This window comes from Henckelia pumila, chromosome 3 (assembly GCF_033568475.1).
Source record: "Henckelia pumila isolate YLH828 chromosome 3, ASM3356847v2, whole genome shotgun sequence".
NCBI lineage: Eukaryota > Viridiplantae > Streptophyta > Magnoliopsida > Lamiales > Gesneriaceae > Henckelia > Henckelia pumila.
The window spans coordinates 194,146,947-194,249,727 of NC_133122.1; the positions used below are offsets into that span (position 1 = coordinate 194,146,947).

Consider the following 102,781-nt stretch of genomic DNA (forward strand, 5'->3'; position numbering starts at 1 on the left):
TAATAGGGTACTGTTTTACTTCGCATTATAACCGAAGTCGTTGCCCTGAAATTACCGAAGTCTTTGGTCGGTTCATGGAGCCAAAACCGGTTCAAGATTGGGCCGGTGCTGAAATAAAAACATATATTTTACTTCGGCAATTTCATTAATTAATGAAGTAAAAAATAGTCTTTTACTTCGTTAATTTCATAAATTGCCGAAGTAAAAGAGATGATTGTACTTCGTCGATTAATGAAATTGCCGAAGTAAAAGAAATGCTTATTGTAACACCCGGTATTTTTAAATACGTAAATCCGCCTACATAATTAGGATATTTAATTATTTAAATTTATGATTTATGGGTTAAATAATTATGTGAATTATTTATGCATGATTTAAGTTATTTTTAAGCATTTAACCCATATTTAGTGATTTTTATGATTTTTAGTATTTTTATTATTTAATCGCGTAGACGGGACCGTGGACGGACGAGATGACAACTTTCTAGCCAAATTATTTTATGAGACTTTTGGAGCCTTAAAATATTATTTTGAGTTTTATTATCTCAAAATTTTAAGTATTTAATTTGATTTAATTTTAGGGGTCTTTTTTTTATCCAAAATTAGCCAAAATATTGACTTTTTAGTATTTTTAAAATTTCTCTAAATAATAATTTCGGGATTTTCACATGAGTTATCAGGTTTTTAAATATTGTTTAGGGTTTTAAATTTTATATATTGTGGGATTAAAACCCTTATTAATATTTTAATTAACCTAAAACTTTATTATTCCAAATTACCCTAATTCTACCCCCCAAACCCCACGCCTCCTAGCATTAGCCGCCACCCCCATCCCTTGTCTTCCTCTTCTTCATCAGATAGCCACTTCCAAGGAGAATCCATAGCCATTTTCGAAGGTTCCAAGCAAGCCATCGTCGTCCCGGCGTCCCGAAGTCCGTCCTACGCGTGTTAAATACATACCTCCGGTGTTAAGGCATGTTTTTCTCCACTTTTCAAACCTATATCAGTATATGTATGCATGTGGGTGTGTAACATCAGAATCGATATATTTGACAACAAGCTTTTCGATTTTTCCTCCTAAATTGCTCTTGGTTTGGACTTTGGTGTTTGCATGCTCACGTTTTCATGTCCATGGCTTGGTGGGCTGCTGGTCCACGGTTAGAGGGGTCCCTTGAGGTCCCTTGGGTCGAGTCAGGTCGGGGCTGGAGGCTAAGGAAGAAAGGAAACGAAGCCTTTCCTTTCTGAAGCTTCTGTCGAGCAGTTTAGGGTTCTGGGGAAGAAGGCTGAGATCTTTTTCCTCAGGCCACTATTTAGGGTAAGGTCGGTTGGGTTAGAACCCCATTTGAGTTTTCTAAGTTTTTGCAGAAGGTTGCATGGGCTTTCGTGGTCGGAGCTTCGAGGACGAAGGGTTTTCCCGCAGCTGCTCGGGTCTGCGCGACAGTGCAGAAGGGCCGGGTTGCAGGGCTTCGTTCTCACTCCATAGTCGACGGTTTGGGCTGATTCTTGGCTTGTTAGAAAGGTCTAGATGTGGGCTAGGTCCTAGGGGTGGTTCTCCGGCCGGTGGGTGGCCGGAGCATGGCGGCCGCCGGCGTTCTTTGCAACTGCTCGTGGCCGCAGCAGTGCAGGGAAGAGGGTGATCGAGTTGGGGCTTTGGGGGCTGATCCGGGTCGGGTCAAGGGCCTGGGTCGGGTCTAGGAAGTAGTGGGTCAAGTCGGGTGGGTTCGGGTCCGGGTTGGTGGGCCGGGCTCGAGTCTTTTTATTTTTAAAATATTTTATGAATTAATGGGCTTTTGAGGCAATTTAATTGAAATAAAATTATTTGGACTCCCAAATAATTTTATTGGGACTTTTAAAATTTTCATTAAGTTAGTCCATAAATTTTATGGGCTTTTGGGCCCATGAAAGTTATTGGGCCAGTCTTTGGGTTTTTGGGCCCAATGGGCCAGTTTAAGAGTTATTGGGCTTAGTGTAATTTTAATGGGTTTAATTAATTTAATTGGGCTTAGATTAATTAATTGGGCTTAAAGTTTAAGATATTGGGCTTAAGTATGTTAATGGGCCAGATTTAAGTTAATGGGCTTGAGTGTAGGATCAGCAGTCCAAAACCATCCATGAGAAAATTGCATGTGTCCTGATTATATATTTTATTATTTTTATGCATTTAAGTTATTTTAATATTTATATGTTAGTAAGAAAATTAAATTAAATATATATGAAGGACACACAATTTATTTAAGTACATGCATTCATGAAATCAATTTTTTATGCTATGATTTAATTTCTATGGTTGAGCAAAATAAAATATTTTAGGTGGAAATTGAAGTAGTGTGGCCATTTATGTATGGGCAGTTTTCTGCCATTTATGTATGGGTGGTTCGCCACCAGCCTCGTACGATGGTTTCTTAGACTGATCAGTCGCACTATGGGTCACACTTACGGATAGGACCATTCGATGTTAAGAAAATAAATGCTCAACAACTCAAGTATGTATGTTATGTATTATGTATTTATGTTTATTTAAGTAAGTTATGTTATGTAATTTTTAAGCATGCTCATTCATGTATATGTATGTATTAGTATTAAATTGTTTTAAATTATTTTGAAACCTTGTTAGTATGCATGTTGGGCCTCTAGGCTCACTACACTGATATGGTGCAGGTGAGTACGTAGAGGAGCAGGTTACTCCTACCGTTGGTGAGGACGTATGAGCAGCGCTGCAGTAGCCCCGTGACCGTGACAGCTTCTGAGTCACCGTGCATGATGTCATGTGAAACATTTTATTATATTTTTAGTGGTTGAGGTTTATGGGAATATTTTATTAAATCTTTTAGTGCATGCACATATTTTAATTATTTTATTTATGCAGTATATTTTTAATTCTAGGGTTGACTCAGATGTTTAATTATTTTAAAGAATGCATTTTTTTCTTAAGTATTTAATTGTTTATTTATTTAGCCATGTATTTATTTTAAATATTTTATCCTGTGCATATATGTATGGGCATATATGTACATATTTTATTTAGTAGTATAAAAAAAAAAAGAAAAAATTTTCCGCATATTTATTTATTATAGAGTTAGGGTCGTTTCACTTATACTTCGGCAATGTCACTAACTGACGAAGTAGAAAAAAGTCTTTTACTTCGGCAATTTCACTAATCGAAGAAGCAAAAAAAATGTCTTGTACTTCGGAAATTTCACTAATTGACGAAGTAAAAGACATTTGTTTGCTTCGTCAATTAGTGAAATTGCCGAAGTAATAGAAGATATATGACTACAACATTTACATGGACTGATGAAGTAAATGCTTCGAACGACTTCATAGCTACGGATTTATGGTGAAGTAAATTATTTATTTAACTTCACTATTTAATTTTAGTGATTAAAATTTAGATACAATAATGCCACAATATAAATATATTTTTGAAACTTAAAATAGACTAATAAGATTAATAAATTATCCATCTCAAAATGACAAACATCCATACATCAAAAAGTATATCGACCAAAATAACGAAAAAATATGCATGTATCCACAAGTATATCCCAACGTACATGACACGTTTAGGCACCTACATAGGGGTAGACGATTCACTCTATTCACTTCTAACTTCATCAAATTGATCTTGGTTGTAATGTTCTTGATGGATCCTGCAAATCGAAATGTAAAAAAAGATAGCTCAACGTCAATATGAATGTCATCATCTTCAGGAAACAATTAAACATATATTGTTTTCTTGGTGAAGTCACTTGAAAGTAAAAACATCTATGAGATTGCAAGCTTGATGCATAAGATGATACATGCTTATAGTGTGGGCTTGCACTATCGAGAATATATCCAACTATAGCCATTTATCAATAATTTTTCACAGCACAGGAAAACAAATTTCAATTTTGCTCTCCAAGCAAACACTGGAAGAGAAACAAGTGATAGATCCCCATAAAACAAATTTTAACTTATTCTTACTCAAAAAATAAGCTTACAAAATCATTTCTGTTGAAAATGGATAGAATCTCGATGTCTAACCCTCTTAATGTTGCCAACATTCCTCATAGATCCTTCGGCGCAATTTCAGCCATGAACACGAGTACCTGTGGACCAAAATTTTTGAAACAATTCAATTCAACAAAGAAAAATGTGTATGCAAAGTTCGTCAATCAAAATTACCAGTTAAGAGAAGACTCCTGTTCCATATCCAGTTGCTAATCTTCCAATATCCAGTAGAATAGCCTCCTGCACAACTTTGGTTTAAGGCTCACTAGTAGAAGATACAGTAAAAATAATAGTTAACTTAAGTGCTTCAAGCTTCTATCCAACGAAACCTCTAGAAATTGTATGTAAGCACTTAAAATACGCTCTTGCAAACACTACCTAAGCTGCTTGCCCTGAATCAACTCATGATGGTAAATTATAGTAAAATAATACCTGAGCAAAGTAAATGAAAAGCCACCCTGCTGTACAAAATCTGCTTGCTAATAACATTTTTGAGAAAATTTCATATGATGAGTTGGATCGTTATGAATCAACAGTGTGTCCTAAATAATAGTGTTGTTTTATCCATTTCACCAAAATTACCCGTATGCGACCTATATAATCTGCGATTTTACCGCTAGTGATTGCTCAAAAAATAAACTTCGTAAGCTCAAGTTCCAGAGTGAGAGTATCATAATTTCTTCAAGACAATGTCAACTTCTTCCCACCAAATTCTATCTTACCCAAGTTCTCACATGGATTATGTTTTTCGAGAGTTTAGCTATAAGAGAGAACCTACCAGCATAATATCAATAGCTTTTTCCAAACCTATAATCCTTGGGAGACGTTGTATACCTTATAAAATATCCATGACCAGCAAATATTCATTACCATTTGTAACAATATAGAATTTCCCACTCAAGCCTGATACAAAAAAAAAACTATTATCTAGCAGTCCTACCTCCAGATCCAGTGATGACTCCAAGGCTGAGTTCCGGCAGACCAAGTTGTGCTTTTGGTGTGGCTATGCGTGCATGGCAAACCTAAAACAATGTTTCAGATGTGAAAACAATGAGATTTTATTGTCTCCAAACATGATGCAGTGGGAGTGTCACCTGAATAAGCACATCTTCAACTTAGTTCCCAAGCATGTGTATTGAATCAATAAAATCAAAAAAATGAGAAAATCAGAGATATAGACACATGCATATCAGTTCTGCGCACTTTTTCAAAAACATTGCATGATCGTTTATTAATTTATGCATGTTATGTGTACCACTTTGTCCAATAATTGTTGCAGCAAAAGTTGACCATAAATCAAGGAAACCTCACAAAGTAAAAGTAAATAAACTTTTGGTCAAACTTCCTATTAAAATGTGTTTTAAAAAAACCTAATATATCTCTATAATATATATGTTAACTTACGTGTGCTATTATGTTAAAAATTTGTGATAATCCAGACATATGGAAAACCCAAAAAATGATATATCCATTAACCCCCTGTCACGCAATCTTGAACATCACCATCATAAATTTTTAGGCACGATTTCTAAAACAGGATTTTTTGTTTAGACTAAAAAAAAACATGTAGTTCGGAGTTTTACATAAAATAAAAAAATTTCAATAATTTCATATAATGTATTTTAATTTAGGTTTGATCATAAATACATAATTTTTCTTAAAATATATTAACTGTCAGTTTTCATTTCTTGCTATAAGCTTTGCGTTTTTTTAATTGATCCCTATTTATATATATATCTATAACATAACAGAATTAAGCCAAGATATTCAAAATTGAATGTTATCAAAGAAATAATTAGGAGTAACTATTTCATCAAGTTTACAAGATCACAAATTAATAGTTCTTTGTAAAGTGCAAAAATAGATATTGGATTATATATATGAAATAATTATTTCCAAAGCAAGACCCTCGATCTAAACCATGCATGTATGTTTTAATTTTTCTGAGTACGTATTGCATGCCGTTTTCAAAGCAAATACTCTCGATCTAGCACATTGTAAAACATCTGGAAACAAGTAAAGGACTGCTAGCTAAGGAAAATCTATTTCTACGAACCTATAATTACAAGTATTATTTGGAAATATATTCAGCATATCCATCGAGGCAAAGAATAACCAAACAAAGAGCTACAACAAAAGGGAAAGAACGAGAGAAAATCATTAAAATAAAAATATAACAAGTGACGTAGAAAACCTATATCGAGATCATTTGGAGAGTTTGAATGGTAGTGCCGTGCATTTGCTCTTCAACAGAGATCTTGCTACATGATTTGCCACATCTGCAATTATTGGCAGTGTTAATCAAATAAAAAATAAATTTAAATTCGACAGCAATGAAACGAATAATATTTAAAAATTAATTTGAATCAGAGAATAAGGGAAATACCATTCATTTGAGAACGGAGAGTCTTCATATAGTGAAATAACTCCTCCATTTTTCTTCCATAAACATACAAAAAATAAAATGACAATCCATTCATTCATTTGTCTTTAAAGGCAGTGATATATATAAAATCAAAATTGATACAATCAATTTGGACATATTTTAATTTTGAACCAATGTAATCGTCTCTAGAATCCATCTCCTAGTGGCAAAATGCAGTAAAAATCCTATTCTACCTTCAAGAGCAATCCTCTGTAGTTTTTTGCTTTAACGGAATTCCAAAGCCCAGTGAAAAATGCCTCTGATTCTAAACTTTTAAGTCATTTTTCTGTATCTCTTGTTTAAAGATATATTTTTTTCCAGGAAGATAAATGATGGCTGCAAATGTTACAGACAGAAGTGTCAGAAACAGAAAGAAGAATCAATCTTTGAGGAACGAAGCAAATTGTACAATTATATTTATTTTTATATAGAATATCATAGATTCATAGCCAAGAATATACAATTACAAGTTCTCTACGGAAAATGCAAGAAATAGTGAGAATTTGTGAAGTTAATAAAACAATATCTTAGGTATAAGAAAGGAAACTCAAATATACAGTTTCTCATTCATTAATTTCACAGGTTCTGTATACAGAAACATGATTTTCCATTAATACTCTAAACTATTTAAACATCTTCATTTATAGAAACCATTTCTCCTTGAAGCAACAGTCGAACAAACAAAAGAAAATATTGACTGAAAAGAAAATCAAAGCGTTGTGACTGAACAACTTACTTAATCGTTTGACTTTAAACTATTGGATTGTTGTGAAGTAAGCTAGAGCTTGAACCACTTTTGGTTTATGCATTTGACATTCATCTATGGAGGAAACAAACCGGTATCAGCCAAGCAAACATCAAAATCAGCAAATAAATATAGTATTGACAAGAATAGGAAATTTTCTAAGCAACACTAAAGAAGGCAGCATCCAAGCACATGATAAACACACATATGATCAAGAAAAAACCATTATTATTTTAAGGATAAAAAATCTGCTTACCACTTCATGATACACAATTCAGCAAGTATAACTACATAAATTAGCTATCAAGACATAAGCTCAATAAATTTACTAGATGGTGATATTCTGGCAGTATCGGACGTTTGTTCTGCTCCACTTCCAAATTTCTTAAGCGCTTAGATTTTAGCACAAGTAACTCCACTCCCTGCCATTCAATCCCACGGCAAGTTATATCAACAATATGCAAGTTCTTATAGCTCCTAACAATCTACATGATACGAGCATCAGAGTTAGCTCCTTATCAACCATCATCAGAGTGCTTACAACTCTTCACGTAGAATAGCGCAAGTAAGAAAATTAACTACAACGATACCCAAAGGATTGAACATGGCAGAAAACAGAGGACCTCTCCTTAAAATGCACCAGGCTTGACAATTTTGATTAACTCTATTTACTCACACCCAGAAAGTAGGAAAATAAGATTTAAATTACATTAAGTATGGAATATAAGTATAAAAAAATAACTTTTTTTTAATCATCGTAAAACTTGAATTGACTAGAGAAGAATGTTAAATCTCGTCTGAAATTCACTACTCCAAGTAGATATTAAACAACTTCCGTTACATACATGTGTGAAGTGCGTAGAATGAAATTCATATACAACCTGGACGTTTTTAGAAACCATAATTACCGATACATTGTTATATAAAATGATCCATTCATACAAGGAAACATGATCCGATGTTGACATAAACAAACAATAGTAAAATCTCAATTGAGTGAGATGGGTTCCACATAGATTTTAATTATATGATTATTAAACTATAAATAAAAAAAAATTGGAAAGACAAAAACAAAAGAAGAAATATAGGTGGGTGTCCAGAAGCACTCACGAAGCAGCTTCCAGGAAACTCATAATATATCCTTAGAAAAATTAAAGATCTAAAACCATAGAGAAAAATCATATTTTGGTCATGGAAAATACCCAAAGGATTGTAACATTCTCTTCTTGTTTCTGCCGGAGTTAGAGCAGCGGTCGTGGCGAGACTTGCCGGAATATTTCCAAACACGGTTGAAACGAGCTAAAAAGAATGGAATGTTTCAGAATGGTTTCCTAAACTTCGAATCCATGCTAAAACACTACTAATCGATCGAAAATAGCTAATAAACGAAAAAAGGGAAGTCACCTGGTGCAGATCCAGCCACGGACATTAGATCGAATCTACAGTTATAGGGCTTGAAGGAGGTCACAATTGAGTTGAAACCTTCCTGACCACAGTCACCTCTTCGAAGCTATGATAGATCGGAGGCATCTGCCCTCAAAGTGGAGATCGAGGATAGAGATCGAGAGAGGAAAACCTAAAGGAAGGGAAAGAGAGAATGGGTTTGTCGATGGAGCAAGAATAAAAAAATCGGTTCTAGATTTTACTTCATCAATTATGCATTATAAATTTAATTTTGTTATTTTTTACTTCATCAAATACATAATCCAAAGTTAAATACAACTTAAAATTTTAAATGAAGCCCGTGTTTTTTATTTGGCGAAGTATAAAATCTATATTACTTCATTAATTTTATTAACGAAGTAAATAAATGTATATTACTTCGGAAATATTGATAGACGAAGTAAAAGCTGACGAAGTATATTCTATATTTTCTACTAGTATCGAGGTAGTTATTTCAATAACTCATCTCAAAAGAACGTCACGAATCACCCACCAAAAAGGCAGCATGAAAATATGAGTGAAAATGAAAATCACTCAAAAAGATCTGAGAGTGTTTGTTATAGATGTGGCATTTCAGGACATTGGTCACATATTTGTCGAACTCCTGAGCACCTATGTAAGCTCTATAAAGAATCGACAAAGGGGAAAGGAAAAGAGATAAATTTTGTTGAAGATAGTGACCGTTTAATTGGTTCAACTAGTTTCAATGCTGCAGATTTTTTGAATGATTTCGAAGACATTGATTAAAATATTGGTGGGACTACATTGTAACAAATTTGTATTTTTCATGCATTTTTGTATTATAAAGCATGCTATATTTTGCATTTGTATTGTAATTAATTTTTCTTTATTGTATTTTTTGTGAAGTTTGATATGGAAAATGCTATGAGCAAACATGGAAATAATATCATGAAAATTTGCATACCAGATAGTGGTACAACACACACTATTCTGCGAGATGAAAGATATTTCTTGGAAATAAAACCAACAAAAATAATGGTGAATACCATATCAGGTCCTGTAGACTTGATTGAAGGTTGTGGAAAAGCACATTTTTTGTTACCTAATGATACAAAATTTCTGATAAATGATGCTTTATATTCACCACAATCGAAAAGAAATTTGTTGAGTTTTAATGACATATATTCTCATGGGTATGATACTGAGACGATAACTGATGGAAATCAGAAATATATGTGTCTTACCACATATAAATCAGGAAAGAAATATGTGGTTGAAAAATTATCAATGCTCCCTACTGGATTGCATTATACACATATAAGGCCAATCGAATCAAATATGGTGGTTAATAGTTCTTCAATATTAACAAATTGGCATGATCGATTGGGACATCCTAGTTCAATAATGATGCGAAGAATTATTGAAAATACGCATGGTCATCCATTGAAAAACCAGAAGATCTTTCAGAATAATAAGTTTTAATGTAAAGCATGTTCTCTTGGAAAACTTATTATAAGACCATCGCCAGCTAAAATCCAAACTGAATCACCCATATTTCTTGAACGTATTCAGGGTGATATTTGTGGGTCAATTCATCCACCATGTGGACCATTTCGATACTTTATGGTATTGATCGATGCCTCTAGCAGATGGTCACATGTATGCTTATTGTCAACTCGGAATGTGGCATTTGCAAGATAGATGGCTCAAATAATAAAATTGCGAAATCAATTTCCCGATTATACAATCAAGAAAATAAGACTTGATAATGCTGGAGAATTTACATCCCAGACTTTCAATGATTATTGTATGTCAATGGGAATCACTGTTGAACATCCTGTTGCTCATGTTCATACACAGAATGGATTAGCTGAATCATTGATTAAACGTCTACAACTGATTGCTAGACCAATGATTATGAGAACAAAACTCCCTATTTCTATATGGGGACATGCAATTTTACATGCTGCGGCATTAATTCGCATCAGACCAAGTGCATATCATAAATTCTCCCCATTGCAACTTGCATTTGGTAAAGAACCAAATATCTCTCATCTGAGAATTTTTGGATGTATGGTGTATGTGCCTATTGCACCACCTCAACGATAAAAAATGGGTCCACAAAGAAAAATCGGTATTTATATTGGTTATGATAGTCCATCAATCATTCGATATCTTGAGCCTCAGACATGCGATGTGTTTACAGCACGCTTTGCTGATTGTCATTTTAATAAAGAAATCTTCCCAGTGTTAGGGGGAGAAAAGAAACACATCAAAAAAGAAATCACATGGTATGTACCATCATTGTTACATTTGGATCCAATGACCAAACAATGTGAGAAAGATGTACAACAAATTGTGCACATGCAAAGAATTGCAAATCAAACGCCAGATGCATTTGCAGACACAAAAAGGGTAACAAAATCATATATACATGCTGTAAATGCCCCTGCTCGAATTGAAATTCCAAAGAAACAAATTGAAGACACTCATGATGTCATAAAACGCTTGAAGCGTGGAAGACCAGTCGATTCCAAGGATAAAAATCCTCGGAAAAGAAAAGGCATAGAGAAACACGACGATCATAAAATAGAAAATGGTGTTCCAGAAGAATCATCTGATGATGAAAATATTCTGTCAGAACCACAAACTGACGAGAATCGTGAAATCTCTATCAATTATATTAATACTGAAAAAATATGGAACCGAAAAGACATAGAAGATATTGATGAGATATTTTCTTATAATGTGGCTTGTGACATCGTAAATGAAAATGAGGATCATGAACCAAAATCTTTTGGTGAATGTAAAACTCGTCATGATTGGGTCAAATGGAAAGATGCCATTCAGGTTGAATTGGATTCCCTGAATAAACGCAATGTTTTTGGACCTATAGTCCTCACACCTGAAGGTGTAAAACCTGTTGGATACAAATGAGTTTTTATTCGAAAGCGAAATGAGAAAAATGAAATAGTCAGATATAAAGCTAGACTTGTTGCACAAGGTTTTTCTCAAAGGCCTGGAATTGATTATGAAGAAACGTATTCTCCTGTTATGGATGCAATTACGTTTCGATATTTGATTAGTTTGGCAGTGTCTGAAAATTTGGTAATGTGTCTTATGGATGTTGTTACAGCTTACTTATACGGATCACTTGATAGTGATATATACATGAAAATCCCTGAAGGATTTAAGATGCCTGAAGCACAAAGTTCAAAACCCAGAGAATTTTATTCTGTAAAATTGCAAAGATCATTATATGGGTTAAAGCAATCCGGCCGAATGTGGTATAATCGGCTAAGTGAGCACTTGATGAAAAAAGGATATGTAAATGATCCAATATGCCCTTGTGTTTTCATCAAGAAAACAACATCCGGATGTGTAATTATTGTTGTATATGTTGATGATTTAAACATCATTGGAACGAATAAAAAAATTCAAGAAGTTATGATGTACTTGAAGGAAGAATTCGAAATGAAGGATCTTGGAAAAACCAAGTATTGTCTGGATTTGCAAATCAAACAAAAAGAATGTGGAATTTTTGTTCACCAGGCAAATTATACAGAAAAGATCCTTAAACATTTTAATATGGATAAATCAAATCCATTAAGTACTCCAATGGTTGTAAGATCATTAAACATAGAAAAGGATCCATTCCGTCCATGTGGAGAAGATGAAGTTATTCTTGGTCCAGAAGTACCATATCTAAGTGCCATTGGTGCCCTTATGTATCTTGCAAATTGCACTAGACCTGATATATCTTTTGCTGTAAATTCATTGGCAAGATTCAGTTCATATCCAACAAAGAGGCACTGGAACGGAATTAAACATATATTTCGTTATCTACGAGGAACAACAGATTTGGGACTTTTGTACTCAAAAGACACCAATCAAAGTATCATTGGTTATGCTGATGCTGGATATTTATCTGATCCACATAAGGCACGTTCTCAAACTGGATATGTATTTACTCGTGGAGGCACCGCAATTTCTTGGCGTTCACAGAAACAAACACTCGTAACAATTTCATCAAATCACGCTGAGATTATTGCGCTACATGAAGCAAGCCGTGAATGTGTTTGGCTAAAATCAATGACACAACATATCTAAACTTCTTGTGGATTATCAGTAGACAAGAAGCCTGTGACGTTGTATGAAGACAATGCTGCATGTATTGCTCAAATGAAAGAAGGATACATCAAAAGTGACAGAACAAAACATATACCCCCAAAGTTCTTTGCCTACACTCAAGAGCTTGAGAAGAATAAAGATATTGATATCTGTTATACTCAATCAAGTGAGAACTCATCAGATCTCTTCACAAAGGCACTTCCCACGACGATATTCAGAAAGCATATATACAACATTGGGATGCGCAATCTGCGGAATATGTGAAGAATCACTCATGTTAACATGAGGGGGAGTTTACGTGACTGCACTCTTTTTTCCTTACTATGGTTTTTATCCCACTGGGTTTCTTCTAGTAAGTTTTTAACGAGGCAGTATAAAATACGTAATGAAGACAGTCATCATATCACGATCATCATCACAAGGGGGAGTGTTGAAAAATATTATTATTATTAATATTATGTTGAATATTGAATGTTGAATGTTGAATATTGAGTTGTAAAATGTGAAAAATTAGTGTATGATGATGTAGATGATGATATATTTATTTTTGGACTAATCTCAAATATGAATCTATAAATAAGTCTTTATTTATGATAAAAAATACAATTGAATTGAGAGAAAAATATATTTAAAATATAAAATTTAATATATTTTGAGTTTTAAAATTTTTACTTTTTCAACCACAGTTTCAAAATTGAGATTGCAGCGTCTCTTTTCCCTTTTACATAAGTGGTTTGGATTTCGCCCATATGACTTGACTCGAGTGTCAGAGATGGAGGCCGTGTGGTGTTCAGCGGCGGTCGCCGCCGCCTCATCGTTTCCGATACTCTCAGCCAAAGTCCCACACCCGAAATCTCTTGCCCTCAACTTCAAAGCAATTACGTCCCACTGTTCTCCCATTTCTCGTTTTTCTTCGTCGGTCTCTGAAGCTGCCACTTCTACTTCTACTTCTGCTTCTGCTTCTGCTTCTGCTTCTGCTTCTGCTTCTGCTTCTTCAACTAGTCATGGCAGGCGGCACTGGATGGTTCTCATGGAAGCCCCGCCATTGGGATTCACTGCTAGACCTCAAGCAATTGATTACTATGTCAATGTACTTGAAAGGGTTTTAGGCTCGTGAGTTTTTCTTCTTCATTTTTCATTTTTCCTCAAGTCGAGTATTATTTTTCTTGGACTCATTTATCTGCATTTGCTGTCTTTTTTTTGTTGGGGGAATTCATATTTGATTTCTGTTGTGATTCATTGTTTGTTCAGCAAGGAGGATGCTCAGAGTTGTATGTACGATGCTTCTTCTGATACTCATTTTGGTTTCTGCTGTGACATCGATGAGAAAACTGCTAATGAACTAGCTGGTACTGCTTAATTCATTGACACCATGTTTTCAGGATATTAATATCTGGTTTTGCTATTGAAGTTTTACAAGTTCGAAGTGTATTTGAATGGTTGAATGAATGATCTTGAGTTATCGATACTTGCTTTCGATTTTTATAGGCAGGCCTGAGGTGCTATTGATTAAGCCAGATCCCGACTTTGACTCCGTGCGAAAAGACTACAGCAGTTTGAACAACGGGCTTCAATCAACCTATTTTTATGGGAAAGCATTATTGTTTCCTGCTGGAACTACTAAACATTGGCTTGTTCGAATGGGTAGGCCAGCAGTTGGAGCCATTAGGAAGGCGAATGTGGTTGATTACTATACTCAAGTATTAATAAGAGTTTTGGGGAAGTGCGTACTAGTTTTTGTTTTGAATTTTTACTTATTTCTGCTGTTTCTTCCGTAAAGTTTTTTTTAGGTCACATAATGTATCCTTATTACAGTGAGAAAGATGCTCAGATGTGCATGTATCATGTTTCTTGGCAATCCAACTATGGCTTCTGTTGTGAACTAGACAATGAATGTGCTCAAGATTTAGCTGGTTGGTTTTATTTTTTTCTGCATCAATTGTTTAATATGAACAATTTGTGTCTGTATGTTGTTGATAAACATCTTTATTCGGTGCAGGAATTCCTGGTGTGTTGTCTGTCCAGTCAGATGAAAATTTTGGGTCAGATGATAAAGATTATAGTGGTTTGTCATTGTTACTACATTTTCTGCATGAACTATGTGTTCAAATGGTTATGAACGTATGATCACGGCCACACATGACTTTATTTTCCTCTTGAAAAGAAGCCGTAAATCATATATGTTGAAAGTAACAGGTGATTTTATTTTTGAGTCTAGTGCTGTTAATGTTTTAGAGTATAGTGCTGTTAACTGCTGCAGATATGAATATATAAAAGTTGGGGAGTACGGATGAGTTTGTTTTTATGAGCAGAACATAGCAGTCAATCCGAGGAACCATTACTAGCGCTTTGTAGAAATATGTATTTTCCCCCAATTTAGGAAATTCCCATGTATCATGGACTTAGTTCATGGACGAGGCTACATTTTGGGTTCTTTTATCTGCCACTACAATTTTTTTGAACCATCTACTATGACAATTTTGAACGCATACATGTGTTAATCTTGCAGGTGAATCCGGTGCCATGGAAGATTCTCCAGCCTCATTGCCAACTACCAATATTAAAACGAAAAAGCTATTTGTAACTGGTATATTTACACTCCAAATGAAAAAGTTATGTCATTCTGTTGGTTTTCACCATACTGTTTCTTACTGAAAATGACACGGTTGTATCCTTTGTGGACATCATGTTGATTCGTAATCTGGTTTTTATTATTTAACCCAAAGGGCCAGTGATAAGTCAATAACTGAGGTATCATAGTGTCTTCTGTAACTACTCAATAAAAATCAGTGTTGTAAATGGCGGGAGGCGGTGGCGGTGCGGTCCGTGACCGCCTACCGTCTCGGCCGCCTAGGCACCGCCTAGCGGTTGAATTTTTTTAAAGCATTTTTATGGGTGGCGGGCGGCGGCAGGCGGCTGAGGTGTGTGGTGGAGGGTGGGAGAGCAAAAATGAAAAAAAAAAGTGGCTAGTGTTTTTGAAATGAGTCAAGATCTAGGGTTTTAAAATAGATAAACTTTGACTAGGATTTTAAAATGTATTGATTTTTTACTAGAATTTAAAATTAGTTGACTATGGACCTTGACTCAATTTAAAAAGCCTTGGCCGCCTCAACCGCTTCAACCGCCCGAGCACCCGCCTCGCCCGCCTCGCCCGCCTGAAACGACCGCCTCATGCCGAGGCGTGGCGGTCGAGGGCCGCCATTTAGAACACTGATAAAAATCAACTGATTAATGAGATATAAACAAGTTAGGCATCTTGATTATTGGTCATATCTTCTAAATTAGTGCAAAAAAACTTTATACATCGAGAGTGGGAGTATGCATTCAGGAGAATACTCTGCAGTGTTTAGCTTGTAAAACCGTAGTTTACCCAGCAATATTGATATTGATTGATCAAAAGGAAGTCATGACACACAGCCTTTGAAATGAATGTCTGCCCTTTTGACTGCAGTCTCTCCATTTCTGCAGTGTTTCCTTTTTGCAATGTGACATGACATAAATCTCGAAACCATATCATCACACTGAATTGGATAAAAGATAACGTCTTGATCTATGACTTTTTCATCCTCGATCAATCTGCAATAGGGCTGCTGTTCCATATAAGCTACACAACACCCTTTTTTACTACTAAATCGAGTATTCTTGCTGTGTGGTTTATCTCTTCAGGTCTATCCTTCTACACATCTGAGAAAACGTTGGCCGAAGCTTTTGCAGGTTTTGGTGAACTAGTTGAAGGTAAAATGCCATGGGCAAAGGATTAGCGATTATTTACTTTAGAAGAACATCACATAAACATATTCTCCCATTTATCTGTATTCAAGTTTCCTTTCTTTGCAGTTAAAGTCATAATGGACAAAATCTCTAAGAGGTCAAAAGGCTACGCTTTTGTAGAGTACACGACCGAGGAGGCTGCAAGTACCGCTCTTCGTGAGATGAATGGCAAGGTGGCTGAACTTGGTTTACCTGTACACAGTTTTTTTTTTTTTAAAAAAATACACTGTACCGTTGTTGACAAGATATTCCAAGTTTCTTTTTTTTGGTTCTTCCAGATCATCAACGGCTGGATGATTACGGTCGATGTTGCCAAAACGAACCCACCAAAGTCTAGTCGGGGAAATCTGAGACCCCCATCGTGATCTTGAAGAAAGTGTGATTTTGACGTGCATTGACAACAAAGTGAACTACAGGACCGTGAGCTCTGAGTAGCTTCAATTTCATATTCTTTCAGAAAAGAGGGCAACTGATGAAACAGAGCCCCGTAACACGTCTTCTTTATGATTTGAGTACCTTTGATAAATCGTGGAGGCGAGGAAGTGATGTTGAGCATAAATCAAAAGGGAGCAACAACATGGATAAACGCAGTTGTATCTTGGTCAATTTTAATTATTTATATGCCATTTATTTGTTAAGGATAATAAAATACTAGCATATCTAGACACTCTATTGTCTATGCATGCATATATTAAAAAAAATTGTAAACAGTAAAAATTTATTTAAAAAAATATAGATTACTTTTATATGAATTTGGTTTTTATAGTAGTAATGTGATGTCGATTTACGGTGATATTTTCTTTTTCCTTAAATAGAAAATGCTAAATCAAATAAAATTAAACTTGGCATTGGATAAAAATACAGATTGTGACACCAAATTTTGTTAATATACAAATCTCGAAAGAGTTGGGAATATAGGGATATTAAAGAAAATGAATGGCTTAATTCATATGGCCAATGGAACTTTGAACACCATGAGAAGAAACCTTGGGAATATCTTTTAAAGACAAGAGCTTCCGGATGAGGTGCAACCTTGCATACTCATCGCATTCTTCTTTGCTCAGGCACCGAGGTGTGTATTCGTTTGCAGCCACCGGGGTTAATCCGGGAGGGATTCGATTGGCCAATAGATCAGCGTAAAAGATGAATTTCTTACCCTCTGTAGATTCTGAAAGAAACGAGGAAAGAACAAGTAATGTCATGATACACGCCATCGACGCCGCCTTCGCCATGCTTTTTTTCTTGATCGGATGGATCGATCAATGTTATATACACATCTTCAATAGTTAAGAATTAAGTCTATATATATGTGTGTGTGCATGGAGAAAAGAAAGTTAAATCATTAGATAAGGAGAACCATTCATTGGCCTTTTTGTGGGATAAACCACCACCTTTGTAAAAATTGAGGGGACGAAGCTATGGGATTCTAAGATTTTCCAAGGTTTTAGGAGTTCATAAATTCCATCCATTCCAAGGGTGGTATTGGTAGGAGAATGTTTTTAGATTGGAATAAACAAAAACAAATAAAAATTTGGATTTCTATCCGGAAATATTACAATTAAGAAAATTGCATTGATTTACTCTTCTGTATTACCAGAATTCAATCTTAATCTTTTTACTATCCGATTTTGAGCAATTTTAGTCATTTTTATCCATGGTGTTGTTGATATGACACTGTACATGTTAACGCCAAATCAAAGTCGCATTGATGTCATATCAACGTCACGTTGGGAAAAAAATTAATTTTTTTATAAACTAAAGATAAAGGACAAAAATGGAAACTTTAACAATAGAGATTGCCGGAATCAATTTTAGGGGGAAAAAAAACATATATTATCAAAATAGGCTTGGAGCCACTATACTACTATAGTCAACTGCCTGCTGGGCCAAGTAACCCAAAGGCCCATGAGAGCCCAATTCAAATAGCGTGCTTCCGGACAGGTCAACGGTAACTAGATAAGTTCACAAAAAGAATAAAATCTTCACCGTCCATACAATCATTAAAGATCAATCTCAGCCGTTGACAATGTAATGACCCGTTTCAATCCCACATGGCATTACACTGAATTATAATTTGAGCTTGAAGTCCGCTCACTGAAACAACAGTTGTGATCGCCACCCACCGAACTTCTGATGCTCCAGAAATGGTGAAAATCACTTCGCAAGAGGAGCTGCGTACCTTTGAATTTTAGCTTCGAAAACCTGCGTAAGTTCCTCTTTCTTGTCTTCGTTCGAACTCTTAAGTTCCAATTATGATCATGATCGTGGAATCCTACTACTTAAGGTGTTGTTCTTCTTTATTTGTTGGTGATTTGGACGTGCGAGTGCTGCTGAATTTTGTTTATTTTGCGATTTCCTATGCAATTTTAGAGTCTGATTGCTTTTTATGGGATTCGTTTTTCCTGGTTTGGCGAGCTAATGACTTCTGTGTGGACTCTGCGTGGGGTTTAATTTACTTTCCCCTGGCTGTCACGTTTAAGGAATTTGGAAAAGATGACATTTTTTAATTCTGTTTTAAGTTCCCTACTTCCCGCGTGACGCACTGCAATTTCTAGTTAAATTGATGCGCTGCTGTTCATAATTTCGTTGCAGTTTATTTCGGGTCAGCAGACTGAAGGAGTTGGTGAAGTGCTTGACTTTCAATTTTAGGGTGTTATGGGTGAGGAAAGTGTGTTGTCCGAGGAGTCGGAACCAGTGACAAATGGAAAGGCAGAGGGGAAGGCCGATGTGGCGGAAACGACCGAGGATATGGCAGAGAAAAGGGAAGAGCAAAGTGGTGGAGTAGAACAAATGGAAGAGGATAAAGGCGGTGATGGGAATGTTGAATCTCTGGAATTGCATGTGGATAAGGAAGAAGTCGATGAAAGCAAGGGGATTAAAGAGAACGAAGCCAAGGGAAGCAAACAAGAAGGAACAAAGGGAGCCGAAGGACAAGAAAATCAAGACACCGTCCCTGAGGAAGCTAAAGAGGATGACAAAAGCCAAAAGAAAGCAGGTGACACTGAGGACATTACCAAGAGGGAAAATGAGGATAAGGTTGACGAGGAGGATGATGGAATGAAAGGGGTGGAAGAAAAGCCAGAAGAACCTAAAGAAGAGAAGAGCTGGAAGAAGCGGCCAAGAAGTAAAAGCAGTGCTGGAAAACAAGATAAAAGCAAGAAAAAGAAATCCGAAGAGCATACAGAGAAAGAATCTAGAACCCCAACTGACAATAAGATAAAAGAGCCTAAAACCATGGTTGAGACAAAGGAGGAGATGAAAACACCTGCAACTCCCATGATTGAGCGTCCTGTGCGGGAACGAAAATCTGTGGAAAGGTTGGTTGCATCCATTGATAAGGACTCTGCCAAGGAGTTCCATGTTGAAAAGGTATCAAACTTTAAGCCTTAAATTCACTCTTTTCGATCTCTATGCCACTACAGCTACAGTTTCTGCAAGGTTGAAATTAAGTTGCTTGGAATAATGTAGATGAATTACCTTGTGGCATGTTTATTTTTGGTTTCAGGGTCGTGGAACTGCACTGAAAGACATTCCAAAGGGTATTCATTTTTCATTAATTTCGTCATTTCTGTACTATGCAAGCACGCACAGCAAATTATCTTTATCTCATGATGTCCGATTGGCTGCAATATTGTGATACTGCTTTGCTGCACTACAGCCATGTGTCATTGCATATAAAAAATTTACAAAACCTAGTCTAGTTACCCAACACAATTGTGAATTTTCTTATTAACTTATTTCTCATACGCAATTTTGGCTTTGAGAAAATAATATGGTAAGTCTATCTAATTGTGACATAGAATTTCAATTTATTGTTGAACAACTTTTTCAGTTGCATACAAGTTGTCCAGAAAGAAAAATGAAGATACATTCAAACTACTGCATACTATTCTTTTTGGAAGGAGAGGAAAGGTAAACCTTGAGTTCTTATTCTTAGGATTGGGGGTTAGTGACAATAATAATTTTTACTATATCTTGTAATCATGTTGCTGACCTGTACTCTTTCCCATGCATTGCATTACTAAACTGTTGTACCTCTTGCACTTTGATGCTAGAATGCAATATGATTCATCTAGAAGCTCTGGTTTGTTCTCTATTCCTTGGCAGCATATCTATCTGTTCAAATTGTTTCTATCAGCAGTTCCTTGAGGGCCCTATCTTTTACCAACTTATGCGATTTGTTCTAAATTAATTTGGTGAAAGCAATCTTAGGTGTACGACATGCGTTATCTTGTGCTTTAAAAATGTTGGCATGTTGTGTTGGCTGAACTATAGATTGCTTTTGTTGATAACATTAGATTTCTATTTAGTTTATACTCGTCTGACATCTTCAGACTGCTCAAGTCAAGAACAACATATCAAGATTCTCTGGATTTGTTTGGCGTGGTAATGAGGTAATGACAAAACTTGATATGATGTTGCCATTGAGTTCCTTAGACTGATAACTTCACCTGTCCAAATTGATCATTTTCTCAGGAAAAGCAACTGACAAAAGTAAGAGAAAAACTTGAAAAGTTTGTCAAAGAGAAGCTGGTGGAGTTATGTGATGTCCTAGATTTACCAAATTCGAATCCAAAAAAGGTTTGTTGATTTATCCCCCACAATCGTTATTTGGATTTATGGTTCATAATTAGCGTATGAAATGATATTATCCATGCCTTTTATTAAAAAAAATAATGCTGTTAACTTAGTCCACATTTTATTTATTGTTTTGTTTCTAATTGTAAACAAGCCTCGTGCTTTACATATGATCATGCTCACCTTGAAGTACGAGTATCAATTTGCTGTAGCATTGTTCCTTCTTTGCCTGCCCAAACATAAGCTCTCAGATTCTTTAATTTCAGGAGGATATAATTTCAAATCTAATCAAATTTTTGGAGGCTCCTTGTGCAACTTCTACCAGATTGCTTGCTGAAAAAGAGCAGGTTCTGTACTTAAGTTACTAGCTTCGAAAATCTTGCTGCAACATAAACCGTTGGTCGATTTGTTCTATCATATTTACATGAATATCCCTGTAATTAACCAGTCAAGTAAAGGAAAAAAGAGGAAAAGGACCAGCAAATCAGCCTCTGATAGTGATACACCAGCAAAAGGCTCAGTTAAGGTACCCATTCTGTTGTAATTGTGGTTATTGTGCAATGTTTTGTAACTTTTGTTTCTTAAATAGCCAGACCTTAGCAGGTTTTGATTCAAGTATGAATTTGGGGTTTTAGACACATGATGAGAGGGCAAAAGAATGTCTTGCATGACAGAAGTTGATGTGTGAAACATAGAAGTCCCACATTCAAAAGAAATTAAAGTAATGAGCATTGTAGAAGTTGATGTGCAAAACTTTAAACTTGAAATTCTCGGTAAATCTGTGCCTGATATTCTCAGAATCAAAAGAAAATTGAGGGGGCATCTAAAAAGAAAAGAGAGGCAAAAAGCTCCCAGCCTGGATCAGAAGAAGGGGAGGAAGCACATGAGGAGGAAGGTATCAATAGTGTTGCCGAAATATCAGATGTTAAGATGTCTGAACAAACTGAAACTGAGAAGAAAGAAAGTGACTTGGAAAAGGAATCTGATAAAGACAAGGGAAAGAAGAAGCCAGCTCGGGCTAAGTCATCTGTGCAAAAGAGATCTGCTGAAATTGCTAAAAAGGAAGTAACTATCTCTAAGAAGGCCAGCTCTCCATCTAGAAAAACACTGGCAAAATCGCCTCAAAGTCGCCCTAATACCTATAACCGCAAGAGTGCAAAGAAGTCTTCAGGGAAGAAGAAAGATGAATCAGACACGAAGTTATCAAGTCTAAAGAAATCTGCATTGCAGGAGAGCATCGGTGAGAATTGTATTTTTTTCGTCTTCAATCAATTGTCTACCAAAATTAAAAAAATCCAAAAATGACCATTTGGTTGCAATTGAACTGTTATGTAAGTGATTCACTTTCGACCTATATGTGACCCTTGAGAATCTTTGGGTATCAGTATTTTATTTCTGTACTCATGCAGGCAAGAAGGTTCTGAAGGTGAAAGTGGATAAGCCCGCTGAGGAGAAATCAAATATCGAGGATGACGATATCAGAAATGCGATTTGCGAGATCCTTACAGAGGTCGATTTCAATAAGGTTAGACAATGGAATACTCTTTGCTTAAGGTGTCATGGGTTTGAGGAGGAAGAGAGTTGAGGACGATTTACTTACTTGCATGTTGTTCATTTTTTCACTTGCATTTGAAACGAGGCATTGGCTTTCGGAACTTTATCATAGTTTGCTTCATGGTTTAAGGTCTCTCTAAACCTTTGGAATCGATAATTTTGTCATCATTGGCACATTTTGTTATTAGGTATCGCACCCCTATGCTATATGATATGATGATTGAGTATTCATAGGGAATTACTGAAACTCAATGTTTTGATATTTCATTGTCATCGAAATGAATGTCTAGTTATTCTTCATTCTTAGTTTGTAATTCTCTTGTTTCATAGATGACAAGTTACGTACTTATCACTGCAGGCTACCTTCAATGACATTCTGAAGACACTTGGTAAGCCCTCCTTGATTATTTTTCTTTTCATATGCACTTTACTTTTCTTATCACTACAAAAAAATGACAGCTATTAACTATGGCATCGGTAATGATGGCCTCTCCATCATTAATTAACAAATAAAATGACCAGCAATTAACTGTACACTCCATAGCACTCAATTTCATCGAGAAAGGTCTCCATTTTCTTATATAGCATACGTGATATGTGGATCAAAACTCATCGTTTATATTGTTTTCTTGATATGCCACGAAAAGTAATGTCGCTGGAAAAAGTTAAAATCCTATGAATAAGTAAATACAAATTCAATAATTAAATGGCAATTAACTAATTCGATCTAAATAGTTAAATTTGAAACAGAGAGAACAATTTCCATGACTTGAAGTGAAAACAAAGGTTAAATTAAACACCTGTATCATCACAATTTTTAAGATCTGGACTATAAATTCGCAGTCAATGCAATATAACATGAAAAATATTCATTAAAAATTTGATCCATAATCATCAAACAAACATTTGAATACTGCAAACCATATAAATCTTAATTATTTGAATCCGAACAACTATATAGGACTGTGCAGCATAAACTCTAAAAACCAAACAAATAAATGATATACATAGAATTTAAACTGACAAACACATTCAACAATTTAAGCTCTAGAATGGATATGACAAGGTTTAAGCTGTGAAACAATAAATATTAAATCCTAAAAAAAGAATATATATATATATATATATATATATATATATATAAAAGCTGAGAAGAGAGAGGGGGGTGGGGGGAGAGAGAGTAGGCATGAACTGTTGTCATAGAATACAGAAAATATGACAGATTTTAGATTCAACTTTAGTTTAATGACAGATCTTGCATTCCACCATTGCTCGACTTAGGGGGAAAAAACACAGAAAAACCATACTCCGTCACAATTTGCGATAAATATTGTTTGCAAACTCTAAATATAAGTGATAATAATTTTTTTTAACAAATTTGTGAAGAAAAAATCTATAAACAAACACTCCCTAAAACTGCCGGAAAATATTTCATTGATAATGAATGTTTGTAGTTATGTTAGTTTGTTAAAATCTCTACATCCAGCGCAATGATTCAATTCCATCTCATTTTACTTCACCATACGGACATTTCAGCGAAGCGATTCAATATGGACATGACATCAAGGAAATCATCAATAAAGACCATTCTTCAGGCTGAGCTCACAAAACTAATTGATGCTGGTGATGCAGAAGACAGACATGAAATTGATAACGATAAAAAAAAGCCTTCCAGCCAAGATGTCAAAGCCTAAATCTGTACTCTGAAGATGCAACTTAAAGACCGGTGTATGGCCCCTGTTCATTTTTCTTCCTTGTAACTTAATTTGTTGTTACCAATAGTGTAACTTAATCTGTTGCTACCAATAGTGTAATTTATCTTCATTTTCTGAAGTTAAGCCAGCTGTAGTTTATTGTAACTTATAAGTGACATCAACCTACTGGCTAACTTTTGATTGTTTCCAATAAATTCGTAGAATCAACAGTTCCGGCATGTTTACGAGTAAAATTAACTTGCAAGATCTTTCTTTTTCATCATTCGTTATATTCCAAGATTTGCTTTTCCATGAAGGCGCCACTCATGTCCCACCGAATTCTATGTGGTTGACAAAAACCAAGAACCTGTAGGGCTCATGTACTTTTGAGTTTGTCCTTACTTTTGAGAGAGGTGCATTGGTAGTGGTGTTTTTCTGTATGCTAGATTTGGCACACGCACGGCCCCCTTCACCTGATCCACGGGTTGCATGTATTTTGGCTCCCTTTGTCTCTTACATTATTGCCTGCCTGATTTGCCTGTCGACTGGATATTTTTGTGATATTTGTGTGTGTTTGTTAACTTTATTTAATATGCCGTAGATCCCATCCCTTGTGCTAACTTTGTATTTCCATTGGTTTTGGTAACCAGTGCCAGTGTGTGCTATGGTAAAGTGCTCACCTGACTTCAATTCGTGCTAGGTTTCTGAACAGACCAAATAACCTTCGTATGTACGTCATAACCCAAGTTCCAAACACGACCATAAGTTCTGGCGATTCGGACCAGTTCCGGTTGTAATGGGCATCAACCCAAAAGAGGGAAATTTCAAGCTACTTTTTTCCCTTGGGATAGTATCCTTAAAGGAGGGTCTAAGGTTAATGATTTTGTAATATTAATAAGGGTGTATAGAAGAAGACTTCAGACTTGATCTGTCGATCAACCTTGAAAATAACAAGACAGAAGTGCTAAAGTGGCTTCTTGTCACAAATCAAGGTTGAATTATTTGATATGGAATGGGCCCTCCATTAATAAATCGAAGATGACATTACATTTACACAACCAAGATTTTGATCACATAATGCAAGTCTCCATCATTTAAGTACCTATGGTTAGGAGTCATTTGAGCTGTGATAATTTGGGTTGTTTAGCCGAACACCTACCTAAAATTTACTACTTCGAACCAACTGGTGTATGTTCATGTTGTGTTTTTTCTAACGGTTGAGTTCGGGTTAAGAGATACTAGATAACATATGTTCTAATGATCCATGTTTTGTCATATGAACACTATACTCATGTATGTACCAGTTGACAAACGATTGAATATAAGAACTTGGATTCACTTCAAATTCAGAACGAATTAATTCTTCAATATAAAAAATTGAAACTTGAAGAACTGAGATATGACAACTCAATCAGGGGGAGGTGCCAAACGCGACATAATTAAATATCTGTGGGGTACTAACGGTCTGTGGGACAGTGCTGAACTAATTGTTTTTATAAATTAATGAGTCAGAGCGTACCACTTAACTAATAAATATCCAAAGTGCGTGCTGACATACGTGTGATTGATTTTATCCATTCAATTCAAGTTGATTAATCAATTAAAAAAGTGATACTTTATTTAATTTAATTTCAATACGATGCCAAATGACGTGTACTATAGGCTACACAAGTAGTCCTGATTCTAACGATATTATATTTATGATTATTACATTATAATGGATTATTCATATTTTATTCTGATTTCGAACTTATTAACTCTTGTCCACTATAATTAAAAAAAAGTTGGTGTCATATATTTATTAGTTTGGTATTAGTATATCTATCATATAGCTATCATTAAAGTTCAATCCGTTAAACCAAAAAAAGGGTCTCATGGTATGATGTTTTAACCTAATTACATCTTAATTATCATTTTTACATTTTATAATACAAGACACTGTTTGATTCGTTGACGTGACAGAGTAAAATATATAATATAAGAATTATATATCATTGTATTTAGATAAGATAACAAGAGTATAACACTAATTCGTTTTAAAATTTGAATCGAACATTAGATAAAATAAATTTCAGTCATCGATGAATCTTTTATCTTACACATCAAGTGTTGTCTAAATGTTTGCGCTATCTCGTTCAATCAAATTACAATATTTTATTATAAAAATCTAGGAATCTATAGTTATGTTTGAACAATATTTATAATCCAACAGATGGTCAAGTTCTCGAGAAAATACATACAAAGCAAGTTTGAATATCGTTCATAAAAATAAAAATTCAAAGTCTACAACATAATCAAAATCTCCCTATATTTCAACCCGAGCTTAACTAGTATCACAATTACAAACAAATAACCAAGATCAAGGTTTTTAAAAAAACCAATAATAATCACATATAGAAACAGCAAAAAAAAAAAAAGAAACCAAACTATAGTCATTTACCTTACAAAACCAAACACATATACATAAAATTTATTGCCTATGAAATATAGTCAAATATATATTAATTATTATTGTAATTATTATTATATATAGAGAGAAATTAATTACCCATGACCAGAATTATCACCACCAATCAAGGATTATAATAACTAATCACTCGAAGACCCGGGGCGACAGAATTCAAGCTACCTTGCCCGCCCGCCGGAGCCACCCGACCCGGGTCCGATATGATAGCCCGATCCGACCTTCCCGGATCCACCAGCCATCTGCCCGTACCCGTACACGGGTCCTCCTTGGTGGCCCATTATATTCATACCATACATTCCTTCATATCCACCGGTACTATTCCCTAGATTCACTGCGCCACCGTTTCCTCCGCCGCCGCCGGAGCTGACGCCGCCCTCCTTCTCTCCTCTTCCGGCCAAGGCGCTTTTCTCCCCTTCAGTATCCCTAAACCTCTGCAAGTAAATTTTGAGTGGCTCGACGTAATCCTCGAATCCTAGAGTGGTCATCGCCCACAGCAAATCGTCGCCGTTGATCGTCTTTCTCTTCTCTCGCTGACACTTGTCGGAAGCTTCGCCGGTGATGAAGCTGATGAATTCAGAGACGCATTCTTGCACCGTTTCTTTGGCGTCTTTGGATATTTTGGCATTCGCGGGCAGGGCCTTTTTCATGATTCTGCTCACGTTTGCGATCGGGAGGAACCTGTCTTGCTCTTTTTGGGAGATTTCGCAGTGATCTTTGTGCCCCCCCGATTCGTTATCCGAATCCGCCATTCTTTTCCAGTCGAAAAAATCCCAAGATTTACGATTATTCGAGTATTATCAGGGAGAGATAGTCACAGTTCTGAGAAGAGGGAAGTGGATATGCAAGTTTTCAGCGGAAATTCAAATTAAAAAATTGGACTAAGAAATTCGAGGGGAAAAAAAAACAAAGAAAAAATCGGATGAAAAACGTGAAGCTACTCTGGATTCACACTGAGCTGCAGCTCGGAAGCCCCCCAGCAGAAGATTGAAATTTCGGGGAAAAGAGAAGCGAAACTCAAATTATCGATAGCACGAAACTTCAAACCTCGCAACAAAATTCGAAAATCATCAGCAAAAATCAAGGTTCAAAATCAAAGATAGCAAAAAGTAATTCGAAAATCCAGAAAAAACTTTACAGACAAGAAAAACAGCAAAGTACTCGGCGGCGACCGTGTCTTCCGGCGGCGGAGATACGGTACAGCGATCGGAGAGAGGGAGGGGAGAGGAGAAGTGAGGAGAATGTGCGGTCCGTTGGATCATTCGGTATAATAACGCTATCGAATGGTACACGTGGACGATTCTGGACCGTTCCATGCTGATAGCTTAGCTTTGTCTGGAAAAGCTTATCAACCATACGATTGCTTCTCAGTGGAAGGATCCTACCCGTCGGTTTCCCATCTGGCACGTGGACCACCGTAAATGGTCCTCTACGAGTTACCTCTTTTCCAAACCCTATAATTTATTATATAAAAATTCGTAAAATTTTTATTTTTTTTCCATATCACAGGGTTATCCAATCTTTTCTTATTGTATATATCATAGAGTGAGATATTTTTATCAGTATCTATTGATTCATTTCAGAACCCAATAACTAGCTTAAGGAGAACTTTGAGTTGCAAACAAAAAAAACGTGACTTTGACATGAGTTTAATTTTTTCTTTTTCAAGGCAGGAATGAATTCGACATATATAAACACCGATTCAACATACGTGATACGTGTAATCCATGAAAAATAGAGAAGTAGATTTAAAAAATCTTACAATGAAAGTTATCGATTTTTCTAAATTGAAATATATAGTACAAAAGTAGAGCGGTCAAATCACAGATTTGCGGGTTAAACCGTCTCGACCTACCTCTATAACTAAAAAAATTGCTAGGCTCGTCATATAAGTAGGTTGGGTCGGAAAATTTCCAACCCACCTCCCCAAATGATGGGTTGCGGGTCGACCTGTTCGTTAGTTTTTTTGACTAATCTAGTAAAAAAAAAATGATGAAAAAGATGAATGAACATCTTCTTCAAACAATTGATCTGTATAGTCATTCAACCTGAAACCTCCCTTGTAAAATGGAGTATCAAAGATTAAAATAAAACCGTGAGCGACTAATCTCTGCTATACTTAAAGCACAAATATACAAACTTATGTGCATATGCATGTAACATAATTTGGTAATCAGAGATCAAATCTGATGTCTCATGTTTAATATAGAAACATTTAAGTATGTAGCACGCTATATCATTTTATTGCTACCACCGTTCATTGAAACATGAAATCTCCTAGGTAACTACACGCTATGACTTTCTGTACTTAGTCGTCAACGAAGAAAAAAGGCTAAACAGCACTATTCAACAAAGAGATGATCGTATGCTCAACATGATATGAAATGCAATACATACATACATATAAGAATGTACAATGTGATGGCCATCTGAGTCAATACATCGTATACATCCAAATTCCAAACCAGTCTGGAATAATATTACTAACTCAACATGCTTACATTTATTATATCATTTCCCCTAATTATTACTAAATATTTTAGATCATACACAATCAGAATAATGAGTGAGATTCATGTGATTTTTTTTTCAGGAGTTTTTTTCTGCATGTTTTAATTTTTATGTTGAACACTTTCTCCGAATTCTTAAACATTTTCTCCGAATTCTTAAATGACAATGCTAGATTTCAAAAAAAATTAAAAAAGTGAATATGTCCGGTTAGTTCAATTGTCCGATAACACTATCCCCGAGCTCCGGTAAAAAAATATTTATTTTATCAATACATTTAAATATATTTAACGATATATATGATTTATATTTACTAAAATATAATTTTAATATAATCATAATACTATAATATCGAAATAAAATAATATTATTTTATAATATATTTATAGATAGATATATATATATATATGTCTAAAATATATTATATTTAGGTACCGCTTGGTAAATATATGTGATAAATAATACATAGATAAGTAATATAATGTAATAAAATGATATATTTGATATTAGTTAGTGATGATACCATTTTAATATCAATAAAATGATTTTTATTTATAAATATAATTTATAAATATATATATTTTAAAAAATAATCAATAAAGTGATTCTTGAAAATAAAATATAAAATAAAATTGACTTCAATAATAATAATAATTGAAGTGAAGACAATCTAAGTTAAATATAAAAGTGAATTTTAGTTGTATCATGTACCTATTTGATAGTTTATGTATCAAATTTTTCTATTTATCAATAATTCGTATCGGTGTGCAATAATTGTTCTAGGTAAAAGCAACCTTAATATATCAATTGAATAAGATTAAATCATTAAAATTTTATAATACTTTGTGGTGTGCGAGAATTATCCCGACTAAAAAACTAATTGAACGTAACACTTGATTGTTATATGATTCAAAATATTAAATTTATACTTTGTTATCGACTGTAATTTTTAGTAAATCGGTAAACGTTAAATCCTACAATACTAACAATATTTTAAAAAACTTATATATCTAAAAAAAAGCTATAATTAATTCAACCAAACCACCATTGATGAGCAGTAGATTCTATCACAGACCTATGAAAGTACTTTGAATAAAAAAAAGTTTATGGAACCAAACTAATAGGATACACCTTTATAGATGTTTGATATTCCAAACAATAACCTTTTAAGTGAATGGCTTTAGTATTCTTACTCCATAAGCAACTAAAAAGCATATAAATAATGTGCCCTAATCAAACAAAAAACACTTTTTTTCTAAAAGGAAAGTTACTACTTGGTTGTTTCCTTTTCCATTATCATTATTTTTTCATGTGAAACTGAGTTTCAAAATCTTAGTCCATATCACACGTATTGCATGAACAATGAACTTATGTAAATATTGATATAGTACACACAATCACAAAGGCAAAGAACCACATTTTTTGTCTTATATATTTTTTCATCTAATTTATTCCTATGAAAATGACTGAGTCAAACAGGTATATTTTGTAACTCTAATCTAATGTTGTGTTCGAATCTAAGCATTTTGTTCGATGTATGAATTTTTTTTAAAATAATACTTGAAATAATGATTTAATTATCGAGGGTTTAAGGTTGCTTTTGGATCAATTTATTTCAAATATGCATTTTTGTTATTTAGATAAGTACGTACGATCATAAAGTTCAAATACATATTTTACATGTTTAAAAAGTATTTCATGTTAGTTATGATGTATTTAAACCCAATCCCGATGTTATTTGAAATTTATTATACTTTGTATTTCTAACGAGTAAATAAGTAAGGTATCAATTTAAGATTTAACATCTTAAGATATTTTATAAACGTTATTTTTTAAGCCCACTAAAAAAATTTATATACCATGGATTTCAAATTCTCCCCCTCAAATGCATCCTAAGATATTTCACGCACGGCATTTTTGAAATACAAATTATACTTCTTGTTCATTTCCTTACTTACATCGAGTACTATGCCAACCTCAAAGTCACATTTCCAAATTTCTTTCATGTCAATTTTTCAAGACACTAAACATTATTATTTGTTTCTAAAAAGATAATAATTATGAAGAAGTAGTAGATTCTCCACCCAAATCATGTCAAGTTTCGTATTCTCCCTAAAATATTCACACTCGAGTGCAACATTTTGCCCCCACAATGGTTGACCATTGCACTATCAAAGATGTTACTATTTCCAAGTCTTTCTATACAGTTCCTCCATTTACCGATCCTTTATTAAGATTCTCATAACCAAAGTCCAATTTGATCTAGAACTAACATTGTGGCAACTCAATTATGGCATGGTCGATATATGTCTATTTTCGAATTACAAAGAGATGTAATCGAACCGACTCAACTACTTATAAATTTACCGGATTTCGGTATTCGATGTATAACACGATCCAAAACCGGGTTGCAACCAACGAGTTGTTGACGGAATCTTAATAGATTTTGGACCTAGTTCAGATTAGATTGGAATCAACTTTAAAGTTTTCAAATATCAGTATGTGCCTAAATTTGTTATTTGTCAAGCATTGAATTATGAAAAAACAAATATATTATTTGTTAAGCACAAATGACAATTACCAAACTACAAACTACTTTTAAAGTTGCGTTTGGGTAGAATAATTTCAAATCTATAGAAACAAAAATCAAATTTTAAATTCATACACTATTTATTTACACATTAGTTATATAAAATAGAATTGATTTCAAATAACACTATTATTGGGTGGACTTGAAATCCACCTTAATTGTCGTGACATACTAATAAACATGAAAATAATATATTTGAATATATTTAAAATCTATTGATTTGAACTATTTTCATTCAAACACGATATTAAAGGAATTACATTATCATTGATAACTAGTCATCGGAGCATACGCGTTGCAAGTGTATAAAGTTTCTATTTTTTAGTTAAAAATGTATACTATTTTTTTTAAAAAAATTAAATGTTGAAAAATAAGTGAGTTTGTGGGTTTGTGACATTAAACGTGTGTTTGGATGTTAAGAAGTGGTCATGTTGGTTTTTAAGAACAATAAAATAAAATATTAATATTTAAATACTAAATAAGTTAGTTAATATCAAGGGTATTTATGTCTACACACATTTATGATCAAAAGTAGTTATTCTAAGTGGTTAAGCCATTATAAGATAGTAAGATAGTAAGATAACATAGACATGAATTGACATAGCAAGTCAATTGATTCTCGATCTAGTTTACGAAAGTGTCGATGCTACCACATTGGGGTAGTGCCCAATGGGATATCCACGATCCATATTTTATGCAAGTGAGATGTTCACATGAACATCTAACTTGCATAAAAAAACGAACCGTTAGATCTGACATGTGGGTAGTACTTCCCTAGTTTCCCATACATTTTGAGTGTTGCAATAAAGATTTTGCGGACATCTTGGTATTTCACAAATATTGGAGGTAATTAGTACGCTATTTATATTGTTCTTCCAAAATCTCGATATATACGTACCAATTTAGGGTTGAGTCGATGCTACCCGCAGGGTAGTGCCCTGCGGGTGACGTGGCGGCTCATGATTGGTCACTAATTTTGACCAATCATGAGATTACATGTCATCCGCAGGGTAGTGCCCTGCGGGCGGCATATACTAAACCCAATTTAGATACATATTTTTCTTAATACCGAAAATTTTACTTCAATGCCATTGAAAATTTCGATATATGGCCGAGCCCCATTGGATTGGATGATTCCATGGGCTCTAGGGCCCATAACATATTTTATTTCTGTAAATATAAAATTTCATAGCAATTAGGGCTTTTACGATTTATTATTATTACAAGAATTTAAAAAGAAAAATTGGGCTGCTGACATGCGAAGTAAGAAAAAAACAGCGGGCGAGCCTGAGGAAGATCCGATTGCTCATCCTCAGTCCCAGCTGTATGTGAATCGCCTTTACTCCTCTCGCCTGATTCTTGTTTGTGATTGTGTCATTGTATGTGAAATCTGATGGTTGCAAATGGGTGTTCATGCAGTTGCTTTGATGGAGAAAGTCTTGCCACTCTTCTCGAATCATTCCAGAGGTAGTGTTAATTTGTTCAATATGAGGGATGCAAATTTTGTGCGCATACCTGTTGATTTGGCTTTGGTGTTGCTTTTATTGGAATATGAGTTGAATGTTTTTGCTTTTGAATTGGGTTGGATTGAGGAAACTTTGATGGCTTTTTTGGGCAGGGGGATAGAATCGGCTAGAGCTCTGGATGCAACTTTACCTTATAAATTTTGGGTCAAGGTTCTAATTTTGTATTGATGATGTTCATTTTAGTTTCCCTTCTCTGCTGGCTCTGGTCGTGTTTCTCCATTTTCATTCTGTTTTTGTATCAACGAAAGAATTGATTTTTTGTGATTATCAGCAACAATTTTCAGTTGGGGTGAATGAAGTCACGCGTGTGCTTGAGCGGATGCCTCCGAGACTTCGCGTAGCGGGGTCTTCTGAGGAGTCTCCTTCGCCCAATCTTGATGATAGCAAAGCCCCGGGAATCTACCTTCAGGTCGATTTATGTGGTTATTCCCATTTCTTGGCGCTTTCATCTACTCGTGGTGGACTCATTTTGTGATTTGCTAACTCTAATTCTGTTTGGTTGTGCCGCGCATTGGTTTCCGGCTAGTGTTTGAACATTTCGATTCCAGTTTATACAGTGCTCTATGAAATGTTCTATTGTTGAAGTAATTCCACGGCTTTGATTTCATTACCCCTCTTACTTTTGGCCATTTGAAGTGATGATCATCTTCTCCGAATCAATGCCTGCTAGCCGCGCGATGCGCATTTTAACAAGAGATTAAATGTTGTGCATGTGTAGGCAATATTTCTAGCATCCGATTGCAATCCTCGGTGGCTTACGAAACATCTGCCTGCATTGGCATCTTCAAGAAACGTGCCTCTCATATTTGTGAAAGATAGCAAGAGAGGTTCTTTAAGACTAGGTGAGCTGATTAAGATAAAAACAGCAATAGCAATAGGCATCAAGGTGAGGAGCCCCCTTATTGCAACTTATTTTACATAGTTTCAGTTTTCTGTTTAGTTATTTGCATTTGATTTGTTTTGCAAATTACTCAGGGTAGAGGAAATTCTATCAACCAACTAATTGAGAAGATCCTTCTTGGTGGCAAGATTGATGATAACATTGAGAACCCAGAGCTTCTTCATTATTTCGACGAGTGACTAAAAGCTTAATCACGCCTGCTTCATGTGTATACACAAGATACTTATTTTTTGGCCAAGGAAGCACAGGAGAGCCATTTTCTTGTATTCCATCTAGATTATTGTATCGAGTAGATATATAGTTTTGGTCAGTATATCAGCTTTAATTAGCGAGAGTTAAAAAAAAAAAGTGCCCCAAGTGGATAAGTCGGTTATCATTATTATTTTTAGCTGGGGAAGCTTTAATTAGATATTTCGGCTCAAATTTTGAGACTTTGACGACAAATGAGTTATATGTCAATATGTCATTTCTAAGAAGAGTGTCTTTGTATATGTCGATATATCAGTTGTAACATTGTCACAAGACTCACAACTCAAGTGGGTATGAATTAGTTTGACCTCTCTTATTTTAGGGAAGGTGGTGCCATCAACTCAGTCTTTGATTTTGAAACACAAGCTTCGTATTTTAATGTCTACCCTTTAATTTTAAGTAAATATCGAGGAATATTTACTCAAAAATTAAAATTTGAGGTAAATTGACATATAGATAATAAAGAGCGTCTAAGATCTCTCTTCTTTTGTCTTTTTCATTTTTTTTAAAATTTTTTTCTTCTTCAGAGAGCGTTATAGTTTTTAGAAATTTTTTCTCAACTTTCTTTTAACAAAAATTTCCAAACACTACATTAATCTAAATTTAAGAGTTTGGAGCATCGCATTGTTAGTATCAACATACGATCTCTAATTTCCGAAAATTGTAATTTTATTCCTATAAATTGCCATTTTTATTTTTTTTATCATGTCATATTTTAGTTTTTTGTCTTTTAACTTGTCGAAATTAGATTTCATCCCATTTTTGGATTTTTTTTATTGAGATTTTTTTGTTCATTAGAAGTAACTAAATAATCGAATATTGTTTACTTGACACTGATTCTCTCCTACATAACTCATAAGCAAAAATAAAAGAGAAATTTAAAGCAAAATAACACCCAATTCTCAAAATGGGAGGAAACAAATTTGTTTGTTTGTTTTTTTTGCTTAGGTAAATTTTAATATATTTACTATGGATTTCATGAGTCATGTAGATATCGAATAAATAATATTCATTGTATTCAAAGAGTTGAGGCAAATCAAGATCAAACAAAAAAGTTATTGGATGAAAATTAAACTTCCACAATTTACATATAAAAATTTATCAAAAAAAACTCGAGATTACACGAGGTGGATCAATTGAAAATCGAAACCAACAATAAAATATTTTCGTGTTCCATTTATTTAGCCCAAGAAAAATTGGACCTTTACCTTTTTGGGTCTTGTAGGCCTTGGATAGGAATCATTTGGTAGCTGGAGCTTCTGAGAGATTGGGGCAAGCAAATCTCTACTACACACAATTCACCCACCCAATTTCAAGATTTCATCGGCCATTTTCAGTCTCCTTCAGCCATGGCTATGACCAATCTCTTCTCCACCCCTTCAGCTACATTTGTTAAGCAACCCCTTCACACATTATCTTCTTCAAATCCCAACCTCCGATTCTCGCCACTCAACTTCCGGGCTCCGCACTTGAGAAAACCAAGAACTACCAGAAAATTCACCGTCACATCCGAATCCAAGGATAGCAACTCAGCTGATGCGCCTGACCGTTTAATCTCAGCTATCACCTACTTCTACCCTTTCTTTGATGGGATTCAGTATGGGAAATATGTCATCACGCAGTTCTCTCCCTTTCAAACCGCCATCCAGCCCTTAGTTCCGGCTATCAAGATCTTCAAGAGCTTTCCTTTTAATGGGTTTCTGGTATTCTTGACCCTTTACTTTGTTGTTGTGAGGAATCCCAATTTCAGCAGGTACGTGAGATTCAATACTATGCAGGCTATAGTTCTTGATGTGCTCTTGATATTTCCTGACCTTTTGGAGAGAAGTTTCAGCCCTAGAGATGGTGTGGGATTGGATATAGTTATGAGTTTGGATAGTACTGTGTTCTTGTTTCTGTTTGTTTGTTTGATTTATGGATCTTCTTCCTGTTTGCTGGGCCAACTTCCAAGATTGCCTCTTGTTGCTGAGGCTGCTGATAGGCAAGTTATGTGAAACTTTGATATGGCAATCTTTAGCTATGTATCATGTGTTAAGTTAATAAATTTGAATTTAGTTGTTATTCCATTTAGTTTTGTTGTTTAAGTTTTCCTTGATAAGCTGTTGTAAGTGTAACTGGTCGAGGTATGAAATTTTTTGTGGAAATTATTGATTAATGAATGCCTACTTCAGTATCTCGGACAAGTCAGTAGCGATTTACCTGTTGTAAAAGGGATCGATTATTGATTTCTAACTTCAATATTAGGATGCTTTTGAGGTTGTTGAGGTGTTGCGAGTTTTTTCCCCCTTGTGTATGCTGGCTAACAAAAATGTTCTGCTTCATTTGGCTATATGATGCATCATGTGCTGAAATATTCGAAAAATAGATTATGGATAACTCTCAAAGTCTTGACATAAGCAGTCCCTCCTGTGGTTGTCTTTCAATTAGGAAGACTCCTTGTTAAACTGGTTGGTTTAATGTATTGTAGCAATCAAGCAATTTAGTCACTAGTGCAGTTTGGTTAGTAGAAAGTCCAGGAAGAAGTTGCTAATTTACTTTCAGCATTGAAAATTCGCTCAAATTCTCGACTGTTGGGTTCCAAGACGAGGGTCTGGGCAGAGATGGTATGTTCTTTACAAAACCCATTGCAGGATTACTCTCATGTTTTCCGTTTAAGCCCTATTACGGGTGAGAATATCATGAATTGGGAGAAATTATTACGCTGCATTGAGTAAAAATGATAAGAGTTTTTTTTATATACAAAGATGATAATCTCATATATTAACCAACCAACTTAAATAACTATTCATCTAACTAATTGATAATTAATCATAATACGCGCCCACAAGATGGACAATGAATATCTGTAATGGCCATCTTGGATGAGAAAGGGAACAAAGATTTATGTGGCAGCGCTTTGGTGAATATGTCTGCGAGCTGTGAGTTTGAGCGAACTGATAGCACTTTGATGAGGCCTTCATATATCTTATCTCGCATGAAGTGGCAATCGGTTTCTATGTGTTTTGTCATTCATGAAATGCAGGATTAGATGCACTGGAAATGGCGCTGTGTTGTCTCAAAAAATGAGTGCTGGAGCAGAGAATGGTAAAGATAGACCATGGAGTAGTTGCTGAATCCAAACAATTTCGCAGGCAGTGGAAGCAAGTGCCCTATAGTCAGCTTCGGCTGATGAATGAGAAACGATGGATTGTTTCTTGGCTTGCCACGAGATGTGGGAATCTCCCAAGAACACATAGAAACCAGTGATCGATCTGTGTGAGTCTGTGCATGTGCCCCAGTCAGCATCTGAGAAAGCTCTTGACTACAAAGATGAGGCGGCAGAAAAAGATGATAAACCTTGAAATTCAAATGACATGATTTTCTAGAGAGGCGATTAAAATGCAATCTGATAGTTTGGAGCCCGACTTGTTCCTTTTCATCTGGAATTCAGCAAAGACAGACCTTGTTTTTTTTTACAATCTGGTCATATAGTGATCCCTTCTGGACGCCTATGTATGCTCTGCTCCAAGTATGATGAACAAAGAACACACAAAGAACTGGTTTGCGAGCGCGAAATGACCTGGTTTTACTGAACAAGGATGGGGTTTCTTTGGAGAATATCCTAATGGATTGACACACTGTTTTCGATCATAAACTGACCTTTCTGTTGAAGCACGACGATATTTGGTAGCTCGGATCCTCTCCACATTACTTGAATGCATAGCAGGTAGGTTCTTGGATGTGGAAACAAAGTCCAAACAGCCTTTTGGCAGCTTAAACTAGCACAAAAACGGATCTCATTACCCAACAAGTTACAATAATGCTTATATGTTATAACTAGATCCTGCCAAAAAGTTAATTAATTTGGATATTCATCTAAAAGTATACTTTTGTGATGTTTCTACCAGCAAAAACCCTTCTCTTTCTCACTCTTATTAAAACAATTTGAATGAGTTATAAGATCCCAAATTCAGCTGCCAACTCAAATGGCACTTATTATAGCATGTGATTCAAACCAAATGTCACCACATGTGAGGAATTTATGTTGAATTAAAATAAAGTAAATAATATTAATCACATACACGATTCCATTGATTGATCGAGCATTGGAGTTATAATCTTTAAAAACAACACGGACTTATAATCTTCAAAGACAACATAAAATCGATCACTATATGAGAGCATGAGATAACTATACATTTTCTGTATAGCTCGTTGTGCTCCATTAAAGAAGACCTTTTTTTAAAAAAAAAAAAAAAACCATTAGAGAAGACTTAATTGGGCTAGGTTAGACGGAACCAATTTATTTTAGGGATAATTGCATATATTACCCCCGTGAAATCGGTTTAGTACATGCCGCCCGCAGGGCACTACTATGCGGGTGATGTGTAACCCCATGATTGGTCAAAATTAGTGGGTCTCACGTGAGGCCCACTGATTTTAACCAATCATGAGCCGCCATGTCACCCGCAGGGCACTACCCTGCGGGTAGCATCTACTCAACCCGTGAAATCATGATGTTGCTGAAAACCTCATGTTGCTATTAACCCCATGTGTTTTGAAATTTTGAGCACAAATACCCCTGAAAACATACGAACAAAAGGTTGTGTATTCAAAATTTGAAAATATGGGGAGATATGTGCTCAAGATTAAAAAACACGGGGAGTTAATAGATTATTCTTTTTTTACAGGGGGTTTTTAGCAATCTCGATATTTCACAGGGGTAGTGTATGCAATTATCCCCTTTATTTTAATATCTTGAAAACTCGTCATCAATCAAATCACTTGATTCAATTCTTTATTAGATAACGAGTACAATTAAGTAAATGTGAACACTTAAAATGTTTCCAACAATGTTGTCATGCCAACTGATCCATTTCGATTGAAATTTCACACATTTTTGCCGTTTAGCAGGAAACAAGGAAAGGTGAAAAAAACTATACAATTTTTGCAAGAAACAAGGAAAGGTAACCAACCGAACAAGATATTCCACTCTCAACTTTCCCTCTTTCGCATTTTATACATTGCAAAAGGGAAAAAAAAAATTCCTGAAAAAATATTATACATGTTTAAAATGTATTATCGGATTTTTGGGTTGAATACTTGAATTAATTATGAGTATGGTTGATTTGTCTCACGGATAAAATCCATGAGATCATCTCATCAAAAACCTACTTTTGAAGTATATTTTTCATCTATAGTAAATATTTATGTAACATAAATATTTTTTTAACAGTTATTTGATTTGGATTTCATTTGATCGCTAGTTTTTGCGTTTCTAAGTTTTTCATTAATTGTTATTGTGTTTTCCAACATTTATTTTTCCTTATTTCAGGGTAGGCATGAACTTTGGTAATTATAAAATAATAAAGTACTTGATAAATAGTTATGCATGAGATAGATACAATAGAGATATAATTTTTATAGTAAACTTAATAAAATAATAATAATTTTTTGAAAGCGAACATTTTTAAAAACAAGACATCCTTGTTTTATACTTCATTTATACCAAATTTAAATTCACATTTTCTTTTTTCATTCGTCTCAAGCATATCGTTCACTAAAATATTTAGTATAATTTTATTTATTTATTTATTTTTACCAATACGTTATTGTTCACTAAAAATATTAGATACTTTCAACAATTTTATATATCCTATTAAAACACACATTAAAATAGAAGGTAAAAAAGTTATTTAAAATATAAAGGTAAAACACAATTTCCTTTTTTGTGAAGTTTATTCTTTCCATATATTTTTTATCTATATATGAGGCAAAAATTGTAATAAATAAATAGATATTGTTGATATGTAACTGAAAAAAACCATCATAAATAAAAAAAAAAAATTAATATATTCATAATTCTTTAGAATATATTTATTGTGAAATAGTATCACAAATATTTTGTGCACGGAACGATCATCTCGATCCATAAATAATATTTTTAATATTAAAAATTATAAAATTTTCAATGATCAAACAAATATAAAATTTATTTTAACAAAATTAATTCGTAAAACGGTATCGCACCAAAAACGTGTATGTCCTTGTATTTATTTATTATAGTTGCTTTTGGCCGGGTTTTCCTTAAAACAACGAAGTACTTCTGTTTATATATAATTTAATAGTTTACCTGGTACCAAAGGAGTGCTGCCGGAAGCACACGGCCACAGCAATTGATCCCCGGTGGTCTCCCCACATTCTTGATCGGAATCAAGAAAAACGAAAACGAAAAGTGGAGGATTGGACAAGAAGCCATGTCTCTGGGCTATGCCGAGAAGCTTTCGTACATAGAAGATGTGGGCAACGTTGGAATGGACGAGTTCTTTGACCCGCCGCATGTCTTGCAAGAGAAAGTATGGGTTTTTTTATTTCCCCTTGTATCATTTTTGTTTTTAATTTTTCTTGACTAGAGTTGTCACTGTTGTTGGTTTTGTGGCTTTCACGATCCTTACTTTTTACCGTTGGCATTAGCATTGCTTTAATTAGTCGTCTAGATCTTCCTCCACTGTATGTGGGCTAACTTAATTCCGTCATATGCTTAATCTGATGCTCTGAAACTGTTGTGCGCTGTTCATTGGTGAGATCTGATTTCTGGGTGTTTGGTTTCATAGATAATACCCGTGCTAAAATTTCATATGTGAACCGATGGTGGGGCTAGAACTTCTGTTTTAAGAAATCTTATTTCTTTCTTGTATATTTGGGGAACTAAATATCAAATGCAGTTAGATGAACTGCATAGATGGTAAATTGGATAAAATGTTGTTTCAGAGAAGAAACAATATATATTTTTTAGAAAAAATAATTTGGTGTTTGATTTGGATTTTTTAATTTTAAACGAGCTAGTAGTACCCTAAGAAAACCTAAGCAAGAAGTGTTTTTCTGACAATTATACAGAAATATATAACTATTTTTAAGAATATATACACGTTCAAAAAGCTCTGCTCCATACTCTCCCGTGGTGAAAAAAAAAAAAAAAACCTTTGCTTTTATAAAGATGTTTTTAAAACTATTGCTCATGTATCCGAAATGTCTTTTTCTTTTTCTTTTTGGAAATACTCATATATCCAAACTTGATGAAAGAGCTTTACGTATAAGAAGCCTTGCATTTCTTGAATTACATTCTGATGATGTTTTGTTCCCTATTTTGAGTTCTTAAATGCTGAAGTTTATGTTCCCAATTGCAGATTGAAAGGCTTGCAGTGATGATACAAAAGGTTTGCCTTTACAGTTTTTGCTTCTTGTCCACTTTGCTTCTTGGGATTAAAATCTCAATCCTCCTATATTCATGCAGAGCAAGCACTTAGTGGTATTTACTGGAGCCGGGATATCTACTTCATGTGGTATACCTGACTTTCGTGGCCCCAAGGGCATATGGACTCTTCAGGTAATGATAGTAAATATGACAGCCTTTTGTCATGTTTAAAAATGGTTATGCCATGATTCAACGAGTACGGAGCCTTTTTACTAATCCTATTGTATATTTCTAAATCTGTTGGTTGACACTTCCAACACAAGGAAATAGTATCGAATGTTGCCAAATCCAAATTTAAGGGGTATTTCACGCTGAAAAATAATTATACAATTAATCCGATGATTCTATAAATCACTTGGTTCCAGTCTCCAGTTAGGTTCACCCTAGCTTCACCGATTCATGGATAGATCACGAATAAAAGCACTCTTTCACATGCCCGCTCTTCCCCTTGCTTGTGTAGGACGAGCATGAGTTTTCACAGGATGATTAGCTCAAATAATTTTTTTTCTGATCTTCTCTCTCTCATCTTTCCTCAACAGAGACTGTTAGTTAGCATCCAAAGCATCTCAATATCTCATATTTGTTTTTTTTTTTTTGCCTTTCATTGTTATGGAATAATGCATGATACAGGTTCAGGATCTTTACAGTTGGAAATGTAGATTTGCTATTAACATGAGTGTGAGAAAGGAAAATTTCCAGAAAGAATAAGCGACCACCTTACCTGGAAAATAAGAGTTACTTAAAAATATATTTTCGAATTCACTGCTTGTTAAAATTCTTCAGATGGTAAAGATGTAACAATCCATTGACCCTTTACTCAACCAGTTTAATATTGGATGATATTTGACAACCTCTCATAGGGGAACATATCCATACTCCGCACTTGAGTTTGTGGACAGCACCCTAGCTTATTTCTAGTTGCATTTTATCTGACATCTTATAAAATATACAAACATTAAAAATTTTATGTATCCTGTCTTTAAATTCAATTAAAACATGACTGCAGTTTTTTTTTCTGATTGCTTTCCACTGGTTCACAGCGCCAAGGCAAAGCCTTACCGGAAGCATCTCTACCTTTCCATCGTGCAACCCCAAGCATAACTCATATGGCATTGGTTGAACTAGAGAAGGCTGGTATTCTAAAGTTCCTTATCAGTCAGGTAGTGAATCCTTCTTCTGTCTTCAGACTCTTCACGAAAGTGCAATGCTGCATATCACATTATCAATATGCAGCCCACTTTCGGCGAATCTCGAAGAATTGCAGCTTAAATTCAATGGGCTCTGTTTCTGAAATTTTCTTCAATTCAATTTTTCTGCTGATTTTTTATAAACCAACGTGCCCATTTTATGCCTTGCTAGTTCCTACGCATCATTTTAACTCAGTCCTTGTTTGTTCACTTGTTTGAATATGCTAGAACGTTGATGGCCTTCATCTTCGCTCTGGAATATCACGGGGAAAGCTTGCCGAGTTGCATGGAAACTCATTCATGGAACTTTGCTCATCATGTGGAGCTGAGTAAGCCTTGCAATTAGTTTTCATTATATTTGACATTATGACACTATATAGGTACTGTACTTTTGGTATACTTAGAATGGTATCTCTGAAGTTTGGTCATTGCTTATTCTTAATAACTATTTCCTATGAAGATATTACAGGGACTTCGAAATTGAGACGATTGGATTGAAAGAAACTGGACGCCGTTGCTCCAAGGCAAGCTGTGGCTCAAAATTGAGGGACACTGTTCTTGATTGGGAGGTACTGCTTTTGGTTGGGAAAATTCTTCAATTCAAAGGTCTTCCTAAAGCCTAAACAGGCTATTTCTGATTATTTAAAAGATGTTCTGTTTCACTGAAGGCTCAGACGAGGCAATATCAGGAGTTTTGGTTTTGGCATAAAATTTAAATCATGGAAACACAAGTAAAAGAAAGAGCATAAGAAATGTTCAGAATTCTTCTTTAAAATTTGAAACTCTCAAGTTCAAGTAAAATATTTTAAATCAAGTCTCGGCTAATTTGGATGCTGGGACATTGTTTACAATTTGAGCTATTTTTGACACCCTATGGTGTAATGTAAAAATGTTCTAGTGGTTCACATGATGCACTAACTCATAGTTATTTTCATAGCAATAAGAATGCTTACACTCTTGATTGCTCGTTATGAATTTATTTATCACCCGTACATGGGTAGTTAATTAATAACAGTATCATGAAAAGGAGGCTTGTTGGCTCTTTTTAGGAGTGAAGAAGAATTTATCTGAGAAGAAGTTCTTAAATTATCATGGAAACGTCCTACAGATTCTTGGGAGTTTTAATATGTTCTTGAATCGTATGAGATGGTAGATATTGTTTGAATACTCTAATTTTATTTGGAAAAAGATGCGCTTTTAGAGCATAAAATTGGTTTTGGTCCATTAGTAAAGTTAACGGAGATTTAAAATTAGAGGGTGTTTGACTAATCTTATTAAAAAGAGCTTATAAGCTCCTAGTGCTTAAAAGCTGTTTTACGAGCTTATAAGCTGTTAGAACTTATTTTAAAAATAAGCTGTTAAACTGTTTGGGTAAACTTATTTTAAACAACTTAAAGATGTTGATATGTTTGGTATTATAAGATCTTTTTATTGTCAAAATTACCAAAAAGGGTATAATTCTATGAAAATAAAATTTTGAGTTATACACATACGAAAATAGTTTTAGAATAAACATATATTAAAAAATAAATTTTTTTTAATATTTTACTTTAGAAAAATTTATGTAATTTGTAATTTTTTTTAAAAATAATATTTAATATTTAATGGGTGGAGGATATGATGGAGATTTATGAAAATATTTAAGGATATTTTAGAGAGATAGAATATTAAAATAAGATCTTTTTTAAAAAAGTACCTCCCCTTTACTTTTTTAAAAACAGCTTATAAGCTATCAAACAGCTTATTTTGACAGCTTATAAGCTGTTTTTAAAAATTTTTGCCAAACAAAATTTGAGAGCTTAAAAGCTCTAAAACAGCTTATAAGCTGTTTGCAAGAGCTTTTAAGCTCTCCCAAACACCCTCTTAGTCAACTTAAAGGAGCTTGCTTGTAAAGGTTTTGTAGTGAACGCAAGAGTTTCCTTGCTTTTCTGAGAGAGGTTATGAGCTCTCAACATCTTATTTTTGGAGGTCCTGGCTATGTTAATTGAAATTATGCCCGCATCCATACACTATAATACATTTATTTAATTGTAAGGATTAAAGATCCAAAATTCTTTGTTTTAACATTGTGCTGAAATACTTTTTTGAGGCACACAATTGTGATGTGAACAACACAACCAATACAGTACCTAGGTTTAATAGTTAAAAAGGGAGCCCTAGCAACAGTTATGTGTTGGCATTAGCCGAAGACCGGTTATGGTCGTTATTAATTATTAATATTTTATATCCCAGGATGCCTTGCCACCAAAGGAGATGGATCCTGCAGAGAAGCACTGCAAAATGGCTGATGTCGTTTTATGTTTGGGAACGAGGTATATTTGCAGCCCGAGTGTTAATGTTTCTGTGTTTTCCTTCATTTCAGAACGCTGTTCTTTAACCTTTCCAAGTTCTTAAGAAATTTTCCTGACATCTCTTAAAGTAACTGTTGTGTTTTATTATATACGAAACATAATTTTTATTCTTCAATGGTTCAAATTCTCGATAATTTTTACCGATATTTGATTTTGGCTACTATATGATTGATAGTGTCTACATTCTGCCATTGAGTGATTTTCCTGTTTCTTTCTGTACAAAATGGTTTTCTGTTCATTACACAGAAGTTATATAGTCTGTATCCAATTCCATATTTTATGTGCTATGTTGTTCTGTACAGTTTGCAGATTACTCCGGCATGTAATCTGCCCTTAAAATGTCTCAAGGGCGGGGGAAAGATTGCAATCGTTAATCTTCAGGTAAACTGTTTTCTACAGCCATCTATGGCATAACTTGTTAATAAGATGAGATTCATTTCATCGTGGATGAAAGGTCTGTGCATTTTTTGAATTTACAGAAAACCCCGAAAGATAAGAATGCAAATTTGGTGATCCATGGACTTGTAGACAAGGTGAATTGCTGTCCTGCCAATTTTATTTTCTTGTTAGAGTTACTTCTTCACGAAAATGTTTTGTATATCTTTCAATGTAACTATAATTGTCATCAATAAAAGTGGTGTATATGGAGAATAAATGGATATGAAAGAGCTACAGCGCTTAGGTAACTCGATGGAAATTCTATGCGAGACTTTATGTTGAAAGTAATTATGTCGTGATACATTTCCGTTCCTTAAATTGTCTTGTAATTTCTCTCTTCATGCTAATCACATCACTTTTTTCATGTAAATATGTATCTACTTTTTTATGTCAATCGGTGGAACTGGTGGCTAAAATCTTCTTAAACAGGTGATTACAGGGGTTATGAGCATTCTCAATCTGCGTATCCCACCATTTGTTAGGATTGATTTTGTACAGATAATTTTGACTCAGGCCTTAAGTTTAGGTAATATTTCTTAAATTATGCTGATTCTCTTTCTCCTTATATGTATCTTCTGTAATTCGTTAAGAATGCATTCAAGTTTGTTTTGTATAGCTCTAACATGCCGATCCAATTGCTCCTGGTCCTGTTTACGTGGTATCCTAGTTTTCTTTAGTCAAAAAATGTCTCTACTTGAGATAACTGATGTGAAGAATAATGCACTTCCTAGTTTTCTTTAGTCAAAATGTTTTTCCTTGAGATAACGGATGTTAAGAATAATGCCTGTTTACATGGTATCCTAGTTTTCTTTAGTCAAAAAATGTCTCTACTTGAGATAACTGATGTGAAGAATAATGCACTTCCTAGTTTTCTTTAGTCAAAATGTTTTTCCTTGAGATAACGGATGTAAAGAATAATGCACTCTCATTTCGTGTGGTATCTGGAGTTTAAACTTTAAAGTAATCGAAAGTATGCATTTTCATATGCTTCTTATCTGTGGATAATACAGAACAAGTCGACCACTTTACCCCACCATCTACCGTAAGAGTCTGTGTTAAAGTGTCTTCATCCGATTCTTTATTCTCTATGATGCTTTTATTGGAAATTATTCATTTCAACTCCTAGCTGACCAACGGTTTGGCACATATTTTATTCTTGGTTATTTTTTTGATTGCACACCTTTTATTTCAGATAAAAAATACTGGAACTGGACCCTCAGAATAGCAAGTGTGCATGGGACACAAGCTCCATTACCTTTTGTCAAATCTGTTGAGGTGAGCGAGTTCCGTATTATGTTTCCCTGAATCCATAGATGTTTTGGACACCGTGAAATGCCTTGATTTGTGTCCTAATAAGAGAGAAATAATTCATGGCATATCATTGTTTTGCGTTTTAAAATGAGTAAAACGTTTTGCTGGTTCATTTCATGTTTAATGATTCCATTCATCCTTTAGAGTTTTTTTGTTGATGTTCTTCCTAAACCTAGTATTTTAGCCCCCTCTCTCATCGATTTTGGGTTCCAATGAATTTTATGTTCCTTTAATAGGATTTTTTTGTCAAGTATTTAATTGTTATTAGGTTTTGTAATTTTCTGGTTATCCTTAGGGCTGTGGTTAACCGCGGTGCCTGAATTGCAGGTCTCATTTTCGGAAAATTTAAATATGAAGGCATCAATTCTAAATGAGAAACCTCTTCAGCTTAAAAGGTACCTCCTTTGTTTTACGTGTGCTATGTTCTGTAATTAATGTGTTTTTAGATTGTATTGAACCAAATAATCTTGTGGTATCACAGTTTCTATGGGTTCTAGGAGGAGCCAGTTGACTTCTATGTTTTTTATGATAATAAATTCAGAATTCTTTATGTCCTACCGGATTTATCAGGAGAACTGTGAGGGCCACAAAACCTTTTGATATTATTTTGAACCTGAATTTAAGCTCTGGTTGCAAGTGTTCGTATGTGGAACTCAAGATCCCGGTTGACTTCGAGGTGAGAATGCCTTTTTCATTGAGCTAGTGATTATTTATTCTTTTCTTTTGATTATTACCTTTCTTCACTAACACGACGCCAGCCATGACTCGTGATTCATGAAGCTTTCGGCTGTGGTTTTCTTTTTTTGTTGCTTTTGTATTTTGAACCCTGGAACTCCTATGGTGGGACTCAATGGAAGCTGGTAGTTGGGGCGGAGAGAATTATTTTTAGAAAAAAATCATTTAAATTTTTCTGAAAAAAATCCAGGGATCATCCCAGTGTAATTAACATATTTTGCTGATATTGTAGCAAAACTTTGTGGTCATTTTATTACGTTCAATCTCGATATGCCTTGCTTGTTCTCATCAAATATTTTTTTCCAGATCTCAATAGAACGATTAAACGAAGACAAGGATTCCATCATTCATAACCTAAAACGCAAAGCCATTGAGGATCAATGTTGTGGACAGACAACAGTGGTCGAGAAACAAGTCGTTTTAGTCCCCAAAAGTAACATTATTGTTCATGCAATAGTCACAAACATAACTGAGTATGGAAGTCCTTCAGAGGCTACAGAAGCATCTTCTATGACAAACGGCTCGCTTAAAAGGAGAGATGGATTCAAATTTGACTGTGGGATATCATGGAAACGTACAAAGGCGCGAAGGCATCATCATAGGCATAGGTAGAAAGGTGAATTGAACAATGATTTTGGTCTGTATATATCTGCAGTATGGGTTGGTAGAATTGGGATATTTCTTTTATGTCTTTATCTTCTTTCTAGATTTTCTCTAGTTTTTCTACTAAGGATGAAGTTCAAGTAGTGGGGTCTGGGGGTATTTTTGGCAGATGGCACACTCAGTCCTGATAGGTTACTGGAAAATCAGCCTTCGTAAGTTTAAGACATTTGGAAATGCAAATGTCCAACGTTAAATTTGTATATATGCCTTCTTTTTAATGTAATTTCTATGACTGTAACCTTTAAAGCTTTATAATTTATAGATAAGTGGTATTTATTTCAAGTTGTAGCACAAGTTGGGGAACCTAGACAGGGGTGTTCAAAGTTTGGTTAAAAACCAAAAAAAAGTAAATCCAAACTAATGAAATCAGTCACCGAAAATCGAATTTTTTAATTTTTTGAATATAAATATTAAAACCAAATTTTATATAGTTCGTTTTGGTTTATATGTCAAAACTGAAAAAACGAAGTTTCATTAGATTAATCATTTTGTTTAGATTATATATATTGAATTAAAAAATTCAAATAATTTGGGGTTGATTGTTGTTTATTTAATTTATTTAATTTTGATTTTTAAAGGTCTAATACAATATTATCTAAAATATTATTAATTTAAATAATCGTCAAAATCGAATAAATCAAAACGAAACAATTGAATTGTTTTGGTAGAAAATCAAATCGAATAAAAAAAATCGGATATGAGATTATATATTTCTAAAACCAAAATAAATTTTGTAAAACTAAACCGAATCAATCATTATGTGTGTCTCTTAAACTTAGATTTTGTGTTAGTTTTATGGCTGGATAAAAATACCGAAATGCCGAAATACCGTCATACCGTACCGAAAAATTTATCGAATATACCGAAAATTTCGGTACGGTATACCGAATATTTTTCATATCGAAAATTCGGTATACCGATAATTCCGGTACGGTATCCGGTATAAGAATTTTTCATACCGAAAATTCGGTATATGATACCGGTATGGTACGGTACGGTATACGATATCGTAGTTTGGTATACCGTACCATATCCACCCCTAGTTAGTTTACTTAATTTAATTGAAATCCAAAAATCAATCCTATCATGATTCTGATTCTCAAAAAATGAATCGGATGAAAATTAAATAACTTAATTATCAAACACCGCATACTTCTATTTTCAGTTTTCCAATTTCGTTTTCAAACACTATTCATTTTTTATTTTTCTCCACTTCTTCGTGATCAATAGTTTTAATCGCTTGAGCTCGGGCAAGTGGCCCCAGTGGTTGAGCTCATCCCTATGTATCAATTGACCCTTGTTCGATGCGGCCCCCACCCCTTTAGACTAGGAATTTAAAAAAAAATAGTTTTAATCGCTTCAAAATTCGCATCCAAGTCAATAAAGAAATAACCAAAATTATCCGAAAAGATGCAGGGATTAAAAGGGTGAATTTGTAACCTCAAATTTTGAACGCATGTCTCAACTTAAGTCTCTACAACTTCCACAAAACAGAGTGTTGCAATGCATGTCTTATTTCTGTTATCTAATGATACCACATGGTCGAGTGATACAACTATCACCACTAACAAATGCATGAAATCTGCACCACCCACATTCTTCCACTCAACAAGTTCTTGGCCTACCAACATCTGAATTCTGAAGTGGTCGAAATCTGGATTTACTCACCAGGTACTGATGCAGATTCAATCCCTGTCTTCCATCATCTGTAGTTCAAAGTTCATATCGAGCAGCTCTTCTCATGATGCAAGCTCTTCCTCCAGGGGTACAGGATAAACGCCTTCCGCTCGTGTAATGCTTAAATACTTTTGGGTTCATTCCTTGTGAACTTCAGTAGGCATATACACAAGGGAACCTTGAGGCCTGAAGATTGTGTAATAACATCTTGGCCATCAAAGATTTTCAGAAAGTATAGCCAGGAGAAAATCCAGAAAATTGAGGTCGTGGGTAGGTCAATTTCATGTCTATAGGGGATGGAAGGTGGAAGTCTAGAAAAATTATACATAAATTTTCAAATTCTTTTCAAGGGTGATCTCCTTCACCTCCCTCTCTATCCTCCCCTTTGTCCACCATTTTTCCCATAATAGCTCAAACAATAATATGCTCTCACAAAAAAAGCATCACAAGCAAAAGTACAACCATTTGATCTTAGGATCCAAGGAACTCACATAATAAATTATAAATCCATGTAAAAGTATAACTCTACTGACCAAGAACTCATCCAGATCGCAGAAGGCGAGCTGCAAAGGCTCCATCAAGTGAGTGTTTGACAGGATTGGACCTATAGAATCCATCTTCTGTAACAAAACTTGAAGGTATATATTTGTGCACTTGATCTACATAGAACTCCTGTGAATGGACACATTAGTTTCTGTCACGGTGAAGAAAGGAGCGAAAAACATTAAAAAAATAATCTAAAAAGCTAAGGCAGATTATGATTGATGATAGCACCTGCAAATTATATCATGGATATCATATCACAGTATAGCGCTAATAACCAACATCTCTCAAAATTGTGAACGAAACTAAATTGTTAACTACATTATACATAAAGGGGAACAGTTACCGGATGTCTCAGAAGAAAAGCAGCCACTCTTTCTTCATTCTCCTCTTGATCAATTGAACAGGTGCTATACACCAGTACTCCAGCAGGCTTCACCAAGCTGCATGGTGCAGAAAAAATGAACACAGAAAATATAAGATGACAAAATTGCTTCGATAATACCATCTGCTCCAAGTTCCACCTCAAATCATTGACTTAAGTTATGCTATGATGTGAAGCAAATGCTACAGCGAATTCTTCTGTTGCAACACTTGCTACATTTCACGGTCATCATATAAAACAGAGTCGTGTAAATTCCTATTGTTTTGTATTCTTGCAGGTCTAATAGCAACAACTAGCAAGCTATATAAGCGAACAGAACTGTAGCATCTTACGTGGAGGCTGAATCAAGAAGCTCATCCTGCAAAGTTTTAAGTTGGTCCATGTCTTCTAATCTCCTGTTCCAACGCAAATCTGCTCTCTGTAAGAATCAAGAAATAAAATATTGAAGTTTCTCAATCATCACAACCATCATAAAAAATCCAGATAATGTACCAAATCAAAGTAAAAAATCTGAGGACTTGAGAGAAGTGGTACAGACAAAATATAAAATTTAAAGAAAGTAGTACCTTTGAGAGAACACCCAATCCAGAACATGGAGCATCCAGCAAAACTTTATCAAACTTCAAACTATTACTGTCCTGATTAAATTGAAACAAATGAAACTTAATCATTTCTCTTTGCTTCAAAATGATATTAATAGAAGTAGTAAGAGAAATCCTTACAGCAAATTCCCGCAGATCAGCATGAATAGTAGTGACAACATTAATAACTTCATGCAATTTGGCTGTCTCTTTGAGGATTCTCAATCTGCCTTTGTTTACGTCAATAGCACATATGCTACCTGACAAAAAAGTAAATCCTTTCGAATATTGTCATAGCTCCATTGCTAAAACAAACGCGTGGTATTTTTTCGTTTTCAAATTCCTGAAAGCACTTCATTTTCACATTACCAGAAATTTTACAAGTAAGGCAACTATAAGTTTTGAAAACGAAAAAAGTACAGCAGGAAAGTATCATTTACCATATGGTAAAGAGTAAAGTATCAAACTAAGAAGGCAAGGCTTCAGGATTTTCTCAAGGGATAAATAAATAAACACAAGACTTTCATTATTTTTATCAAGAATATGTTTCTTTTACCTACCAGAAACTTGACAAATCATGATCATTTTCTATCATTTAATTGACAAACTGTCACGTCGCATTCTGCAAGGATGATCTACCTTGTCCTTTCAGATGTGAAGCCATGAACAGTGTCTTTCCTCCAGGAGCAGCACAACAGTCAATAATATTCTCCCCAGGCTGTGGATCAACGACAGCAACCACTAAGCCTGCACCAAGAGTTCTCATTGGTGACAGAGGAATAATGGGATTTTCCAGGTTTAATGACAGAATTTACAAGAATTATATGGCATAGTGCCAACTACTAGAAAAACAAAGGATTGTATTGAGAACTCGTACAAAATAAAATCTTTCCCAGCAAAACAAAAAAGTGGAAGTAAAAACATATAGAATAACTCTTAACAGAAAGAGGCATTTACGTACAGTATTACTATTAGCTAAATCTAAAATTAAGTATGGAGATTACCTGCACTCTCATCTTGGACTGAACAGAAACCTTTGTTCAGCAATCCGGCTTGTAAGACAGCCTACAGGAAGTAAATGTGAAATAATCAGCTCTGGTTAGGGCAACACAATAGCAAGAAACTGGTCAAGAAAGTGATGAATAGAGCAGCATGCATCAATTTGTACACGTTTGTCCTAATGATACATCTATTGGTTTCTCTTTCTTTAGTAGTTGTCAATCTTCTAAAACAGAAAAATGATCAGTTGCGACCAAATTGGCAAAAAGAAAAAATCCAGAACCATTAGGGTGATAGACCATCTCACAGATAGTTTCTTAGGATATCAGAAGTATGGTATAAATTGTGAAAAAGATAGCCAGAATTGCATCATCAATACAAAAAATAAAAATAAAAAAAAATAAAAAGGAAAATTTCAGGCATCATGCAAGATCTCACCTGCAATCCAGCTCTTATTCGGACAAAATCATCCAAGTGATGAGAAATTTCATATGGAACCTAAAGTTCATCGAAAAAGTGGGGAGAAAAGGTATCAGTTGCTGTGCTAATGCATATTAACTTCTCTCCAATTACTTGCACCTCACGGAATTAAAAGGTGATAAGGGCAGCAACAATGAAAGAGGGGTTTGGTTAACATAAACCCCGAGTGCAAAGAATTCACATGGTAGTGTGTCTACCTTGTTTGCATTTTGGCATTTAAATGTTAACCATGGCTGACAATATTCAGTAAAAACTTTTCGACTAGTGGGTGAATGAGTGAATGAGTTAGAATCAGAAAACTCAACGTTGATTACAAGGTTGAGCAACAACCTTCAACTCTTCAAGTTTTGTTACTAGATCAGCCCTTGTGAATCCTTTGCCTGTGTTTGCTCTAAATATTTTATTACAAGGAGAGGGAGCAACTTTCAATCTCCTGCTTTTAAGAAAACACATAAGGTTTCGAATAGGTTAAAAAAAAAACCTGATGCTGAAACAAGGATCACAGTTATTCCAAATCATTAACTTTATAGCTTCTTCAAGCCCAAAATGATTCATCCATCGTCTCACCATCCACTGGAGAAGATGTCAATGAAAATTTGGCACAAGGCATGGGAGGATACTAAAAGCAAGGGTAACATCACAGAAAGCAAAATTTCTTTTGAGATCTACACTTCGAATGGAATAACAAAAGTTCAAATGTACATAGCCAGGTTGCAAGATTTGGAATGACATAATTTACAGCATAAACAAGACCAGAAAAAGTAAAACACCGGTTGAAAATAGATTTCTTCAGCAATGGCAGGGTAGAGATTCCAACAAATATTTATATTTATAAACAAAACCAGAAAAAGTAAAACACCGGTTAACAACAAAGATTGAAAGAACTGAAAACATCAATATACACAGAAAGTGAAATTCGTAGTCTTTAAACTCTGAGATGAGCACTATTAGACCAAAAAAATGGCATTAATATGTGAATCGCTCTGTCTAATCCACTACGAAATTAAAAGATGAAAATCGCAAACATACAACAGGATGAGAATGGATGGTGGCTAGAGCCCGTGCTTGCTGCCTGTCATCACCATCAACTCTTGGTAAAGGCAGCGAGTTACTTTCCTGCACACACCCAAAACAAGTCTATAAGCAGTGAATGGAACTAAATGTTGACCGGGAAATAGTAAATGGCCAACCTTGAGCAAAACCAGCTTCCTCAGGACCGCATTCACCATATTACCAGCACCAGGTCTAAGAGCAAATTTTGCAACCTTAACATTCTATCATATCAAAACAAATGATAACTATACAAGAAAAGAAAAAGAAAGGAGTTCAAAGGGAAAAAAAGGGCAATGTACGTATGCTACCAAAACCCATCCGCATGTGGAAAAAAGGGAAAACATACAATCACAAATTTTCTTCATTGAGATGAACAATAATCAGAGAAAGGGTAATGTAAGTCCGAAAGATATGGATATCTAAAAATAGCAACATTCGCAAAGATTACACTGATGGTAGCAGAATGACTGACCAAGTCAATGTGTCCCTCAAACTTATAAATGATTAAAATGGAAGAAATGAATATTTGAACCACCACTAACCTCATCCACGACAGCGTAATGAGGCATTTCAAGCTTCACAATCTCGTAAAATCCAATTCGAAGAATCTAAAAAAACAAAATACAGAAGTTTGAAACTCTCTAAAAAACAAACTAAATAATTTGAAAATAAGCCATCACATAATCCAAAACAACAGCAGCGCATACCTGCAATAGAAGAGGTTCCATGCTTCTGAAGGTGTTGTCGTCGTGACACATTGAAAGAATCAAATAGTCCAGATATCTTCTCCAACGAATGGTACCCCCAACAATTTCTGTTACCTGAAAGTGAACATCAGATAGAGACACAATGTGAAAACACTGAACCCATCCAACACGTGAAAAGCCAAGATTTAAATGGACAACCGTACCAAGTTGAACATGAACAATTAATGCAAAAGGTTAAGTACAAGTCAAACCAGTCGAAGATCTCTATCTTCCAAATCACGAGTACGAAAACCAAGAGTTCTTTCAACATATCCCATCTCATTGTCCCCTGAGCCCTTGCCTTTCTCGTTCAACAGGTCAGCAAATGCACCACCAAGCTCAATGCGCATCAACCTCACAGCAGACACTACAAAAGCAAGGAAACAAAGTAAACCATGAAATATTTTCAATTTTAATTTAAAAGGCATAATCTTAATTTTTACATCGAATTTCTATAACATCTGATATTTCAAAATATATTTATGATCTATCTCCAATTCTCCATCCATGATTGCAATTCTGTTTAGTCGTTAGCTGCGCTATTGCAATTTTGAACTCCTACATAAAAAATGCATTATAGCTCACCCCCCAACAATGTAATGGATCCCTCAAGCCTGGGCGCTCTATGTAATCACACACACACATGCGCAGGTCACAGTGTAACCAAAAAGTGATTCAGTTTTTTGAACAAAATACACTACTATTCCTACACATAAATGAGCAATGAAAACAAAGAATATGTAAAAAAAATTCCTACTCAGAAACGCAATGCATACACACCATAATAAACAATTTAAGAGTAGGTACGTCGTGAGACCGTCTCACAGTCGGGTCAACCCTGTTTACAATAATACTTTTTCATGAAGGACCCAGACAGGAGATGAGGAGATAGTCACACGAGAGCTTTCGTGAATAATTAAATACTAAATAGCATACCAGCTCTGTGAGGCGACACTTCCAAATTTAGCTTCTTCGCATTGGAGACAGGATTAGAAGGACCTACAGCATGGCGTGACATAAGTTATTAAGTTTAACCCCAGGGAAGAACAAAAAAATCTCCAATTTCCATAATCACAAAAGGAAACAAGAAGAAAACATAAATTCTATCCTAAGGAGGAAAAAAAAAGATTCTTGGCCTCAGTGGTGAAACAGAAACTCCATACCCGTCTTTCTTTTACTAGCAGAAGCTTCATCCGACTTGTCTCTTGAAATTCTTTCTTTGCTGCGCTTCACCACCGTGGCAGTAACAGTAGAAGGTCCGGCGAACACAGAGGCATTCAAGATTCGCACTGAAAGTGAGTAACGAATGGAAATTGAAACAGAGGAGTTGTGCGTAATGGGGATTGAGCAGCGGGGAAGAGGTGGCCACACTTCCATTTTTAATCAGCTGTCTCAGTAGAAACTGAAGAAGCTAGGCCAATATATCTTCTCCTTGCGGGGGTTATTTGATTGGTCAATGTACATGAAGAGAAATACACTTAATTTTTGTTCTAAGCAAGATGTTTACGCAAACATCTAGTGTTTTTTTGGTGTTATGTTCGCACAAACATCTGGAAAAAATATTAAAAGGGTTTTTTAGAGTTATGTTGCGCAAACATCTGAAAAAAACACTAAAGAAGTGTATCTCTCGGTATAGCATAGAATATCTCTTTGATTTTGTTCCATCTATTATCTATTTTTGTTACCACAAATTAGTATCTTACTCGAATCCTCGTCACATAATTTGAGTTTTGAGTCTTCGGTGACTGATGAATTACACGTCATCCACGTGGTACGAGCTATTGTTAATGCTATTAGCGAGGGAGTTAATGTAATTTTTTAATGGGGGAAGTATTGTGCACTCAATTGTTTGTATCCTCGTATGATATGATGCAACATTCATTAGATAAATAATGGATGTTTGTATCCTCGTATGATTTGATGTAAGAATGTGCGGAACTTCTGGCCTTGTCGATACATTGGAATGGTGTGCATTTAACTCTAGAATTAGGATACAACATGTCTTTTATTCGCGTACTAATTAGTTACATTGATAATGCAATGGCCAAAAACGTTTTCGTTGCATTGATAACGCAATGGCCAAAAAAAAAAAGAAAACTAAATATTATCAAGCTACGGCATGATCATCGATCGATCATCTTACTCGGAACATTCGGAAGGCCGATAATATTCCTGTGATGGCGGCAACGAAAGGATCCCGGGTGCTTCGTGGGCGAGCAAACGCAGAGCAGCAGCGGAGGTCGCGGCACTCTCGTCCCATCGGAGCCGCCTCGCTTCGGCGACGACTCGTTGCTATTGCTTACTTCGTCGCACATTTTGCTTGTTTCTTGAATGTGAAGACGACGTGCACCAAATAGTTTCACACCCTTGTTCTCCATTTCCTCCAACTTTGCTTCCGAATTATATAACGTTACCAAAGCCTTATTTATAGGCTAAGGCTGGTTTCAGATTGGCAATTGGCAATCATTTCGAATTATCAAAATCGAATAATATATAAGACATTATTAGACACATGCATCGATACATGGACTCAACTGAAATTCATTCTCAATTTTATAAAAATAAAAATAACAAAATCAAGATTCAAATTTTTTGTTTTGGATGAGTGGTGGGTTTATATTCAAAACTAGCGGCATGTATAAAATATTAAAAATTATTTGTTGTTTTAAATATAATTTTTTCTATGTTTCAATAATGGTTAAATATACTAAAAAAACTATTTGCTAAATCTTTAGAATCAGTCAAGAGAAATGTGGAGAAAGATTTGTGAGATGTGCTAAAAATACTAATAAGTATATAAAATAAAAATCTTTATTTGTATATAATTTTGGGAACAAAATTGGACATATTTCAAGGTTATATATGAAATTCGATATTAGCGTAACGGACCAAAACAGTTTCTATAAAGTGTTTAAACTTTCTAAGATAATAATATATTATAGCTTGAGTTAGACAACACTATCAAATTTGTTTATTTAAATGATTCAATGGTTTTGTGCCTAATTAAATAACCCATATTTTAAAAGAATCCATGAGTTTCTTGGCATCAATTAGGTTTGATAAAATAGAGATGATGAGTCATTAGCCATTGGATTATTCGCAAAATTTGGCCAATAATTGTGATTGATTCTGCTAATCCATGTGATTTGTACTAATTGGAGACCAAGTGACTCACTAACATGTGCCACTCATTGCTAACTAAAATCCCTTCAATTCGACCAAACTTGGCATGAGTTTCTTTTTCTTTCCTATCATTTTATTAGGAAGACTCGCCCACTGATTTAAATTTCCATTTGTGCCTAATTTGCTCTCATTCACCTAAAAGGAAAACAAGAAAAGTGAGAAGTTTAAATTAGGTACAAATGGCAAAAAAAACTATATAAAGAAAAGAAAACACGTATTTACGAAAAAATATATTTCTTTATTTGAATAATTGGGAAATAATTTGTGAAAACTTAAGCATGCTGAAGTTTATGTTGTGTTGGAAGGTTGCAAAGCCACTAAAAGAGATGCAACCAAAGCTTGGAAACCGATGTTCGTTTGGTCACTCGAGCTCTCACAAAACAAGTTGTTCAAGTACCCGAAGCTCCTCTAATTGAACAAATCAAAGCAGCGTGCAGATTATCACAGAGAATTGTTGTTCAAATACTGCCCATGATCCGCCAATGTAGCAGCTCATGTTCTACCTACCGCCTCAGGTAGGGGCCGGTTTTGGCTACACATGTTCTTGCTGCTAATTTTTACTGTTTTTTTTTTTGAAAAACTCTTGTTGTATCTAACTACACATGTACACAATGATTCCTAGTGAAAATGCATTCTAAGGTAGTGTTTGGTAGAGCTTTTAGGAAGCACTTCTCAGTTTTTTCTTAACAAATTTCAAAAAATTTCAAATTTTTGTTAAGAAAAATTTGAGAAGTGCTTCCTAGAAGCAAACACTACATAAATAAGACTACCTTATGCTTTACACTCATTTTCACTTTTGCCTCTTATAGATCTTCGCCAAGAATGATTTCAACACTGCCTGTACTTCCTTGCTATGATGCGCATCAATGGATTCGGTTATCTTTTTGTAACTCTTACTCTCGTAGTCAAGATACACATCCTACAAACACAAATCACAGATTGTGATAAAATATTAGAGAAGCTAGGACATATCCACTCTGTTGGTACCAGTGATATGTTTATTTAATGTTTAAACCACTGAGAAAAATCAATCATGGAGAAGCAAGGGGAAACCTTTAGGTTTAGAGTGTCATACAACTCCTTAACTTTCTCTACACATGTAGAATCTTCTTTTCCGTAATTTTCCTGAACAAAAAAAGCTTGTTTATCCGCAACAGTACCGACGCCAGCAAGATAAGATGGAAATAACGGGCTAGGGCAATTGGTTGAGAATTTTTAACATACACAGAGGGACTTCTTCTGTTCCTCATTACAGAGTTCGAGGGCCTTGACTACCAGCCACGAGCATTTAAAATCTTCAATGTCCGTTCCAATCTGATGAGCAGGAAAAAATGAAAGCTTCAATATTTGTTGTAACTAAGACTTCCCAATTATTCGACCCGAAATATGCTGTTGTATCCAAAATATATCCGAACTTTTTACCTTTCCAATCACCTCTGGATCGCCAAAGCAATCAAGATAGTCATCCTGTGAATATGGAAGGAAAGCTCAATTCCTTAATAGTTGAGGAAGTTGAAGGACTGGTGGTGACAAGTTTGAGATTTCAGAGTTGTCTGCAATAAATTCACTCACCTGAACTTGAAAATAAGTTCCCATTTCAATGAGTATGTCCTTTACATCGACATGATTGTCAAGATTCTCGCCAAACATAAGAAGTGCACAAGCGACCTGTGAAGGTTAATACAAGCATCAATTGACCGATAATTGAAACAAATAAAAAGTAACGGGAAGAATATTCAACATTATGTCGAAGTTCATTGTGCAAGTGAATTGAAGGAACAACAGAGAAATTTTTAGATATGAAGATAAAAAAAACTCATGTTCCCTCCCTATTGTGGATGAACTGTTTTTACTTCACAACTTGCCCACACGCATTGATGTGAATTTATCATTCTTTGATTGAAGGCACAAATTACTCCATTATTTTAAATAATTAAAAAAAAAGAAGAAGATATCTGGCCGTTATGAAAGAGAAATTGAAGGGGTCATAGTCTGTTGTCCTATCACGCCAACAAAAGGCATAACATAATGATGTAAGGAATACAATACAATTAAAGTGGTGTAAAAAATAGAACAAGCACAGGTTTGCCTCGATTATGAAAGAGCTCAATAATATATATTCTCAATGACATATATATTCTCAATGACGCAGGGTTTTACTCACAGGAAGATAAAATGAGTAATACGCAGTTTTGTATTGAACAATTCGGCGATGCCTGTGTGAAAAACAGAAAAAGAAAAAAAAACAGAGAGAAGAAGAATGTGTTAGGAAAATGATAAAGCTTGTATTTAAAACAAAAACAAAGATGGAGCTCGTAATCAAAGCACTAATGATGAACTTGGTAGATGGAATATGAAAATTTGGGAAAAGGCAACACAAGTTTAGTTCTTGTTTTTTATTTCCCAAAGCCTATGGCAATCTAGGAAGATGAAACTTGATCAGCAGGCACAGACAGCTTCAAATTAGCACTTACAGAGGCAATGAGTACTTTGATAAATCTTTCTCTCCAGCAAGAGTGGTGATTAAATCAATCATTTGCCCATGTGCTGTCTGGAATTCGACCTGCTTGTTATCATATAACGTTAGAAAAGAGAGAGGAATAATATTTGGGGAAAAGTAAACTACGTTTGTCCAGGTTTATAGAAAGAATTGTACTTCATTGAATAATTCTAACAGGTCCACGTAATAAGGCTTTCCTTTGAAATGTTTTTTGAGAATTCTTGGAATATGGTTGCGAAGTATTATCCCATCATTCGCAGCTATCATCCCAACCTATTATATAATTATAAACAGAATGGTCAATTACTATGACAAAATATTGCTTACAATCTCAAGCCAAGTAAAAGAAAACACCATGTTATATCCTTAGAGACTAACCTGCGGCAATCTGAACCAACAGGGTTGACCTCGACGTGTGTGAGCGTCATCCATTATATCATCGAGAACAAGAAAATAAGCTTGAAGCTGTATTGATACAGTTTTTCATAAGTTTTTAACATAACATGTAAATAAATATGCGCACGATACGTAGTCTGATAAATATTGGCAACAAACTGGGGCCATTCATTTTGTCATACCCACTCGATGCACCATCCAAGTGCGCATGCAAGAAACAATTCATCATCAGTTAACTCTTTTACTTGCTTCAACAACTTGTAGCTGTCAACCACGGAGAGACCTCGATTCAACTTGCCTGCAGAAGAACAGGTAGTAAAATATCTTGAAAGAATTACGAAAAGGACAAATGAAAAACCAAGTAGAAACTTAAATAAGCAGCAGGATTCTTAAGTTTAGTTCGCAACAACCATTTGAATCCCACCTCCAGGAACATTGTAATCCAACATCTGCAATAAACGCCCACATAGATATAATCAGAGGGTGTTTCATAAAGAAAAAACTTTTCAATTCAAGACAGAAATATGATAAAAGTATACAGCATAGCATTCGGAAAAAAATTGCATTATTCACAATATTAAATCATTTATCCACAAACAAAGGACAGTAAGAAACAGGCCGTCAATTGCATGATTTGCAAAACGAAAGATATATCCGTGTTATTGGATACTGATAGTGTTTGGCTCGCGAACAGGACGAAGAATGATTCATGGACATGATGCAAAGATGATAACTTTGATAAGACAATGGTACATGTCACTGATCTTTCGTAGAAATCGAACCAAATATGGGATAAAACAAGATGACTAATCAATCAATCGACACCAATTGATGCCCAGAAGAACTACTGGGCCAAAAAAAACGAAAGAAAAACACTAACCCGTTCAACCCATTGACGAGAATCATCGGAGAATTCGAAATCAGGGTCATTCAGTAGCTCCAATTTCAAGACAGAGTAAACTTGGAGGAATTTTGATTTGAGATCGGTCATTGCTGAGAGTGATTACGTATGGTTGGTCCGGAGTGCTTGATGGATCATTCGATTGATTGAGCGCTGAAAAAAAGTGGGCCAAATTCAGCAACCACCTCCCGTTTTGCTGGATTACTGAGTCTTTGATTACCATACAGCTCAAAGTGTTTTTCGTTCACAAAAATACAGGTAAATGGCCGTGGAATGGAAGAGAGAACAACGTTCGAAAGTGACGAGGAATGTGAAATTAGGCGTTAGCCCTTGGGACAAAACATCAGGACAGTGAAATAGATAGACGTTCGGATTTTAGTTTATTGAAGAAAATTTCAAAGATTTTATTTTCATTCTCAAAACAAGAATGGTTGGCCTAATTTAAAAGAGTACACGATATACGAGTCAACTAACTCGATTAATACAATAGACTAGAGTGAAAGAAAGTTAATATTTTTGACGCAAACAATAATATTTTTTTATTGATTGGATTAATCCGAGAAACTATCACACCCAAGTTTTTGTGAAGTTAAAAATAAGTAAAATTTAAAAAACTACTTATCAAGATATTATATCATTGCTTTACACTCACAATGGTATTGCATATTAAAATGCTGATTGGCTCATGGATGGTAATATTTTGTAAAACTCGAGTAAAAAATTAGACAAAATAAGGATGTCTAATCAATCGATGCTCGGTCATCCACACCATGCGAAGACTAAGAGGAGACAAACAGTGACATTAACAACTTTTCTGATGTTTCAATCTGTAATAAAACATTGGGATCAAACACCTCCCTTTTTACATCTTTTGATAAACAACATACATACACTTCTCTACAACAAATTTCCCCATCCTCAAACTCGACTAATGTGTACAAAAATACTACAAAAGGGACAACTCTGAATCAAAACAATGTTGTAAACAATCTGTGTTGGACTGTAATTTTATCCATCAAAATCGATTCCAGATCGAAATCTGTAACAAATGTTACTAAGAACATAACACCTACTCGCTTTTCTTCTTCGGCTGTTCTTCCAAAACGAACTCCACATATAAATTCTTCAGGGCTATCACTACAGTTGTTATCAAAGGCCCCATTATTGCTCCCTGCACAATCATGGCCATAAGTCTTGCAATGGAACATAAAACCAAAAAATTTTAGGACATTATCGTTCAAATGATTCAAAATAAACATGAATCCTCCATTTCAGGGCATGAACCACATTTCCCCAAAAATGAAAATAATAACAATGCCAATTAAGCTCAGCAGCATTTAAAAAAACGTCAACTTCTGCTGCCAAAGCCAATAATCGTTACATAAACAACAGATTTAGCAGAAGGTCAAGCAATGGTTTAAACTGGAAGTTACCTCTAATGCAGAGGAGAACAATGTCATCCCACCGATGATGCTGAGACCCGTAAGATAACCACTGTATCCAGGAACATCCTCTTGAATTTCAGAAATTCCATATTCCATAAGCAACATATGTATAACGAACAAACCGATTGCTAACACATATCTTCCTTCAAGTACAAGCTGCAATGCTGCTGGAATAGTCGAAATCCAAGCAGGGAATAACGGCAACAAGGAGCTAATAAATGCAAGTACAGTCGACATGTACAAGAAATGTATTGAGAATAATCTAAACAGAAGCCAGGTCATACATCCTTGAAACAAAGCAATCTCAACTGTTGCTAAAAGTACCCCAGAGATAGCTTTGTCAAGAACCTCCACACATCGAGTTCTTGCAGACTGTGAAATGGGAAGCATACACATAACCTGTTCTGTGACTCCACCGGACTCTGATGTGATTAGATAATATAAAACTGAAAAAAATACCATTGCGTGCGAAATGAAGTTTAGTAGCTCTGCTGCCCCGGAGACAATCGAGCTACCAACCAAGAACATGAGCTTTGCGCTACCACCAAGAATAGACGTACTGCTAACTACCACACTCTGCATCACGTTCATTCCTTGAATAGCAAACCCTTTTGCCTTCTCCATGAGATCTTCTCGGGTAATCACCAATTCCCGGAAGATAGCATCCACTTCTGTGTATATTTGCCCCCATTCTCGATCTCCAACTCTCCTTTTCAGGCTCAAAAATTTATCAGCATAAGGCGATGGACTTATCAGAGCTGTGGAAGGGGTTGAGGAATTTCCAGAGGGAGTAATCACAAAATGCTTGATCCCAGTTACGAGTTCGGTCATGTTATATTGCATTGCCAAACTATCAATCTGCTCAGAGACCGTCTCGTAAAACTTTGTAGAATACATATCCACCATTCCAGGCACATCATTTTCCTCCATCCATTTCTTAACCCCCATTTTCTCAGCATAATTGCTCTCTTCCACGTGTGATTTCAGGGCAAATACGGCGTCTTTTCCCTCGACACCGATTTTATAAGAGAAGAAAATCATGCCAGCCAATGAGCCAACACTCATTCCAACAATCAACGCAATTGCTACTACTATCTTCAGTCTTTTCAATAACCCCCTAGTGAAAAAAGCACTGACCGAAAGGCGCCGAAAGCTATGGCTTCTGAAAGTAGTGACTCTACTCATAGTTGTCTCGACAGTACTAGCAGTAAACATGAATCCCAATGCAAGAACTGACATAGACCCTATGGCACCAATTTGCTCATAAGCCATTACAAACAACCAAAAAGAAACAAGCCACTTCAACAACTTGTAAAATCCACTCTTCTTCCTCCTTAAAGATTCAACCTTTTTCTTCCTCAGGGCAACCCGCAAAATGCCTTCTTTAATCTCAACAAGAGTCCCAACAAAAACCCTGAATACCGCCACAGGGATGGCCAAGGTTGTCTCCGTGAGGCCTAATTTCAACGGCTCGGTCCAAAAACCGACAAGGGTTTGTTGAATGCTTCTCAAAGGGATTGAACACAGAACAGCCCACAAAATGGGCCTCAAGAAATCTTCGAGTAGTTTGCAAACCCCATAAAGAACAAAAATCGTGAACGCAAGCCCTGCGTGTGCCATGGTTATGTAGAGCGCGAGGCGTACCTGAGGATCACTGAAGAGGGGATTCTGATGATCCTCTGATACAGACGCTGCAGGCACTTGGGGCACCGGCTCCGGCTCCGGCTCCGGCGCCGGCGCTCGGTCTGTCTGAGGCTTCCTGATTGACGCAGATCGGAACATTTCTTGCCACGGCAGAGAATTACTACTGTTTGACCCTGATTTGGAGCCAGAATCGTATTGAACCAGCTCCATTATTCAACAATCTTTATCGATAAAGAAAACGAAAGCCAACAAATAATAATAAAGCTTGTAAAGTCTGTGTTTTGAATTGAACAAAGGAGTAAAGGTGATATTTGGAGAGCTGACACGGTTGGGCCCTGTGAATGGATATGGTAAAAAAAAATCACAGAATACAGAGGCTGCCTGCAGCATACACGGGCCACGGCGAATTCATACAAACCCACAATTATTATGGTGAAGAATATTTCCCAGATAAACAAACAGCTGGATTCAGAAAAAAATCTTTTATTAATTATAATATTAATAATTTCCGGTGCAGCACAATATCCAATGTTCCATGTATGTCAAAATTGACTGATTCAGTGCAAAAAAAGCTGATCACAAATGATAAGTCCAACGTGGGGGCCAATCAGGGGAAGGTGTCGGCAAAGAGCCGGAAAAAGACACATTTATTGTGGGCTGTATTGGGGCCATAGCTTACGTGGAGAGGTCAATTGCTGCCATCCTTGCAGTTTCCAGGAACATTTGGATTGTTTTCTTCTTCTTTTTTTAAAGAATAAATAAATAAAATTGAGAATTGGATTTTTTATCCAAATGTTATTCCTTTCCGTTCCGTCAGTCAAATTCTGTAAATTCAATAGGCCAAGATTCGTCATTGCAGCAGTTTATATTTATATCGAATAAAAATAACTGAAGATTCTAACATCATCGAAACAACAATAATAATAAATTAATACTAATAGTCTATCGGTTCATCTCTATAGAATTTAGATATTGCTCAGTTTCTACTTATATGGGTCTAAATTTTAGAATAATTAAATTATGATATATATATATATATATGTATTACTATTTCAGAATTTTGGTTTATTTAAAGAACTGATTTTTATGAGCTTTTTATCATATAACACAATGCATGCATACATTCATATGTTATGAAATACAAAAATGTAAGTTTTTATTAAAAAGAAATTGCAAGTTTTCAAAAATATGATATTTTTTCCATGCAACATAGTCATCCAAAGAATGAACACCACGGGTGTCTAGCTGTTACTGACCATTGTCCAAATGGAGCTAATTGGTTGCTCGGCATCTAAAGCTTTGTATAGTAGTTGTTCTTTTGTGTTCTGTGATTCTTGTCCATTATTTTTGGGCAGGCTTGTAATATGCGACTAAAATTTTTATATATATATGTTTTCGACTCAAAAAAAATGAGACCACGGTCCACGGGTGGGGTGACGCGTTTATTATCCGAGTTTTTTTTTTTTTTTTGGACATATCGACAAACTCTAATTTATTTATTATTATTAATATTATAAATAATAATATTATATGAAAACCGAATTAAGTAAAACTGAATTTTTTATTTAAAAAAAAATATTTTCACCGCCATTTCCACGGCCAAATAAAACTTTATTAAATTTGTTGATATTTCAGTTGTATGGCCCAACATATTGCAATTGTATGTCCTAATAAATTTTTATTTTAAAAAAGATTTCCTTCAGAAAATCGGTTTATTCAATTTTACAACCGAATAAATCGATTGAACTTGAACCATTTTCTTCGAAAAATTTAAAAATAAAAAATAAAAAAATAACCCTAGTAACCGAACCAAAATTTTGAGTTAAATCGATTCATTCGGTTGAGTCTATTCAAGTATATTTAGCCTAGCCTTTTCTCAGCCCCTAACCACGGGTGAAAATATAGATATCCCTTGTAAGAATCGGCTGAAATTTACCAATTTTCTTGGTGAAGCCTAAATGGTAAAAGTCAAGAAATTAAGGAGAAGTGGATGAGATCTCAAAAGATCCGTGATATCCGAATTTTCTAACAGTAGTTTTTGACACATTCTTGAAGAAAGCAAACTGTTTTTAACACTCGTTGTTTTCTCCTAGGATATGTCGAAAATTGGCAGGATATTTATAAAAAAGAACACAAGAAGATTTACTCTACGTTCTTCATCTCATGATCTAATATTAATCGGGTTTTTTCGGTTTCGTATATCATCAAGATTAATGGGTTTGGAGATCTGATAGTAGTTGATCTGCTATGGGCCTGTTTAACTCCGTGCTGGGACAACACTTCAGAAGATCGATCATCAAAAGAAAAGATAGTGATGCAGGGGAAGCAGGTTTGGTCCCTTCAGTAGTCTGTTGCTTATCATTAAAATTGTGATGTCTAGAGAACATTTGCATACCACAGGTCGTGCATTGGAAGAACTCAGAAGTTCGTTGTATAACGAGCTTCGGACTTCAGAAGGAGCCAAGCGCCAACAACAGCGGTTCTGTGGACCGGTTGTGGCAATGACGTTCAACTTCATGGTTGCTGTGGGTATAATTCTAGGAAACAAACTGGTCAGTCTTCCTATTCCTCGGTTTCTGGTGATTATTTCTCTGGCAGTAATGCTGTCACGATTGCGTTTTAATCGCACATACTTCGTCCACCATGTACAGGTAATGGGAAAAGTTGGATTCAGTTTTCCAATCTTTTTGACTCTGATTCACTACTCTGTTGCTTGGGTTTTGCTAGCCGTTTTCAAGTCACTCTCCATGCTTCCAGTCGCCCCTCCTTCCAAAACGACGCCTTTCTCCTCGTTGTTTTCTTTGGGTGCCGTCATGGCTTTTGCTTCCGGGCTTGCAAACACGAGCTTGAAGTATAACAGGTTCTAAAATCACTGTTAGGCTACTTTTCATAAACTTTAAGTTTAAGGTAAGTGATTCCTAACATGGTGTCAGAGCCAAAATTGTTGATCAGAGTCAGTATATTACAAGTTTGAAACTTTTGGTGACAAACACCTTTATGTTTCACCGGGTGCTTATTTATTGCAAACAAGCATGTGCATAACTTGAATATTTATTTTCGTGTATGTGCTCTCAGGTTTTCAGCTTATACGCTAAAGAGCGCGTCAAACTATTACATTATTGTCGAAAAGTTTCATTTTACATCGCAGTTTCTTGAAATAGTTTCCCATCTCCTCATCCAGTTTTCTGTGCAGTGTTGGGTTTTACCAGATGGCTAAAATTGCTGTCACTCCAAGCATCGTCACTGCAGAGTTTATTCTTTACAGAAAGAAGATTTCCTTTAGAAAGGTGATCTTCATTCATTCACTAGCTAATGTTTAAGTTGGATCCCAAAGATATTTATTACAGAAAAATCATGTGCAGGTAGTTGCTCTAATAGTTGTCTCAATCGGTGTGGCTGTCGCTACAGTTACAGACCTAGAATTCAATCTGTTTGGATCATGTGTTGCAGTTGCCTGGATAATTCCAAGTTCCATCAACAAAATACTATGGTCTAATCTGCAGCAGCAAGAAAACTGGACTGCACTTGCGTAAGTACTTCTGTAAATGTAATGACAGAGATGTTACTCAAGAACAATAAATAACTTGATGTAGGTTGATGTGGAAGACGACCCCAGTTACCGTCTTTTTCTTATTAGCTCTTATGCCATGCTTGGATCCTCCTGGGGTGTTATCTTTCAAATGGGATGTCCATAACATAACTGCAATTCTGATATCGGCTTTACTTGGATTTCTTCTGCAATGGTCTGGAGCTTTGGCACTCGGGTAAGTTCTATTTCTATAACCAACTCCAAAATCCATCTTTTCAATGAAACGTGGAGGCAAAATCAGGACAATACAGTACACATCTAGAGTTTGAACGGCTGAATTGTATTTGTGCAGAGCTACTTCTGCAACATCACATGTTGTTCTAGGGCAATTCAAGACTTGTGTCATTTTACTTGGAGGGTATCTGGTTTTTGGTTCTGATCCAGGATATGTGAGTGTTTTTGGGGCAGTTTCAGCTCTCTGTGGAATGTCAGTTTACACATCTCTAAGTATGAAGGAATCAAGTGGGAAAGTGAGCAATCTGCTTCCAAACCAAAACTCGAGTTCCTTAAAACCGAAGAGCGCTGAAGACAAAGAGGCGACACAGGGCAGTGATGATAGCTTGGCTGCGGTTTGAAGGTTTTAGGACTGTGAAATTATTTCATTCGTTTTGTGTAGAGGGAAAGGGAAATTAATCAAAAATCTCGGGAGACTCTACTTAGCTAGCTATATAAATTATAATTTTTGTACAGAAAAAGACCTCGGATATTTTTGGACAATGTCTGTTTGCCTACAATAAGATGAAGCACGAGTGCAACGAACTGGTCAAGCTGTAGTGCTATATTTATAATCAAGGTCAACTTGATCATAACAACTTGTGTGATTGAGCTCATTCCAGTAGCAACTGATGTTTAGATCAAGTCATTTGAGCTCGGAAAACTGAAACATATATGTGTGTGTATTTGAAAATAGCAGTGATACATGACCGAGTAGCCTGGCATGATCTCAAGCTTGAATTTAATGTACTTGAATCTAGCCTCAACCGAGTTGTTAATTACTTTCTATCTATTTCTCTACAGTTCTACTAGGACCATTATTCTATACATCTTTGAATATCAATTTTGATTCAGAGAAAGTAAACAGAAAGAAACAAGAATGAATTTCCATCGCGAAAAATATATAAACAAAATACGTCCATCAAAGATATTAGCTATAGCAGAGTCGAAGAATCAAAACTTCCAAAGACTCAAACCTAACCAAAGCTTAATTTCTTCGCAAGAATGTAGGATCAATGACTGACCTTTGAAGCCATGACACTGCTTTCAACATTGGAGCTGTCAAAAATACTTTTCCTTTTCTTGGTTTGATCTTCCTTTTCTTGACGCTCGAAATATTTTTGAGCATGACTCGCGACTTGGGTCGGATTCCTTGTAAGCACGACGTATCTTGATATGCTCTTCCAATCCCCCTTTCCATATTTCTCCAGTCCATGTAGAAATAGCCTGTTTTTATTTGAAGGAAAAAGATCGAATTGTCAATAAAACAAAAATATCATAAAAGACGGACTTATTTCGCATATATGTACTGGATTAAGGATTAGATATCCAACGAATATGGTTGCACTACATAGCAAAAGAATGTAAAATTCATGACACGATAAACTCCATGCTGCCCAACCTACTTTCCACCATAATTTTTGGCTCTCAAAGAATATGATACATGCATAGAAATTGATACAAGTTCGGGGGAAAAAGCGACTAAAAAGAATTTTAGCACAATAGAATTTATTTTTGTACCTATGTTCGTCTTCAGTCCATGGTCTTGCAGCTTTTCTCTGCACCCCGATTTGCCTCTTCTCCGGATTAGGGCATTTGGGCTGATCCTTATCTGCATATGCTGGCTCCTCGATCGAGCCAGCCTCGATCGCCGCCACATCATCCAACAACAAGACGTAATGACGTTCAACCTCCGCCGCCGATTTTGTCCCAACCTTTGCCGCGACTTTCTCCCATCGATTCGAGCAACCTTCCGGATAATCAACCAAACCCGTTTCAAATTTCTTGTCTTCTTCCCAAATCCACGACGAACCCTCCACATCAAAGCCGCACTCACTCGTATTAGCCATTCACCCGCCTCGAAAAATCACCAGTAGATTCTGAATTCCGAAATCAACCCCATGGTTTCGTACATAAATGCTGGAGATTACGGGGAAATCACTATTTTTCCATTTCGAGAGATCGAATCATAGCAGATTTTCTCTGTTGCAGGGCGAATTGCCTTTCAATTCATCCATATCGCGTGAACATCATCGGAATCGCAAACCATAATTAGTGCAAAATTGCAACAATAACGAACGGAAAGCGAAATTAAATGGGTTTGATTGCAGTTTTTTACGAAACTATGGCACTTTTATCGTGATATATCTGATCCCTCCGTTTGGCTGCTCCTTTGTAGTCTGTCTGTAGACAAGTAATGTAAAAGTTGCAGTTTACGATATAACGGATGCGACGGGTAAGAATGGAATCACGTACGCACATCCAATTTCAAAGTTTCATTTATAATACGTGGAAATCATGAGCATTTTATATCATAAAATATGTCCGATCAATTTCGTGTGACATTTCTCATATTTAACAGTACTTGTAAAAATATATTATTTTTATGTTAAAATATTACTTTTCAATTTTCATTGTGATAGATATGAACTATGGACTTGCTTGATCGTTTCGCATATATAGATGATATATTGGAAGTATAGAGATTTGAAGAGATGATTGGTTTTATGTGGACGCGGTTTTGGAAAGAAATGGCGGTTAGTTATTATATGAGATGTTTAACTTTAACAAATAATATAGATTTGGTTCATGTTCTAGAGACGATATCTCTTTCATGTGTACATCTTTTCTCAAAAATCTATAAATTTTGAATCTTTCATACTCACAACATAATATAATTGAAGCATGTAATCAGTCTATGTGGTTGTTGGCATTGTGAACTGAGCAAAGTGTTTGCCACCAGGAATGGAAATATGGATGGAAATCGTCTAAAATGTTATGGATTCCGTTCCAATTCAATGGAGTATACAAGTATCAACAGACGACAAATTCAAAATTCAAAGAAGTCTTTGTTAAGACTCATGCATGCACGTAAATTCCATCAGTATAACTGTAGTAACTCAGTTCCATTTCTACAATATTAATTTGACTAAACATGTTTAGAATAAATAAAACATGGTTAAGAGATTTTAAGTTGATCAATCGGACCAAGAAATCGGATTCAGAATGTCCAAAAGTGGTAAATAAGCTTATTTGGGCTCGGGGATTTCGGATGGTCCGAACTCAAGCCCTGTGTGGATCGGATGGTCCGAAGAGATCGAATGGAGCGAAGTAGTTCGGAAGCTACGGACGAGAACGGAACGTCCGAACTAGAGATCGGAGTGTCCGATCGTAGTTAGGTCATGCAATTGTCGATGTGTCAACACTGTTTGGACACACAGGAGTTTGGAACGTCCGAAGTTGGGATCGGAGCGTCCGAACTGAGCATTGCTGCAACGTGTCCAGCATGCGAGATCGGAACGTCCGAACTAGCGATCGAAGCGTTCGATATCCGCCTATAAATAGGGCATTCGGGAGCCATTTTTCCTTGCTCATTCACACTCTTTATCTCTCGGTTCTTGGTGGTTCTTAGGGGTTTTCTAGTCTTCCTTGGTGTGCGGCGGGGCCTTGGAGAGGCGCCCAAAAGTCTTAGCAGAGTTGTGCCCAAGTTTTGGGGCATTCGTCAACAACGGGCTAACGACGGACGAAGGTATAACCCTAGATCATATAAATAGTTTGGGAGTATCTATTAGCTTAGTTAAGACTTTTAGATATTGTTTAGTGATATAGAAATCTTGTGATTATAGGCTTGGACAGTAGAGCTTGTGTAACTTGCCTACTAATATTAAGGTACGAAAGTACTGTTCGAGATACCCTGACTGAGTATGCATGTATCATGTGTTGCATTATTTATATGGCATGATTCTATCTGCATATATTATGTCACGTTATTATGATGTATGCATGATCACCTTAAGGTTGTATCCTTGTAATATCCTATAGTAGGGTGTTCACCCTATCTTGTTAGTGGATGGTTGAACACACATATTCGTGATCATGTCACCTATATCCACTGTTGGGTATATGAGCCACCTCCTGGTGCGACGACGCATAGTGCTACATACCTAGGGCCCGAGTCTGTTTTGATCAGAGATTTTTGACCTCGAGTCTTGGTAACTCATACACTTGCATTCATGCATATATAATATTTGTATACTCATACTCTCGTGCTGAGTGTAGTTCACTCACGTCCTTTATTTATGTGATTATTGGACACCCAATTCGACTGGGTAGGCCTCAGGTTGGATAGCGCATGAGATTCTGGAAATCCTAGGTGCCGAGGTCGTTAGCGTGGAGAGTTTATCTTTGTAGGGTGCGTTTGATAGGTGTGATGAAATTATTAATGTATACGATAAAGTGAAGGATAAGTTTTAATGATGATAAATTTATTAGTTGTTTGGTAGTATTTTTGTTGAGGTGATAAAAGTGTGTGCCAAATTTTTTGGACAATTTTACCCTTCTCCACTTGTCAACGTCCATGCCCATGAATTAAAAAAAAAAAACCATTATCAAACATGACTTTCCGTCTTCTTGTGAAATAAAATTTTCAGAAGGTTTGCATATAAAGATACGGTAATCAGTATTCCAAATCAATCACAAAAAATCTCAGCCAAGATGTTTCATGCTTTTCAAACTCATCAAAAAATTTCTTAGAAAGAAATATAACAAATCGATAACCACAAACTGTTTTCGAAAATGGTGAAATGATTCCAAATTTGAAGTCGGGATGCAGATGCTTGCTTCACCTAACGCCGCCTGGAGAAGCTCGGGTCACTTGTTGACCACACAACAATATTATGTTGGGAAAGAGAAATGGGTTTGAAAATGAGGACAAGGGGCAAAATGATAATTACATGTGTTTTTCTCATGCACTGTAGCATACGGGTTTCTAATACCTTCTCCTACTTGGGTTAAATATTCCAGCCTTTTCCAATGCACTCAGAATTTAATAACAGGCCCAGTGTTATCATATTTAGCTCAAAAAACGAGACAAACGACAGATAATTTAATAATCCTTGCCTAATCCCGTGTACCAAACACATCCGTAGTGTTTGTTTATCGTTCCGAGGATGTTGGTACTGAGAATATTTTATTCGATTTGGTTGTATTAACCTAAGTTTGCAGATTTCTTTCCTTGGGTTGTATAACTTAATTTGGTTTCCACTTTTAATTTTTTGTTTATGATTTGATAAAGATTATTGCATGCTTAGTTCTGATTAAGTAGGTGATCACAGTGTTGGTCAATACAATAACTCCTTGCACAACACTACTATAGAGAAAAACATTAAGCTAACTTGGATCGACAATGTGCATAACAACGATAGATCAACAGCTACCGACGGATGTGCTCATCGAAGTGTTGATACTCCTTCCAGTGGAATCTATATTAAAAGGGCGTAAATACCCCCGACAACAATTTCTACTGTGTGGACTGACAAAAAAAAATCCTTTGAATTTACCTATATAAACTGCGGCTGATCTCAGTTTTTGTGAATGAAAAGTTAAGAAGTACTTCTTAGAAACTCTCTCAGACACTACCTATATCAGCTCAGAAGAGTATTCAAGAGAATGACTTGGGAGTTGGTAGCAAAGAGCCATCAGTATAGAAAAGATGAGAAATGACATGTCTATTTTTGATAATTTTTACAGGCTAAAAGGTTAAACAGGAGGATACAATATTTAAATTTGAGGACTTCACATGATAAGAACTCACACATGTCATGATCTAATCAACAAACGTAATGAAAATTACATTTTAAGCGTTGACAAATTTATGAAATGACCATTCGACTGCATCATATATCTTAATTCTTAATAATATCCAAAAATGTTTTTTGCCCACCCAAGAATAAAAAAACAAGCCTAACTTTATTTTATCACCACATATCACATTTTCATTAATATTGTTATTTTTTTACTTATTCACTAATCATTCAATAATGTCATTATTCAAATGTAGAAAACCATATATTTAGAGGTTTGATCTCAATGAAAACTATCATAGGAACCAGTTGATTTGCATTTTGTACATCTAATTGGTGAATGCAACATCAATTGGTGCTCACAAAAATGCCCATGATGGATTTTCAGGAGATCAAAACTCATTTCTCCAGGCTTGATCTTCTGGACAACCGTCATGTGCACCTACGTAAACACCAGCTGATATAGTATCTTGTACATCCAATAGATGAATGTCACATCAACCGATAATCACAGAGGTGTCCACGATGGATGCTCACATAGGTTTGATCTCCTAAACAATCATCGTGGGTACCTAAATGAGCACCAGCTGATATGACGTCTTGTATATCCAATAGATGAATGTCACATCAACCGGTGCTCATAGATGTGTTTACGGTAGATGTACAAAAGATCAAAACTCTATATTTTTATTGATTTATAATGTTTTTTTCCTTGAAATAGCCATTTTTTTAAAAAAATATTTCAATAATATCTTTATCTTTTTTTAAAAAAATTCAATCATAGTTTAGTTAATAATATCTCTCATAATTTAAAAATATATATTAATTTGAAAATAACAAAAAATCATATTCAGACCATTAGTTAAATTATATATGTACACAACGTGTACATAAAATCATTAGTTTCAAACTTCAATATGTAAAGGAAAACGAAAAAAAAAAATTGGATATATGGATCATAATTTCCTCTATTTTTCATTTGTGTTGGATTGAGTTCAACATGTTAAAGGTAAATTTATATTTTTGTCCCATAACTTTCATGTTTTTGTTTTGATTATTTTTTCCCCCATTTTTGGTCTTCTATTTTATCAGAGTCCACTAGAGCTATCAAAAATTGTTTATGTGACTGTCGTGAATGTTGTTAAATGTTTTTGGAAAAAAAAAAACTTGCATATGTATTATGAATTGTTAGATTTTTATGTGACTTTTGAGATTTTTTAAATTTTTTTAGCTTATTGTCTAGTTGGAAAATGGTCATTTGCGAATATTCCTTACAATTTATGTATTTAACATTCATTTTTCTTATCTAGCGTAAGAGTTATAGATGTAAAGAGATAAACGTTAGAAACAAAATGTATAAGAGAGATGAATGCAAATTATCCGATTAAAAATCAAGCATCATGATATAACATTTTGATTAAAAAAAAATTGAGTAAACATTAATTTGGTACACAAACTATTGTTTAAATGTCAAATTGATACACAAAATTTTGTTAATGACTTAATTGATACATGTCCGTCGGATTCCGATCAATTTCTGGTGACATTTATGTAAAATGTCCAATTTTCCTTTTTATTACAAAAAATACACATTTTATTTTTTTATTTTAATTAGATATATTTGTATATTATATTTTATACGTAAATTGATTTGATTAAAAATTTTATTTGTACATAATATTTATTATATTAGATGGATTAAATAGATTATATATTTTAATAAAAAAGATTAGATAAATTATATTAAAACATACAATATCTAAATAATTATAAATAAATAAATTGATACTATAAAAAATAAATAATTTTTTAAAGCTAAAATTCTGATTTTTATATACAAATTTTTTTCGATAATATTTTGAAAATAATATTAAATAAGTAGCGATTGTAATAAAATATTTTTAATATTTTAACTATCTAAAAATTTATTAAATATATTATTTTAATATAAATATTACGTAAGTTCTATTAAAAATTAATTTAAAATTTAAAATTACATTTATAAGAAAAACTCATCAAATAATCAATTATATTCCGTCATAACGTGTCACATGTTTTTTAATCAACAAATAAAAAATTGAAAGTTTATTTATACACAATAATTTTATAAGGAACATGACTAATAATAAATTGAAAGTCGCTTTCGGTTTTTTTGATGGACAAAATGATGAAATTGGTTTTGAAACAAAATGATATTAGTTTTTTAATTAATTTGTATTATCAAAATATTATTATACCTTTTTTTTCATGGGGCAATTTGTCCAAAAATCCCCAAATGCAAACATGTTTTGCTTTGGGCTCCTTAGTCATAAAATGTGGTACAATATCATACATCATGAGGTACAAAATCACGTAAGATGTGATACAAATTAACAAAAATTGTGGTACAAAAAAGTGGATAGAAAGTGCATAGCAAAATATGTTTGCATTGGGGATTTTTCGACAATTTACCAAATTAATTTTTATTCTAAAAAAATTCATGTTAATATCCACCGTCGCAATATAAGCTCTGGTTCACTCGAAAAAAGATAAAAAAAATAAAATAAAACAAAATATAAGTCAAGGATTTTTAGTGTTTGCCCATTGTAAACCCACCTCGCAATTTTTGTTAATTTGTATCACATCTTATACGGTTTTGTACCACATAATTTTGATCCCCTGCACCGAAAATTGTGTGCGATTACTAAAACTCGGTGGTGGGTTTTAATGGTGCAAAAAAAAAAAAAAAAACCACTAAAACCTACTACCGGGTTTTAATGGTCGCACTAAAATTTCCTGCTCTCTAGGGTGCAGGGGATCGGATCTGTTGTACCACATAATATATGATGTTGTACCACATTTTATGACTAAAAGGCCCAAAATAAAACATGTTTGCATTATGAATTTTTCGACAATTTACCAAATTAATTTTTATTCTAAAAAAATTCAAGTTAATATCCACCGTGGCAATATAAGCTCTGGTTCACTCGAAAAAAGATAAAAATAAAAATAAAACAAAATATAAGTCAAGGATTTTTAGTGTTTGCCCAATCGTAAACCCTCTTCGCTGCCCATCATCGCGACTGTCAGCTGCTTGATCCTCTTCGAACCAAACGCCGGCGCTGCTACGAATTCGATCGAGCTCCCCTTAATCCGGAAACTTCGAATCATGGGCGGCGAGTCACCGTACGAGATCCACCAGACCGCCTACATAAAGCTGGTCCTCCATGCCCTAAAACACCGTACCTCCGCAGTCAACGCCGTCCTCCTCGGGCGCTCCGCCGCCTTCGGGAATTCCGTCGAGATAATCGACTCAGTACCGCTTTTTCACTCGCAGATCGGCCTCCTCCCTCCTCTCGAAATCGCCCTTACCATGGTCAGTTGTCGAATTTAAAAGTGATTGCTGAAATTTAGTTTTAAGTAACGATATTTTGAATGTGAATTAGATAGATAGAGGAGTATTATGGAGAAAAAGGCTTGAGTGTCGTGGGATATTTTCATGCTAATGAGAGGTGCAATGATTTTGAGCTCGCTGGTGTGGCAAAGAATATTGGAGATCACATTACCAGATATTTTCCTCAGGCTGCTCTCCTTTTGGTGGGTTTTATACTGACACAAAAGTTGCTCGAAACTTTGTTTTTGTTTGTTGGTGAAGACTGATGCTGTAAACTCTGTGAATTTGCAGTTGGATAATAAAAAGCTCGAGGCTTTACCACAGGGAAAGGATCGTAGCCCCGTGATGCAGGTGGTTTTGTGTCAAATTTCTAAATGATTTGAGTCGGATACTTGTTTTATTCTGTTCGGGGGACTTTGTTTTGATTCAGGTTACCAAATTAGATAGAGTGGACTCTTTTATATTGTGATCATTTGCTAGTTAGAAATTGATACTGGCCATAAAGTAATGTCCGAACCATAAGTTACCATTATTTTAGTTGTAAGATAAATACTAGATAAACCTTTAACTACTTGTTGTGTTCATGCTGTCATTATTTGGAAGAAACAAAGCTTACTGGAGAAGATCTTTCAAAAAGTCATCTACCATTATAAAGAAAGAGGCCTCTACCTTGTTTTTCAGAGACCAAGTAACCTAAAATAGGTGGCGATTTCAGTATCTAATAATAATGATGATGATTTTGTTTGTTGTAGTGGCAACAAAATGACTCCATTAGTCTGCCATTCTGTTGGAAGATGCATTTATATTGTGATTTGGACAATCGAATTCCCTTTGTCTTTGCTTGGCAAATTTATAAGGAGTTACAAAAGTTAATAAATGAGTTGAATACCTTTATATAACATGTATGAACTTGCGACAACCGCACATCTAAGCATTTGCACACTCCTAGATACGGTGGAGTACATTGGCCTCGTCTTCAGAAACCCCATAAAGCTAAACAACAATTTCCTCTCATGTTTATGTTCAAATTTTATCTACCTTGGTTAGTCTGGTCTCACATGGCGCCAGTTTAGATATAGGAGCCGTATTTCAAAAAATATTTTATTAATCTCAAACGAATAATCGATATATATATTTTTTTTTGAAAGAAACTGTTCTAATGTTTGTATGCAGTATTCAGAAAGAGTTTTTCTCTTTATTTTTCAAAGAAATTGTAAGGGAAATCGCAGAAACTACAGTTTCTGACTTCTGAAAAATGCTTCAGAATCGGAGAGCTGTGTCCAAATATTAGTCTTTTGGAAGTGATATTTTTAAAAAAATGCTTTTATTGAAAGCCTTTGTCTCTCCAAACACATTCTCTAACTTATTATACGTTATCTATAGACTAGTTTGAGGTTTATTAAACAGGCTTGTTGATATATCAAGCGGCACCATATGATGCATCCCATCCAAGTTGGCATTTGATTTTAAGCTGATAAATCATCTCATGACTCCTAAGAAGCCCAAGCATGTTTGGGATTTAATTTTGGTTAATTTAGAGCTGGTTTGGCTATGCTCATCTTAGACATCGTATAAGTGGTCAAACAACTTAGAATATATTTGAATAGTAACTAAGCCAACCAGGTTCTTAGACGATGATATGTTCTTGATATGATTTTATTATGCTAAGATGCATTATATTAATTTTTTTATATTTTTCCTCCAAAACTAGTACAACTAATTAGCATAGCATGTTACTGCTTTAGTTTTGATATTTGAACAGGGTTGTATTATCGATACGCTGAAGAACAATTACAGTTCTGCTGGGACATATTACGTGATGTTTTTATTGAGTTTATTTTCATCTCAACTAACATTTCAAATGAACGATGTGCTTGTGTTGGAAAAAGTTTGAGAGTGGAGGGGAAAACTATTGTTTATCAACGACTTCCACTCTCTTGGCTTCATTATGGTTCACCCACCTAAACCTTTTGTGGTGATCTAGTTGAAGTATCTCGACAGTCAGACCTAAATTCCTAATGTTGTCATTGCTGATTTTTTACGTTCAGTGAAAAATTCACCATAAGCAAGGAAATTGGTGTTATCCTTTTGAATGTGGTGCTGATGATGTTATTTTGTTTTTCTTTGCCCTATGCATGAAGCTGAACTACTAATTTTCAAGTACTATATTACTCTTTTGTGGTGATATAGTTTACACTTTACAGTATGTCGACCTAATGGTGTCATTGATGATTCTACATGTTCAATGAAATATTCACCATGAACAAGGAAATTGCGTCATCCTTATGAATTTGTGTGTTGTCAATGTGTGTGTTTTTCTTTGCTCTTTGCTTGAAGCTGCTTCTTTTCCATACTGCAATCCACCCAAACATACTCCTTCAAGTTTGTTCAATTATTCTATCTTCGTTAGCTCTACTCGAAGGATGCATCTAAAAATTGGAAGCTAGCCGGACCAGATGGAAGCAATCACCTCACTCTCAAGGAACCATCAGCAAACATTGTCCTTTCGGATTACATCTCATCAGAGAAATGGAAGGACATTGTCGACTTTGACGACCACCTGGATGATATCAGCAAGTAAGAATCATTTTTCCACTCACTTCTGTTCTCCATCGATTTGAATGGCTGTTTTATGAAACATCATATAGGAACTTAACGCCTTTGGTTCTTCTACAGGGACTGGCTGAATCCAGACCTTTTCAAATAAGTACATCGATTTCAAGTATCTTACTTGGAACTGATGAGTGGCGTCTACTTCTCATTATTTATTTGGTTTCTGCTACTGAGCTTTTGGCAGACTAAATGCAAGTTTTCATTTTAGTAAAAATTTGGAACTTTGTACTCTTGTTATATCTGTTTTTGTTTCCATTCCCATTCTTGAAAGAGATCATTTTATCCAGTTTACTTGGTTTTGGGAATCACTCACTGTAACGCCTCGATTTTTTCGATGGGGTTTTATATATGGCTTTTGATTGAATTATTAATATTAAAGGATTGGAAAGACTGTTTAGGAAATAAATTCAGGCGAAATCATCCGAAAACATTTCGGAAGATAAAATCGATTTTTAGGAATTAATCTATAATAATATTTACTTTGAATTTTAGATATGGAATTGTAAAAGTTTTAGGTTTCGTTTGGACATGTATTTTTAAAATGTTTTTAGTGTTTGATAAATGAAAAAAATTTAAAGTATGTGTTTGCATAAGATGTTTGTAAAATGTTTTTGAAAAATATTTTGAAAAAATTGTTTTTCGAGTATACTCTTTAAAGAATACTTGAGAATGTTTTTAGATGTTTTTAGAATGAAAATATGGAAGACAAAGATGAATTATTTTTGAAATGTTAAAATGTTTTTATAAAATAATTGTTAAAATACATATTTATTATTAAATCAATTTTTAAAATATTTTATAATTGTTTTTTTAAAAAAACACTTTTATAAAAATATTTTATAATTGTTTTTTGAAAAACACTTTTATAAAAAACACTTTAATAAGAATATTTTATAAAAATTTTGAAACTTAAAGATTTTAGGGCTCGAGGGTTTTATTAAATATTTCTTTTGTTACTGAGAATTTAAGAATTAACGAGTATTTTTTTTTAAAATTTCGGTCAACTTTTTTTAAAAAGAAAAATAACAATGCTATTAGATTTAACATTTCGAAGTTTTCAACTATAAGAATTGTAGGGGAATTTAGGATTGGAATTTAACAAGACTTAATTCGTTTTTTGGTCCTCATAATTTATTTTCAATTACAATTTTTTTCCTAAAAATTGAGAAATTAAGATTAATATGATATCTAAATATTTTGTTAGAGGATTTCAATAATAAATAATAATAATAAAGCATAAACATTTAAGTATGAATAAATAAATAGGAGAAGCATTGGTTGGACTTCTCTTTAATTAATAGAGATTAACACGAAATAAAATAATCTACTAATTATTTCTATTTATTTCTTTAGGTCTTGGTTTCAATTATTTTTTCCGAAACAAAACAAAAAAATTTTCACATGGTCTGCAAGTTTAGTGAGTTTAGTGTAGGTAGATGAATTAAAATGAGTTAGATTCGTCGGGTTAGTTTGTTCCGTCATATAAAATAGGTAGGTTGTATTAACAATTTTTCAACCGACCAAATGGTGGACAAGCCCGTCTTGTCTTTCCTAATGATGGTTGCAGCGGATTCTGGGTCAGTCCGTCTCAACCTGTTCGTCAGGTTGATCTGTCCCGACTCTTAAAATAAGTGTGTTGGGTTGCCTAAACAGCCTAAAAGATGGGTCAGTCTGCCCTTCCTAACTGTAGATTGTGGCGGGTTGTGGGCTGGTCCGTTCTGTTAACCCGTTTTGACATTTCTTGCTGTATGTTTATATTCCGTGTCTTTTTTTAGGTTTAAAATAATTTTTTTTAAATTGACAACTAAGCTAATTAAATTACCATATAAAAATAATAATTTTTTACTATATTATTAAGTCTAAGCACTCTATACAAACTGTTTATGATGTCATGGTGAATTTTTACCTATTTATTCTTTTTATACCCTACATACGCTATCTCTTTCTAAACAAACTTCCTCCCCACTTCTCACACCTTCCAACGACCTTCATCCTCCAAACTTTCTCTCCGCTACTTAGGCCCTGCAAAACTCCATATATTTTTCTTAATTTATTTTTATTTCTGTTTTGTATAGTTATAAGTTTCGACCTCTTGATACATTTATTTTTTAAGTAGCAATGCATTTTTTATTCACTTAATTATATTTTATCACATACATACATAATTATAAATATAGATTCTTTTTAAATATCTAAGTTTCGTCATTTTCATGTTTTGGGTCACGACGGTTAGTAATAATAATCATTTTTTTTAATTAAAAAAATTCTTTAAAAAAAACCTAAAATACTAATGTGGCGACCGCGATTCTTCAACTGATTCAAGGGCACTTCAGTCCTTCGGCATTGCATGCCTAAAACCCTCCTCCTCCCCCAGTGTTGTCTGGACGCTGCGTATTCGTAGCTTTTCTTCCACAGACTACTTCGCCATCTTCCTCCGACCCTCCGCCGTTGGGACCTCGGAATCTACCCGTTCTATTGTAATATTTGCTATTTGGATTACAAAGTTTGCATCTTTTTACTTTTTTTCCTTCTTGTACAAAAACTAGCAATAAATTCTGGAGTTTGAAAGGTTTTACGTGTTTGCTATTTCATTAGAATTGGTTGACAAGTACGGAGCAACAGAAAGTTTCCGTCTTTGACTGCGTACTTGTGTTTTGTGATATTACAGATTCATGGCGGGTCCTAAATTCAATAAGAAGACGAAGGGTGCGAGGGCGCCTAGTCACCCTCCAAGGAAGAAGCTGAAAGCAGATTTTCCGAGGAAAGAGGACTTGCTTGGTGATTCTGATGGCATGGATGAAGGACCGGAGAAGCTGCAAGAATCTGGTGAGGAAGAACGAGAAGTGAACTCTGATTCGGATATGTCTTCGGAAGGCGATGACCCATTTGCTGATGACATTCTCCAAGGAAGTGATGAAGAAGGTAATGTCATTTCTTAGTGGTTGTGTTCGGTATTGTTCCTCTTATTTTAATTCGGTATTCTTATGCCTCTTTATTTAGAGGATGGCTCTGATGAAGATTCAGATTCTGACGAGTCTGATATCGAGAAGAGAGCACGGGATATTGATGAGGAAAAGGCTCAGGAAGAGGAAGATGCTGAAGCTGAATTGCAGCTTAATATTAAAGAAGAAGCTGATGAATTTAGATTACCGACTGAGGGGGTTAGTGAATCGGTTCTTACGCCCTTTCTTTACTTGGAATTATGTACTCAAAGTTAGTACTGGCGATTGGCTTTAGAATATTTGCTGCTTTTCATGTATAGTCTTTACAATGCAGGAGCTTGAAGAAGAAGCACATAGACCTCCAGATCTTTCGAATCTCCAGAGACGGATAAAAGAGAGTATGCAGGGTTTTAAATATGTAGAAGTATGGCTTGTTTAGTTTCTCCTTGCTGAACTGATGCGCTGTATGATTTGTTTCAGTTGTGCGTGTGCTTTCAAATTTTAAGTCATTGAGGCAAGAGGGGGCAACACGGAAGGATTATGTTGATCAATTGAATATTGACTTGCGCTCGTACTATGGCTACAATGAGTTTCTGATCGAGGCTTTAGTTGAGGTGACTTTTCTATTCCAAAACAATTCTTGTTGTTGTGCCTTCTTTTAGTTTTTGGAATTATAATTTGCATTTGCTTGTGGAACTTTTTGATGTGTGCTCTTCAGATGTTTCCAGTTGTTGAACTCATGGAACTTATAGAAGCTTTTGAGAAGCCTCGGCCTATATGTCTTCGAACAAACACTTTGAAGGTAATATGCATGGTTGTTACAGTTTTTTATTCTGAGATATTTTCTATTTACCGAGGTTTAACAAATTGCACTCTGATGCTTTTTTTATTATTATTGGAATCTAGACTCGTAGGAGGGACTTGGCTGGTGTTCTTCTGAACAGGGGAGTGAACCTTGATCCATTAAGCAAATGGTCCAAAGTAAGAGCCACCATGTGTTGTTCTGGATCATTCTTTTTTTTATCACCCGGTAATTTTTAAGGATAAAATTATGAATATCTACATAACATGTTTGTAGGTAGGATTGGTTGTGTATGATTCACAAGTACCAATTGGGGCCACTCCAGAATATATGGCTGGATACTATATGGTATCTTCAAGTTCTACAGTTTCCAACTTTAATTCATGATGTTGAATTTATAAAACTAATGGTTTTGTTGCTGTCAGCTCCAAAGTGCTAGCTCATTTCTGCCTGTGATGGCCCTTGCTCCTCAGGAAAAAGAAAGAGTTGTTGATATGGCGTAAGTATTAGTTATTTGTGGAATGATTTTTCTCCTAACTATTTATTTATTTTCCATGGCCAATGAGAACTATTTTCTCCAGTGTTCGCGTCAACTTTTCTGGTTTATTATATTCACTGACTTCCTTTGTTCTCCTGTTATCCTTTTCTTCTCACGTGAAATTCACTCATTTATGGGATGCCATATGACTATGCTATTTTTTCCTCCTGACTTATTTTTGTTCACTTACAGTGCGGCTCCTGGTGGCAAAACAACCTATATCGCTGCCCTCATGAAAAATAGTGGTAAGGAACTAATAGACTCTGCCTCCTATAGTTCTTATGATGTAACCCTGTATTTTTATTACTTATAGTAACTGCTCATGTTCAGCTTTGTGTAAAAATTTTGAACATCCTTTTTCAAAGTTATTTTTGTCGTGTCACTCTTTTGTACATTGCCAATCACTTCAAGTCATCTTCTATTCTTCCTTTATGTTTCTGAAAAACAGGTCTTTTAAATTTTCTCATTTCCCCCCATAATTTAGAGAGAATTATGTCCTACTATCCTTGCCATGGAATATGGATTGTGCTACAACTTATTACCGTCTTTCTAATTAAGTGTATCATCAAAAGAAACTAGTCTTTTTCCATTTTCATGAAACATTTTCGAATAATGCTAGGATGCCTGTGTTGCTTAATTTTTCAAAATGTGGAATTGTTATAATCAATTGTACGCCAGTGCATCAACACCACCCTGTATGCAGATTTTGCATTCTGAACAACATTATAGACACATTAGAATGATTATGTGTTCTGATAGTTCTACAATGTAATTTTTCCTCAAAAGGTATCATTTATGCAAACGAGATAAAGGAATCTAGACTCAAGTCACTCACTGCAAATTTACACCGGATGGGGGTAACAAACACCATTGTTTCCAACTATGATGGGAGGGAGGTAAGGATCTTGATTTGTTTTTGCATGTACTTTTGGTGAAAATTATCATGTTTATTTGTTAGCTTAGTTTCTTTTCTGTATCGCAACCCCCTTCTCTTTGAACTGGAAAGTGATGTTCTTTTTCAATATAATCAACGTCTCTTGTCAGTTGTGGCCAAATATTTCTGTACTGTTGTTTTTTTGCTAGTTATCATGTACCAAACATTCATCTGAATGTTTTGTTCAAATTTTCTAATATCAATGACATATTCTGCTGGATATAAAAGATTTGTTTCTGTTCCTGCATCAATGTAGTTGCCCAAAGTTCTTGGAGTCAGATCTGTTGACAGGGTTTTGTTGGATGCTCCTTGCAGTGGTACTGGGGTACGCAATCAAATTTGATATAAAAATTTTCAATGATTTTTCTTTGAGTCGTCGGCATAAATTTGATTTAATTTTTTTATGCTGTAGGTTATATCTAAGGACGAGTCTGTGAAGACCTCAAAAAGCGAGTTAGACATACAGAATTGTGTCTATCTGCAAAAGGTGTACTTCATTCTCATGCTCTCACTTGGATAATCATACTTCAGCATCCTCCTATAAAGATGACCTACAATATTAAGGCGGAAAAAACACTATTTTGGTCCCTGTTCTTTATTCCTTGAACACATTTAGGCCTTGTACATTCTACGATGACATTCCTTAACTTTTAAAAAGACAGAAACACTAGTCCCATCTGTTAAATTAACGTTAATGTTAACGGTAAATCAAAGGTTTTAATGTCTCATCCTTCTTCACCTTTCTACTACCTCAACACCACCAGCACCATGGCTAAGCGCCACCATCCCCACTTTTCTCTCCTGCCGCCATTGTCATTCCCCTAACATTGCATTTGAGATCATCATGTTACTTTCTGAATAAGATCATAAGTTTTATTGAAGCTGAGTTTCATTTTTACGTAGACTGGGGATTCATTGCGTCCGGAATTCGGGACTATTGGTCGTTTGAGATTGAGACATTGAATTTCAGTCTCTTTTGGTTATGGTTTGTACTGGTATTTGGGCTCCTACAGCCCAGTAGTTCTTTCACCTCTTACAGCTTTAAGGTTGATGCAAGGTGTTTGATTCATTTTCTCGTACATTTTGTTGCTCCTTGCACTCCAGGACAATGGGCAGTATAAAGAATAAGCTTGTTCTGGTTGATGTTAGGGTTGCACGCAGTGTCTCTGTTAAAGATGTTAAGTCGATTCTAGTGTTCCCAAAAATGCTTTGAGCATTTTTTAAACATGGTAGCTAATGATACAACCTTCATTGACTATGAGAAATCATGGGCTGATAACTTGGGTGGTTTTGTATTCGTGTCTAAAAAATTAGAAGTAAAACTAAAATTGTAGAAATTTTAGAAAATATCCATCATTTTTGTTTCTGAAGATGGGGGGTAACTTGCAAAATTAGATAAATATTTGATTGAAATCTGTTTGTTTTATTTGTGAAGTTTAATTGAGATTATTTTATTGTACTGAATATCAAGTTTAAGGATTGAAACTTTATTTTATCTTAGTGCAGCATATTATGTTGTGATAGTTTAATCTTGTGATAGTTTAATCAGGGTTAGACTAGAGGTTTTTTTGTAAAGAATACCATAAATTTAGTTTAAGATAGCTAATTAACAGTTTATAATATATTGTAAACTTGAAGTGATGCTTGATGTTTCCTTCAGCAATTTCTTGTTAATAAGAATTTGATTTCTTAAAATACAATTAAGGGTTAGTATGTAGTTGATTCTAGTGTTTCTAAATTATGCTTTGTTAATTCTGAAGTACTAGAGTGGATTAAGCTTTAGTAAACCCTTCACGTAGCCGATGGTGGAATTTCATTTTTCTAGTCCTACACTTTGTTGTATCCTATTGGTGATGAATAATTCCGCGGTAGTTGCTATAAAAATCGTGAAAATTTTACAACCTAATTTTTGCTTCTATCCTTTTGGTTTTAATAAAAAGAGTTAGTATCATGTGCCAAAAACATAAACCTTTCGGTAGCGACTATTTTTTAATCTTCTAAAATGTCGAGGGACCAAAGTTGTTATTGTAAAATGTTTTTAGGGCTTAAGGTTGTAAAGTTTGAGGACCGAAAGACTGATTTTCCCTATTAAATGCTGAAGTGCATTCTATGCTTGAACCTCCTCATTTTATTTCGATAGAGCATATGCGTCGTTCGGCCAACAAAGTTGCTCATTTTTTAGCTGATAAAGTATTATCTAACCCTTCGAGTTTTGAATGGGTAGGTGGTGTTATTCCGGATTGGCTTCAGTGTATTGTATTCCAAGACTTATTATCCTAATGTAAATGGATGTTTCCTATTTCAAAAAATAAAAATAAAAAAAATGCTGACATTGAAACCATGTTTCAGAATTTTTTAAAATTGCATTCGTTTATAATCTAGTGCTTTCTTTCTGCTTTTGAGGCCCAACAATTCTACCTAACAATTGTTCATTTTTCTGGTTAGTTTTCAGTTTAGTAATACTACTGGTGACATTTTGTCCCTTAGCATCATATATGTTTCCTTGTACAAATGTCCTTTCCTTCGTTCTCTGACGATCTTTTAGATTTAACAGATTTCACGCACCATTTATATTTCAGCGAGGAGCTGGAGATTGGCAATCCCTTTTTTACAATTTTTAATGCTGTTTTCTGAATGCTAGCTTCATGTTAAATTTTCCTTGGCAGCAATTAATACTTGCAGCGATAGATATGGTGGATGCTGGCTCGAAGTCAGGAGGATACGTTGTTTACTCCACATGCTCCATTATGGTAGCTGAGGTTTGTAACTTCTACGGGTCTTGAAAGTCTTCCATAGCACCTGCTTCTTGTTTCTCAAATTCAAAATCTGCAGAACGAAGCTGTCATTGATTATGCACTCAAGAAGAGGGATGTCAAACTTGTGCCTTGTGGCCTTGATTTTGGACGTCCAGGGTATTTTCTGTTCCTTATTTTCTTAACTAATGGAGAAATGAACGTGTGATCTGACAAATCATCTTCTATTCCAGATTTATTCGATTCCGGGGACATCGTTTTCACCCCTCCTTGGAGAAGACACGACGATTTTATCCTCATGTTCACAACATGGATGGATTCTTTGTTGCTAAGGTGAGCCTCATAACCAAACTCAACCATTTTACTCAGATATTGTTAACAAGGAACTGGTTGATGCTCACAAGTCCTAAACCCAATGAAACAGCCGTTAAGGATTCATATGATGGTTTTGGTCCACGCGCTATAGTAATTTGGAATTTAAAAAGAAAAAAGCAATTAATGAGCTCAAAATTTGCTCTCTAATTGTTACGCTGCTTATTTGTTGGTCAAATGCCTCCATTGTATTTGCTTTGACTTTTACCTGCTTGTTCTTTTTCCTTCCTTGCTCATCTATTTTCTTATGATTTATTAATGTACTATTGCATCAAACTTCAAACCTAACTATTTCAGTTGTATATCTGATTTTACGCTTGCAGCTAAAGAAAATGAGTAATACAAAGCCACCTCAACAGCCATCTGAACCATCGGGAGAGGTGGATGAAGAACCTGAGTTGATCGATGGTGTCGAAGGAGGTGTCCAGCAGGAGCAGGAGCAGGAGCCGGAGCCGGAGCCGGAGCAGAAAAAGAAGGAAAAAGACAATTCCGAAGTAAACAAAAAAGTGAATAATGGATCTGTTAAAAAACCACTGAAGGAAAAAAAATATACCCACAAGTGGGGTGAAAAAAAGAATACTCCCTCTACGGAGAAGGTTTCAAAAACAAGGTACCAGGCAACAATGGGGAAGCGTGAGAGAAAGAAACGTCCTTCTAGGGAGGAGATCTCAAAAACCAGGTAACGAGCAACGGCTGCGAAGGGTGATGTGTTCCATTTTTTTTTAAAAAAAAGAATTATAAAGAGTGTTGTATCATATATGATGCTACATATGTGCGTCTATGTATCTGCATGTCTATGTGTATTTTAGTTCGTCTTTCCTAATCTTCTGCGGCCGACATTTGCAGAGAAAAGAAGAGAGTAACTCTAAGGGAGGCCAAGAGGAAAGCTAAGATTGAAGCCAGAGCTGCTGCAAACAGCAAGTAGAGTGTGGATGACACTATTTTTCTTGCTTGCTTTCTTTCCCTTGCTCGTCACTTATTTTGAGTATATGCATATCTGGTGTATGCTTTATTTTATCAAGATAATGTATTTTTGTGCCTTACATTTTCCTTTAGGAAGAAATTTTGTTTGAATTTTTTGTTTTACCACCATGCAATATTTTTAGTTTTACAGTATATCTATCTACTTTTTATTGTTTTTTGCATTTTTTTTATTGGGAAAGGGATTTAAAAACTCAAGGACATAGATGAATAAAGATAAATAAACATTTTTATAAATTTAAAAGATTTTTGGAAGTTGGATATCGTATATTGTTACATCAAGTACATCAAAATCCTTTTAAATTTATAAAAATGTTAATTTATAGAAAATGGTTGATTTCAAAAGGGGTTTTGTCTCACATGAGTCAGAGGCTTATTGACACATGCGAGGTTAAATTGAGGGATGTGCACGAGCGACAGGAACCTGAGGGAGTAAGCAACATGATTAATCTTATCCATACAATATTTCAGCAAGAAATATGTTTTACACGAAGATCTCAAGAAATAAAAATGTTTATTTATCTTTATTGTGAAGTTGGATATCGTATATTGTTACATCAAGTACATCAAAATTAGTGAGTCTAATCAAGAAACTCATGTTTTATAACATATGTGTAAGAAAATAACATTGTGAAAGAGTTAGGAAAGTGGGGTAGTTATCTTTAAAATAGTTTGTTCATTTTTTTTTTTTAAGTTGGGAGAGAGGATTGTTATAATTGAGTCTCGAACATAATATATCGTCTCAAATTTGGAATCTGGTATCATATGAGCTACAAATCATCGGATTTTTTTATACAACTATTAAAATGACAAAACAATTATCGTACAATCATCTAGTATTATAATATTGTATAAGCTAGTGATCTTTGAACGCAACACTTGAAATTTTATGTAACAATGACAATTTTTTGTTTTCAAGTTAATAACTTTTTTCATATTTTTTAATTATTATTATATATATTATAATTGATAGACTATTAATATAAAAATTTGAAAATAAAGATAAATATGATTAAATTTAAAAATATAGATAAAGATAATATTAAAGATTAAAAAATAAATGATAAATATTAGATATATTTTGAATAAATAAATAATAATAATCTTTTACTATTTATTAAGTGTAGGTATATTAGAATAACTAATTTGATGTCATGGTCTATTTTTTAATATACCCAAAATACTCTTCTTTTCAATTTTTTGTTTTCTCCATGTTTACTCAGTATCCCCATATCCCAATAATTCTCTTTGTCAATTTCAGATTCCTTTTTTTTTTTTTTCCTAATGAACCTTAAGCATCAAAATTCAATACATCGTAGTTATTATTTTACACACGCAAATGTGTGTGCACAATTGCTAGTAAATATAAAAACTGACCTATATGACTATATATTTATGATAATCCATGAAATTGAAAAAAAGAATGTGTTCGATGGGAGTATTTTGTCATATTCAACTTGTAAAATTTAATTTTTGTTGGAAAATATATAGTTGAAAAATATGTTTTACATGGATCTTACGTGGAAGACTTCCATTGGTTAATACACGTAATAACTATGAGAAGAAGTCCCAAGTCAAACACATTCCTTATCTCAACTCTCAAACCTAAGCTCAGATTTCTAAGACATACCGTAGTAATCAACCTGTAGATTGATTGATTACCTTTTTTCTTTTTCTTTTTTTTTTTTTGGGAAAAAAAATTAAATAAAAGAAGAAAAACCCATTTACGCAGCAGCTTTGATCTCTCCGGAAAATCGCCGTTCTTTAATAAAAAAAATTTTCCCGAAAGATTAAGGTAAGGAATCTGTGATTCATGGAATTTTTCTGTTTCAGCACCAAGGGAGCTTAAAGTGATGTTTGTTTTGATTTGGGATGCAGATGAGGCTTTCTACGGCGGCTGTAGCGGTGGCGGTGGTGGTGGTTTTGGCTAGTTTGAAGGGTAGTATGGGGATAAGATTTGTGATAGATCGAGAGGAGTGCATCTCCCACAAGGTGGAATATGGGAATACTGTGCATTTTTCATTCGTAGTCATTAAATCGGAGGGTTCTTGGCATTACAGTGAAGATGGCGTGGACCTTGTGGTAATTCTACTTTGTCTTTTTAATATATATTTCTTTAATCTGGTTCCTTGGCTTTTTTCATGATATTGGGAATTTTGTGAATCAACTTCCTTGCGTATTCATCGTTTTCATGCCTTGAACACTAGTACTTTTTTAATCTTTGGATAAAGCCTTAAACACTAGTACTTTTCTCAATTATGATCCCTTGAAATTGGTAGCATGGTTTAGATTCTCACCAAATCTTTTAGCTTGTCTTGTCCTTGGGAATGCATACACAATGTCACGACTATAGATGAAAAGTTGCGGCTGCAGCTACTCCAATTTGAGAGTTGAGACCGATAACATCCCAATATGTATCCTAATGTTGGATGTTTATTGCTGGTATTCGGTATCTTTTGTTGAAGACATCGTGCTTTTGTAAGTTGTTTTGGATATGTTTCTCATTTTGCGGGAATCCTTGTGCTAAATGTTATGTAAATTATGTTTGGTTTTTCTAGGATTTATACACTTGACATTTCGAATTATCCGTGGTGTGCGAGATTTATATCTTGATTTGTATTTCCAGAACATTGAATGGAAGGATTTGTCATCGCTCAACTGTATGTTTATATTCTTTAAAAGATTTTGTTTCTCATAAAAGAACAATTATTCAGGTGAAGGGACCAGATGGTTCACAGGTCCACGATGTTCGTGACAAGACAAGTGAGAAGCATGAGTTTGTGGCTTATAATCAAGGAGTTTACCGATTTTGTTTCACCAACAAATCTCCTTATCATGAAACCATAGACTTCGACGTGCATGCTGGCCATTTCTATTATCACGATGAGCATGCTAAAGATGGTGATTGTTTATTCACTTTCTTTTTATCATGATGAATGGTTCAGAATATTAACTGAAGCATGTGATTTGTTGCCATATGCAGAGCATTTTAAACCTCTGTTCGATCATATTGGTAAGTTGGAGGAAGCTTTGTACAATATTCAGTTTGAGCAACACTGGCTAGAGGCTCAGACTGATCGACAGGCAATCGGTAAATTTACTTATTGTTTTATCCTTCGGAGTGATTTTGGCGGTCTTTGCTATTTTATATTCGTTTAAATATGTGACATCATTTTTATTACTTTTATCGTGAATTTCTTGTGTGATATGGCCCAACACCTGTGCCTGGAAAACCAACAATGCCGCTGATTCATGAGCTCATGTGCATTTACAATGAACTTCCTGTATTATGTGTTTATTGGTCTCCATCTGGAGTATCAATTTGTCCCTGGATGAGTTTGACAAAAACTAGTCTTAACTATTTTTCCCATTCTTCTCGCCAAATATATGGTGCTGTTCTTCTATCCTAAATGCTTACGTCGAGGAAAAAATTAAAAAATTTCACTATGATTTTGTAAAAGTTCTTTGTTTTCCTTTCATTTTCTCACTCTGTTTCCCCATATGCTGAACTTTAAACAAACTTCAAAAGGATTTTGCTGTCCAGTATTCTCTTCTTCGTTTCCTTTTCATTTCTCTTCTTATGTATGGCTTCTGGTTGTTGTGTACCCCAAAACAAATTTGTACGAGTCCGTTGATAAGTTACCCGAACAAAATATCGCATTAGTGCTTCAGATTTGACTTGCGATGGGAAGAGTCTCTCTCTCTATGTATATGTGTGTGTGTATACATCTTTATACATTTACTAATTACTAATGATGATCAGTTTTAGTCATGCTGATTTTTGAATTGGTTGAGCAGTGAATGAGAAAATGGGAAAACGAGCGATCCAAAAAGCTTTATTTGAATCGGCAGCTCTGATCGGGGCAAGCGTGTTGCAAGTCTACATTTTGCGTCGTTTATTTGAGAGAAAGCTTGGGGTATCCAGAGTTTAATGTCATATTGCCAGACAATACCCGGCCCGGCCGCAGAATTCTGGGTTTGAGATACACCTTTCGTTCTCCATTCGGAAACAATATGACATCCTGGAGTAGATTTACATTTAGATGTCCTTACCATGGCAAGATTTTTGTTGAATGTTATTATCTGTAACACTGCTCTTTGGGTTTCAAAGAAAACGAAAAAGTGCCGTACCGGTAGTGTTTATCTTATCATCTTGTTAGTATACCAATCACTGAGATCATATTTTCCTATTTTTTTGCCTACACGTTTTCCTTTTATTTATAATGGTGTTTTTTTAGTAGTACGATCATTATACTAGCAAACATTCTTGTAAATTATACCTAATATCAAATTCGAATGGGTTTGCCTCGATTTTACCATTTTTAATTGGATGTTTTGTAACCACCCGTGATTCTTTGGACGGAGCACTAAATTGATCAATTTTGTAAAATAGATATTCGACCCAATTTGACTTGTGAAAAACTATTATTTCATTATAGACGTGTCACGTGGATCAGATTAGTATGTGTCATGAGAATAAATCTTTGATATCGTCTCATAAGATGCTGTGTATGAGATATACATGGGTTGGAGGCTTAGGGCAATTTTTCTAGAGATAGGTACACCGAAATAAAAGGATTTTGGAAACTGTGATTGACTTAAGAGACACGGATTCTGTAAATAAATACAAGAGAGCAAAAGCAACGTGAAACATAAAACTGGCATAATTGCAATCAAACAGAAAACTTAAAAACACATGTTTTTCCCCCTCCAGGTTTGCATGATTCATTCTCGTATGACACAATATACAGTAAACAAAAGGGACTACTCTCGTCTCGTGCCTGATACCATACTGCAGCTCCGCTCGGGAGACGTTTTGATTCCAAACTGTTAAGATTATCTGCTCTCAAGACATTTCCAATTGTAAACTACTGAAGATTCCAGACTCGGGCTCTACATGCAACACCACCATTTTTTCTGCAAATGAAGCATACCCCATAGTTAGCTTAGACAGTTGATACCAGATGAATTAAAAAATTCAATAATATTAGCAAAGTAGTAAAAAAATATAATATGCCTTCATTCAAATAGAATGAAAACAGGAGAAAGGGCCAATAGACAATACTCAAATGGAAAATGTGTAAACATGAAACTGTAAGATTTTCCACAACAGAGATGGATAAAGCCAGGAAAAAAACAACTGTGATTGCAAGTTCTTTTTCTAGTACACCGGCAGAAGATGTTCACAGTAACGATTTGATTTTTTAACAGTACGATATTTAATGCAATAACTTACAGCCTGAGGTTTAAAAGGTTCTGCCCCATGCCTTGCATTTGTATCCACCTTCGTGGGAGAATCTGGCTTTCCACCAGTCTTCTTCTCATCCCTGGCTTTGTTAAAAATGACAGTGAAACTCTCTGCAGATGTTGGGTCATTAACATCCCATTCACCAAACTTTGGTAAAGGTCGGCCCTTCTCCTGCGAATAAGATAAAATTGAACAGGTTTTACAAGAAAATACTTTTGTTTCATTACTACATTTCCTAATAAGAGATAACTACTTGAAGCTAAACATTCTGACTAGATGAGCCAAAGAAAGAACTCATAGAAGACTACAGATTATAGACATCCTTGATATGCAATCACAATCCGATCGAACTGATGATCATGACAAATCTTTATGAGCAATAAACTCTGTTTCCTGAAGACCAACAATGCAGCCTTCCAGGTTGCAATAAGACCAATTCACTAAAGTTAACTGAAAAAATTCGATTGAAGCCATGATATGATGATTTTCTCTGCAGAGACCAAAGATCCATTTTCTGAGCTAGAACCCAATCAGATAATTTGTCAGTTGATCACTCCCAATCAACATCCGGTCACCAGAATGAATGCTTTTTGTGCGTTTCAAACATAAAGATACAATGTACCGATTATTAAGTCAAAAACAAAGTCCAAGTCAAGCGTTTTCATCTGTCCAGGAAACCAAATTACGAACTTGAAGTTGCATAAATAAACATGTTTCAAAATTACAGGAACTATCTCCAGGCACTGAAACCTATAAATCAGCACCATGATTCCCTCTAAGGTTCACATACATACTATGTAACGGAAGGGAATCATCGTAGGTCTTTAGAACATAACATGACACGCGGTGGAATAATTCAAAATAACATGCAAGACAACAACTGCAGAATAATGAAAATCCAAAAAAAAAAAAAATGTATTCGCCCACTAATTCGAGAAACACAAACTCATCTAAATGGACTTCCAACTTCTAAAACCACTTTCTTTGAAGCCTCACACTGTCAATTGGCAAAGACTAACCCTCGTGACCAAGAGGATAATTACGTTGTCAAGTAATATCTTAAATGGCATGGTCGAAACCACCAAGAGAAACACTTTAGTCACAACTCCAACAAAAATTCAGATAAAGGGCAATCTTAACTACATCAAACAACATAAACCAGCAGCCATATGTACTATCTCGATCTAACAAAAAAACCCATCAAAAGTTTCAATCCAAATAACAAGAGTCATAAATAGAAAAGTTCCAGGAAGAGAAACATATAAAATTGCATTGAATTCTGCTCCAATTGGGACAGGAGACATTTTGTGGGAATAGACTTTTAGCAATTTGATAAGAGTAACTATTTCTTAGATTTCCCCCAACATCTCCACGAAGAACAAACAATAAGAGCACATCAATTCAATTGAAAAGCAGTTAACAGCCAATCACCAAGAGTAACTAAGCTTTGTATACAAAAGGATATGCTTTGCAATTTGCATTAGGTCAAATCAAGCATAAAAGAACAACCCCGATGTCAACTATCAAGCAATCGATCTTATGATAAAAACCATAAAAATTGAAACAACTTTGAAAGAGCAAGCAAAAGTATCAAAATCACTCCAAAAAAAACATCAAAATTACTGAAAATAAATAAATCGATTAAGAATCACTCGACTATAGCAATATAGAGAAATGGAATTCTTACCGACATGAATTCTGAAGAAGAGATTGACTTGGAAAAAGGAGAGAAAAATGGGAAAGTGCTCGAGCGTGGAATGAATATATATGTCGTAACAGTCACAGGGGGCAGGTATAAGGCTGTATATGTTTTTTTTATTTTATTTTATTTTTCCGTATTCGAACAAGATAAAATGAATTACAAGTTATAGACTTATTAAAATTATAAAGGGTTGACCCGAAGGACCTCATTTTACATGAGTGGATGTTTCATTGGTTCACGTGAGGTTAAATCGAAAAATGTGTATGAGCGGTAGAGAACTGAGGGAGGGAGCAACATGTCCAACCCCCAGAGCATACCTCACAATATTTCAGCAGGAATATGCTCCACACGATAATCGAACCAGAGCGCTGGAGAATTCTTCTCACGTCAACTCAGGTCTTACCAACTCGTCCATGTCCCTATAAGCATTATTGACTTATTAAACATAAACATTGTATGTGGTTTTTTTTTTGCCGTTGGTTCTCGATGAGTTATAAGTTATCGATTTATTAAAAGTGTGAAAATAATCCCGAAGTCATGTGTAATTTTATTGTATATTAATTTTTTTATCTTTTGTTTTTGCGGCATTAATTTTTTTTTATCTTAATCACAAGAAGAAATGTATAATTTGATTTAATATGGTTTGGATACGGTGTATTTTGATGATATTTTTCGCATCGAGTTCGACTAATCATGTGGTTTAGTCCTAAAAATATAGAGAAATTTGTGTCGATTGATATGCATTTCAATCAGTTCGTTGATATAACCCCTTTTTCTCCATTCGATCTCGTTTCCTGACTTTGATATTCGTGATAAATAATTATTCATGTTTAATAATATAGAAAATTATCTACTTTATTTTATTCATATATTTATTATTTTTTGCAACTTGTCAGTTGTCATTACATAACTTAAAACAAAAAATATACGTTATGAGCAGGACACATAGACACCGTTTGGTTTGAGGTATGGTATAAGTAATATATACATAAGTAGTATAATGTAATAAAAAATAAATAAGAAATGATAGTTAAAATTGTATTAGATTTGATTGATAGATTATGGTTTATTTGATTTGATCGATTAAATTTTATATAAAAATGTTAAATGACTATTTTATCATTTTAACAATAAATAAAATAAAAATTGTATTATTTATAAGGGATAATATAGTAATTTGAATTCAATGATTTGATTGATGTGAGATAAATAATTAATGATTTGATTGATGTAAAATAAATAGTTAATATATAGATAAATAATATGATGAGAAGAATGTTGAATGAGATGTGATTAGTTATACATATATTATTAATACCGTGAATAGAACGATGCCATAATATTCATACATTATGTTGAGTGGCTAACATAGTCCGTTGTACACACAACATTTGTATAGTAAAATATACTTATATTTGAATATTTTTTATCACAAGATTATTTAAAAATTTATTATAAGATCACATTAAAAAAATTGAGAATCTACATAATTATAATATTTATTTATAATATCAATTAACTTTATTCTCCAAACCATTACATCTGTTACATTTTTGAAACTTCTCGACTATTTCAAATTCAATTGGATCACGCAGTTTAAAATCTTAATCTTTCCTTTTCTTTGAACTAAATAAATGATCCTGTATGGATGGATTTTTTGTTCTTGAATTATTAGAGAAATTTGTCTTTTAGTATTTTCTTTTTTGAGTAATGGATATTTTTTCTTGCTAAGTGGTAACTACCTATTCGTAATATTCGACTGTAACGCTTTAAATTAAACTTTTATTTTTATAATATATAATATAATAATTTAATTTATTTTTTAACATTAATTCAATTTGATAATTATGGTAATTGGTACGGAAGAAATAATTCATATATTTCGGATCTTGTCAACTGGGATACATGTTATAAATTATGTGCAGCTTCAACAGCCCACCAAAGTGGAATATGTCTTACGGGCTCTATCTTATGGTCCACTTGATTTCTTTTTAGTAACGATAGAATTTCGATATGCACCGATTAAATTTATGAGATAATGTAATAACATGCATCGATTTTTTTTTTTTTGAGTTGGTGTTATAGATATTTAACAGTGAGAAGAGTCGATAATATTAGGGGTGTGCAATGGTTGGTTTGATTCGGTTTTACATATTATGTTTTGGTTTTTCAGTCTACGATTTTTTAAATATCTAATCCGATAATCAAACCATTTAATTACGGTGTGGTTCGGTTTTATAGTTCTACGGTCAAGTTTATACAGTCGGTTTTGCGGTTTTAAAAAAAATTCAATTGATTAATTATGTATCATTCTATGAGTTGTAAATTGATAATTTAAATTTAGTTTATATATTTTTCGTTTGGTTCTATGAGTTTACAATTATAACATTTGATAAAATTTGTTTTTATTGCTTTTCCAATTATGTGATTTATACAATAAATTATTTTAAAATGCATACAAATATCTTGTAATAAATTTTTTAGTAAATTTATAATTAGTTATACAAATTTAATGCATAAAAAATATATACAAATAAATATATTGTAGTGACCCTTACCGAGATCACCTACTAATCAGAAACTTAAGCATGCAATTAACTTAATTAAAACAGTAAGCCAAAATAAACTGCGGAAGCAATAAACATTAATACAATCTCAAGGAAATGAATCTGTAAATACCCAAATAGTTATACAACCAAATCGAACAATGTATAATCCCAATTACATTAAAATAATTCCCTAGGCGAAATCCCAGCTAGCCATCCACTGCCTAATCCCTCCTGGATCCACCAGCCTCATCTAATCGCAAACCTGTCCCATGGAATAGGGTATCCAGATACACAAAGTACGAGACGTGAGCATAAAACGCTCAGCACGAGAGTATGAGCATGCTGAATCAAGTAAATGCATGAATGCAAGTGTACCGCCTACTTAAACTAGAGGCCAAGGAACAGATAACAAAGACAGACCGGACCCTAGTATGTAGCACGTTGTGCCGTCGCCTCAGGAGGTGGCTCCCATACCCAATACCAGTGGATACTCCGGACCCAAATCGATGGAAGTCCATCCACTAACAGGATAAGGTAAGACCCTATAATATTCCAAGAATATAGCTCGAAATGTAATATGCATGCAACATACAGTCATGTCATAAAATATGCACATAAAATCATGCAAGCACATAATACAGACATACTCAGTCAGGATATCTCGAACAGTGCTTTCGTACCTCAACTGCTAGGCAAGCTCTACCAGCTCTAGGTCCACGTCTATAGTCCGCACTACACTGCGAAATGATACTACTATCATTATATTACTCCAAAAGCCTTAACTAAGCTATTGCATACTTTTAAATATTTTTAGGAAGCAAGAGCTATACCTGCGTCCGTCGTCAGCCCGTTGTTGTCGCTTGCCTCAAAACTAGGCCACAGCTCCGCTACAACGCCTGGATCGCTATGCCACTTCCGGATTCCCAATGGGACGTCTAGAATTCCCTAGTTCTAAGTTAGAAGGTTAAGGAACCAAGAGAAGAGAGGTGATTGGTGCGCTTGAAAATGAATCTCGGCACCTCTATTTATAAACGGAGTTCGGGCTGTCGAAACCAGCTTCGGAGCGTCCGAGCATGATCGGAGCGTTCGATCTGGACTTCGGGTCGTCCGAAGTCCCATCCGAACGTCAGCCATGACGTCACTTTGCTGACGTAATACTTGATCCCGATCGGACCATCCGAACCTGCCGACGGAGCGTTCGAACATGTTCGGAGCCTCCGATCCTGGCTTCGGATCTTTCGAACTTAGGATTCTTAATTGCGATTATTTCATTTAATTACTTTACTTGGTTACGGGCTACTACATATACAATACTTTATATTTGAATTATTAAAATTATATTCACTTACCAATAGTCTAAATATAAATAAAACATTTATTTTATTAAAATACGGTTTAAACGGTCTATTTCGTTTTGAAGTATATAAAATCGTAACCAAACCATAATAATTTTGGTTTTAGGTTATAAAACCAAAATAATAAATCCGGATTATGATTGATTTGGTTTTCGATTTCTTCGATTTGAATTTTTAGTTTTTTCAGTTTTGATCATAACATGCACACCCCTAGATAATATTCATATATACAGTAAAATTTAATATTTTTTCAATAAAAAATAATATATTTTTTTTTTGCGTGGAGTCAAGCAGAATATCCGTCTACAATTGAATAAAAGTTATGGTGCGTGTTACTGTCATTAATGGATCGACAAACCCATAAATGGTCTCGCTAGCTTTGTCCATCATTACCAAGCCCATTAATTCCACGACACAGGTCAAGCTACGCAGCTGGCCCACTACATTGTTTTTCCTCAAGGATTTTGGTTCTGAGATCTGCAGGAAAAGTATAGCCCCTATATGACAAACAACAAAAACAGGCTCTACCATTTTTCAGGAGATAATAATTCGAGTAGGGATGCGAACGAACTGAAACAAGCTAAGTAACAATAAAAACTTAAGGTTCGAATTAATATATTCAAGTTCGAGCTTGATTCGAAGCTCAAATATTTTAAATTCTTGAGTTTGAGTTTGAGTTCGAGTTCGGCTATGTTACAACCTATTCACGAGCTATTCGAACTATTTCTTAAACATTAAGATCTGATAACGAAGGTTTTGAAGCTTGAAATATTCTGAAGGCTCGAAATATATATAATATAATTTTGTTATATTGATAAAATACTAAAGATCGCGAACTATCAAACAAAATAATTTTAACTCGAGTTTGGCTTAAAAAAATGTTCGAACATGTTCGAATTCGGCTCGAGTTCAATAGCTTATAATACAAATCAATTATTATCGAATAAACTCAAATTAAAAGCTCACAAATTAGCTCGATTCATTTATAATCCTTGACTCCTACGGCGGGATACCATCTCATCTGTTGGATGGATGCATGATGTATCAAATGGATTGGTTTGATCACGCATAGGACTACTAAAAGTTCCAATATATTCAATTTATTTCTGATTCGATGGATTGCACGGATTTCATACAAAAATCCAATCCAAATTCAAATTCAAATCCAAATCTAATTTATACGAATAACATAAATTAACTGAGTTTGTGCTTAAATTGATGATTAATTTTAAATTTATTGATTCGTTTGGATAGGCAAAATTGAAATGCATTTGAAATCAACTGGATATCAAGTTATACAATTTCAATTGTAATTATGGTGAAGTTCATACATAAGTCTCTAGCTTTAATAAATAAAGAAAAATATTTTCAACACACTATTTTTGACTTAATCATATCTTGTGAGCTTGTGTATTATATATTATAACCAAAAAAGTTTAATGTTTGCTTTACACCAATGATGTCATTAAAATAAGGGGTTAATTATGATGCAAAGCCCCGGTATTAAGGAAAGAAAATGACAACCGTACGCCATATAGGAGACAATGATTACGACTTCAAATTGGAGATTAGACCAGACTAATCCGTGTAATTATCACACGAAAGCAATAATTAGATGGCGAATTAATGTGGGATTAAGAAACAAAGATTAATTCAACTAATAAGAACAATATAATGATACAATGGGAGCCAAAACAGTCTTCAAACTTAATTAAACTAATCACGACACTTTTCTAAATTATGCTATTTAATATTAAACGTTACCTAACGTAACCATACTTGGTAATTGCATGCAAGCTCACACACGTGATGATTAAATATTTTAACATGTAACTTTATTTTTTAAAAAATAAATTCCACCTAAATAAATTTTATTTCGTAAATAGCATGCTTCTTAAACTATGTATATATGATATTTGAATTTTGTATAATAATTTAGCAATATTATTCTGTGAAATTTATTTTATCGGATAGCAGTAGTATTGTAATAATTTGCAAAATTGTCATACCAAGAGACTTGTTTAGGAGAACTTCTAAAAAGTATTTTTCAGCTTTTTATCACAAAATTTTGAAATTTTATATATGAAAGAAAAGATGAGAAGTGCTTCATAAAAGCTTTTGAAAATACGACCTTATAAGCGAGTGACTATATACGGGGTACATTCTTTATATTATAATATAATTTTTATTTTATACGATATGTATTTATTTAGGACAATAAAATGAGTTTCAGTCTCAAGATAATTAATTA

General features: G+C 34.7%; 14 protein-coding genes and 1 long non-coding RNA gene across 19 annotated transcripts; 9 read left to right on the plus strand and 6 right to left on the minus strand.

The window, feature by feature from the left end:
• Window positions 1–4,014: 4,014 nt before the first annotated feature.
• Window positions 4,015–6,593, minus strand: LOC140886280 (uncharacterized). The gene is made up of 5 exons (XR_012151502.1): window positions 6,379–6,593; window positions 6,187–6,271; window positions 4,933–5,014; window positions 4,167–4,232; window positions 4,015–4,090 (listed from the first exon to the last, which is right to left on the minus strand). It is a non-coding gene; the product is annotated as an uncharacterized lncRNA (long non-coding RNA).
• Window positions 6,594–13,414: 6,821 nt separating this feature from the next.
• On the plus strand, window positions 13,415–17,157 carry LOC140891038 (organelle RRM domain-containing protein 1, chloroplastic). The gene is made up of 9 exons (XM_073299267.1): window positions 13,415–13,810; window positions 13,949–14,046; window positions 14,186–14,420; window positions 14,513–14,610; window positions 14,697–14,762; window positions 15,207–15,284; window positions 16,364–16,432; window positions 16,535–16,641; window positions 16,747–17,157. Exons 1-9 carry the CDS (start codon window positions 13,470–13,472, stop codon window positions 16,831–16,833), a joined length of 1,179 nt encoding a protein of 392 aa, XP_073155368.1. The 5' UTR covers window positions 13,415–13,469; the 3' UTR covers window positions 16,834–17,157.
• A 1,364-nt stretch (window positions 17,158–18,521) lies between these two features.
• LOC140886815 (DEK domain-containing chromatin-associated protein 2-like) lies at window positions 18,522–24,559 on the plus strand. Of its 2 annotated transcripts, none has more exons than XM_073293680.1 (12): window positions 18,522–18,674; window positions 19,061–19,837; window positions 19,974–20,007; window positions 20,301–20,380; window positions 20,803–20,862; window positions 20,945–21,049; window positions 21,313–21,393; window positions 21,495–21,572; window positions 21,845–22,286; window positions 22,456–22,571; window positions 22,959–22,989; window positions 24,137–24,559. In XM_073293680.1, the coding sequence occupies exons 2-12, from the start codon at window positions 19,124–19,126 to the stop codon at window positions 24,292–24,294; spliced, it is 1,899 nt and encodes a 632-aa protein (XP_073149781.1). In that variant the 5' UTR covers window positions 18,522–18,674; window positions 19,061–19,123; the 3' UTR covers window positions 24,295–24,559. The 2 variants fall into 2 exon arrangements, with proteins under 2 accessions (XP_073149781.1, XP_073149782.1); XM_073293681.1 differs by having other exon boundaries at window positions 18,576–18,691; window positions 19,079–19,837.
• Window positions 24,560–26,709: 2,150 nt separating this feature from the next.
• On the minus strand, window positions 26,710–28,225 carry LOC140887076 (nuclear transcription factor Y subunit B-3). Its single transcript, XM_073294103.1, has 3 exons — window positions 27,901–28,225; window positions 27,700–27,797; window positions 26,710–27,580 (listed from the first exon to the last, which is right to left on the minus strand). The coding sequence occupies exon 3, from the start codon at window positions 27,508–27,510 to the stop codon at window positions 26,920–26,922; it is 591 nt and encodes a 196-aa protein (XP_073150204.1). The 5' UTR covers window positions 27,511–27,580; window positions 27,700–27,797; window positions 27,901–28,225; the 3' UTR covers window positions 26,710–26,919.
• Window positions 28,226–33,093: 4,868 nt separating this feature from the next.
• On the plus strand, window positions 33,094–34,858 carry LOC140892498 (uncharacterized). The gene is made up of 6 exons (XM_073301418.1): window positions 33,094–33,180; window positions 33,276–33,323; window positions 33,475–33,532; window positions 33,654–33,791; window positions 34,101–34,268; window positions 34,358–34,858. Exons 1-6 carry the CDS (start codon window positions 33,113–33,115, stop codon window positions 34,460–34,462), a joined length of 585 nt encoding a protein of 194 aa, XP_073157519.1. The 5' UTR covers window positions 33,094–33,112; the 3' UTR covers window positions 34,463–34,858.
• A 917-nt stretch (window positions 34,859–35,775) lies between these two features.
• Window positions 35,776–38,396, plus strand: LOC140891125 (protein TIC 20-v, chloroplastic-like). Its single transcript, XM_073299436.1, has 2 exons — window positions 35,776–36,285; window positions 37,555–38,396. Exons 1-2 carry the CDS (start codon window positions 35,882–35,884, stop codon window positions 37,643–37,645), a joined length of 495 nt encoding a protein of 164 aa, XP_073155537.1. The 5' UTR covers window positions 35,776–35,881; the 3' UTR covers window positions 37,646–38,396.
• Window positions 38,397–40,624: 2,228 nt separating this feature from the next.
• LOC140887603 (NAD-dependent protein deacetylase SRT1) lies at window positions 40,625–48,668 on the plus strand. 2 transcript variants are annotated; one of them, XM_073294957.1, is made up of 14 exons: window positions 40,625–40,867; window positions 41,699–41,728; window positions 41,806–41,898; window positions 42,807–42,926; window positions 43,182–43,282; window positions 43,414–43,522; window positions 45,186–45,265; window positions 45,607–45,685; window positions 45,784–45,837; window positions 46,172–46,268; window positions 46,935–47,017; window positions 47,381–47,448; window positions 47,624–47,729; window positions 48,095–48,668. In XM_073294957.1, the coding sequence occupies exons 1-14, from the start codon at window positions 40,769–40,771 to the stop codon at window positions 48,398–48,400; spliced, it is 1,425 nt and encodes a 474-aa protein (XP_073151058.1). In that variant the 5' UTR covers window positions 40,625–40,768; the 3' UTR covers window positions 48,401–48,668. The 2 variants fall into 2 exon arrangements, with proteins under 2 accessions (XP_073151058.1, XP_073151059.1); XM_073294958.1 differs by having other exon boundaries at window positions 43,423–43,522.
• Window positions 48,669–49,870: 1,202 nt separating this feature from the next.
• Window positions 49,871–56,350, minus strand: LOC140886735 (uncharacterized). Of its 2 annotated transcripts, XM_073293499.1 has the most exons (18): window positions 56,079–56,350; window positions 55,852–55,914; window positions 55,128–55,282; window positions 54,877–54,990; window positions 54,712–54,777; window positions 54,307–54,390; window positions 54,146–54,232; window positions 53,598–53,689; window positions 53,447–53,507; window positions 53,075–53,134; window positions 52,642–52,702; window positions 52,277–52,384; window positions 51,779–51,897; window positions 51,623–51,694; window positions 51,389–51,474; window positions 51,018–51,114; window positions 50,662–50,800; window positions 49,871–50,314 (listed from the first exon to the last, which is right to left on the minus strand). In XM_073293499.1, the coding sequence occupies exons 1-17, from the start codon at window positions 56,290–56,292 to the stop codon at window positions 50,669–50,671; spliced, it is 1,671 nt and encodes a 556-aa protein (XP_073149600.1). In that variant the 5' UTR covers window positions 56,293–56,350; the 3' UTR covers window positions 49,871–50,314; window positions 50,662–50,668. The 2 variants fall into 2 exon arrangements, with proteins under 2 accessions (XP_073149600.1, XP_073149601.1); XM_073293500.1 differs by lacking the exons at window positions 53,447–53,507; window positions 53,598–53,689.
• A 2,013-nt stretch (window positions 56,351–58,363) lies between these two features.
• On the minus strand, window positions 58,364–61,988 carry LOC140886951 (farnesyl pyrophosphate synthase-like). Its single transcript, XM_073293908.1, has 12 exons — window positions 61,875–61,988; window positions 61,419–61,443; window positions 61,177–61,292; window positions 60,977–61,063; window positions 60,755–60,871; window positions 60,573–60,661; window positions 60,263–60,314; window positions 59,671–59,766; window positions 59,521–59,565; window positions 59,323–59,412; window positions 59,152–59,223; window positions 58,364–59,017 (listed from the first exon to the last, which is right to left on the minus strand). The coding sequence occupies exons 1-12, from the start codon at window positions 61,983–61,985 to the stop codon at window positions 58,889–58,891; spliced, it is 1,029 nt and encodes a 342-aa protein (XP_073150009.1). The 5' UTR covers window positions 61,986–61,988; the 3' UTR covers window positions 58,364–58,888.
• Window positions 61,989–62,692: 704 nt separating this feature from the next.
• On the minus strand, window positions 62,693–65,195 carry LOC140886433 (uncharacterized). The gene is made up of 2 exons (XM_073293009.1): window positions 63,329–65,195; window positions 62,693–63,066 (listed from the first exon to the last, which is right to left on the minus strand). The coding sequence occupies exons 1-2, from the start codon at window positions 65,192–65,194 to the stop codon at window positions 62,965–62,967; spliced, it is 1,968 nt and encodes a 655-aa protein (XP_073149110.1). The 5' UTR covers window position 65,195; the 3' UTR covers window positions 62,693–62,964.
• Window positions 65,196–65,387: 192 nt separating this feature from the next.
• Window positions 65,388–71,014, minus strand: LOC140886434 (transcription factor SRM1-like). The gene is made up of 4 exons (XM_073293010.1): window positions 70,308–71,014; window positions 69,812–70,013; window positions 65,664–65,808; window positions 65,388–65,446 (listed from the first exon to the last, which is right to left on the minus strand). The coding sequence occupies exons 1-4, from the start codon at window positions 70,634–70,636 to the stop codon at window positions 65,412–65,414; spliced, it is 711 nt and encodes a 236-aa protein (XP_073149111.1). The 5' UTR covers window positions 70,637–71,014; the 3' UTR covers window positions 65,388–65,411.
• LOC140886349 (nucleotide-sugar uncharacterized transporter 2) lies at window positions 65,945–69,148 on the plus strand. Its single transcript, XM_073292885.1, has 6 exons — window positions 65,945–67,313; window positions 67,367–67,844; window positions 68,178–68,271; window positions 68,347–68,513; window positions 68,578–68,748; window positions 68,866–69,148. The coding sequence occupies exons 1-6, from the start codon at window positions 67,232–67,234 to the stop codon at window positions 69,146–69,148; spliced, it is 1,275 nt and encodes a 424-aa protein (XP_073148986.1). The 5' UTR covers window positions 65,945–67,231.
• A 6,355-nt stretch (window positions 71,015–77,369) lies between the features above and the next one.
• Window positions 77,370–80,723, plus strand: LOC140887632 (ER membrane protein complex subunit 8/9 homolog). The gene is made up of 5 exons (XM_073295020.1): window positions 77,370–77,723; window positions 77,798–77,944; window positions 78,033–78,092; window positions 80,152–80,318; window positions 80,418–80,723. Exons 1-5 carry the CDS (start codon window positions 77,517–77,519, stop codon window positions 80,446–80,448), a joined length of 612 nt encoding a protein of 203 aa, XP_073151121.1. The 5' UTR covers window positions 77,370–77,516; the 3' UTR covers window positions 80,449–80,723.
• A 1,939-nt stretch (window positions 80,724–82,662) lies between these two features.
• LOC140887756 (26S rRNA (cytosine-C(5))-methyltransferase NOP2B-like) lies at window positions 82,663–89,781 on the plus strand. The gene is made up of 18 exons (XM_073295209.1): window positions 82,663–82,831; window positions 83,023–83,276; window positions 83,355–83,515; window positions 83,631–83,694; window positions 83,777–83,910; window positions 84,015–84,098; window positions 84,203–84,277; window positions 84,375–84,446; window positions 84,524–84,597; window positions 84,829–84,881; window positions 85,423–85,532; window positions 85,827–85,895; window positions 85,983–86,057; window positions 88,237–88,329; window positions 88,403–88,482; window positions 88,557–88,656; window positions 89,019–89,374; window positions 89,542–89,781. Exons 2-18 carry the CDS (start codon window positions 83,027–83,029, stop codon window positions 89,618–89,620), a joined length of 1,929 nt encoding a protein of 642 aa, XP_073151310.1. The 5' UTR covers window positions 82,663–82,831; window positions 83,023–83,026; the 3' UTR covers window positions 89,621–89,781.
• A 1,494-nt stretch (window positions 89,782–91,275) lies between these two features.
• On the plus strand, window positions 91,276–93,866 carry LOC140890997 (transmembrane emp24 domain-containing protein p24beta2-like). Of its 2 annotated transcripts, XM_073299203.1 has the most exons (5): window positions 91,276–91,471; window positions 91,555–91,758; window positions 92,391–92,577; window positions 92,660–92,767; window positions 93,475–93,866. In XM_073299203.1, exons 2-5 carry the CDS (start codon window positions 91,555–91,557, stop codon window positions 93,606–93,608), a joined length of 633 nt encoding a protein of 210 aa, XP_073155304.1. In that variant the 5' UTR covers window positions 91,276–91,471; the 3' UTR covers window positions 93,609–93,866. The 2 variants fall into 2 exon arrangements, with proteins under 2 accessions (XP_073155304.1, XP_073155303.1); XM_073299202.1 differs by lacking the exon at window positions 91,276–91,471 and having other exon boundaries at window positions 91,549–91,758.
• The last annotated feature ends 8,915 nt before the right edge of the window (window positions 93,867–102,781 follow it).

What these genes read in the sequence shown, in the direction of transcription:
- LOC140891038 (XM_073299267.1), top strand. Translation starts at nt 13,470, where the DNA reads ATGGAGGCCGTGTGGTGTTCAGCGGCGGTCGCCGCCGCCTCATCGTTT. An exon ending in ATGTGCTCAAGATTTAGCTG is followed by an intron (nt 14,611 to 14,696) that starts GTTGGTTTTATT and finishes TATTCGGTGCAG; the next exon opens with GAATTCCTGGTGTGTTGTCT. An exon ending in AGATGATAAAGATTATAGTG is followed by an intron (nt 14,763 to 15,206) that starts GTTTGTCATTGT and finishes TTAATCTTGCAG; the next exon opens with GTGAATCCGGTGCCATGGAA.
- LOC140886815 (XM_073293680.1), top strand. Translation starts at nt 19,124, where the DNA reads ATGGGTGAGGAAAGTGTGTTGTCCGAGGAGTCGGAACCAGTGACAAAT. An exon ending in AGGAGTTCCATGTTGAAAAG is followed by an intron (nt 19,838 to 19,973) that starts GTATCAAACTTT and finishes TTTTGGTTTCAG; the next exon opens with GGTCGTGGAACTGCACTGAA. An exon ending in TGACATTCTGAAGACACTTG is followed by an intron (nt 22,990 to 24,136) that starts GTAAGCCCTCCT and finishes CGGACATTTCAG; the next exon opens with CGAAGCGATTCAATATGGAC.
- LOC140887076 (XM_073294103.1), bottom strand. Translation starts at nt 27,510, where the DNA reads ATGGCGGATTCGGATAACGAATCGGGGGGGCACAAAGATCACTGCGAA.
- LOC140892498 (XM_073301418.1), top strand. Translation starts at nt 33,113, where the DNA reads ATGCGAAGTAAGAAAAAAACAGCGGGCGAGCCTGAGGAAGATCCGATT. An exon ending in CTTATAAATTTTGGGTCAAG is followed by an intron (nt 33,533 to 33,653) that starts GTTCTAATTTTG and finishes TGTGATTATCAG; the next exon opens with CAACAATTTTCAGTTGGGGT. An exon ending in CAATAGCAATAGGCATCAAG is followed by an intron (nt 34,269 to 34,357) that starts GTGAGGAGCCCC and finishes CAAATTACTCAG; the next exon opens with GGTAGAGGAAATTCTATCAA.
- LOC140891125 (XM_073299436.1), top strand. Translation starts at nt 35,882, where the DNA reads ATGGCTATGACCAATCTCTTCTCCACCCCTTCAGCTACATTTGTTAAG. An exon ending in AGGAATCCCAATTTCAGCAG is followed by an intron (nt 36,286 to 37,554) that starts GTACGTGAGATT and finishes CATGAAATGCAG; the next exon opens with GATTAGATGCACTGGAAATG.
- LOC140887603 (XM_073294957.1), top strand. Translation starts at nt 40,769, where the DNA reads ATGTCTCTGGGCTATGCCGAGAAGCTTTCGTACATAGAAGATGTGGGC. An exon ending in TTGCAGTGATGATACAAAAG is followed by an intron (nt 41,729 to 41,805) that starts GTTTGCCTTTAC and finishes ATATTCATGCAG; the next exon opens with AGCAAGCACTTAGTGGTATT. An exon ending in TAAAGTTCCTTATCAGTCAG is followed by an intron (nt 42,927 to 43,181) that starts GTAGTGAATCCT and finishes TGAATATGCTAG; the next exon opens with AACGTTGATGGCCTTCATCT.
- LOC140886735 (XM_073293499.1), bottom strand. Translation starts at nt 56,292, where the DNA reads ATGGAAGTGTGGCCACCTCTTCCCCGCTGCTCAATCCCCATTACGCAC. An exon ending in TGGAACCTCTTCTATTGCAG is followed by an intron (nt 54,778 to 54,876) that starts GTATGCGCTGCT and finishes TTGTTTTTTTAG; the next exon opens with ATTCTTCGAATTGGATTTTA. An exon ending in CTTCTTGATTCAGCCTCCAC is followed by an intron (nt 51,115 to 51,388) that starts GTAAGATGCTAC and finishes TGCACCATGCAG; the next exon opens with CTTGGTGAAGCCTGCTGGAG.
- LOC140886951 (XM_073293908.1), bottom strand. Translation starts at nt 61,985, where the DNA reads ATGACCGATCTCAAATCAAAATTCCTCCAAGTTTACTCTGTCTTGAAA. An exon ending in GGATTACAATGTTCCTGGAG is followed by an intron (nt 61,293 to 61,418) that starts GTGGGATTCAAA and finishes GTTCTTCTGCAG; the next exon opens with GCAAGTTGAATCGAGGTCTC. An exon ending in AACAGAAGAAGTCCCTCTGT is followed by an intron (nt 59,224 to 59,322) that starts GTATGTTAAAAA and finishes TTTTTTGTTCAG; the next exon opens with GAAAATTACGGAAAAGAAGA.
- LOC140886433 (XM_073293009.1), bottom strand. Translation starts at nt 65,194, where the DNA reads ATGGAGCTGGTTCAATACGATTCTGGCTCCAAATCAGGGTCAAACAGT. An exon ending in TGTTCTCCTCTGCATTAGAG is followed by an intron (nt 63,067 to 63,328) that starts GTAACTTCCAGT and finishes ATGATTGTGCAG; the next exon opens with GGAGCAATAATGGGGCCTTT.
- LOC140886349 (XM_073292885.1), top strand. Translation starts at nt 67,232, where the DNA reads ATGGGCCTGTTTAACTCCGTGCTGGGACAACACTTCAGAAGATCGATC. An exon ending in AGAAGATTTCCTTTAGAAAG is followed by an intron (nt 68,272 to 68,346) that starts GTGATCTTCATT and finishes AATCATGTGCAG; the next exon opens with GTAGTTGCTCTAATAGTTGT. An exon ending in GAAAACTGGACTGCACTTGC is followed by an intron (nt 68,514 to 68,577) that starts GTAAGTACTTCT and finishes AACTTGATGTAG; the next exon opens with GTTGATGTGGAAGACGACCC.
- LOC140886434 (XM_073293010.1), bottom strand. Translation starts at nt 70,636, where the DNA reads ATGGCTAATACGAGTGAGTGCGGCTTTGATGTGGAGGGTTCGTCGTGG. An exon ending in GCAGTGTCATGGCTTCAAAG is followed by an intron (nt 65,809 to 69,811) that starts GTCAGTCATTGA and finishes TTGAATTTACAG; the next exon opens with AATTTGACTGACGGAACGGA. An exon ending in GCAGCAATTGACCTCTCCAC is followed by an intron (nt 65,447 to 65,663) that starts GTAAGCTATGGC and finishes TTCTGAATCCAG; the next exon opens with CTGTTTGTTTATCTGGGAAA.
- LOC140887632 (XM_073295020.1), top strand. Translation starts at nt 77,517, where the DNA reads ATGGGCGGCGAGTCACCGTACGAGATCCACCAGACCGCCTACATAAAG. An exon ending in TCGAAATCGCCCTTACCATG is followed by an intron (nt 77,724 to 77,797) that starts GTCAGTTGTCGA and finishes TGAATTAGATAG; the next exon opens with ATAGAGGAGTATTATGGAGA. An exon ending in ATCGTAGCCCCGTGATGCAG is followed by an intron (nt 78,093 to 80,151) that starts GTGGTTTTGTGT and finishes TATCTTCGTTAG; the next exon opens with CTCTACTCGAAGGATGCATC.
- LOC140887756 (XM_073295209.1), top strand. Translation starts at nt 83,027, where the DNA reads ATGGCGGGTCCTAAATTCAATAAGAAGACGAAGGGTGCGAGGGCGCCT. An exon ending in TTAGATTACCGACTGAGGGG is followed by an intron (nt 83,516 to 83,630) that starts GTTAGTGAATCG and finishes TTTACAATGCAG; the next exon opens with GAGCTTGAAGAAGAAGCACA. An exon ending in ATATGGCTGGATACTATATG is followed by an intron (nt 84,447 to 84,523) that starts GTATCTTCAAGT and finishes TGTTGCTGTCAG; the next exon opens with CTCCAAAGTGCTAGCTCATT.
- LOC140890997 (XM_073299202.1), top strand. Translation starts at nt 91,549, where the DNA reads ATGCAGATGAGGCTTTCTACGGCGGCTGTAGCGGTGGCGGTGGTGGTG. An exon ending in CGATGAGCATGCTAAAGATG is followed by an intron (nt 92,578 to 92,659) that starts GTGATTGTTTAT and finishes TGCCATATGCAG; the next exon opens with AGCATTTTAAACCTCTGTTC. An exon ending in GACTGATCGACAGGCAATCG is followed by an intron (nt 92,768 to 93,474) that starts GTAAATTTACTT and finishes TTGGTTGAGCAG; the next exon opens with TGAATGAGAAAATGGGAAAA.